Source organism: Macaca fascicularis, chromosome 3 (genome assembly GCF_037993035.2).
Source record: "Macaca fascicularis isolate 582-1 chromosome 3, T2T-MFA8v1.1".
In the NCBI taxonomy this organism is placed as follows: Eukaryota; Metazoa; Chordata; class Mammalia; order Primates; family Cercopithecidae; genus Macaca; species Macaca fascicularis.
This window is the reverse complement of record NC_088377.1, coordinates 126903135-127040387: the sequence shown is the minus strand read 5'-3', so window position 1 is coordinate 127040387 and position 137253 is coordinate 126903135. Positions and strand designations below refer to the sequence as shown.

General features: G+C 38.3%; 1 protein-coding gene and 1 long non-coding RNA gene across 2 annotated transcripts; one reads left to right on the top strand and one right to left on the bottom strand.

Moving 5' to 3' along the window:
* Positions 1-62033: 62033 nt before the first annotated feature.
* Positions 62034-87959, bottom strand: LOC123572329 (uncharacterized). Its single transcript, XR_006696819.2, has 6 exons — positions 87885-87959; positions 87169-87297; positions 86383-86501; positions 81248-81336; positions 74750-74824; positions 62034-62101 (listed from the first exon to the last, which is right to left on the bottom strand). It is a non-coding gene; the product is annotated as an uncharacterized lncRNA (long non-coding RNA).
* Positions 87960-90667: 2708 nt separating this feature from the next.
* COL1A2 (collagen type I alpha 2 chain) lies at positions 90668-127389 on the top strand. Its single transcript, XM_074035520.1, has 52 exons — positions 90668-90874; positions 93524-93534; positions 94157-94171; positions 94814-94849; positions 95969-96061; positions 97357-97410; positions 100360-100404; positions 100497-100550; positions 100643-100696; positions 101004-101057; positions 101476-101529; positions 102044-102097; positions 103630-103674; positions 103967-104020; positions 104121-104165; positions 104556-104609; positions 105419-105517; positions 105661-105705; positions 105820-105918; positions 106341-106394; positions 106522-106629; positions 106983-107036; positions 107163-107261; positions 108179-108232; positions 108696-108794; positions 109200-109253; positions 109819-109872; positions 110025-110078; positions 110354-110407; positions 111368-111412; positions 112553-112651; positions 113875-113982; positions 114656-114709; positions 115657-115710; positions 116401-116454; positions 116559-116612; positions 116709-116816; positions 117177-117230; positions 118077-118130; positions 119140-119301; positions 120497-120604; positions 121277-121384; positions 121774-121827; positions 121914-122021; positions 122162-122215; positions 122587-122694; positions 123170-123223; positions 123350-123457; positions 123785-124043; positions 124451-124635; positions 125339-125581; positions 126406-127389. Exons 1-52 carry the CDS (start codon positions 90805-90807, stop codon positions 126550-126552), a joined length of 4101 nt encoding a protein of 1366 aa, XP_073891621.1. The 5' UTR covers positions 90668-90804; the 3' UTR covers positions 126553-127389.
* Positions 127390-137253: the final 9864 nt, after the last annotated feature.

The window sequence follows — 137253 nt, the reverse complement described above, 5'->3', positions numbered from 1 at the left end:
TGGTCATCTCAGCAAGAAAGGACAAGGAAGGATTTATGAGTATACATACACACTCCCTGGAAATGCATCTAGAGTAGGATTCTCTAACACATTGGACTTCCTGCAGCCAAGCAAGCAGAGTCTTGGACTTCAAGATGTGGGTGTTCAAGTTAATGACAACACCTGTTCTCACCAGCTGGTGAAACCTGAGGACCACCCCCCCATCAAGGTTACAAGTGTCTTACATATTTTGAAGAGAGATTGATGCTACCTGTTGTTAATTTATGAGGTGAGTGGGTTGAAAATTAAGGAGGCGGAAAAAATCGTGACACGCAAATGATTTTCCTCCCCCTATGGATCAGAACTTTAATCACACAATAAATATTCTTGTTCTCCATGTGGATGAGGCAGGTGACCTCAATTTCACAAAGGCTTGTAAAATCCAGTATGTGTTTCTCTGTTTTGTACAGGGAAATTTGAGTAAACGATTGACTTTTCACTGAAATTTAGGTTTCCTAATGACCCCCACATAAATAATGCAGCTAGAAATTACTAAGGACTAGCCCAGTCGCTTGGTGGCTAGCACCTTCCCCTCCCTTCAGCTGTATCCCAGCGCTGTGCCTTTAAGGCAGCTGGGGCTCACTAGCTCCTCCAGCTGAACTCTGCCCTCCCTGGGTAGTGACTCACACTCCGCAGGCTCAGACAAATGGAATCTCCGCCTGTGAGAGCCCCGCAGCCTTCCACTGTGAAAAGTCATCAAGAGTGCCTGAGGGGAATATTTCCCCCACTTCCGACCTCAAGCTCTGAGGCCACCAGTATTTTTTTACTGAGAGGGCCAGAATGTTCTAAAAGCCTGTGGAAATTAAAAGCGTAATTCATGACACAAGTAAAACTTTTTCTTCCCCCCATCATCTAAGACCACCTGAGGAAAAGAGAGAGATGGGCTAAATGCCAGATTGAGGCCTGGAGGAGAAGCCCCGGTCAACTCTCTTTTCAGTCCTTCCACAACACAGACCAAACACACACACACACATACACGCATGCGTGTACACACATCCATACTATATATCATCAGATCGTTGTCTCAGGTTTGGGGAAAACGAAATGTTTCAAGATGGATGAGAAGGGAAATTGTGTGAGGAATTGCAGCTCTCCTCCAAAAATGTGTGTGTGTGTGTGTGTGTGTGTGTGTGTGTGTGTGTGTGTGTGTATGTGTGAGAGAGAGAGAGGGAGAGAGGGAGAGGGAGAGAGAGAGAGAGAGAGAGAAAAGAAGAAGAAGGTGGAGGAGGAGGAAGCAGAGGAAGAGAGGGAGGAATGGGGAAGAGGGACAGAGATATGGGGCGTGGAGGGAGAGCCAGACAATGAAGTAAAAGAACAATCAAAACAAAGTTCCTTCTCCCTCCCCCACTTCCAGATTTTTGGGCAGCTTCCAACCTTGCTAACATTCCCAAGGATAAGTTTTAAAGAAATGTTCAAAAAGCCAACAAAACTAAATGTAGATACATTTGAAACTTCTTAGATAACAGTTACAGACAGCAGTAGCAACCCAACTCTAAAACTGGGCCATCGAAAAGGAGGAGGAGAAGGAGGAGTCTGTGTCCCTGACTGCCACACTTGAAAAGAACTGTAGCTCCGAGGAGATGATCCTTCTTCCCAATCCCTCATCCACCCAAGCCCAAATACTCAGACTTTTCAATGGAATCCACCATCCTATGCTTACACTGGTGTGGAAAAACCATCACATACTTTTGTTTCTAAATGTTTCTGTCCTGTCTGTTTAAATATGCATAATGTATCAGAAAGAAACAAACAAACAAAAAGGAATAGTCTGTTTAAATACAAAGAAACGGTGTAAATGAAAACTAAGTGAAGCATAACCTTAATTTATGCCCCAAATCTAGTATGAGATGAATTGACAGATTGGTTACATAAGTAAAAAGTTTTCCTGAAAGCAGAAATTAAAGTTTAGTTGTTTTGCTTCATAACAGTTTAGTGCAATACAAACTTGTAAACTGACTTTGATATTTACTTGGTTCATGTTCTGTTACCTATTTTAAGGTTGAAACACTAAGACAACAAAGATCTGCTAATAATTTATTCTTAATTAAAAGATGCAATCTAAGAAGCAACTTTTAACAACTTTCTAGTTTTTCTTTATAACAGTGTATAAACTTCTTCAGTTAATCTTGTGAACCTTGCAACAAATTTATCCACAGATGAAAGTATTAGATAATATGAAAAGATTCAGAAGCCATTGCAATGTACTATTGATTTCCTTTCCCTTCTGAAGATATTTCCAAGAGTTTGCTTTCTTCAACCAACTCTTTAACCTGGAAGTCAGCCTTTAGTGATCTGGTTACAACCTTTCTTGTTTGTGTTTGCTTTTTTCTCATACTTAAATGTTCTTATGAACTCCGAGCCAGCTAAATCCATCTATTTACCTCCCATAACTTCTCTCATGCTATGTTCCTCTTTCTGAAATGACTCCCTACTCCCCCACCTTTGCCCATTTTCTATCCTACTCATCCTTTAAAAGCTAGCAAATAATGACATCTGCATAAGTTTCTTCATCTGAATTTTCTCATGCAGATGGCCTTGCCAATGTCTGACCTCCATTGTGACTGCTTGTATTTCTTATGTCCCTCAGTGGGGACCGTTTCCTGTCCTTTTCATTACCATATCTCCCAACTATATCTAGTATGGCCCCATGTTTTAAAATGCACCAACCCCCTGTTCAAAATAAGCAAGAGAGAACGCACCAGAGCAAATCTTTTAAATGTTTATCCTCAATCATCTGCTAACATCGTTTAGCAGATGAAGTTTCCCTTAACGTATACAAATATACAGTGTAAACAAACCAGTGTCAGGCCTGAATTACACAGATCTGTCAAGTAAAAGGTGCAACTTGAATAATTATATCAAGCCAGATTCCCAGAAATCCTCTTCACCCTGGGTCTGTACATTACCACCACTTGCAAGTCATCTTGCAACTCCGGCGACATGTCTTGGAAAATTGAATTGACCAAGTATGCCCATTTGTCTGATTTGGTTTGCTTAGTCAATATAAAACAGGTTTACTACAAAGACCAAAAATGTTTCTGTCCATTCCTCTAAAAAATCCTAGACCTTAATCTGTTTTCATCAGCTCAGCTACTGGGGGTCTTTATTTTCCAGAGTCTTCCATTTGGCTTAGGAAACACTCCACTAAGTTGCCTAAAGGTGGAAATTAATTACTCACAGGAACTGAACCGTTTTTCCCTTAATTAAACATTGCATTCTTCAACTCCTTTATATGCTTTTCAGAAGAAAGAAGACAAAACAAAACAAAAACCCTGCATTTGATGAAAGGGTTGAGGACTTTTATGAAACATTTCAACTGATTTGTCAGAAAGCAATATGCAGTACAGCTGCTCTCTACCCCGAAGCTGGCCTCTCAGATTTCTTCTAGCGTCTTTCTTCCAGCCTCTCTCCCCGCCTTTAGGCATACTTTCCGTCTTGGTTATTGCTCTTTCTTGCTTCCTCTCTGCCTGCACCCTTTCCCTCCCAGCTCCTCACTCCTGTGTCCAAGAGGAGGAGGCAGGCATACAATGGGGAGCACAGTCACTCTGGCACATATTCATATCCTTAATGGACATGAGAAGAATTCACTAATACTCAAAAGCAACCAAAGTGTTAAAAGAGAGAGAGAGAAAGAGAGAGAAACATATTTTCCAAACAATTCAAAATGGCAATGCAAATTATCTTACCCTTTATGAGATTAAAAAAAAAAAAAAAAGGACACTGCTTGCGGAAAATAACACATTCCTCAGAAACTCCTACCAGATATAAATCAATGTATTCGGAAGTATAGATTTCTCTGCATAATATTCAGAATTTGGAGTTCAATGCCGTATTCCTAATCAAAACAACCATCAAGTCCAAGAGAAATGTACTAAAAATCCAAACATTTCATGAATTAAGAGATTCTTCCTCATCAATATTAACATGTTTGTGTTCTTTCTCAGGAGAAAACTAAGAAAACAAAGACAATCCTCAACCTTTAAAAGTGAAAAATTAAAATGCTTAATCTAGAAATATAAGTGAGTCCCTTTGATCCAAAGTACAAAGGCCTAGGGTCAGAATGAAGTGAGGATGGCCTCCCCTGAGAGTTTGTAGGTCTCAGTAGTTCCCACAAGTATCAAGGGTATCACAGAGCTGGTATCCAAAGCTGAAGAACAGAGCCAGGAAACTAGTCTGGTGTCTTCTTCATAAAATGCAATCCATCCATTTATCTATCTATCTTCCATGCTTTTATGTACTCATTCAACTCAATATTTGCCTTTTAGGCACTTTCTCAAGACATGGCAAAGAACAAAACGAAGGCCCTATCCTCTTCAACCTTACCTTCTAGTGGGGAAAGAAAAACAAGGGAAAAATAAACAAGTAGATAGATGGTCTGGCAGATGTTCATCAGTATTAAGAGGTTGGGAGCAGTTGCTCCTCTGTGTAGGTTAGTCAAAGAGACCTCTCGGAGATGACATTTGAGCAGAGATCTGAAAGGAGTGAGTGAGTCACATGGGTAACTGGGAGGACTATCTCAGAAGGAAACAGTAAATGCAAAGACCCTGAGGTGTATCTAGTATGTTTCAGAAACAGCAAGGCACCAATGAGATTAGAGCAGAATGAGTGAGGGGAGGAGTAGCATGAGGTCAGAAAAGTCAAAGGGAAGACTCCACATCCTGCAGAGGCCTATGAGTGATTGAATTGACTTTAGACTTCAATCTACATGACATAGGAAAGTTTTGGATGGCTTTGAGCAAAGAAGTGATATGACTGAAAAACTTTTTCAAAGGATCATCTGGCTGCTCCATATAAGACAGACTAAAACAGTGGTGGCAACAGCGGTAAGCAGATCGGGGGCATTGACTCACGGCTGTAACTTTGGGAGGCTGAGGTGGGAGGATCACTTGAGCTCAGGAGTTCAAGGCCCACCTGTGCAACATGGCGAAACCCTATCTCTACAAAAAATACAAAAATTAGCTGGGCATGGTGGTGCAAGTCTGTAGTCCCAGCTATGGGGAAGGCTAAAGTGGGAGGATGGCTTGAGCCCGGGAGGTCAAGGCTACAGCTAGCCATGATCATGCCACTGCACTCCAGCCTGGACAACAAAGCAAGACCCTGTCTCAAAAAAACCCAAAAAAACTGGTAAGAAGTAGTGAAATTCTCGAATATGTACCTTCAAGACAGAGCTGCCAGGATTCAATCAGTAGAATGATACAGAGAATGGAAAGGGTAGGGGCAGTAGTGACAGAAAGAAATAAAAATTATTCCAAAGTGTGTGGTCTAAACAACAGGAAAGATAGAGTTACTATTTGTTATCATGGAGTCAGGAGACAATACAATGGAGTCAGGAAAGGGCCTTCTTTCCTTCTTTCTATCTCTTTTAAATGAGAGAAAATTAAACCATGACTGAATGCTGATGGGAATGATACAATTGAGAAAGAAAAAAATATACGATGCTAAAGAATGAGGAAACAATGCTAGTTGATGTCCTTGAGTAGGGGAGAGGGCATGGGATTGGTCTTAGTTGACAAGCATGGTGAGCTCATCTATAGTAACAGGAGGGAAGGTAGACCTACAGGTGCATTACTAGTAGAGGTGTTGGTGGTAGCTTGGGGGAATTTATTTTCATTTCTTTATATTTTCTCAGGTCTTTAACTGAGAGTTAGATAGGAGATACTTCGCATTTTTCTTCACAGATTGCCCCTGGCCCAGTGGATACCTCTACATAACAGTCCAAATCCTCCCCTGTGCCCTCTGGAATAGCTTATCCATAATCAGCAAGCCCTCCCCTGCCAGTAACTCAGCATTTTCTTTCAGCCCACATCTAGATTTCTCCCCTTGGATCTACACTGGTGTGACTGGAAAATTGCAAACATCTTTTCTCAGACCCCTTTCAACTGGCTTCCTTCTGCCAATAGAAGACAATGGTAGGAGATCAGAAGATGAGAGAGAGGGGTCAGTTTCCTGCTTCTGGTTGTAGGCTATTGCAGTGACAGCAAGAGTCAGGGAATTCTGGACTCCAGCAGCCCAATCAGGGCAGCACATTGTTAGTGGTTCTAGCCCTGGCAGAGATGGTTCCAGGACTGGCTATGACAGTTTCCTCAGCAGCATAGTATAATAGCAAGGGCTGGTTTATGGGCATGAGCACCTTCCAATCAGTGAGAATCCACTCCTCCCTTTATAATTCTTCAGCCGTTTCAGTTCTCACCTTTTGATCTTCCAGTCCTGCCAAAATCTTTAGAACCAATGCCTTGAATTAAATTCCCATGGTATGAAAGACTTGGAATCATTCCCATCTTCTTGACCACAAGTCCCTGATTGATAAGTACACTCAACCCCTTTTTCAAGGGTTTCCTCCTCCTTCCTGCATTAATTAAAATGTATTACCTGGTCAATGCAACACACTCCTGAGTCATTGACTATCTCAGGTTTCAACTATTCTAGGACTGGGAGCTAATGCTAATGCTCTTGATACTCCCTGTTACTGCAATATTCTTCCAACCTGTCTTCTCAAATACTGCTCATCAGACCCTTTCCATATGGCTTTACTACTCTTTAACCATCCCACTTGCACCCAAGCCACCACTTTGTTATTCCCTCTCTTTAGCCAAAGGCTTTGGCATCCAGCTCCCAACTCGGTTGCTACCAAAGTCCTGTCAAAAGCCTAAATGAAACCAATATCTTCACAGATAACCCTCTGACTCACCCAAAATCCAGGGCCTTCAGTTTTTTTTTTACCTCTTCCAGGTTCTTCTTCATTCCAATGTAGTCCCTCATTCACGTCATCTCCTCTATTTCATCTGTTCCCATGAACAAAATCACTAACTTTTGCATCACCCTCTTATAATAACTTCTATTTTTAGTGTAGTTGATTGGGTACCGTTTGCCTTTATTCAACCTTATCTGCACTTCCAATGCATTGATCCCTCTATTTTCTCTTAATCAACGATTTCTTTCTTTTCCTCATTTCCCTCGTGAGATAACCTAATTGCATGACTCATTGTTTCAGTACGCCTCTTGTCAATTATCTTAACTCTATTGCTATACTATCTTTAATTATATAAGTCCAGCAAAGCCCCAATCCTGGGTTATCCAGCTCTTTCTCCATGCCTGCACCTGAGTAGCTAAACATAGTCGTGTGTGGGTGGGGGCAGGTGGGGGCAGGTGGGATCACATAAAATGGCAGTTTGGTAAATTCCCTTGTAATTTCAAAAGCCCAATATCAAGCAGACTCTGAGCCTAACCAGCTCTTAATATCTCTGGTCTATACTTTCTCACTTTCTCCAATAACTTTTTCAGAAAAAAAAATTTTAAATTGTCCTTAAATCTTTAACTCATCCTGCAGCCCCTTTTCTCTCAGCACATGGTGATCTCACAGGTTAATTCACAGAGAAAATACATGCTGTAATATGGGCTCTCCTCAACTTCTCAATACCAAATGCACAAACTCATCTATATCTGTCCATCTTTCTTTTTTCCTTCCTTCCTGTTACAATAAAGGAGCTATCCCACACTTATTTTGGGCAAATCTCTCCACTTTTACTTCAATTCTATTTCTTCGGAAGTTATCAGAAACTTATCACTTTTATTAACACTGCTCTCTGATTTCACCCAGAATCTCCCCAGCAGCTTTTTTTAAAATGCAGTAAAATTTATAGAACATAAATTTAACCAATTTAAAATGTAAAATTCAGTGGCATTTATTACATTTATAATGCTGGGCAACCATCACCTCCATCTAGTTCCATGAAAAACATTTTTAATCACCCAAAAGGAAACCCCAGATTCATTAAGCAATCATTCCCCTCTAACTTCCCCACAGCTTCTAGCAGCCACTAATCTGTTTTCTGTCCCCATGAATTTACCTATTCTGGATATGTCATATAACTGGAATCCTGCAATATGTAACCTTTTGTGTCTGGCTTCTTTCACTTAGCATATTCTCAAGGTCCACTCATGTTGTAGCATGTATCAATACTTCACTCTTTGTTTTTTTTGTTTTTTTGGGGGAGTTTTTTTTGAGACAGAGTCTCACTCTGTTGCCCAGGCTGGAGTACAATGGTGCAATCTCAGCTCACTGCAACCTCCACCTCCCGGGTTCAAATGATTCTCCTGCCTCAGTCTCCCAAGTAGCTGGAACTATGGGTGCACACCACCACGCCCGGCTAATTTTTGTGTTTTTAGTAGAGATAGGTTTCACCATGTTGACCAGGCTGGTCTCAAACTCCTGACCTCAGACGATCCACCCACCTTGTCCTCCCAAAATGCTGGGATTACAGGCATGAGCCACTGCGCCCAGCCCACTTCATTCATTTTTTATGACTGAATACTATTCATTGTATGGATATACCACATTTTATTTGCTCATCAGCTGAAGGACATTTGGGTTGTTTCTGTCTTTTGGCTACTGGGAATAGTCCTACTTTTGTTCAAATTCTTGTTTTCAATTCTTTTGGGTGGATACCTAGAAGTAAAATTCCTGGGTCTTCTGGTAATTCTATGTTAAATTTTTTGAGGAACCACCAAACAATTTTCCATAGCAGCTGCCCGTCAACTTTTAAACATGTTCATGTCTCTCCAATAAAAAAAAAAAAAAAAACAAAATAAAACAAAAAAAAAAACCTGACCCCACGCCCTCCTCCAGCTACTAATCTTTGTCTTATCTCCTTCTCAGGGCTGCTTCTTGGAAAACGTTAGCAGGCTCTTTCTTCTTTCCCCAGCCATTAAATGCAGGCACTCCTCCAGGTCCAGTCCCCTGCCTTTTTTCTTTTCTTTTCTCTATATTCTTTCCCCCATTGATTCTGGCACTCCTCCAACTTGTTTTCCAAATTGCAGCCATTTTGGCCTTTTCAAAATGTAAATCTGATCATGCCACCCTTGTTTTAAACATTCAAAGGATTTCCATTGCTTTGGGATAAGACAAGGGAGTCTTTAACCTTCCTAAACCTGTCCAGTCTTGCCCACCTTCCTCTCTGGCCATCCCTCTCACCAGGTGCTCTGTCATTCTAGGAACCCTGCCACATACCCACCCTGTCCACCATGCACCTTGGTTCTCACCACTTTCTCTTCCTGAACTATACCTTACTCTACCCCATGTCTTAATTGTTCATTTCTATCCTTCACATCTGTGTTTATTCAACACTTCTGTGAAGCAATCCTTGACCTCCATAAGTTGGTAAAATTCTACAAGTTCCTATAGCGCTATTATAAGCTGAATTGCATTCCTCCAAATTCATACACTGAGGTCTTAATCCTCAGTACCACAGAATGTGATTGTATTTGGAGACAGACCTTTAAAGAGATAATTAAGGTTAAATGAGATCGTATGGGTGGGCTCTAATCCAATATGACTGGTGTCCTTAAAAGAACAGAAAATGAAGACACAATGCACAGACTAAGAGGTGATCCGTGAAGACACAGCGAGAAGGTGGCCATCTACAAGCCAAAGACAGAGGCCTCACAAGAAACAAATCCTGCCAGCACCTTAATCTTGGACTTCAACCCTCCAGAATTGTAAGAAAATAAACTTCTGTTGTTTGAGTCACCCAGTCTGTAGCGCTTTGTTATGGCAGCCCTAGATGACTACTATGATTAATTACTCTGTACCTGTCTCTCTCCAATTCACTTGCCAGATAGTTCATTTTGTCTTTTATTTGCTTTATTTTAAAAAAATTAATGTCTCACTCTGTTCCTCTGTCTTCCCCCTGCCCCCGCACCTCTTGTATAAGTTCCATGAAGGCAAGGATTATTTCTGTTCTTATTCACCATTTTATTCCGGGTACTCAACAGAGTAATTGGCATAAAGCAGGAATTCAATGTACAGATATATTTCTTGGAAAAAAATGGGTGAAGAAATGAATGAAAAGATAAATGAATACAGATTTATTTAATTGAACTAATTTTCTCTTTCATTTATTAAATATATTTTTTTAATTCAGCACCCATGAAATACTAAGCCATGTGGTGGATGGTCCTTGTCTTCAAAGAGTTCCCAATCAAGTTGAGAAGTCAAAAAGCAAACAAAAAAACTGAAGCAGAAAGGGCTAGTCCCCCAGGTAGTGACACATACATACTTAATCTGGAGTCCAAATTCAGGAACAAACAGCACTGAGGAGTCAGAGGTTTCATTTGAGCAGATAAGCCAGGGTCTAGGTCTTGAAAGAAGAGTGAGAAGAAAGAACCAAGAAGAGTAAAAGGAAATGCAGGCAGTTGGGAATGGAGAAGCAAAGCTTTGAAGTTTGGAAAATAACAAGAAGCTTTTTAATCACTAGAATTGCACTTCCCATTAAGTTCTGCAGGTTATTATGTACGAGTTCTTGAAGCTAAAGGGGGTTAAGCTCAAATGTAGTTAATGACAGGCTAAAATTAAATAGGTATCTTTACTACAGGACTTTTCTGAGCATTTAATATGCTAATGTGCATGTGACTTTTCAAAAGAAGAATGCGATATTTGTTTAATGCCCTTTTTCTTTCCATAGTGTACCTTTATAAGACTACTAGTCTGTTTTATACTCTTCAGGAAACATGAGGTCAAAGCACAGTGTATTAGAAGGGGGGTGGTAAGAGATCATCCAGAAAAATAGGTTGCTATTTGATAATAGGTCCAAGAATCCATAAGAAATAGTCAGACCATGATAACATGTCATTTCTATATTTTAAAGAAATATGATCCCACTAGACAGGAAGAACTGTTAATGGAATCTGTCAGTAAATATATTATTTGAATCATATCAGGCAGCGAAGCAATTTGGACAGGACACTGAAGATTTAAATCACATTTCAGTGTTAAGTAACATGGTACTTGATATAGTTTGGCTGTGTCCCCACCCAAATCTCATCTTGAACTGTAGTGCTCATAATCCCCATGTGTCATGGGAGGGACCCAATAGGAGGTAATTGAATCACAGGGGCAGTTTCTTCATGCTGTTCTCGTGATAGTGAGTGAGTTCTCATGAGATCTGATGTTATTATAAGTGGCTTTCCCCATTCATTCTGCACTTCTCCTTGCTGATTATTTGCTTCCTCTTCCGTCATGATTATAAGTTTCCTGAGGCTCCCACAACCATGCTGAACTGTGAGTCAATTAAATCTCTTTTCTTTATAAATTATCCAGTCTTGGGTACGTCTTCATAGCAGCATGAAAACAGACTAATACAGTACATTTAATTTGGTGTTTCTTTGTAGATTAGGGAGCCCATGTTAAAATGATTATAAATAGGATTCAGTGTGCCCCCTCAGTGTCAGGAGCAAGAGTCAAGTCATACATTCAAGATCAAGCATTTAATAGAAATTCCATATAAAATTTATCAATAATATAAGTAATTAATATAGTTGATGTATAAGTAACATCAGCACACTGAAATAGAAAAGACACATTGGTTGGAATGATAGAACTATTCCCTTGGTAGATCGACCAGGCTCAGATTGGATTTGGTTATATGTAGCAAATAAACAGAAATGACACTTTTTTTTTTTAAAGAGAACTCCAAATAGTTTAGAGATATCATAGAAGGTCTGTGGTTATCAAGAACTCAGGTTCCTTCTATTTTCTACTTCACCATCCAGGATTATGGCTTGGATCCTCAAAGTCACTTTGTGATTCAAGATGGCAACTAGAAGAAAGAGGAGAGGCCAAAAAGATAAGGAAAAAAAAAAAAAAAAACAGTCTGATAACCAAATAAGTCACTGCTCTTTAAACAGCTCTCCTAGAAATCACACACAACACTTCCACTTCACTGGCCAGATATTGGTCTCATATGCACCCCAAAATGCAAAACAATTTGGGAAATGTAATTTATCTGGCCTACTGTTACTCTAAATAAAACCAAGATATTGTTACTAAGAAAGAATAAGAGATTAGAAACTACATGGAAGCCAGCAGTCTCTGCTACAATGGATGTCATATAACCCTGGGGAATTTAGAAATAAATAAGTAGATAATAAAGTAAACTAAAACCACATTATTAACTTGGGAGTTATAAATAGGAGCATATGTATATATTTGGTATTTTAATATTTTTAATGCATAAGACAATTTGGCATATTGGAGCATCAAACAAATGAGTTCTGCGATTCCCATTTAAATTGTATAATTAGATAATTTATCAAACTTTGCACTTTAATTTCAAAGGCATAAGAGAATTTTCCAAAGTTTAGAAATAGTATCAAGGCATTTAAACAAAAAAAACTTATGTCATCATACTTGAAAATTTAACTTATTGTATTTCTTAAAATTCACTTAAGTAATTAAAAGATTTTATTTGTTATTTAGTTTAGGGTCTTAAAAAATGAAGTATTTTAAATTTATAAATTCGGTGTAAAATATTTAAGCAATTTTAATTAATTAGGTTTTGAAGACCTGCTTGAAAGTGATTGCTGAGATATATTTTTCTAAGTTGAATGTAAATGATAGAGGAAAAAATATATCTGTAATAAGTCAAGTATTAATTTGAAAATCCAAAAGAATCACAAGTGGTCTTTTCTGCACATAAAACCTGCCCTCAAAGACACCAGAAAAACATTATGTTGTCAAGCATGCATTTATGAAAGAGTGTTAAAATAATGAGTTCCAAGTATTTGGGGCTTTTTTGTGTAAGTAAAGTGAGTTTATTGGAAGCTTTGGAACAATAGAATGTCATTATCACATTTGTAGCTCACAAGATAATTCTGATGGCAATGAAATGCCCTTTCCCCACTTTTCTGCCAGGTGACACCCTACTCAATTCCTCAAGTGCTAACCTCAACCACACCTCCTCCAAGAAATCCAAACTCACACACAATCAATCCCAGGCAGAATTAAGAGCTTATTCTCTCTACACTGTGGCACTTTAACACATCCTGTATGATGATGATTTCATTTCAATGAGGTCTTTTGGGTTCTGTCTCCCAGTAAGCCATGAAGCAAGACCATCATACTCATTTTTAGATTTTTTGTTTGTGCTTAACATGGAATCATATTTCAAATGGATGGAATCTAATTGAAATGCAAAGCCTAGGACTCTATTCTGAGTTCAGTACAATTCCACTGAAGTGCAGATATCATATGACACCCTACCTAAGAAAGGGCAATCTCTTTTTTCTTCTTGAATTTTGATTACAATTATAAGTAAATAGCAAGTCATAATTATTAATTATTTTTATCCAAGACACATGTAGCACCACAGGAAAAAGAACTGGCTCTTCTAGCATTTCCTATCAACAGGTTTTCAGCTGTGTACTCACTTGCAAATGATTACACATTCGCAGGGAAGAAATGTATTTAGGTTGGAAAAAGTCCCAGAAGGTCCATAGGGTGGGCATTTGATTCCTTGATAAAAAGCCAAGCCCCACTGTCTGGAAAGGAGGAAATTAGAAAAGGGGAAAAGAATCATTTGCTTCAGGGCCTAAAATAACACCAATTTCAGCAAGAACTATGAGCAGCAAGACAGCAGAATTAAACAGTAGAGAAAAAAATGCTGTCTAAGACTTCCTCGGCTACAAAATAACTTAGAAAATAATTTCAAAATAATTTCCCAATGCACAACATTATTTTGACCAAGAATATATCGAAAGGCAATTTGGTAAGATGTTTTGGAGGACTTTAACACAAGAAAGGATGAATTTTTACATTAAGAAGAGATGAATAAACAACAAAAAACATTGATGTGCCTTTTCATTCTGAGATTGTATTTGTGTGTGTGAGTTATTTCCTTTTGTGCGTGTGTGTCTCTTCTCACCCCATCTCTCTCACTCTCTTAATTATACTGTAAAAATGAAGCCAGCAGGAACTGATTCTTAACAGTTAATCATTATCCACCCTGGCTGTTGTAATTTTTTTTCTTTTCTTATGGAGAAATTTTTCTTTCCATTGCCTATACTTCTCTCCAGCACATTAATTATCTTTCCTGTGACAAGCTCCTAATCCATTTTTGTTCTGTGAAATCTGTAGCACTTAATGAAGATTATTCTCACTTTGTAAAGGCTTTAGAAGGGACTTTTCAGATCCTGTCTAAATGAGGGCCTCTTAAGTCATATGATGAGCTTAGATTGGAGCCCTGGTCTCTCAGATTTGATTAGCAGGTCCCGATGGCTTGCTACTACTTTGCTCAGCTCTGTGATTTTAGCAAGGAAAAAAAGGAAAAATGAAAAACAAGAGTAGCTATCTGGAAAATAGCAGGAGCAAGTTGGAGAGAAGAACATTCACCTGCCTTATGCAATATAACTGAATACAGTCATTAGCCACAGATGCCTGGTAATTTGAAATGGGGACCTTTGTGCCTCTTATCTTAGGTAGTCTCAGACTTGAGACCAGTATGTGTAAATAAGAGCCTCTTCGTCTTCCAGTGGGGCTTGGAATTAGTAATTCTAGCTTGTGGTTCTCCCTTCCTGTATCTTCGTGACCTTTCTGCATTTTAAATGATCAGCACTTCATGATTATGCTTATTTTTAGGTCTGCTTTCACTATCCTCCCCCAGGAAGAGAAAAATATATGATGCATTAAATCCCAGTTCCAGGAAAACAGCGTCCAGGTCTAAAAAGCAGATGTCATTGTGACTATCAGTAACAGAACTTCAATGACATGTTTTCCATCTTCTCTCACATTTGAGGGGTATGCCATTCCCAGCCTTATGCTGTTGGAAACATACACACCTTACCAGATGTTAATTAGATTTGGGCTTCCAATATTCTGACATTCCCCAAAATTAGTGATAAACACACACTCAGGGATTTTAAATCAGAACTACACATCTGGCAACTTATGGACCACCTGCGGCTGAAATAGTAAAGTTAATGTCTGGGAAGAAGATGGCATGATTTTGAAATAAATCTAAAGAATAGAAGGTAAGAAATGATAGTTTTCTTCAGTAACTGTGATTAAACTCACTTCTTCTGCTTCTTCAAATCAGATGAGAAAGAAATTACAACAACAAGAATAACAATAACAATACCTACTGAGAATGTACAAAGGGATTTATTTAATTGTACCAAGGGATCTCTTTCATTAATGTGTTATAACAAATCTATAGAAAAAATATTTTTTGTTAATGTTTCCATGTTAAATTTATATAAGCTTAGGAAATAGAAGAATTGAGACTCCAAGTCGAGATTGTGTTAGGTCAGAGCCTGTGCTCTCAATCACTAACTTTTTCACCGCAGGGCCACCAGACCCCAGGTAGAACTCTGCCCACATTCCTCCTTCCAAGCTACACCCAAGCCCAGGCCCAGGCCTCCGATGGAATTTCACCAAGCAACAAGCATGGAAAGGAGTGTAACTAGCTTGCAAACCTTTATGATGTGGATGAAGCATGATTCAGAAAACAAACACAGGAAGACTACCACTCATGGAAAAGGCCATCCTTAGTCTGATGTCCAAGACAATAGAGATTCTGGAACATTGCCTGAAACTTGTATCTTCTGGCCTTCATGCATGCTGTTCCTCTCCCTAGAAAATTGTCTTTTTCCCCTCCTTTCCTTGCCCCACCCAAACCCTGACTTCACTTGAAAACCCTTAGTTTTGCTTCAGACTCGACTTGAAACTCACTTCCTCCATCAAACCTTCCCCAATCCCCTAAACCAAGTGAGAGAAGCCCCCATTATGGGCCCCTGTGGCTCCCTATACTTCGCTTAGTATAACATATGTCATCATTTATCATACTTTCTTGTTTTATTGCCCTTCTTCCTTACAAGATTATGAATTCCATGAAAGCTAAAAAATTATATCTGCCTTATTGCCCAATTCACACCATTCCCTGTATAGTTAACTGCTGAATAATAGAGGAAGTGAATGAAGAATCAACACATCCCCTGCCAGTACAGAGTACTAAATTCTGAATTTCTTTTTCTGAAAACCCTAAAAAGCAGGGTCAATGGTTATATATCTAAGACGAACTAATTGTCTTTTCCAGGTCTCTTCTAGTCCCACAATTCCTTTATTTTTAAATCAAAATTGCCAACACAATTTTTAAATTAATAATAGCATTGTCGTCATTATTTTACCACTTCAGTAGATGAGTGCCTGAGATGCAGGTGACTAGAAGGACTGGCCTCATCTAATCAAGCCTTGAACAGCACTTGTCTTGAGGTGTGAGGGCAACCATTCCACTCTCCACATTAATGCCATTAGATAAATGAGGCAATAAGGAGATTTTTGTGAAGTAGAATTCTGTAGTATATGCAGTTTTACCCTTGCACTGATTAATTTACCAACCTCACAATCTTTACTCCAGGGTAAACAGATTTAAAACAAAAAAGTTGAAGTCTCATCGTAGCCAGGTGAATTTCTGTGCAAATATTTTACTATGTTCATCTGACAATAGTAATTAATTCAGGATATGTCATTCTTAACAATCACCTCTGTCAATACTCCTGATTAATCTGCAATTTCTTTCACAGTCGGAATAACTGCATTGATCAATTCAGTGGACACCTTTGAGCATAACATAAAGGATTTGATATACCCTTCAAGATGAACTAGGGGCCTTTGTGTATGGCAGTTTCTATTACTTTCCTGAATGGCCAAACGATGAGACTTGACAGCTTACTCTTGAGTTTGTAAACCGGAATATTCAACAAAAACTAAAATTGCAGAAAAGCATCAGTCATTCGTATAAAGTACTACTTCTTAATTTCCATATTCCCTGAAGGAGCCACCTCTACCCATTTTAACCTATGTTAGATGTGAAAACTGAGGCACTGAGGAGTCAAAGTCATAATATATTTGAGTAATCTGACAATCATTTTCATTTTTCCTCTTGACTCTCTTGATGAAGTAATGTTCATTTGGAAGAGAAAATATGAAGGAACTAAGAAAATAAACTGAATTATTAAATATTTTAAATATTTAAATCCAAGAAAAGTCATTGGACTATAATCTTCAGAGACAAACTATTGTCTTCTGTCTCGAATTTCCGGCCCAATGTCTGGAGTATAGCTAGTGCTTAATATAAAGCAAATAAGTGATATAGCCATAACATTCTTAACCAGTTTAGGAGGCCTCACAGGATCTTCCCTTCGATTCCTCTCTAGAGTCATCTCTCAATATTCCTCCTTTGCTGACTACCCCCAGAGATAATCAGGACTTCTTGTATTTTCTCAAACTTGTTTTGCATTCTTTTGCCTTGGAAATTTCAAGCATTCTGTTCCCTCTACCTGCAGCACTCCCCTCACTCTTCACCCAGCCCCTGGAGATGCTTCAGTCTCACCTCAAATGACACTTCCAGTGAGAAGTCTTCCCTCACATGGTCAGCTTCTCTTTCTGTGCATTCCTACCACCTGCATTTATCTGTCCCAGATCTTACCCCACCTCCTTGACATTGCCTACCTAACTTTGGACCTTCCCAGCAGATTCTCTGTCCCTTGAGGACAAAAATTGTGTCTGTTTAATATTAACAAGGTCTCCTTTTGTTGCAAGTGACAGAAAGCCTACTGAAATTCAGCTACAATAAAAAGTGGATGTATTGGCTATATATTCAGGCATTCCAGATACTTATTTGAAATTGTCAGTCTTCTCTTTCTCTTTGTCCATCTCCATTTCTCCCCTGTGCTTCTCTGTCTATGCTCCTTTTCTTCTATTTCTAGCTCCCTTCATCATCTGTGGTCTCTATATCCCTATCATCTCCTCATCTCTAGCTCACCAACTTTCACCTGTACTTCTCTTGATATGTTAGTGATCTTTCTCACTATCAATAACTTCCTGCAAATGTTAGGAGAGAATCTAGAATGGGGGCTGGTTTGGCTATAAACAGCTTTAGATTACATCATCACAATTCAATAATCCAAAAAAAAAAAACAAAACCCTCTATCTCCTAACATCCAAGTACAAAATCTGAACTGGGTTTAGACTAACGCTCTGAGATTGGTCCAGTGCTTGGACCAATAGCTATAGTCAGACGTAGGAACCAGGTAGGAGGTAATCCTGTTTTCTTTCATATTTGGATCTAAGTGGTAGCATCACTTTTTAGCTTCCTGCAAATTCCTTTGATCATTGGACTTCAGATAGGTTCATGTTTGTTGGATTCCCTTCATTGTCTGTTCCATTCCTAGCTGGATCAAAATGGAAGATTCAGAAACCTGGACCAACTCACTTCTCTGTACCTAGTTAAGTTGGATCCTTTCCCCTGAAGTGATTTTTTTTTTCCATGTTCACTGCTCACAGATGAATAACTCATGGACACAAACCTTGTTTCAACCCATAGGTCTGTCTGGTCCTTTCCATTATGGTCTATTTTTCTGTGTACTCACTCCAATTGGGATAAATGATAACTTTCCAGAAAATTTGTCAGATACATTAACGACTTCTATCATGCAATCTAGCACTAGAAATTCACCACATAGAAAGAATAAAATATTCAGCACATTTCATCATGCCTATTGGTTTCCCCATCGTGCCATTTTATCCTAAAGCACCCTTAAAAAAATTTATAGTCATGTGAAATACTTCCTTGTCCCAGCAAACAAAAAGCCTAAATGACTTACTACATAGTGTTTTATCAAACTTACTACATAGTGTTTTATCAAGCTAATTTCTTTAGTCTCCTGAAGATACAGCACTAGTTTTTAATTATAGCCTTAATATAATTCCCACAATATGCTCATTTCAAGATATATTAAATGTCTGGCTGACTGTTCGTGGTTATACCATTAAAGATACTATCCTTAGTTGTATCTTCCTAAAATCAAAGAAGCTAAATACTTCCAAAAAGTGAATGTTGACCAAGTTCTCTATTATCTGGGCATACACATGTGTTAGAGAAAGCAAAAAGTAGCCACTAAACTAATCACTGGGAATAGAAGACTGCTTATCTCTTGTGTGTCAAAATAACTATCATTTCAGTCACATGTCAATTTGAATTTCCAAGACAAGTAATAAGACACCTCACTTTTCTTACTGTTTTTCAAGATAAACATCTGAGAACTAGCAGGAAAACTGTCTCATACATTCATTTGATTTTATGTTTTCTATCATGCCAATTGGCATTCATCCATGAAGCAAACACCAGATGCCTAATACATATAAGGACAATGCTAAACACCAGTTTTCATATTCAAATAGCAGATCTTGAACCCTGAAAACCAATATTCTATTTCACCAGTAAAACAGAAATGCCAAGAGAAATTTTCTTCCCTCAGAGTTTGGTGATAGAGCTACACTTACCTTCCCTATAGCTACTCTGAGGAACATAACACATATCAGTGTCATCGTGACTCAGATTCACACAGCAAATCTCACACATGAAAATTGTAAGACACAGATTCAAACAATAATCCTTTAAAAATTAAGCACGAGTGAGCCAAATAAAAGTTCAGATCAATTTGTCTGCATTCTCATTTGTTATTCCTAATTCCTTAATGAGGCGTTTTTGATTTGATTACGGAAACCTTAATTAATTGTATAGAAAATGCTCAGAGATGATTGAGGAATATAATAGAGGAATAAACTTTGTTTTGCCTCCTTGGAACTATTAAAATAAAAAGCAGCCATTTAGGATATTATCCTCTGATATAGCCAAGAAGAGGTCCCCAAGAGGTAGGTTTAGGGCATTCTCAGGGATTTCTTTCTGTGATTTACCGGGCGGGGTCGGGGTATCACACAGAATCTGACTTCTTTAGTTTTCTCTCTTTGGTCCAATTGCTACACATCTGTTAAATTTGGGGTTCTGTTCAGGTAAAAGTTTTACTAGGGAAAGGCTGAAGGAAAGGACTAAAATAAGGACTGAGATGACGAATATAAGTTTTTCTTTTGCAATGACCACAAATAATAAAGAGGATATTTTAAAGGTTAATAATTAAAGGCAACTCCACCCCCTTCCCCTTTGGCAGACGAAGAAAATAGGCAGTGAGATGGTGTAGCCTGCAATACTGTGGTTCTGAAGGAATGAGTGCTAACGTGGCCTCCTCCCTCTTGGAACCAAACCTATATCATTTGGAAAACCTTTATTCATTATGCAGAAGCTAAGAGACACACAATATTCCAGCTGGTTTCAGAAACTAATGTTAACAGCCACGTCACCTTTTCTCACTCCCTTCGTCTTTCTCTTTTTCTCTTTATTTTTCTCTCTCTTCTCTTGCTTATTCCTTTCTTTCCCCTTCCTTCCTTCCAAGTAAGTGAATTTCCAATTTCCTCTGTTATTCTTAGTTCCCATAGCTTGTTCTTGGAAAACTTTTTTTTTTTTTAAATGAGAGCAACCAAACCTTATTGAAGACATTCAAGAATTGGGCTTTTTCCTCCCAATCAACTTGCTTTGGTGCAGTTAAGATGAAAGAAAATAATTCCTCTTCGTTGGGCTGTTACTACTATTCTAGAAGGTCTGACCTTTGCAGTAATAACCAGGAGACATGGAGTAGAGAGGCAGTATCCCGCTCCTGGGAAACACGAACTGCCAAGAATAAGGAAACTTTCTATAGCCAACTGAGATCAAATTCCTCAAGCTTCTGTGTGGAACCCTATGCCCAATTGGAGGAAGAGGTCAAGAATGTGACCTGGAATGATTGGCCAGAAATAAGAAGGAACTCTATCATTTCAAGATTATGTGTTTGTGTGTATTGAAGATAAATAACTTTCATAAGGATAAAGAAATTTAAAAAAGAGATAAAGTTAAATTCTAGCTAAAGGAAAAAGCATACAAAATCCTGGGATTTATAACTGAAAGTGTTTATCAGACTCTACAACTATTTATGAGCTTTTAGTCTTCTTAAAAACCTCCCTAGTAATAAAGAGAAAAACATTATGAGTGTCGAGTTTCTCTAGCACAGCTGATGCTGGTCTGCCTGTCTGGAAGCACCAACAGTGGTGACATACGATTTCAATTTCAATTAGGTTCACAGTTCCACAAAAATATGCTCTCTACAAAATGGAAAAAGAACTAGAATAAGTACCAATGTCACTAAAGATCCTTTGGTTTATCCTTAGGCATTTTAGTGCATTGTTCCTGATAGACTCCCAATAACAAGACAGTCACATCCCCAAAGTCTCAACAAGGCCTAACTTGGAACAATACTGACTGATGAATGAATGAATGAATAACATTAGTCACATGATCCAATAGGAAATCAGATGTTGAATGGTCGTATTCTGGAGAATCTGTGCTTTCATTTTCTAGGTTCCCAGGCTTTGCCCTGTGGAGAATGGTCATCTCAATCTTATTTGCTTTGTATTCTCAAAGGAATTTGGTGTAAATTTGTTAGATAACGCCTCAAAAACATTTGAAAACAACAGAAACATACATTTCAAAGCACCATGACTCTGAATAACAAAATTAAATCAGAATACTTTTATGCCTCTCAGCTGCCACTTTCATGAAGAATAAAACCAGAAAACGTCATTTTTATACAATCATTCTGGTTAATTACATAATCACACCCTAGATTCCATAAGTAGTTACATACCTAGAAGTTACTGCTTACAAAATATTATTTGCTTCAATACTATACAGAAATAGTCTTTAAGTACTGATTAAAATTTTAGTTTAATAATTATGTACAAGTAGAGCTCAAAAAGAAAAAATGACTTGTTAACTTGATAATTTAAGCTGGCTGTTATTCACCAGTATTCTTTGTGAAGGAAAACAGAAAACTCATCTTTCTCAGAACTGAAAGCACTAAGCACATTAGACTGGAAAAGAGTCTTCCCTGCAAAAACCTTTTGAATATTTACATTAAAATATTCAGATATCTATGATTTTCTGATCATTATAGTCATACATAATAAAACTCTCAATTCTAACAGGAATCTTTCAAACACATGGGAATGAAGTAACTGCTGAGTGTATGCATTCTACTTTGTCTTTTTGCATAACCATCTAACACTGAAAATAAATGCACAGGTATGTTTCTTAGAGTCACACTTATTCTGAACTCTGAGGTCTCTGTGGTATGAAAGCGTATGAACAGAACTATAATAAGAAATATCTACAATCATACTCACTGGGAATGGTGCCATGCTACCCAAAGCCAAGGGAGTTTGTCTCTAGTCATCAACTCGCATATGAATATTTTATTAGACCAGTTGAAGAGTCAATCACAACTATGAGGGAAAAAATGTCTGATTTTCCTCCTCTAAAGGAAGAATTCCTAATCTCTAAAGGAACTTGGAGATCATCTAGTACAGTATCCTTATTTTATGGATGAGGAAACCAAGACCCAGAGAATTCTATTTCCTTTTTTAAGGCTTCCCTACTCTTCAGTTAGTCAAAGTGACCTGGGGCAAGCAAAAACAAACATACTTTTAAATTAGACTTATTTCAGAAATGCAACATTTGCCTTAGTAAACATTTCATGCTATATTTAATACTTCGTACAGGAGCTGAGTTTGGGGAAAATGTGACCTGTATCTCTTTCACTGATAATAGACTTTCAATATCAAGTCTAACTACTCAGTTTGGTAGGTTCAAATTGGTCTCATAGAATTTTTAAAATATTAGAGCCCAAAGGTCTTTATGGAAAATTTTGTTGATATCCCTAAATGTATAATAAGGAAGTTGAAACCTAGAGAAGATAAACAAACTATCCAAAACACAAATAGAACTCGTGAATGTGAACATAAGATATGCTGTTTCCACTCTAGAGGCACAGACGGTAATTTTTCAAAAGGGCATCAGGGAAGCCCTCATTAAGATGACAACATTTGAAGAAAGACTGGAAGGAGGAAAGAGACTGAACCATGTGTGTATCGAGTTTTTCAGGCAGAGTCATTTTCCAGGAACAGAAAGGAGGCCAGTATGGCTAGAGCTGCATGAACCAGGTAGAGATTTGTTGGAGACAAAGTCAGAGAGGTAATGGAAGGCCAGATCATGTAGAGCCTTGGTAGCCATTGTAAGGATCGTGGCATTTACTCTGACTGAAATGGAGAGCTACTTGAGGTTTTGGATCAGAGGAGTGGTATAATATACCTTTATTTTTAAAGGAACGGTCTTGTCGCTATGCTCAGAATAGACTGCAGGAGGGCAAATTTTGAAGCAGAGATTACTCAGAGGCTCTTGTAGTAAATCCAGGCAAGGAATAATGGAGGGTCGGACCCGACCAGTAGAATGAAGTGGTAAAAAGTAGTCAGATTCTGTGTACATTCTGAAACTCCATGGATTGAGACTAGGGAAAGGGAAGAGTCAAGAGTAACTTCCAGGGTTTTGACCTGGGCAACTGGAAGGGGGATGTTTTCATTAACTGGGATAATGAAGGCTATGAGGGGAATAAGAATGGATCTAGAACTAGAAATGCCATTTGACCCAGCAATCCCATTACTAGGTATATACCCAAAGGATTATAAATCATGCTACTATAAAAACACATGCACATGTATGTTTATCGTGGCACTATTCACAATAGCAAAGACTTGGAACCAACCCAAATGTCCATCAATGACAGATTGGATTAAGAAAATGTGGCACATATGCACCATGGAATACTTTGCAGCCATAAAAAAGGATGAGCTCATGTCCTTTGTAGCGACATGGATGAAGCTGGAAGTCATCATTTTCAGCAAATTATTGCAAGGAGAGAAAACCAAACACTGCATGTTCTTACTCATAGATGGGAACTGAACAATGAGATCACTTGGACACAGAGTGGGGAACATCACACACCAGGGCCTGTTGTGGGGTGGGGGGATGGAGGAGGGATAGCATTAGGAGAAATACCTAATGTAAATGATGAGTTAATGGGTGCAGCAAACCAACATGGCACACGTATACATATGTAACAAACCTGCACATGTGCACATGTACCCTAGAACTTAAAGTATAATTTTAAAATAAATAAATAAAAAGAAAATGTGGCACATGTATATCATGGAATGCTATGCAGCCATAAAAAAGGATGAGTTCATGTCCTTTGCAGGGACATGGATGAAGCTGGAAACCATCATTCTCAGCAAATTAACACAGGAATGGAAAACCAAACACTGCATGTTCTCACTCATAAGTGAGAGTTGAACAATAAGAACACAGGAATAAGGAAGGGGAACATCACCCACTAGGGTCTATTAGGGGGTGGGAGCTAGGGGAGGGATAGCATTAGGAGAAATACTCAATGTAGATGATGGGTTGATGGGTGCAGCAAACCGCCATGGCATGTGTATACCTATGTAATAAACCTGCATGTTCTGCACATGTATCCCAGAACTTAAAGTATAATAATAATAATAATAATAAAGAACAAGATCGGCCGGGCGCGGTGGCTCAAGCCTGTAATCCCAGCACTTTGGGAGGCCGAGACGGGCGGATCAAGAGGTCAGGAGATCGAGACCATCCTGGTTAACACGGTGAAACCCCGTCTCTACTAAAAAATACAAAAAACTAGCCGGCCGAGGTGGCGGGCGCCTGTAGTCCCAGCTACTCGAGAGGCTGAGGCAGGAGAATGGCGTGAACCCGGGAGGCGGAGCTTGCAGTGAGCTGAGATCCGGCCACTGCACTCCAGCCTGGGTGACAGCACGAGACTCCGTCTCAAAAAAAAAAAAAAAAAAAAAAAAAAAAAAAAAAAAAAGAACAAGATCATGTCCTTTCCAGGGACATAGATGGGAAAAAAAAAAAAAAAAAAGAAGAAGAATAGAGGTGAGGAAGGCCAGGAACTCAGTTTTGGATGTCTGAAGTTTGAGCTGTCTATTGCTGTATTATGCAGTTTTTACATTGCTATAAAGAAATACCTGAGGCTGGGTAAGTTATGAAGAAAAGAGGTTTGATTTGATCACAGTTCTGCAGACTGTACAGGAAGCATGGCACCAGGCACCTGCCCAGCTTCCGATGAGGCCTTCGGAAGTTTACAATCATGGCGGAAGGCAAAGGGAGAGCTGGCACATCAGACGGCAAAATCAGGAGCAAGGTGCAGGGAGGTGCCACATATTTTTAAACAACCACATCTCTCGGGAACTCACTCACTATCACAAGAACGGCACCAAGTGGATGGTGCTAAACCATTCACGAGAAATCCACCCCCATAATCCAACTACCTCCCAAGAGGCCCCTCCTACAATACTAAAGATTACAATTCAACATGAGATCTGGGCAGGGACAAATACACAAACTTTATCAATTACTATACATAAAGTAGATAGGTCAAGTGTACAAGTCTGGAGTACAGGAGAAAGTCCAAGTTAGATATGCAAATTTGGGAATTGTCCATTATATTTGGCACAAGTGGTATTTGAATCGCTTTTCTTAAGCTAAAGAAATACAAAAGCAACATGCAATACATGAATTATGTTTAACTGTACTTCAGTGTCCACTTAAGAAAAGAGTTAACAAAAATATCATGAAATAATAAATCAACCTTTATTAAATTTTAGATTCACTTTGTGCTGGGTTTCTTTGGGATTCTAAATATTAGCAAATATTTTTTTTTTCTGGATGAAAATAACAATCAGTCTACAAGGTATCATTGGGTTGTCTCCTTATTCTTTAAACAATTTCTTTGTGCATATGCATTAGATTGGCTTTTACTATTATAGTCATTATATCAAAGATGACCCCATTCTGAATACTTACATGAAATGATGTTTTAATTTGACAACTAATTATAGTTTTCTTCACATCTCACGATCTGAGAAAATCAAGAGACCCAGTCTGGGATATGCAGAGAGACATGAGACCCTGACTGCCTCGCCAACCGTTAACAAGGTTTGATTTACTATACGTAACATCTTGCCTTTTTCCCAAGACAGCTATTCAGAAAATACACAAAAGATGTATTTTGTAAGTATATAATACCCAGTAACAAACAATTTAAAGATCAATCAATTAATCATCAAATTTTCCCTATTAGGTATTTTGGGCTATATCTCTATGGTAAAGTCACTAATGAAAGTCACATACACTGCTGTTTAATTTCCCTTGAGAGAATACATATCAAATTTAATTAGCCCCCTTTAAGTATATTTAAATCTCTTACATCTAGAATATTTTAAATAAAAGTTCCCACTTAGGCTTACAAATTCCCCACTTAAAAAAAAAAAAAGAAAAGAAAAAGAAGTGGGTCCAAGGAATACATATTCCTGGAAGGAACATCCCTGTGATGATTTTATTTTAAACTGAGTAAATAAAGAATAAGTAGGATGGTGTTGAAGAAGACACTTAGCATCCAAAGAATCTTTGGGAAAGAACTGAAGTAAGTTAGTTCCACCGCTAGACATCTAAGAGTAAATTATTGTGCTAAGACAGGATTGACTTACTCGGTTTTCTCTGCAAATTCCTTCCTCCCCAGCAAAACATACCTAGGATATAGTTAAAGAGATGGGAGGTTGTAAAACAATACTAGAGGCAACACAAGTGGAGGCAGCTGTTGGCTTTATTTTATTTTAGCAGCATAGAAAGGTAACTAAAAACAGAAAGACATATGGAAGTGGGAAAAAAACAAAATTTACAAAGGCATAAGCCATTCAAATGAACAAAAACACACACTAACAATCCAAACACTGTATGCAGAGACCATGATCAGTGAATAAACAATCTGTACATGACATGTGTTCCCCTTTTCTATTTTTACTGTAAAAGACTCAACTGTCATGTCATTCAGTCAACAAATATTTCTAAGCTCCTCCTCCAACCCTGCACGATGCTAGGCATTGAGAACACAATGGGGAACAAGCTCATGAAGTTTTCAGTTGAATAGGAAAGATGCATAATAAACCAGGCAAGTGAGGCAGGATGAATGCTTGTAAAGGGGAACCTCAGACATCTCTGCTTTCTGTCACTCTCTTACTATCACCACCTATCACAAATGGTTCTTTTGCTAGTGTCTGCCATTCTCCCTCAACTCTGCAGTTGCCACTTGATCATCTAAATGAGTTCAGAATTCTACTGTGCGGGAAGGAAAAGGTAAATTTTTCATTTAGTGGTTTATCATTGCCATGAGTTCTCATACAAATCCTTAAATTCATTAAATTCATTCCATGTGTACCTATCTCTTCCTAGTTACAAGCCAAGGAAAGCCCAGAAATAACAAGCCATGTTCTTTGCTCTTATGAAGCTGACCCTCCTAAGAAAAGACAGATATGAACATGAGTCATTCTCACACATATCCATATGATAAAACATCCAAAGTCATGTATAAAGAGCATTGTTTTGAGAGGCCAAGGCTAAGGAGGGAAACAGTCAACACAAATCAAAAGACTACCAAATGAATTAATTATATCTGAGATGGAACATAAACAATGCTTAGAATTTCAACAGGCAGAAAAAAAAAATAAAGGACAATCCAGTCTGTAGAGAAAAAGATAGCCAAACTCACAAATATGGAAAAGTAGGGTGAGATGAAGAGACAACAAATGGTCGAGAATAACTGGAGCATGGAAGGAACACTTTACTTTGTCCGTGTTGTGTTTGCGTTCACTTGTGTGTCAGCGAGTGCTTTTTGTGCATTTCTTGCATACGGACACCCCATTCCTTACCCAAAAGTATTTCAGTTGTGAAGTGCCAGCCTTGGACTTAGAAAACCTAAGATCCAATCCCAGTGACTGTGTGATCATGAGTAAGTCATGTTATCTTTCTGATTTCCTCTTCTTTCTGTAAAGAAGACAATCATATCTTACAGAAGAGTCCGAGTGTGCAATAAGATAATGCCTTTGGAAATATACCACACAGTAAAGGCTGTGGAAATGCTTACAATCTTTCCTGGGACTTAATAGGTGCTCACGAAAGGTTTTGTTGTTTCCTAAGTCAGTACAACTACAGCCACAAATCTTTATTTAATTTCAAGTTACCAGTTTCACTTGACAGTATCATCAGAGATCACTCTGTCACAGCAAAATAGAACCCACCATTATTCTTCTAAACAGATTTAGTCTTCACAAAGGAATGGCAGAGATATCAACATCATCTATAATGCTTAACCATATTTTAATTTTTGGCTTGAGATTTCTGTTAAGGAAAGATGCTGTATCACTTTTATTAAAAAAATCACAGCATCTAACATAGCTGTTATCGCTTTCTACAGGAATATTACAGTTTATGAAAGTTCAGGCTAGCACTATAAATTCTTAAAATTAAGAAGGCTAAAAAGAAAGTGCAGAGAGGATAAAGGAATAGTTAAGAGGTGATGCAATTTCATTTCCTCTCCGTGTCTGGAGGACAACTCCCGGAAAATACACAAGAATTTCAAGAATTGAAATAAGAGATTTACTGTTTTAAATTCATATATAAACATAAACTTAAAATATAGATTTAATAAAGACTCTATTACTTAAATCTCCAATTAAAATGTTTGGGGTTTTATTTTTGCCGAGAGTGCCATTTTAGTATATAAAACATCAGAAATACACAACCACTCTAAGTGTTACATAATAGAATGTTTCTGTGAACTTCTATTATTGCTAAGTGTAAACCAATCTTTTTTGAAACTCAAATTCAAATTGCATTTCAATTTCATGTAATTCTAGTGCTCCCTTCCTTCCACAGTGGCAAGCATACATTATTAAAATGTATTTAATTGTTTAAATTGAGTATTCCATTGAAAAGAAAGGCCTAAATCTTGAAATAGACAGTATTTCGTGTGTATAGTGCTATCGAAAAAACTGAACTAATACTACTTGGTATGAGCAAATAAAAGAATCACCTTCAAAACTGACTTGGCTCCTCAAGTATGATGTAAAGACAACCCTTGTCACTGGACTTGTGGTGAAATCTGATATGATGTCTGATAAATCCAGGTGGAGTCTATGGTGTTTGCACATTAGGTAGAAGGCAGTAAGATGTCATAGAAAAAGCAGTGGTTTGGAAGATGGAGAATCCCTGCCCTCTTCTCAGTTCATATGAAATCGAGTCAGTCATAGAACTTTTCAGGACCTTGTTTTCCTCATTGACAAAATGAAAGGCTGGCTCTGGACAGGGTTCTAAAACACACATGCACAAAGAAAAAAAAAATATTCTAAACATCATTTACTTTCCAGTTACAAATAGGAGGAGCCCCACAGCAAATTCCCACAGAAAGTTCCAGAAACAAAATTAGAAAAAAATCACATCATTAGAACTACAAATCCTCTTTCCCTCATCTTTTCTCTCCTCTGCACCCAGGAATTTGTATGGGGATGGCAGGGAGGGAGGATAGAATGGAGGTGAATTGTTGGAGTGAGGCTCTGAGAGGATCCTGAAATATTTTAGAAAGGAGTAAAGCTATTTGGTTTGCTTCCTGTTTGGTTCCAAGTATGTCTCCAATAGTCAGCCTTTGATGTCTCACTCTGTAGCAGCTGTGTCAGATGGGAGCATGTCTCTCTCTTAGATTGAATACAGTTCTTAAATTGTCTCCACGGTGAGTTTTTCCCGCCTTCATAATTCTCTGAACACTTAGTATATACTGACATCATTATAGGATATTTTTAACGTATAAATGTTTCTTCTCAGATGGATTGTAATTCACATTTTGAGAAATACAACACATTATATACTCTTTGGTTTTGCATTTGGGACCCATCTAAAACCTTAGTTCATAGAGCAAAGCTTTTCTTGCATGTCTTTAATAAGTATTTGCTTATTAATTAATAAATTAGTATTGTAGGAGGTTCTATAATAGTTCCCAGTGGGAGTGACTTCCCACCTACTGATACCCATGCCCTTGTGTTATCCCCTCTCCTCAACTGTGGACTGGATTTAGTGACTGGAGTCTAATGAACAGTATACAGGAAAAGTGATGGGATATCACTCCCAGATTAGGTTACAAAAAATGTGACTTCCATCTTCTTTGACAACAATCACTCTTTCTCAGAGCCCTTAATCTAGGGGAAGCAAATGATTATGTTGTGAGTACCCCTGTGGAGAAGCCCACATGCAAGAAACTGATGTCACCAGCCAACAGCCATCAGGAGTGTGCCAACAACCACATGAGTAACTCTGGAAATGGATCCTCCGCAGGTAAAGCCTTGAAGTGACTAGAGCGCTAGGCAACACTTCGATTGCTATACTGTGAGAGACTCTGAGCCAGAGGAACCAGAGGAGCCACATTCAGATTTATGACTCACAGAAACTGCGATTAGAAATGTTTATTGTTTTAAATCTCCAAATTTTGGGACGAGTTGTTACACAGCAATAGATAACTGCAAAGCAGATGAGAATCTCCAAAAACATTTAGAAATGTAGCATCCAAGGATGTATAAGCTTCTTGTACTGATTTGCCTTGAAGGAATATTGAGGAAAAATCCCTCTCCCTAATCTTCCTTACTGTCTACACACATATAAACCTTCAATTAAAATGGGCCACAAAACTGTTCCTGCACTTGTCAGAATTTTTTGTTGGTTCATAACCATATTCATGCTGTTAAAAGATCAATCTTTGAATCAGTTTAAAAATCTTTTGCAAAGCAAACAAAACAAAAGGGTAAAGACACAAGCCACCTCATGGGAGAAAATATTTGCAAATTATATATTTGAAAATGGGTTAATATCCAGAACATATAAGGAACTTAAATAACAGCAGAAAAAAAATAAAATGGACAAAAGACTTTATTAGACGTTTCTCTAAAGAAGACATACAAATTACCAACAGGTACCTAAAGAAAGTATCAACCTTATTAACCATCAGGAAAATGCAAATGCAAACCAAAATGAGTTACTATCTCACTCAAATTAGAATGGCTATTATCAAAAAGAAGAAAGAAAACAAGTGTTGATGAAGATATGGGGAAAAGGGAAGCCTTACACACTGCTAGTGGGAATGTAAATTAGAACAGCTAATATGGAAAACAGTCTGAAGTTTCCTCAAATAACCAGAACTATAGCTAGCTTATGATCCAGCAATCCCACTACTGGGTATATATCTAAAGGCAATGAAATCAGTACATCAAAGAGATACTCGCATTCTGATGTTTACTGCAGCACCATCCACAATAGCCAAGACTTGGAATCAACCTAAATGCCCGACAACAGATAAATAAAGAAAATGTGGTATATCTACACAATGGGATACTATACATCCATAAAAAAAGAATAAAATAATGTTATTTGAAACAAAATGGACAAACCTGAAGGAGATATATTAAGTAAACTAGGCCAGGAAGAGCAAAATGAATACCACATGATCTTACTCATATGTGGAATCTAAAAAAGGGTTGATCTCATAGAAGTAGAGAGTACAATAGTGATTACAAGAGTCTAGGGAGTGGGTGGAGAGGGGAGGATTGGGAGAGATTGGTCAATGGATACAAAGTTGTGATTAGATAGGAAGAATAAGTTCTGTTGTTCCGTTGCACAGTAGGGTGATAACAGTTAACAGTAGGGTGTTGTGTATTACAAAGTTGCTGGAGCAGGGGAGGTGCTGGGTGTTCTTATTATGCAGAGATGGTAGATGCATGAGGTGATGGATATGCTAACTACCTGATTTGAACCCTACAATGTATAGATGTATCAAAACATCAAATTGTATCCCATAGATATGAATAATTATAATGTGCCAATTACATTTCTTTAAAAGAAAGATCAATCCTTGAAGTAAGAAGCAAACAAGAATGGAGAGGTTCACATATAATCTTCACTAATGAAATAATTAAAGATATAGTTCATCCACAGGCACAGTCCATTATGACCCGGATGAAGAGGCTAAATGGCTGTGGCTTCAACTATCCTCACAACCAGTCAGGAACTGAGTGCTTGTGTCCAGAATTCTCTTCTCAGCACTGGTTAGAGGAGACAGATGCGATAATGCGAAATGTATCTCACCTCAATTCAATGATTCAGTCTGGACATGTAGAGACATGAAGCTTTACACTAATTCCTCCACTTTGAGTTAAGCCTCTAAGTCCAGAGAGAGGAAAACATCAGGCTTGCTAGCAGTTAGCCCGTGGAAAAAGAAGAGCATATTTGGGAGGAACCATGAAAACTCAAAACCTTTAAATACTTTTTGGGAAAAGAAAAAGAAAAAATAAAAAGAGCATCTGGGATTTTCATTAAGGCCAACATTTTCAGAAGGCTGGCCATTCTCTGCAGAGATTCTGCTACTATATGCCAAAGGATTCTTTGTTGTCATTGCAGGGGAGGGTGTGTTTATTTTAAAGCTTTCTCAACTCACTGCTTGTACCTCACCCATCTGGGGCACTTTCTCATGCCTATGTGCAATATTGTGGAAGTAGTATGTCCAAGTTTCACCACCTTGAAACAAAAAAGCCCTACCCCAAAGTATGGCAACCACGACTTCCTGCTTTCCTAAATGAGCAGGAAGTCCCTGTTTCTCCAAAGTTCCACAACCCAGGTGTGTATAAAAGCCCCAGAAGTAAGAGTCAGGTGCCCTTGGTGCTGGCTGGCTCCTAGAAATCCACACAAGCTGTGTGTGCTAAAAGCTAGTGCAGCTGAAGATTAGCACAACAGGACCAGGCCTTTATGTAGAGATCCACAGCTCAGGGTTTAATGGGCAGAGACTCAAAGAGCATCTTTCTTAGAGGCACAGTTAAAAATGAGCAGTAATAACAGAGGTACTACGCAAAGGTCACAGCCCTAGAGAGATATCTCTTTTGCTCTCACCCTTCTCTCTTGATTCTTCTTCTCCTTTCCTCCCAACCTATATCTAATCTAATTCAGAGTTTATCCTCAATGCAGCCACTTCTCACCATCCCCACTGTGACCACCTATACCCACATGAATGGCTCCTTTTTCTTTTCTTGCTTAAACTAACGCAAGTTCTCCACCCCTGCCACCATCAGTTACAGTGTCAATGATTGTTCAGAAATATAAATCTCACCTGCTGATAGTTTCCAGACTTGCATGGCTCTTTAGGATCCATTATTTACTCACCTCTCCAGCGCTGTCTCCTGCTACATTCTCCTTGTTCTCTCTGCTCTCTGCTCTCATGATGCCAATCTCCTTCCCTCCTCAGGCTTTGCACTGCTTCCTCCGTGGGGCCCACTTTTACCCACATGCCCATGTCCCTCTTGCTCTGACTTCATTTCGTTTTCTGCTCAATATACTTCCCTCAGAAAGGCTTCCCTGGCCACTCTCTCTCAGATGAACCCCCCATACTCACAGACTCACTCGCACCCTACCTCCTTACCCTACTTTGTTGGTTTTTTTTTTCTTCATGGCAATTATCTCTACTCGAAATGATATTTTATATGTATTCATTTCTAGAAAATAAGCTCCATGTGGGCAAACATTTTGCCTGACTTTTTACTTTTATATCCCAAGTAATGAGAGAAGTGTCTGGCATATAGTCGATCCTTGATAAAGAGCCTTGACTAAATGAAGTACTGAACAACACTCCAGGGGAGCTGCGCAACCTGATGGTCTCACTGACATATATTTCCAACAGAAACATTTGCCGCTGCTGATCCCTGTGTCTCAGTTGTTACCATTTCTAACTTGGAGACTTACTGATTTAAAAAAAAAAAAAAAATGCCGCAGGTGGGCCATCTACTCTGTGCTCAAACCCCCTAACCTATAACCACCCACAACAGAGAGGCAGGGCTCTGCCAATTCGTCACAGGCATGGTATTCCCCTCAGTGTGGAGGTGGTGGAATCTTCCTTTGATATTAGGCTCACTCAAGAATGCTTCATGCCGAACCTGGCCTTGATAGTTTTAATATAGCTCTTCAAATTCACTCACATGGCCACTTTTCTCGGAGCTAAGGCTGCTACCAAGAGAGGGGCCAGGATGGACTCTGGTATCAATTGCCATGAGGAACCAGTAGCAACTCTTCAACTTTTCGCTTCAACCCTTGACTCTCAGTACTGAACACACCTGATATACACCCTTCTTCCCAAACTTTGTTCATTCAATTCTCACAAGAAACTCAATCTTTAAAGTGAACAGTTTGGAGCCTGATCATGTTTCTCCTGGGAGCCATGCCTGCTTTTTATTTAAACCTGTGGCATCAAATAACTCCACTGAGTGGTTTCCTAGCCCCATATATCACTGGATATGAATATTTTAAAATTAAGTGACATGCACCTACACAACCCCAGCAAAAGACTTAAGTTAAAAAAAGTTTTATTACCCATGGAAAAAACAGGACACTTTAAAAAAGCGTGACATTACCAAATGTTCCAGATTGAAGGCCCACTTCATAATCGTTTCTTTGCTAAAACAAGGGGGATATAAAGACAAACAAATTATCTAGTTTGCCCTCCATGAGCTGACCCTATAGTCAGAGAGACCGATATTGTGATATAAGTGCAAACCCAAGTATGAGTTAGATAAAAATTGCACCCCTGAGCAAGGGGAGGGAGAACCGTACAGAGGGGATAGTTAAGCTGAGTCTAAGAGTGGTAGGAGGCTGCATGGTGGACAGGAGTGGAAAGGGCATTTCCAACAGAAGGAACAGCCTGAGTAATGGCCTCAAGGGTCTGACTCCAGCTTCACCTTCCAACACAGCTCGCTCAACCACTTCTGCTCTAACTGCGATGAACTGCACACTGTTCTCTGAATATGAATTGCATGCTCTTTCTCACCTTTGAAAATGGTGTTCTCTCTGCCTGAAGCAGTTTTTCCTTGCCCTCAACTCCTAAGCATCGGTGGAAGCTGAACAGCACTTCTCAACCTTCAGGTCTTAACTTGGATATAACATGTCTTCTTTGACCTCTTCAAGTCCAAGTTAGGTATTACTTCTACATCCCCTGAGACCATGCCATAACTTCCCTACTGTAGCGCTTAATACACTCTAGTCTAACCTCTGTGGATTTACTCCATAGTTTCCTGCAGATTACACATTCCAGGGGGACAAGACTATATCTATCTTGATTATCACTGTATCCCCAAGGTCTGGCAGAGGGCCTGCCAAATAGTTGGCAATGCATGCAGAATGGATCAATTGTTCAAAATTTCCAGGCACAGGATGGGGCTGGAGAAAGGACTGGGATAAGATTAAGATTGAATTTATAGATTAAAACTAAGCCTGAAAGACGACGTGTGCCCTGCTGTGTACATTTGTTATCCTCTCTTCCAGAAGTCATGGAAGTGTTAAACACAAGAGGAGAGTAGCAAGTCAGCAATAAGAAAGCCTGAGATAACAGCAAGGGACTAGGGACTAGAGACAAGACTGATGGCAAGAGATACAGTATTTAAGAAGTTGTAGCTCCAAGACCTGATGATTTATTACAGGGTTAGGTAACAGAGTAGGAAAGAAAGAATGACTCACAAAATTGGTAAAATGGAAGATCTGTGGAGAGTATCTTTATTTTCCTCTTACATGAGAGAAATGAGTAATATAAACAATAGGATGGCCCTGGGTATTCAAGACTAAAATGTATCTGTTTTTCATTACTGTGTGTCTTGATATTGGCAATTCTATAAGCTATGGGGACATGTGCACCCACACAAAATTTGAAGGAACTGCTTCATAATTAAATTAGCAGAGAAATGGATAGAATGCTTTTTTACAAAAATAACACAAAATAAATCATCTTTAAATCTTTAAAAACTGGATAGTAAGTGGAGGTTAAATCACTAAATCTTGACTTAGGAAAATGACAAATTATCTGCCTATTTTTCTCATTACTTCTCACCTCAGATCACAAAGAACTTTCCCAACGTTGCAAACAAAACAACAAAAAGCCAATGTCTTTAAGGAGATGTTTATCTAAGTGGAAACACTGAGGAAACAACACTGTAATAGAGATGGGGAAAGATACACTTGATAAGTGAGAAAAAAAACCTCTGAGGCTGAGAGAGGCAACAGTTTTCAGAAAACACTTTGAAGAGATGAGAAAGGACACAAGACAATAACAAAACACTTGCATGGGGGTGGGAGACAGGATTTTGGAAGAAATCAGAAAATGGAGAGTGCTGAGAGAATAATTCTTAAGAAAGACTGCACAAATAGAAGGGGGAAATGGAATCAAACATGTGGTTAGAGAAAAAAATAACAAAGCAGCCCCCCCAAATCTCACCCTGAGCTGGAAAAGACAGAGAGGTTAAAAACAGGATTAGAATACTGTCAGTTCTTTAACTCAGTGATCTAAGTAAGCCTTAGTTTCTTCATCTATAAAGGATTGCATTAGTCAGCTCAGGCTGCCATAACAAAATAGCATAGACTGGGTGACTCTAGAAAAAAATTAATTTCTCACAGTTCTGGAGGCTGAAATTTCAAGATCAAGGTCTGGCAGGATCAATTTCTTGTAAGGGCTCTCTTCCTAGCTTGCAGATGTCCACTTTCTCACTGTGTCCTCATATGATGGAGAGAGGGGGCCCTCTGTGTCTCTTCCTATAGGACCACTAATCGTATTGGATCAGGGCCCTACCCTTAGGACCTCCTTTAACCTTAATGACTTCCATAAAAGCCTTGTTTCCAAATACAACTACATTGGGAAGTAGGGTTTCAACATACAAATGTAGGGGAACATGATTCAGTCCATAGCAAGGTTGTTATAAGAAATATGAGAAATGATGCAAAGTGCATTATGCCTGGCACATAGCAGGTGCTCAATAAATGCTAGCTAATGTTAGCTATAAAATCATCACTGTAATAGGCATCATATCTGAAGTAACTTATACTTTATGTATTTTTAAAGGAATGCTGCAGATGGAAAAGCCACGTGTCGCCTACTGCCCCCCTGAAAACTGCCCAGTTGCTCAGTTAATATGGTTTGGCTGTGTCCCCACCAAATCTCATCTTGAATTGTAGTTATAAAAATCTTTTTGGGTTACTATTATTATTATTATTATTTTACTATTTCACAAGTAGGTAAATCAAAGAGCTTGCCCAAGTTTATGTAACTAATAAATGAAGGTTCGAATTCAACCCATGTGTGACTGCAAACACATCTCTCCTTTATGCCAGAATCATCATCATCCTTAGGTTACAGGGACATGTGAGTATGACTAGGAAAAAATGGGTCAGTAAAACACACTCACACACACACACACACACGTTGGCATTGATTCTTAAATCAAAGTATTTATTTTCTAATGTCATTATAAGTATTTACTCAAATTCTTTAAATCACCTGAAAAATGTCTCTCAATACTGAAAAATTGCTCTACCATTCTAGTCATATGATAACATAATGGGCTTTTTAGTTCAGATTCTAGAGCAGAAGATCTGGGTTGCAAATCAGCATTGCTACTTCTAAACTGTGTGATTTTGGGTAAATTGCTTATCCCCCCCTTAGCATCCATTCTCAAGGGAGCATTGTTGCTCATGTCACAGGGAAATTTTTAAAATTACATAAAACGCAGCCTGCAAAAGCATAGTAAGCTGCCACATTACCACTCAGTGTCTATATTTTAAAAGTGAATGAAAATTTTGCCAACTTCTCTATTTCTGAAGAAGGGTAAGCAAGAGAGACTAAAGATTTTTACAAAGAATTCTAAAGCCTGAGAATTAGGACTCATTGCCATGTAAACTCCAGACATAATCAGAGTTGTTTTCGAGCTTCATTGTTCCAATCTAGTTTATCTCTTTTCTTCCCCAGTTATTTTGATGGGTGTTGCACAAACTATGCAGACTTCAATAACTCACTCTCTAATAATATACTCTGGATAATTGTTAGCTTCATGAAATGCAATTGCCTATACTTTAAGTTATAATTAGAGGAATTACTTAAAGCCTCAAATGGCCTTTGGAAATCTGAAAATGGAAGCTGAATTTATAAACGCTAGGAAAGAATAGGAAATCCCAGAATCCTAAATCACCAGACTCAAATTCATGTGAACTCACTGAGAGATATCCTCTTGCTTTGGTTATAACCACCAGACTTACACTGACATTAACACCAATGCTACAGTTACTAAATGAGAAAACTGAACTCACAGAGATCAGTTTTTTAATGTTCAATATATTTACCAAAGAAAAGTCTTTGTGACTCAGCTGAACAAAGGAAGTGTAGTTTTTAAAACAGACTTGTTGAGTAAGGGACAACTCTAGTCATAAGATGGAAAATTAGCCTCTGTGGCATCTGATTCAATGACAATGGTGAATTTTGCAAATTACATATCTAAGACTTGGTCAGTCTGGGACCATTTGCCTCCATTTCCATCATATTACTGGCTGTTGTTAGAAAGTGACCTGAATGGCCATATATAGAAAGACCCATAAGTTGTCGCTATTATAGACAGTTTGAGCATTGTATCGTTTTCTTCAGAGAACTCAGTAATTTGTCTACCTTTCAATAACTTTGTCAGATGAATTCCATTGCACCAACTATTCTAAAATGAAATTAAGATCATTTCACCCTAAAGTCCTGGTCCAAGCTCTACCTTCTTTTCCATCACTAGTTAAGCTTAATTCTCTACCCAATATATGTATATTAAGATAAACTACTTTTACCCTAACTTTTACGCTTTCTACCTACACATATCATTAAAATGTAAAATATAAGTCTCTAAATACAGAACTAAGCCCCTCCTCCAATGAACAATAGTGTTGGTTCTTCTTTCAAGTAGGTTCAAATTAATACACTAAAAAAATTTTTATGGCCCAAGCAGTGTATTTAGGGTCAGAAAGACTAAGGTGAATTAGCCAGGAACCCTATCCTCAAAGATGTCTACTGAAGACTTACATAATACCTCTACTTTGTGAAATGTAAATGTAAATGGTTCATACTCTTCCCATTTTCCAATCAAGAACTGTATTTACAGCTTTCCCTTATGTTATCTCTGACTACATTACTGCACAGAACATCATTGTTTTGTCTACTTGTTTTGGTACTTTAAAAAAATAAAATTAGAATCAGATTAATAAAGCAGAAGGTGACCTGAGATCATTGATTTCAGACCGTGCTGCGGTCTGAGACTCTCATTTTATAGATGAAGAGAATGAAGTTTTTCAATTCTGATAACATGGAGAATTGAGGAAACATGAATCTGTTCATGTTCAGCCATATAGAAATATATGATAAAACAGGATGAAAAAAAAAGTGTTCAATACATAGTCTGCCTCCAAAGAAAGAAAGAAGAATTCCTGGAGCCAACAGGAGAGAGGAATTTATTGTGGCAGGAATGGTAAGCTCCAAGTAACTCTGCCACAGTTCCTAGGGGTTTGGGACCTCACAACTGGCCAGATCTCTGGCTGCCTCTACTGTCTCAGCCACTGTGGCTTAGGCAATCACCAGCTGCACTGGCCATACAGGTGTGTTGCTACGATTTCCTTCAAGAAAACTGTGCTGGCAACTTAGCTGATTATTAGCTCCAGCTGTCACCTTTGGGATTCATGCTTTCCCTAGCTATCCCTAGCCCATGCCTGAGCATAGCACAGGGTAGTAGAGCTAGCCCATTCCTACCTCACACTGGACTCCTCCAACCAACAACCTTTGGTGGAGGAGTTCTCATCAGCCTAGGGTATATCATCTCAGAACTGTCCTGGGGTCTGAGTTTTCCGATCCAACCCTCCCTTTCCTCTCTTCTTTCACAGGTGTCAAAATTGCATTGACATCTCAAGACTCTCGCTACCACATCCTTCCTTCTTTCTCCTTCAGAAGCGCTTTCCAGAATAAATTTCTTATACATCTAATCTCATCTTTCTATCTGCTCTTCCAAGGACCTAAAGTGACACCCAGTCTGAGCACACCATTGGAGAACTTAGGAAGCTCTACACCAAAGAACTTTCAGACATGTGCACAAGAAGACCTATAAGAAACAATGTCCATTACAGCATGGTTTGAAATAGTAGAAAAGCAGCAACAACCTAAATTTTCAAGCATAGAGAAAGGGAAAATTTGGGGATGTATTTACTTAATGGTACAGTAGATAGATATAAAGAGTAAATAAAACCGTAAGTATCAACCTGGATGCATCTTACCAATATAATATTAAGTGAACAAAAAAGTTGCAAAAATACACAAACAATATGTTTCACAATTTGTTTACATTTCAAAACACAAAAATAGTACTCTAGATAGTTTTTTAATTACAAGAATTTGGGTAGCAAGAACACACACCAACTTCAAGAGAATGGTTATCTCTGGGATAGGAAGGAGAGAAAATAGGATAGGGTGGATTTTAACTTTTTCTGTAACATTTCATCCCTTTTTAAAAAGGATAACAACTGTTGTTAGATTTCATTGGTGGATAGATGAGTGTTTGTTATAGTATTTGTTGTTCTTTTCTATGTGTTTGAAATATTTCCAGATATTTCAAATGAAATAACATAAATATATCTTGAAAGAAAAGAAACTGAGGCCCAAAGAAATGAAATTACATGACCAATTTCACATACTTAGTTCATGGCAGAGCAGCTGGTAGGCTCCTGGACTGGCCCTCTGGCCATCACATTTTGTTGTTATATACTTTTCTAATCCAGAAAACTATGGTCAACGTGTCTTTGGTATCCTTCACAGTGACTGGCACCATTGTGGGTGCAAGAAAGCACTTAAAATGTACTAGAGCAAACTGAACAATTAGCGTTCAACCTTTAATGCAAAATTATTTTATCACTGGAAGTATACCCCAAGAGAAAAAACTTCTTGCTGCAGTTTAACTGCTAAATGTTCAGAAATGTGTGGGCCGTGCACCCAGCAGGACCTAAGTCCTGTGGTCCTAATTCCTGGTCCAGATCTTGTCCAGAAACACCAAAAACTGTGTGTAAGACATGAAGATCAGCCATCTGAAAACTGTGAAAGTGTGCCTGTAGCACATAGATGATTTTGGAGAGCTTACGTTCTTCCTCTGAAGATTCACATCTATAAGAGTCCCACCAGCAGCTGTACTCAGGAACCACTTTGTTTAGAATCTGGAAAATTAAACTGGCTCCACTCTCTACACTCCAATGGTGAGGTAGGCCCCTTCTTCTCCTGAACAGAAAATGAGGGGCGTACTACCCCTCTAGTGGTCCTACAGAGTCCAAATGAAGATACACAGTGCCTGCTCTCAAGAGCTACCTAATATACAATAGAATGCAAGGCCAACAGCAGCCAAAACAAAGCACCCTTATATATTTTAAACCTGAATCATGGGCTAAAACCACAAGCAGAAAAGAATAATCAGTATGTACATTTATTAGGGTCATCTTTATGTATTTCTATTGTGAAGGGCAATTATTTTTCTAACTTTAGTAAAATGTGACACCTTTTTACTAATTTTGATTACATAAGAATTTGAGGTGAATATATCCTTGAGGATAAGCTTTGACTTTTTTATTAGTATATTTTTAAAAGCTGGCAAAGGGCTTGGCACATTATTAATGTTTGTCGATTGAATGAAACGATGAATAAATGAATATAAGCGAAATTAAGACATATTTCTTACTGACAGACACTAATGACTAAAAAAGGCTTCCAACAAATGAGCAGAGTTGACAATTAAAGTGTAAATAGGAATCTAATGAATGTTCTAATTGATCTTCCCTGCTTTAAAATGTAGCCAGAATTTTTTAACCTTGAGTTACAATGCTCAGCAAATTAGGAGACTGTCCTTGTGTGAAAATCTCTCTAATCAATCTAATAGTTTGTCTACTCAACTACAGACTTTAAGACCTCTGCCGAATTAGTGTTTTGTTTTGTTAGTCTTAGCAAGAGTTACGTCTCCATAATAGGTTCACATATGAGGTTTAGCTTGGCACTTTGGACTTCTGTGAAAATAAAAAACATATGTTAAATTAAAAAAAAAAAAAAGTCTTCAAAGGTAATAAAGCTGAGAGGAAAAAGGAAACTCATTCTTTCTTGGTGATTCTACCTACAAGAAAACAATAACAAGATTTTTTAAAAATTGATTATTTCTCTTTAGTTGTGCAGTGGCTTCAAGAAAATGAGTGTTAAGCATTCCTTCAACCCATCAAGAAGTTTGATACCATCTATACAAGGCTTGCTAAGAGGTGGCAAAGCAAAAAAAAAAAAAAATTTATCCTGACCAGACCACTCCCCTCCAGCCTATAAAGGAGAATAGAGGCTGAAAGGGAAATTGACATTTACAAAGTGGATTTTGAAAGGGAGCTGTTAATGAGTGTTGAGTCCCACACAACTCCCATGGGGAGAAGGATTAGGGGTGTCTTCCTTCATTTCAAGCCCAGGGAATGTGGCTTCAATGGAATGGGACCATGTAGAGAGCTCAAGGTGTGCCCCAGGTACTGACAGAGGACAAAAGAATATGGGAAAACTCTAACTGACTAGTAATTCTGATCTGATGGAAGACAAAGAAAAGCTGACATGAAGAAAGGTAGAAACAGAATTTCCTGATGTAAAGAATATGCATAGTTATATGAATTTAACAGAAAAGAATCAACCTTGAGGTCCTCTAAATATTGCCCAAAATAACTTCCTAGAGGCACACAGTAGCCCCAACACAGGAGTGTACCACTAGGAGACTACCATGTAAGTGAGCAACTATAGTGAGGAACTTCCCTGAACATCAAAAGAACTGCAGACTAGGTACCCTAGTGATTCAGGATTGGTGGGTAGAAAGTTTTCAGATAATGCCCCGAAGTTTGCCAGGAGAAAGCGTCAGCTTTAAACAGCTGCCAAGCCCAGAGAGCACATCATCATTAGCTGAGAGACATCAACTAATTTCAATCGTGATCAACTAATGCCTTTGCTTTACTCTTACCTCCCCTCTCTCTCAGCCCCTTCCAATCCCAAAGGGGTCAGAAACTGCAATTAGCAAGCTGGAGGAGGAGGAGGAGGAGGAGGAGGAGGAGGAGGAGGAGGAGGAGGAGGAGGAGGCACAGAAGCAGGAGGTGGAGAGCCTGAGACAGAGCTCATCATGTTTGCTCTCCCTACTTCAGGCCACCACCTCTTGCAGACCTACGTTAAACGAGATGAGAAGCCTCAACTTTGACTTCTACTAAGGTATTACATAGAAGCAGACATTCTGGGGGCCAAAATAAAACTTTCTGGGTGACTAGAAGAGCACAAAGGATCTCTCATTTTCTGAGAGTGGAGTGATCGAAAAAAGCCACTGTGCCATTCCTGGAATTCATTTAAGAACAGAAAAAAATTTGTCCCACTGAGTGGGTTAAAGAAATAGGGGAAAGATTAAAGCTGTCATGTGATTTCATTCCAGGAGACCTGCTTGTTCACTATAATGAGGTTATTTTCCCACATCAAAATAAAACTTCCAGTAAGTTCTATTTTCTAGTCTTGCAGTAGGTATTCCAAGAACAATGAGGGAATGATTACACTTAATTGTTTGATGTCCATGTAGTCCAGTGGAAGAAAATTTTGTCCAGGTTCTCCAGTCCCTACCTGCTGAAGCCGAGTCCCCAACTAACTCATTCAGGCAGGCAAAAAATACTGTTAATTCATTTTGCTGCCCTGAGTTCAGTACCAGCTGATGTTGGGATGGGTTTGCTCTTCACCCCCTGCCCATCATGATTTTTTCCTCATGCCCACTATTAACTGACCAGTTTGTTTTCTGATGGTGTAATGGTAACCTGCTTTCCCACAGAGACCTGGATTCTTTGGCCCACATGCCCTACCATGAGCCAGGGTCACCTTCCCTACAGATTCATCTCTTAGACTCTCAAATGCACATCACCTGACATGAAGTTCTGTCCAGCTCTGTGCTTCCTTTTCTCTGCCCCAATGACCAGATTCAACCTCTTTGTAGCAACACCCACCCACATCAAAACTGGTCATGCCACACCCGTAGGGAGGAATCCCAGGCCTTCCCAGTTCTGCCTTCAACCTCTACCTGTCCCATCACCCTTTGCTGCTGAGATCCCAGTATGCCTTGCAATTGAACCCATAGAAAGTTGGAATGAAAAAAAGAACTAGGAGGGACTCATTTGCAACTATTTCTTGTGATGAAAAATGGTGCAACCATTAAAGGAGAAAGGAGGAAGGAAAAAATTGGAGTCTTAAAAAGTACCCTTCAGTTATCATTTAAGACTAGAAAAGCAGCCACAAAGTGTTCTTAATGTTACTCAATGGTTATCATTTCAAATCAGACTCAGACCAGGAAGATGCAAGGATAATCATGAAATATAAGGCACACCGCTGCTGAGCACCAGTTAGTTCCAAATGTGTTCATTTATTCATTTGCAGTAACAGCCTCGGAAATCAGTGGAGTGGTCTCTAGGAAGTAAAGGAATAAAATAATTTTCCAACTCTCATAGTCAGAGGGCTAATTCAAATTTCAAAAGGAACACTAACTTGCTTAAAGTACCATAAAAATAGAGAGGGGGCGGGGAGAGTGGAAATTCCATCCTGTTTTAATCACTGTCCCCTGCAAGTTTCCTTAATGATTTCCAGCTGCCTCCATTTAGGCTGTTGCTTTGACAGAACTTTCATACAAACTTGGAACATTTAATGTATCCAAAAAAAATTTTTTTTACTTTGCCCTCAACTGCATTCTAACCAAAAGCAGATTTCTCTTGGATTATATAATATGATGAGCTGGAAAGGGGCGGAGTGAGGCAAGGAGTCTGCCTCTGCTTTTTGCAGTCTCCACAAACCATTTCACAAGAGGCACAAAGGAAAACGTGAAAATCCAAGGAGAAGCCCACACCCTTGCAGAAAGCCAAAATATGCTTTCACTTCAACATACTACTGCATTCCGAAGAGAAACTGACTATTCAGAATTAGGCTGCCGCAAAATAAAAACCTCCACATTTTAATATAGTTAAAATTTTAAGAGGGGGAAAGAGAAAGAGAGAGAGTGTGTGTGTAGTAAGTTAGTATGGAAATATTTATAGCCAAACTTGTGCTGACCAACTGGCCTGTGACCCTAAGTCATCCATTTTTCTGCATGGGGAAAGGAGCAGAGAACAATGGAAACATGGATATACAATATCGTAAAAGATTAGATATTAACACTTGAATAAGGAAGTTTATTAAAAATCATGAGCTTGAGGCTTCAAGACCCTTGAAGGTCATAATTTCCTTTCCAACAGGGTTGTATGCTCTTTAAAAGAAAAGAGTAACCATCTCTTAATAATTTTTGTCTTCTCCCACAACCGCTAGCAATAGGATCTTATATACAGAAGGTCTTCAATGAAGGCATGTTAAAGCGAATTAAGAAAAGCTTTCAGAGACTGATGTTAATAAAACAGGGGGATATGTTTAAAAAGAAAATGAAGACTGTTTGCAAGATTAATTGGTAGGCTACATACGGGTGTCAAGCACTGGTTTAACTTACATTGCGTTTCTATCTAGGGAGCTTGGGAAGTTAAATTCTCCCAAGCCATTTGGTGCTGTTACATTAAGGACCTATTTTTAACATATTTTTGAGCTTTAATTCTGAATCTTTCCAAGTTCTCTATATTGTTCTCAAATTCTAGTGCCACAGATTGTACAGAGAAATTCTAATGTGGGCAAACACAGTTAAAAATAAACCAATTCATCAGTTTTTAGCGGCTGAATTTTGCCTATTTGTAGACTCCAATAATTGTACTTGTTTTTTGAACAAATTCATTATTCTTTTGATTCCTTATGACTAATTTCAGCAGAGTGTCACCACAAGCAATCAATTTATTTTCAAAAAAGTGTTATGCAAATGAAAGGAATCAATAATACAGAATGGGAGTATATCTGTATTGAGCTTTCCTTTCTTTTGCCCACTTGTTTTATAAATTGCTACTCCTCATGTTTATTCCAGTATGCCATCTATTAACTATTTAATATATAAAATGTTATTAATAAATATTCCTGTACTGTACTATTCTTTTCTTTCATGGTCCATAGGTCTTATACCTTCTTTATTAGATTACAAATTTCTTAAAGACAGTGCCTAGTCCATTTTTGCATCCTGCTGGCCAGCATCTGGCCCTCTGAAAACATCAAAAATGGTTTGTTGAGTGAATGAGAGAATGCACTGAACCTTGAACTCTGGAAGAAAAGTATAAAATAAATCTTCAAAACTTTTATAAATGAATTCAAAAGCTGTTTCAGATAAACTATTAGTGAGTCCTCAAGTCTAACACTTCTAGAAGGCCCACTAGGGAGGGTCAACATAACCTGGTAAGGGTGTAAACACAGCTGTTGTTCTCTCCTGGATATGCTTACTTTTGATTTATTGCACATGTCCACCTGCAAGGCTTCTCCAAGCACACAGAGTCATAATATCCAAAGTCACCTAGTGACTAGTGAGTCCCTCAGCTCCATTGCTCACTTGGATCAGAAGCTCTCATTTATCTCTCAGGCAGCTCAGAACTGCTCCCAGCCTCAAGGCCCACGAACTCAGACTTTGTCAAATCAAATGGGCAATAATTTACAATATAAGTATCTCTTAAAGAATAGTGAGTTATTTCTCTTCTTTGTCATCTTTTTTCCTCAAAAAATAAAACCCTGGAATTATAATTCCACATGTAGATTTATAGGTTTTCTTCTTAAGAAGGTGTGTCCATTACTATTTCATTGATCACAAGGAAGACGAGGTAGGTAGTTTAAAGGATTTAAATAAATATATCAACACTTGCCCTCAAAAGACTCAGAGTACATGGAATAGTTGCATATGGTGATGAGTTGAAGATTCCAGGAGAAAGGAGGGAAATCAGATAAAACCCAATCTTGAAATTGAAGTAGAAATGTAAAATTGGAAATTTAAAAAATAATCCACAGGGAAAGCCATGCTCCCTGAAGAGTTAAAATGCTAAATCCTGAGATGCTAAATTCTACTCAGGCTTTAAATCAAATCAAGCTACCTTGTACACCCATAATTTATCTCTTTGGTGATGTTTGTTCTTATTTTCAAGTAAAATAATGCATAGGTAAGACTGGACTATGTACAGAGAATGCCATAAATGAAAGGCAGACTGAACCATGCGAGTCTCCAGTGGAAAAGGGTGAGTTATGGTCGTGGTTATTCCACATGAAGAACACTACTAACAACATAGGGTTCCTGGATAAGGCATGCCTTGCAATTAATATTCTCATCAACACAGAATGCCTGTTCCCTTTCATCCTTTCTTAGCAGTATCTGCAAAGGAAGTATTTCAAAACTGTATATACCTGCTGATATAGAGTATGCACTGCCACCCACACAAGGCAGAAAGCAGAAGCAGCTACTGATTTTGAGGTTTCACACGATGATTTTTCTCCGTTACACAATAATAATACCTAACTAATTCTATGTATTTGGGAGCAAACTTTATTTGGTGAAACACTCAATTAGGAATGAAAATTTGTGTTCAAGTCTTGGCTCAATCTCTTACTATATATACATGATTTTGAGTAAAATACTTAAGAGCTCTTGCATTTTTTTCAACAATAAAATAAGTGTTAGTGATACTTGCCTTAATCACCGCCCCATATAGTTGAAAGAATCAAATGAGACGATATAGTTAATGTGCTTTGTAAATTCTAAAGTGTTATGCAAATATAAGATACTAATTAAACACATTCAGTAACATAAATTCCTTTCATAGGAATTTCCCTCTCATCCTATGAGATGAAGAATTGCTTTAAATCTTTCCTATAATAAGAGAGCATAAACAAATGACTATAATGATACAGAAAGAGTTTTCTTGTGACTACAAACCATCTGTACCTACCAAAAACAGCTACTAAAACTACAGAAATAAGCAAATTCTTCCTGGTAGTTCCCTTCTCTTGTTTCATTGAGCTTTGGGGAAATATTTTTTAAGTTATAGTCTATTCCTTTTAACTTGTTTCTGATGCACATATGAAGGATAACTCTCTAGATGCTTACTCTTTCCAGAAAGTATTTACTTAGAGAAAATTAGAATTTAATTTATACTGGATGATCAATATAGACCTTTATGCATGCAATACATCTAATACACTGCAACCAGATTAATTTCCCTAGTCAGTGATTAATTGCCTACTCTGTCCCTGGCACTGGAGAAGGTGCCTGGAATACAACAAAGAGCATAATGGGCAGGGTCTCTGCCCTTCTAAATATCACGTCCATAGTCGTGTTTCAGAGCTCATCTTTCTCAACCTCTGTGATATTTGATTTTGTTGCCAATTTGCCTTCTCGAAACTTTTTTCTCTCTTGATTTTTGAAGATATTATTCTTGCCTAATATAGCAGACACCACTGGCAAAGTGCTCCAACCTGCATTTCCAACCCCTTCTCCTTCGTCACCTTCTAGCTTTCGGTGTGACATGATTTTGACCAATTAGACATAAAGTGAAATCTACCCTACCGTTTCTGCAAATATACAGGCATCACTGCTTCCACTTCCTCATTCTTTCTGCTAAAACGTAGACATAATTACTAGAGTTGTAGCTGACAACCTGCATCCATGGAGAGAGGTCAAGAAAATGGCAAAACTTGGGGCTGATGTTGGTAATCTAAGCACTCCTAGTAACTATCCATGTTCAGACTTCTTGCTTTGTGAAAGAACTAATCAAACAAGAAACTCCTTTTGTTTAAGCCACTATGTTCAGGTTTTCTATTACTTGCAGCCAAACACGTTTCTAATTGACATACTCTGTTTCTCATTTACTTATCTGTACAATATTTATTTCCTCCAGAAACGTCACATTTTTTTCTGTCTATTCTTTGGAGGTCAATTTTCAGCACACTTCTATGTATTCTTCCTGGGAAATCTCAATTCACTCATTCTACTTGTTCTTTCTTTAGTTATTCAACAAATAGAGATTAAAAGACTGCCACATGCCTGGCACTGCTCTGAGCACTAGGGATAGAACAGTGAACAGTAAAGCTTCCACCTTCATGGAAATTACAGTCTAGGAGTAAAATACAACCACCTAATTCTAATTCATTCTCAGTCACAGATTAAGTCTCTGCAGAGACTTCCCCAAACTTCCCAATCTAAATTAGCACATCCTACTAGATATTTTCATAGCATCCTGTCATTTTCCTTTCTATAGCATATATTTTTAGTTATATACTTCACTGTGTATATATTTTACATCTTTTCCTCCAGTAGAAAGTAAAGTGGTAATTAAGTCTTTTTATAACTATCCTATATTCAGTGTTTCACAGATTATCTAGCACATATTACGTGCTCAGTAAATACATGTTGACATTTGATGACTTCTCTAGACTTATATTTCAAATTACCTTCTGGGCATCTCCACATTAATAATTTGCACTTTTTTTTTTTAAGATGGAATCTTGCTCTGTTGCCCAGTCTGGAGTGCAGTGGCACAATCTCAGCTCACTGCAACCTCCACCTCCAGGGTTCCAGCAATTTTCTGCCTCAGTCTTCCAAGTAGCTGGGATTACAGGTTCCCGCCCCCACACCCGGCTAATTTTTTTATTTTTAGCAGAGGCAGGGTTTTGTCATCTTGGCCAGCCTGGTCTTGAACTCCTGACCTCATGATCCACCTGACTCAGCCTGTCAAAGTGCTGGGATTACAGGCATGAGCCACCGTACCTGGCCTGCACTGAATTTTTATCCCTAGTTAATGGCATCACCAAAAACCAAAGTCAGAAACTCCAAAATCACCCCTACCATTGACTCCTCCACTCCCTCTCATCTCCAACTGGTATCTAGGAGCTCTATTTCTAGCAATCTGATATTTTGTCACTCTCCCCTTCATTCCCATTAGTACTGTCCATCCTTTACAGCAGATTCTCATTTTACCTGCATTACTACCGTATTACTATTACAGTAGGCTGCTCATTCGTCTTCCTGTGTACTTGAATCCCCTCCTTACTAATGCTCCTCAACTAACCAGGTATTATACCCATTTCGCAGATTGGAAAAACTAAGCCTTTAAGAATTTAAGTAACTTTTTCCAGGTCACCCAATTAGTAAGTAGCAAAGCTGGAGTTTATACTGGCCTATACCCCTAATCAAGAGACCCGGGAGATACTTTCCAGACCTCAGCATGACAAAAACCCCCAATCCAGATGCCCTAAATTGTAAAGGTATGTTATACATGCATCACCCTCAGAAATCTACATATTTATTGGGAAGAGGTAAAAGGTCTTCTGCACTTCATCTCCCCCCACCTCCCACCTTTTACCCATTCTGCTCCATTATAAGCTATCAAAGGATTTTTGAGAGAAGAACGGGAGAAGGGGGAAATAAAGATTTTTAAAAAAGATGTACCCAAGGTAAAGAAATAAAGGAGGATCAAAGGTAATAAGACCTGAGGGAGAAAGAGATAGGAGGATAAAACATAACTCACTTTGTTTAGACTCTGGTTCAGAAGTTATGCCTTTGAAAAAACTGTTAGCTGGAATTTTGGCTGATGTTTTACTTAGTTCAGCACAAGGAAAATTTCAACTTGGCCTTCTCCCTGAGGAACATTTATGAAGAAATAAGAGTTATATGAAGATGTGAATGAGGAGTCAACTCACATATACCCTTACTCAAAGTGAAAGTTAGCAACTAAGTGCCACCAAGTAAATCACTTGTCTTCTAAAAGCTTTGCCCTCTCCCCTTCAAAACAATTAGAGTCCAAAAACCCACATCAATTTCTCACTTTTTTTTTTTACTATTTTATGCGCTAAGAGTAATTTGGGACTGTATTTGGGACTGTAGTATCTCCTCTATAGCAACTAAAAGGCTTTCAATCTGATAATTAACCTACCATGCCATTTCACCCAAATAATCTTCTGGAAATTTACCAATGTACTCCCAAATATTTCGTAGGCTGGCTTTGCCTCAGCACCACTAAATCACTCAGGATCATGTTTCTCATAGGCGGCGGCTGAAATAAAATATGCATACTATGTAATTGGAAAAAGATTCTGTCTCATTTGCTCCGGCTGTTCTTCCTTGTTGGCAATACAGAGGGACAGAAGGCAGTAAGAATATCTTCCTGCTGACAACTTAGAAGACAAGCCATCATCACAGAGCCACATCATCGGGGCAGGCCTGAGTCCTCTGAAAGCATCTGATGGGGCCGTTTGCCCTGGAGACCCTCATCACACAATCCCTTGATACTGAACGGGAGTTTCAATATGGTGTACGATTCCAAAACACATCCTGAGTGCCCTTACTCATTGGCCCTTTTGCCTTGCTCTTGTACAGCTTCTCCAAAAACAAAATGTTTACCTCCAGCCAAAGTGCCACATGTGCTGGGAAGGAACACAATCTGTGTTTATTTTTTTATGGGTTTCCATAATCCTTGTAATAAAACATATTAAAATGAGAACCTTCTTCATTAGTCTGGGGTTTATACAGGAGATGATTTAAAATTTTATAAGTTTACAATCACTTTTATTTTCATTTCTCTATTATTCAGAATTTAATTGTTCAATTCATGAAATAATAATAGCTAGGACTTACTGTGCTCTCCATGTTCCAGGCACTGTTCTAAGTGTCTCATGTACATTAATTTTGTCCTCAAAGCAATCCTATGAGGCGGGTGCTATTATTGTCACTCCTATCTTTACAGACAAGGTAGTTGAAGCACAAAGGGGTTAACTGCTGAGGTCATCAGATAGTAAATAGTGCCAGTACCATGTACTTCTTTCTTCTTCCTTCTATGTTCCCTTTAGGACCATTTTATCCATGTATTCTTTAGAGAATTCTTACCTTTAGAGAATGTTATTAATATATAGTAGACATGCCAGGAAGCATACCCTAAAATTATGGAACTAAGGGAAATAAAGTAGGTTTAGAGAATCCTTCAGAGCATGTGCTAGAAGCAGTCAGTGCTCCCTGAATACCTGCTGTTCCCTTAATTTCCTAGCTTTCCTTTAAATTGGATGAACCCATGTCACTAGTTCTGAGCAATGGTCTTCGAGCAGAAGTAAAGCCGTGTGAAAAAGTATATTTGGAAGACAGAGTGTTTGACTGTATCAGATGCCACGGATAGGTCAAATAAAGTGAGAATTGATTATGGGGTTTGGTAATATGGAGGTCATCACCAACTTTGAAAAGAATCGTTTTTCTATAGAAATTCATTAGGAGCATCACTGAATCAGAGTACAAGGAACTACTTCACTAGTGAGTATAGAACTTAGGTCTATACAAATTAGTCAATTACTGACATGGAGTTAGAGAGCCTAGATCCTTCCCAACTCAAACCTATGCTGTTCTCTCACCTAACACACCAAAAGCCTGGTTTGCTTTCCTTGTTCCATTACACATCCATATACATAGAGGTCACATTATCATAAATTTTAATAATTGGCCCCAATTCTTTACTCTCCTCTAGTAGTGCTACACATCTGTAACCTTGCCATGGTCTTATGAATGTGTAGTGTACTGCTGAGCCCCGTAACTTTGTAGTTGGTCATATTATTTACATTGATCAATTGGACATTAGCAAAAACAACCTATGTGGAAAAACTGAAATTTGCTGGAGCAACTGGACTTTCCCTCTGCAAGTCTACATAACCCTGAGTCAGTGTACATACCCAAGATAGTTCACTGGTCTCATAGAGACACCCAAAGCTAACCACAGCCTGGAACCAAGTCTAGTCTACATGAGCCAAACTTCAGTTAACCTGCAGAAGCACAAGTGAGAAAGAGATGACTTTTTTATTAGAAGCCACTGAATTTTGCAGTGGCTGGTATATAGTATTGTTGTGAATATAGCTGATTAAGACACAAGTTGCAGTAGAAATATTTCAAACGTCCTTTAAAAATAAGTAACACAGTTCTTCCTGAACTCTTCTTTAATTACGAGCTTCAGATTGATCCCAAAATGCCAAGTTGCAGTAGAAATATTTCAAATGTCCTTTAAAAATAAGTAACACAGTTCTTCCTGAACCCTTCTTTAATTACAAGCTTCAGATTGATCCCAAAATGCCATGAAGCCACTCCACCCAATACCCATACCACAGTAAAATTGGCCACTCTCCTGTTAAGAATTCAGTCTTTAAGGACTAGAAGGGACCTAAGTAGTCATGCCCAATCACCTCTTTTTATCTCTGAGAACACCCAGGAGGTGAAATGACATATCAAATATCACATTACTAATCACTGAGAACAGTGATTGGAAACTAGATTCCTGACTGTGATTTCAGGCCTATTTCTACTGTGTCACACTGCTTGTCTTAATTCCAAATTGAAGACTCTCAGATTGAAGCTACAGTCAGAAACAAGAAATCTAGAACTAACATTATAAACACTCATTCTCTTGTCACCTACTGTAACATCTTTCTCTTTGTCTAAGCCCCTTTCTCTCCAGGGTCTGAACTACCACCACTAACACACATACACACACATACACACACACAGTTTTGGATTTGGTCTTTAGTCTTTGTTTTGATTATGATTATGCATCCTTAAAAAAATCTCTGTTCCATCAATAATTAGCATACATGTTTAAAATATTTTGCTAGAATCATAGATGACACAAACTACTGGAAAAGTATTCCATGCTCATGGATTGGAAGAATCAATATCACTAAAATGGCTATACTGCCCAACACAATCTACAGATTCAATGCTAAACCTATCAAACTACCCATGTCATTTTTCTCAGAATTAGAAAAAGCTATTCTAAAATTCACATGGAACCAAAAAAGAGCCCAAATAGCCAAAACAATCCTAAACAAAAAGAACAAAGCTGAAGGCATCATATGACCTGACTACAAACTATAATACAGGGCTGCAGAAACAAAACAGCATGGTACTGGTACAAAACAGACACATGGACCAATGAAACAGAATAGAGAGCCTGGAAATAAAGCTACACATCTACCACCATCTGATCTTTGACAATGTCAACAAATATAAGCAATGGAGGGCAGGGCATGGTTGCTCACACCTGTAAATCCAGCACTTTGGAGGCCAAGGCAAGAGGATCACTTGAGCCCAGAGTTTGAGACCAGCCTGAGCAACATGGCAAGACCCTGTCTCTACTAAAAAATAATATGCAATGGGGAAAGGACTCCCTATTCAATAAATGATGCTGGGATAACTTGCTATCCATATGCAGAAGAATGAAATTGAACCCCTACTTTTCACCATATACAAAAATTAACTCAAGACAGATTCAAGATGTAAATGTAAGGCTTCAAACTATAAGGATCCTAGAAGAAAACCTGAGAAATACCATTCTAGACTCAATTTTGGGAAAGAATTTATGACTAACTCCTCAAACGCAATTACAACAAAAAAATTGACGTGTGAGACCTAGTATTAAACTAAAGAGTTTCTGCACAGCAAAAGAAGCTATCAACAGAGTAAACTGATAACCTAGAGAATGGAAGAAAATATTCTGAAATGATGCATCTGACAAAGGTCTAATTTCCAGCATCCATAAAAACTTAAACAATTAAACAAGCAAAAATGAATAACCCCATTAAAAAGTGGGCAAAAGACATGTACAAGCACTTCTCAAAAGAAGACATACAAGCAGCCAACAAACATTTGAAAAACTACTCAACATCAGTAATCATCAGAGGAATGCGAATCAAAATCACAATAAAATACCACCTCACACCAGTCAACATGGCGATTATTAAAAAGTCAACAGCAACAACAACAACAACAACAAAAAACAGATGCTGGTGACGGTGCAGGGAAAAGGGAACTCTTATACTGTTGGTGGGAATGTAAATTAGTTCAACTGCCTTGGAAAGTAGTTTGGAGATTTCTCAAAGAACTTAAAACAGAACTACCAATTTACCCAACAAGCAATCGCATTACGGGGTATACATATCCAAAATAAAATACATCCTTCTACCAAAAAGAAACATACACTCTTAAGTTTGCCACAATGCTATCTACAATGGCAAAGATAAAATCAATCTAGGTGCCTATCAACAGTGGATTAGATAAAGAAAACATACCACATATACACCATGGAATATTATATAATCATAAAAATGAATGAAATTATGTCCTATGCAGCAACATGAGATGCAGCTGGAGGCCATTATCGTAAGTAAATTAACACAGAAACAGATAACCAAATACCTCATGTTCTCACTTATACACAGGAGCTAAACATCAAAAACACATGGACATAAAGATGGCAACAATAGACACTGAGGACCACTAGAAGGGGAAGTAGGGTTGAGGGCTGAAAATTTTACTGTTGGATACTATGCTCACTACCTGGATGGCAGGATCATTTGTATTCCAAATCTCAGCATCACACAATATACCCATGCAACTAACCTGCACATGTACCCCCAGAATCTAAAATAAAAGAATTACCAAATAAAATAAAATAATTTTTTGGAAGATGTTATAAAAAGTGGTATGCCCAATAGAAGCATAATTATTGAGCTAAAAACTTCATTTTACAGACAAGACAATTGAGCCGTAAAAAAGTAACGTGATTTGCCCAAGGTCATACAACTAGATAGCAAAAAGAAGGAACTGGATCCCAGGATTCCTTACTCTTCTGTGCCTCCCAAACCTTCCCTTTTATAACTAGCCATATATGTATATTTGTGCCATGGTGATTATTAACCTCATTACCTCATTCCTTCAGAAGAAACTAATTTTATATTATTTTTCTATATATTTCTTCTATCTCTCTTTCTAGAATGAAGACAGTTTTTATATTAGAATCTAATCCAAATATTCTTGAAGGATTTCAAAAGTCAATATGACATTAACACTTTCAAAAAGACAGTCTCTCAAGAGGATAGTGAGGATAGCAGTCTTTAAACTGCTGTGCTTTCAAACAAAAAGCTATTTTGCATACTTAAAAAACATCTTTCATTTTCTCATCTGTAGAGCTCAATACTTTAAAAAACAACTCATTAATTCTTTCTTACCTCTTGTATCGTTAGAAAAGAAGCAAAACTTAAACACTCAAAAATTAAGTCATTTGCCAAAGGCTATATAGGAATTCACCAACTAAGTACATTGACTATGAAAGGTTTTGGTATGAAATTCCACATATTGTACCACTAATGATAACTCCTGTTCCAGGCACAGTGGCTCATATCTGTAATCCCAGCATTTGGGGAGGCCAAGGAGGGAGTATCACTTGAGGCCAGGAGTTTGAGACAAGCCTGGACAATATAGTGAGACCCTATCTCTACCAGAAACTTCTTTAAAAATTAGCCAAATGTGGTAGCACATTGCTGTTGTCCCAGCTACTCAGGAGGCTGACATGGAAGGATTGCTTGAGCCCAGGAGGTGAGCCATGATTGAGCCACTGCACTACAGCCTGGGTGACACAGCAAGAATCTATTTCTCAAAATAATTCCCACAAAACTAGCATTCATTGAAGTTATGCCATGCTCTATGCACCATGATATGGCTTTTGTATGCATTAACTTATTCCATGATAATCAAAATGTTAGTAGGTATTATTATTGTCCTCATTTTAGAGATGAGGAAGATGAATTTTAGAGATATCAAGTAACTTTTCCAAGGTGACACACCAGAATGAATATACCCAATTTCTGGCAAAGATATCATGTCTGTCTTACAAAGTATTACCAAATCAGAGTAAGGAAAAGATCTTGCTTGACTCCAGCACTGAAATAGTGAACAAAATGGGTTCTGAGGTTTTCATGGTGGATTGCTGTAGGTACATTTATTTATTTTTCTGGGGCATAGTGAATCTATTTTTTTTTTTTTATGTATTTGAGCTACTTCGTGAAAGTAAATTAGAAATTAGCCTTTAATGTTAGCAGTCAGGATGGTGGTTTCCAGTAGAAAGGAAGGAGTGGTGATGACTTGAAGGGGAGCTCAAGGGTGACATTTAGTGCTGATTGCTTACATCTTGTTGTAAGGGATCAAAATACAGTTGTGTTTACTTTGTGAACATTTGTTATGCTGGACACTTATGATTCATACAGTTTTCTTTATGTCACATATCATTAAAGTTCATATTAAAATTACTCTTTGAAAATATCTAAAAACATATTTGAAATAAGTATACTAAATACCTCGAAAAAAAACTGATTACATTTACCAGCTGTGAAACAGGTGAGGCAGTGTAACAGAGCCTATGCTTATAGATTTTGAAGATGATAGGTCTTGTTCATTTCCATCCCAATTCAAGATTTCTAAGCCTCAACATACTTGCCTATAAAAATAAAGGTACTGGCCAGGTGCGGTGGCTCACCTGTAATCCCAGCACTTTGGGAGGCTGAGGCAGGTGGATCACTTGGGATCACGAGTTTGAGACCAGCCTGGCCAACATGGTGAAATCCCGTCTCTACTAAAAATAAAAAAATTAGATGGTCATGGTGGCGTGCATCCGTAATACCAGCTACGCGGGTGGCTGAGGCAGGAGAATTGCTTGAAACCAGGAGGTAGAGGTTGCAGTGAGCCGAGATTGTTCCACTGCACTCCAGACTGGACAATACAGTGAGACTGTCTCAAAAATAAATAAATAAATTTTTTTTAATGAAGGTACTGAGATCAATGAGATCTATTATAGTATTAGCTTTGTCTTGGTTACTTCATCCTCCAGTGAAGGTTTCTGTGTGCCTTGTATGTTAGTGTAAAAAACAGATAATAAGATGGAATTAAATGTGCAATCAGTTTATTGGGGGAAACATCAGAGGAGGCTTGGAGAGATGCCCCACTGCAATGCAAGTGTGAATTTTGTGAAGGTGAGAGAGCAGAGTTCATGGAAACAGATTATGCTTTAAAAGAACCAGGTTTGGGGAGAATGAGATTTTTAAAAAGAATTCCATTTTGATATAATGAGCCTGAGGTATTTTTTAGACATCAGTTTTGCACTGTCATAGAGAAATATGGGTCTGAGGTGTGCTAAAGTTGGACATTTGTGAGTCATCTGCATATAGGCAGTAATGGAAGTCAGAGACATGAAGAGAAAGCATAAGATCATGATACTGAAGAAAAAACGGCCTCAAGCACTGAGGAATTCTGGCATTTAATGTCAAAAGAAAGAAGGAGAATCTCACAAAGATAAGTCAGTAAAGAGGTAGGAACAAAGCAGAAAAAGATTGTGTTCAGGAAGTCAAGAAGAGTAAGAAATGATCCACAATGACAAATGCCACAGGAAGGTCAAGTAAGAGGAGGTCTAGAAATGCCCATTGCATTCAGAGACACAGCGGCTATGGTTGATCTAGCAAGAATAATTACAGTTCAGTGATGCGTACCAGCCAATTCCCCTATATAATGGTGGGGATAGGGGTGGGGCAGGAAGGGAGACAGAGGTGGAGATGGCATACAAATCTAAAATGCAACTGAATGTGTTAGTGTTACGGAGGATGCAAACAGCTCCTCTATTAAACAAGAGGAAAGGAGAATAAATTAGATACAGATGTAGGCAGTTATGTATATTTGGAAAAAGGAAGATGAGATATCCCAATCTTATATAATAGTTGCAATTTTCTCTTGAAAATATCATCTCTGAGAGCAATGAAAAAGGTAGAAAAGTTGGAGGACTATGAAGAACAGAGAGTTTGAAAAAGTCTTTTCAGAAAATGGGAGTGAGAGTTGAACAAAACATACAGCAATGTAAAAGGTTCATTTGCTGTTGTTGACTGTACATTTAGAGTAGATTCAATGTCACCTTGCACTGTTGGATGCAATCACAGGAAGTGCAGATCACTGGGTTAATCTGGTACTGACCTTATTTCTATAATGAAACATAAGGAGACATGTGACATGTTTCATTGAAGACAATGAAAAGCCAAAGGCAAATGCATTAATGATACTGGACATGATGTTCCTGAAATAATAGTGTGTGGACTCATGGTTGAGTAGTGAAGTTAAGAAAAGAAAGGAATAATGGGTTGAGAGAACGCAGGGAATCCTGGAGAGAACCCCAGTACCTGAGCTTTTTGACCTCCAACATTAAACAATTCTTACAAAACCAATCAATTCAGTTCTCAAGAAAAAGCTTGTTATACTTCTTACAGTCCAAAAATTAGCTACATTTCTGTTGGCAAATACAACCAAAAAACCTCCCTTGCCTTCATGAAGTTTGTGTTCTAGGGAAGTCATATTAACAATACTTATTAGAAAGAAATACTATCTAATAGAAATATAATATGAGCCATATATATAAGTTTTAATTTTCTAGTAGTTACACTAAAAGAAGTAAAAATAAACATATAGGTTTGTGAGTTTTAAGAAAAAACAGGATTATACTTATACTAAAAAGTAATCCTGTTTATCTGAAAATTTATCCTATTATCATCATTTCTAATGAGCATGCCTGTTTTCTCTAAATTCTCTCAGGGTGTTTTTAGTTTTCCAGAGTGAAACCACCTGGAAATTATTTACTTCATGGTAGAGACCCAGAAGAAGAGTAATGGCAGGCAGAAAGCTCACACACACAAAAAAAGAAGGTTGAAGCTGTCCTTTACCTCGGGGAGAGAATAATCTGTCTGAGTGCAATGTAGTCATTTTTTCTTGCCATTCTTCTTATCTGCTGAAACTGTGCTTTCCTAGAGCATTCATCAAGCAGTACTTTTTGGTTAGCAGAGAGAGCCCTGTATGCATTCTAACTTTGCAATATAATCCATCTTGGAGAGAGGAAAATATAATGAAAAAGGAGAAGGAGATAATTCTCATATTGATATTTACATTTCCCAGAACATACAAAACCGTCATTTAAAATTAACTGCTCACTAGACCAACATCTCACTGAGAAAATGCTGTTTCATTCAGAGAGGAGATTGACCTGGAGCCCCTTTGAAATGGAGACACTATTTTAATTACTATTCTTTCTTTCCTCCCCAAATGAACCCCCTTTAATGGTTCCATTTGTAAAAAGTTCTCTTCCTTTGTATTTTTAGTCTGCTGAAGTTTAGAACTCATTATATCATTTTTAATTAGTAAAGAGGTTACAAGTTCTGACCTGCCAAAACAATAATTTCTTTCCAGTCTATACATGGATGTTTTTCCGATAACAATTACGGAACCAATTTCTAAAGTTTGAATCTACCTGTAGTAGTAAGGTTAGTGCCCCAGTTTGCAGGGGAGGATAGTATAAAAATTGTAATGATCTTACAGTGGTTGGGTAATGTTTGAACATTGGAAAGATGACAGCCGAAATATACTACTGTTAAATCAAGGTTAGCCTAAAGCTGCCTCCTTATACATTTTAGGTTTGGCCTAAAGGTTTCTCTGTACCTAGTGAACTATAACAAGTGGAGGTGTAAACAGACCATAGCCTGCTCTTGTGCCTGTCACTGAGTTTGGGCCAATCAAATGTAGCCAACTGCTCAAACTATGTTCAAATAAGACAAACGCCAAGCTGTAACCAATCCAGCTGTTTCTGTACCTCACTTCTGTTTTCTGCACCTCACTTTCCTTTTTCTGTCCATAAATCTTCTTCCACCACATGGCTGCACTGGAGTCTCTGAGCCTACTCTGACTCGGGAGGCTGCCTGATTTGTGAATCGTTCCTTGCACAATTAAATTCTTTTAAATTGAATTCAGCTGAAATTTTTCTTTTAACACTATCCACTGGTACTTTATTGAGGCATGGAGTCAGGAGCAATAAAAAGAAAAGAGAGGTCACCATTTAGAATCATTTATTTCCACTACTTATCATTACCAAGAACTAACAAGTTCTGAGTTCTTGAATATACTCAGCACATAAGCACAAATTTTCTCATCCCTTTCTTTTCCTCCTTACTTTCCCAAACTAGTATAAACAATCCTACAGAAACATAACATGACCTAGGATAGAATTAGGATTATGGCTGGAAAATATTCAATTGTCCTTTACCCTAAAAATGATCATTATTAGTTCTCTTAGAGGTACAAAATTGTTAGGATGCAATTCTTTGTGGGTCTCACATTTCTGCACATTTTTCAAGAGAAACACCAATTACTTTTTTATTTTAGGCTATATTCGAAAAGCCTTAGAAGAAAGAAATGGTATATCCCTCTGGAACAAAGGGCAGGCATGCTTCTCATCCAGTAAAAGAGAGATGATGCCTCCCTGCAAGCAAATAAAGGAGAACTTACCACCCAGTGTAAAATATTTGAGTTCCCTAAATTCAGTTTTCCTCTCCTGGAATCCAACCCACTGCATGTGCAAATGTCATTTGATCCGTTTTTACATCACTCTATAGGGCTCAGAGAAGTATCAAAAAAATGTTTACTCTGACCGATACTCTTACTGTAAATAATAAACAATCCTTTGTCTCTGACCCAGGAGTCTTGTGTTTTCTACTAGTATTCATGAAACTGTGGAAAGTTTCATGTGGCAGGCTTACTTGTTAGTTTGCAAGCAGGATAAAATCTCCAACCCTTCATAGTTCTTCACAAGAATCAGCAACAGAAAAATGCATAAAATTACAGACTTTTAACACTCATATGCCTACGTCTGAAATAGACCTTCAAGCTGAGGCTGGAAGTGGTCAGAAAGTGAAGGCTTTCTGGGGAAGTTTCTCAACTGGTCGCAGCACACTGGTGTACTGTTAACTCTTCATCATTGTAGAGTATCAACTCAATGTGCAAAATGTATTTTTGATGCACTGAGGAGATGTACCACCATCATCATATACATCAGATAAGATGCTGAGTTGACCCGATCATGCTGTATGATATAGAATATACCTTTTTGAGGGTAAGAGATGAGAGGTTAAACTCAATTCAGGTTAAACTCAAACTGAAAGGAAAGCTGAGCATTTACTGGTACATGTGAGGATCTCGCTTCATTCATATAAAAGTGTTGACAGAACATTCAAAAACTTGATTCAAACAGGGTCTAAAGCTGAGCGGTGACGAGCTGAAAAGTGTGGTAACTTCAGGAAGTTTTTTTAGTTTTCCAAACTTTTCCCTTTCTTTAAACCTGCTATTCACCTTTTCATCTTTTCAAGTGTGCTTTCTCCCAATCTAGAATTCAAAAAATGTGCCAAGAAACACACCAATAATGCAAACCACAGATATGCAATGTCCACAGCTATGGATTGAGTTGAGGCTGACCATCACGGTAACTGCAAGAAAATCCTCTATGAGATTGATTCTCACAGGAATTTATAGGTCCCTACAGGGTCTAAACTCAGAGCTGAGCAGATTAGATAGTACCTATTTGGTGTCAAAATTTTACAGTGAGAAAAACCTTCTCTGTCCTTTAAGTTCCTCTTTAATCCTCAAAACTAACACAACCTAGGTACTATATGAAAAGATTCAAAGATGTATTCTTCTTGAGTTTACCCTAGACCTCAAATATAAAACATTACTAGTCATACCTAAGGGGTAAGAGATACATGGAGAGAGAGACTCAGTTCATGAGTCCCTGCCAGACAGAAGCCTCCAGGAAAAGGTCTTGACCTCTGGAGAGAAATGCCAAGATAGAAGAGGAATTCCACAGACTACAAACAAGAAGTGGCATTATGCAGGAAGAACCAAGGACAAGTCAGCTTGACAGAGCCTATCTCCGGCCTGCGCTATGAAGGATGAGGTGAACACTAAAGTGAGTGAGCTCCTTTAATGCAAGTAAGAACACATTGCCACCATCAGACATTTAGGTTTCCTCCCTAATAGCAAGATTTGATTTAAAAAACAAACACACCAGCCTCCATGTCCACGAAGTGCTGAAATCCTGGAGGTTGGGCTATAGAGAGGGTCCTCCTCTGACATTATCTGGAGAATAAAGAAAAAATGATTTATCTTAGGAATAACCTCATTCTTCACCTCTGCTGAAAAGTAGAAAAAAACACAAATAAATATTTTAGGTGGATATGCTACTTGACTGCCTATTATGTTTATAATTTTACTTTGTAAAGGAAAATCCTGCTGTCTTTCTACTTAAAAAAAAATGCCTTAAATAATAAAGCTCTTCTCAGGAAAGTCCAATTTGAGGATGGCTATATGTTTTAATGAAGGCTTTTGACTCCTGGGAAATATAAGAAAGAACATCCAGAAATAGTGATAATAGATTTTCTGTCTTTTATTCCTGATGGGAAAGGCTATTTTAAAGAATTTCAATTCTTAATGAAGATACACAACAGATGACAGCACTGATTAACTGGTTAAGCATTCAATTCTTCCCCAGCTATCTAGTCAGGTTTGGATTCTCTATTAAAATTCAATACTTAGGTACACCAGTCAGGGAAGGAAGGAAAAGAATGTCTCTTGCTTCAAACTTATAATGGCCTCCAGCTCTGCTGTGCCCAACTTTAAGTAGATTGCTTAGTTTGGCCACTTCTACTGTTTTTTCTGGAAACCACTCACACTTCTTCTGGGTTGCACTCCTAAACCACTGGAAGTAGTCTGGCTGAGAAGGAATTAGAGTCCAAGTATCTTTTTTTCTTTTACCTGTGCCTTTTGAGCACCCTACACTTTAAAAAACATAGAAAACAAATTTATTGACAACTTCTTACAATTATGTCCTACAGGAAGATTTTGTCGTTACCCACTCCTTCTTTCCAAGTTTTACTGCGAAAGAATAAGCACTGTTAAATCCAGCTGGTGACTCCTATGGAAAAGTTTACCACAGAAACATTTGCAATCAGTTAAGACTTTGGTCCCATAATGCTTAGCAAAAGAAGCTGAAGATCATTCAGAACGGAAATGGAATTCTGTGTGCCAAGCCTTAGAGCTAAGCTTTAAAAAGTCACACATGAACGATGTGCACTTTTCTCTTTGTTTGGTGCCTGGCGAATGGAGACAACAATGGCTTTAAGGAGATTTTTATCCACTGTATTTGTGTCTGCATTTGTATAGAACATACTGTTTCCTTGGCAGGTCACCGAGACTTGCTCACATCTGTTTCTGCTTTCATTTCTATTACCCTATTCATTTCTGGCCAGGAGTCAAAAGAGCTCTAAGTTTACAAGTGCCACGAAGGCATTTGGTTGAGGAGAATATATTTTCTTTCATTAAACCTGTATTTCTGTTTTGATTTTTTCCTATTTTTCACTTAATCAGGATTAATCACAATGGAATAGAGGTTTTTACGAATATTCTGGAAAATGACATTTTAAAGGTGCAATTTACAGTGATCTAAATGCTTAGAAATTTTATGTTTCCTATTGATTTACAGACCGTATAGAGGGGCAGCTTTCTCATCTGTATATAGGCGATGAAAAAGAAAATTCAACATCTTTAAGTTGTGAAGATTAACTATAAACGCATGCTAAATGCTTGGGAAAGGGGGAGAATTATCAATGAAGAGTAGCTCTTATTAATACTTTGTGGCAGTAAAATGCAAGGTTCTAATCACACTCAGCAATTTTTTTGAAAGCTTGCTGGTTATCCTCTCTATGAAATCTAATTATTATGTAGTGGTTTTTCATTAGGACCAATAGCACGTCATCACTAATAATAATGGATGCAAAGGCTTACTGAGGCATAGAAGTTTTATTTGCTTAGCATAGGCAAATGGTCTCGAGGACAACACATTTATGTTTGAGGAAACAGAAACAAATTCCTATAAAAGCCAATACCATAGTGAACATTTGAGAGAAAAATGCAACACTGGTAGATGTGAAAATAAGTCCTGGTACCAGGAATAAGGGAAAACAGTGGTTATCCACTGAAAACCAGATAGTAGACCTAAATAAAATAGACAGTAAGATTAACCAAAGGAAACTATTCTCCATCTCTCACCTCTATTATATTGATTATAATCAGCATTGGCTCTTAATCGAAGGAAAAAGCCAGACCCCACCTAGGTAAGACCAATGCCAATCTCAGTTAACCACTTGACATGACAAATGGATTTGCCTCAGAATGTCGATTTTGTTTTGACCCTGCAATCAGTAAAATTAAGCAAAGAGACTTATGTACACACATCTAGCCCAATCATAACCGTAAAAGATGCTGAAGTTTAAAATAAAGAATTTGAACAATATTTAAAAGACAACATTTTAGGCGTTCATTTCACTTCTGGAGTCAAGTAATATTGAAGAAGAAATATTGTACTATTTCGATAGGATTTACTCAACCAGCTGGATTTAAAGGTTGCTTCTTCCACATGGGTGATACTGTTTGCTGTATCAGGGGAGATGTTTATGATTCTTATCTTTAAAGCTGTGATTATTTTCCATACTTCCTAACAATTTTTCAGGTACCCCAAAGACAGCCACACTCATCTATCTTTATTCTCTAAAAATGTATTTTGTTTTTTTCTCGCTTAGGTGAGGTTGACTTTCATAAAGGAAGACAGGGATTCTTGTAAACATTGGAGTCTTTTCTTTAATCAGTTTTCTTGTCTCCTATTTGGTATCGCTTACTTCCCTCTGGGTCATTTCAATGAAATTAGACCTCACCATGCCATACCAAATAAAAGAAAAGAAAACTATGAATTAATGAAGTTTGGATAATGTAATTCTTTTAATGAAATTCAGGCTTATTGCTTTAAAGAACCTACGGTAATTAAAACAAGACTGAGAACTGCTTCGTTGAGATTCAAATTTAATAAATAACGAAGCGAGATTTGCAATTAGAATAACAGATCAGGCACCAGCCCAAGTATTGCCAATATTTGCTTATATTGTAAATCTGCTTTTTATTCATCTATTCATTCTTCCTTTCAACACAAACTTATTGAGCATGTATTATTTTTCAGGCAGTATGCTAGATGCTAGCGATAGAGTGGTTAACAAGAGAGAATTACTTCTTTACCTGCTTTATTCTGGTATACTTGGAAAAAATTTTCCTCTAATTAACCTTTCCCTTTATTATCTTATTTATATTATTCAATGTTTTCACATAATCAAAAACTCACAATTAAGATTAAATTAATGAGGTTTTGTTCTACTTTTTATAAGGGCAGAAACTGATCAGCAATTCTTCCTTTTTCTGCAGCTGTGTGTCTTAACAGATTAAAAGCTATTTGAATCTGTTTCTTTTTTCCTGACAACTTGCAGGAAATGGATACTTTTTGGCTAGAAATGACCAGAAATGGCAAATCTTGTCTTTATTTCTGCTATAACATTATTATAAGAGTTCGAACCAACAAGAAGTTAAGAGATACAAAGTCAAGGAAATACTGCACAGTAAAAATACAGTGAAAGTAGATTTTGATAAGAAAAAAATGCTACAACCTCCACTAGTGCATAATAATATAGTTGTCTCAGGAGGCAAAATGACCTAGGAAAGTTAAGCACAAGAACGTAAAGCCTTATGGTGCTCAGAAGTATACCTGGCACCGCTGCAGGATACTTTAACCAGAAAGAGCACAGACTTCTGGATAAAGAACTGAATCTAGTGGTCCCAAGTTCTGCTGGAACCTTGGGTCTGTCCCTTTACCTCTTAGGGATACAGTTTACTGGATAAGCAATGGAGTTGCAATCAAAGCCTGATCAAATCCGATTGGGAGTTGTAACTGTGGCCAAGCTCCTTCCCTGAGGGGGCTCTTTCATCAAAATGATGAGGTCAGACTAGAAGTTTTCTAAAGGAAGCTTTGGTGTTGACATTCTTCATTTGTAAAATTAGAGTTAACCAAGAGCTGTTTCCCTAGGTGAAAAATTTATTTTTATTTTTTTTTTCTGAATGGCACCTGTTCCACTCACTACCTTCCTATAAATACTCCTTGTAGGACCACCCGAGCATACAGGAAAAGTTGGTAATGCCGTGTTATGGGCTGGATTGTGTCCCCCCCCAAATTCCTGTGTTGAGTCTTAGTGCCTAGTACCTCAGAATGTGACTTTATTTGGAGATATAGTTTCTAAAGAGGTCATCAATTTAAAATGAGGTCATTAGGGTGGGCTGTAATCCAATATGATTGCTGTCTTTATAAAAAGGGGACATTTGGACACAGAGGCAGGCACAGAGGAAAGACAAAGTGAAGACAGAGAGAGAAAATGGGCATCTATAAGCCAAGGAGGGATGCCTAGAAGAATGCTCTTCTTCACAGTCCTCAGAAGGAACCAATCCTCCCAAAAACTTGATCTCTTGAGCTCTACAACTGTGAGACAAGACATTTCTGTTGTTTATGCCAGTGGTTCCCAGCTCCTAGGCCAAGGTCCTTGGCCTTTAACAGAGCCAAACAGCAGGAGGTAAGTCGAGGATGAGAACATTACCACGGCATTAGATTCTCATAGGAGCGCGAACCCTTCTGTGAACTGTGCATGTGAGGGATCTGGGTTGCGCGCTCCTTATGAGAATCTAACTAGTGGCTGATGATCTCAGGTGGAACAGTTTTATCCCGAAACCATCCCCCTCCCACCCCCGTCCCTGGTGCCAAAAGGGTTGGGGCCTGCTGGTTTACATGACCCACTTTGTGATACTTTGTTACAGCAGCCCTAGCAAACTAATACACCCCACTGAGCTAGTTCCAAGAAAGAAAGAAAAAAAAAAGAGGTCTGACTATGACAAATATCAATAAACAGTGGCTTGGATCCTAGTCTCCCTGCCCCTTCTAAAGACACACCCCAGTTTGCATGTTTTCCTTTCATGGTATCTCCCTTTTTTCCTGTATCTCCCACTCCCCAAATCTGCCTACAGACATATTTTAACTAGACATAAGTAGGCCAATTCGATGCAGAGGATTTATAACCTAATTTGTCACACTCATCCACCCTACTTGCCTGCCTCAGAATATTTTTCTTTATGGCCTGACTTCCTCATGAGGGCCCCTTTTAGCTACAATATCTGTTGAAATGGATGTGGTAGGTCATCAGTGGCCTCCTAGAGATTCTGAGTAGAGGAATCACATGATGAAAAAGGTACTTTAGGAGATGATTAGTGACCAGAAAAGGAGGATGAGGGGAAGGAAGTAGATGCTGAGAGACAAAAATTATTGTCGTTTTTCAAGCAGGTGATATGACCAAGTAGTCAACAGGAGTAGACTAGACCTGTGGTTCTCAAACTTGAGTGAACGTGGGAATGAGCTGGAGGGTTTGCTGAAACACAGACTGCTGGGCCAACCCTTGAAGATTCTGTTTCAATAGATCTGCGGTAGGGACCCAGAATTCCTATATGCGTAACAGTGCCAACTCAATGATAATTGATCATGCAAATTCTATCTTATTTTGTCACCATATTAGCCAGGAATTAGAAGCTGCCATGCCTAAAATTAAGGGAAAATATGAACTGATGCCCTCAAATCTGGCTATAGTCTTAAGTTATAAACGGAGGTGACTAACATTTCTATTCCTCCACTTTCCCCACTCCAGTTGGTAATCACTGATTTATAATTTGCAAAACCCTTACATGTGATTTTCTTTTTAAACATTTTTATTATTTTATTTATATATATATTTTTTTATTTTTCCACAAGTTATTGGGGTACAAGTGGTATTTGGTTACATGAGTAAGTTCTTTAGTGGTGATTTGTGAGACTTTAGTGCACCCATAACCCCAGCATTATATATTACACCCTATTTGTACTCTTTTATCCCTTGTCCCCCTCCCACCCTTCTCTTCAAGTCCCCAAAGTCCATTGTATCATTCTTACGCCTTTGTGTCCTCATAGCTTAGCTCCCACATATCAGTGAGAAGAGGCATCACACTACCTGATTTCAAACTATACTATAAGGCCATAGTCACCAAAACAGCATGGTACTGATATAAAAATAGGCACATAGAACAATGGAACAGAATAGAGAACCCAGAAATAAACCCAAATATTTACAGCCAACTGATCCTCGACAAAGCAAACAAAAATATAAAGTAAAGAACGGATGCCTTTTTCAACAAATGGTGCTGGGATAATTGGTTGGCCACATGTAGGAGAATGAAACTGGATCCTCATCTCTCACCTTCCATTTGACTTTCAAGAGCAATTGATGAATTCACAAATAATGGTTCTGTTCATCATTCTATTAAATAGGCTTTGAAAATATTACCCCCAATTTACAGATGAAAGAAATGATGAGAGAGGGCATTTCACCCCTCTCTCACTTCTGCTCCTGCCAAGTTTTTAACAATTTGCCCAAAAAATTAATGTCCCAACTCTAGAAGTTGCCCTTAACTATACGATGGGAACAATATTAGATTGATCATTACATTCACACAACTAATTTAAAGCAAAGCACCACCCAATCAGAGTCCATTAAAAACAGCAAGTCAACCTTAACAGACTTCTCATTGATAAATTATGGATTGTGCTTGAATGTTCATCCTATAAAACTGATCAAGTTTCTGGGTTTTTTTTCTCTGTCCTTAGACTTCATGTTATATAAAGAAGTGTCAGGCTATACATTCAATAAGTTAGCTCCTTGTGAAGTGAGGAAAAAACAAGCTTCTCATTTCTGATTTCCTTCAAGTTTATGAAGAGAAAAATCCCAAGAACTGTACTTTCTATTAAATGAGAAGAAAGATATGTAATGAGGAAAGAATTTTGTTCAACAATAGCAGCAGTGCCACATAGCTGACCAGCTGGAGTTTAACCTGATGGTGGCTCTGCCGCCCTCCCTTCCAGGGAGAAGCCAGCGTGGCTCAACCTCTCTCCATGAGGGTGAGAGGCGCCTTCACAGAGGGAGTTTGCCCTCAGCCCTCATCAGAGAAACCAGCCATCCTTTCTGTAGTAGAATGTATGCACTTATAAAACTTTTGTAATCTCTCTCTCTCTCTCTCTCCCCAACTTCTACCTTTTAAGTCAGTTTGGTGGCTTTCACATGAGCATTTAAGTGTATTGGGTCCACCCGGGCAAACCTTGGATTTAAATGAGTTGCTTTTATTTCCTTGGGGACTTAATTTTATTCAAAAGATGAGGGTTACACACTGATGCTTTATGTGAGAGAGAGAAACAGAGAGAGAGAGAGGAGAGAGAGAGGCCATTCTGAGATCAACATTTCAACCTCTCCTTCCTGATTGCTATTTAAAGCACTTATTCCAACTTGGGGAGAATGTAATATATAGTTTCTTAATGTGTTTAGTTAAGGACTTCATGAATCATGTGGATTTCTCCTCAACTTAAGTGGTTATTATGCTGACCCAAGGGTGTGCCGTTTTGTGGACACTTCATTTTTGTGTCCCTGTTTATTTGTAGCAAGCAAGCTCAGTTCTGTAAGACACTGATTACAGGGACAATGGAAGTTGTTATCTACTGTAAATCGCATACAGCAAAAAGCTGCCAAGTGGTGTTCACATAATTGAAGAGGTAGAGCTTTCAGACTTGATTGTGATTTTGGGTTTGGGGCTTCCAATTCTAACTCAGGCTCTCAATAAGGCTAAGACCACTCCTTATCTTGAATTGTTCCTTTTTAGGAACAACATTCTAACTACAGATCTTGGAGATCGCATACAAGTTGTTGCATTTAAAACCTCTTTCTTAACTAAGACAATCTCTTCCTCAGTCTTCCTAAAGCTAACGAGTCCAAGCTGCTTCTTTTGCTTGCTGCTGGATATCAACTTTGCAAGGGATTTTACTAAGTGGAGAGAGACTATGGGGGATGGTAGTGGCAGTGAGTTACTTAGTACAACCCCAGGGCTGGGAGGGAGGGAGATGCTGTGCTTTCTTACCAGCTGTTATACTTCAAGAAGAAACAGGATTTTGTAACCCTTTCCTGGCATACCAGTTTCAAAACAAAGGCCAGACTCAGTTTTGACAAAGATTTTCTTGTGAAAATACACACAGCATAACAGTATGAATGCATTCCTATCTAAATATGATTAATAACATGTGACACTGTTTCTGTGTTTTGGATTATCACAAGAAAGTGTGAAAACAGAGGCATTAAACAGTGTTGGTCTCGTTGACATCCAAATGGCGCAGCTATTTGCATCTCCCTCAAGGAAAGCCAATCTTTTCCACTGAGGAGTAGGGAAAGAAAACACCAATCTGAAAAAGAAAAACTGGAGGGTTGGACCTCCTCTTGGTCAAAGCCCAGAAGCGTATTCAAATGTGCTTCACTTAAGAGTTAAGCACAGGCACCTCCCAGGAAATGACAAATGGTCCTACAGCCATAGCTCTGCTAATTTCCCTGCCCCCAATATCCAGACTTCCAGACATCAAATGGTTAGAAAAAGTGTTTAGTTTGAAAAAATTCTTGAGGTTTAGCTTGCCTCACAAACCACATTCTTGTTACTCTTCTCCCCCAGCCCAGTTTAAAAAAAAGGCGGGGGGAAAGGAAAGGGGCATGCGTTGGAATTCTGACGATAGATTTTCATAAAATTGTCCACGTTGCTTGCTGAGGCAAAAAAAAACAAAGAAAGAAAAAAAAAATCTATATAAAGTTATGACTTTTTTAGCTGTTGGTCTTCAATTAGAGATATTTGTCTTCTATTTTTACTTCTTTATCTTCTATATTTACTTCTTTACATCTTGAATTTTTTATTTTTATTTTATTTTATTTTTTGATAGAGGACCTAGTTCTATTTCTCAGGCTGGAATGCAGTGGCATGATCATGGCTCACTGCAGCCTTGACCTCCTTGGGCTCAGGTGATCCTCCCACTTCAGCTCCCTGAGAAGCTGGGTCTATAGGCATGTGCTACCACACCCATCTAATCTTTTTACTTTTTGTAGAGACAGGGGTCTCACTGTGTTGCCCAGACTGGTCTTGAACTCTGGGGCTCAAGTAATCCTCTAGCCTCAGCCTCCCAAAGTGTTGGGATTACACATTTGTGCCACTGCACCTAGCCACATCTTGAATTCTTGTTGTAGTTTTCATTTTGCAATTTTTTATTCCGACAACCTAACTGCATATTTTCTGAAGCTCAAGTTCTCTGAATATACCAAAACCCTTGAGTCAGTCTGTGAGCAGTTTTTAACCTACAAATGCATGGGGCCCAGCCTCAGAATTTCTCATTCAGGCCCAGCACAGTGGCTCACGTCTAATCTCAGCACTTTGGGAGGCCGAGGCAGGTGGATCGCTTGAGACCAGCAGTTCGGGACTAGCCTGGCCAACATGGCAAAACCCCATCTCTACTAAAGATTAAAAAAATTAATTGGGCATGGTGACACATGCCTGCAATTCCAGCTACTCTGGTGACTGAGGCAAGAGCATCACTTGAACCCAGGAGGTGGAAGTTGCAGTGAGCAAAGATTGCACCACTGCACTCCAGCCTAGACAACAGAGTGAGACCCTGTCTCCAAATAAATGAATAAATAAAGTCTCACTCATTAAGTCTTATTTGGGCCTTAGAAAGTGTGATTGGCTCCTCCAGCGGTTTAAATACAGATCTGGGCTTGGAAGACACTGCTGCATAGTATACACCTACACACACACACACACACGCAAACACACATTACTTTCCTTAATGACTACTATCCAATAAGATCAGTCATCATTAAAAGTTCTGTTTGTAATTCTATTGTAGAAGATATCCTATTTTGCCTGTACTGCTAAACTTCTTGAAAAAGTGGCCAGTCTGGCCTCACTTTTCCTACTTCCTAACCCCAGGGCCCACTTTCATTAGATACAATCAGGTTTCCTCCCAACAATTTCTAGATCCATAGTCAGTGATCTCATAATCATGATCTTCTTTAGTCCTCTGCTTCTTAAACATATTTTCAGCATTTAACACTTGATCATCCTCACCTTCTAAAAGCTCCCTTCTTTTTAGGATTATTAAGATCTGCTCTCCCTGGCATTCCCCTAGGTCTCTTCCTCTGGATCATCGTATTCTTTCTGCTCCAGGTCTATCTTTGGCTATTTTGTGTTCCATCTCCACAAATTCTCCTCTGGAAGGCTTATTCAACCCCGCAGACTCAACTAGCATCTCTTTGCCTATAGGCTCTCAGATCTAGTTCTCTAATCCTCACTTCTTTCCCAAACTCCATTTCTCTTTCTTTATTGCTTGTACAACTCCTTTACCTGGCTCTTCCACTATGCCTCCAAAGTAACATATTTCAAAAAGGAAGTTACATTTTCTGCCATACCCCTGTCCATCTGGTGTTTCATGATTCTGTGAATGGTAGCTCAATCCTCTCAGCTATCAAGGCTCAAAGCTACAATATCATCTCTGACCAGCTCCTATTGCTAGCCTACAACATCCAGATGGGCATTTTGCCCCGTTAATTCTTTCACCAAAATATCTCCAACTCAGTCTTCTCTTTTCTGTTCCTACATCAGACTATAAATGCTATTGTATTTCAAAAATGGGGAAGATTTTTTTGAGAACTAGAGTATTCAAAGAAAGATTGTAAATGCTCACCCTGAAACTGAACAAGCCTGGAAGGACAGGTAGGCTCTAGGAAAGTCAAAGGAGGAGAGGGAAGGAACGTCTTGGGAAGATCAGCAGGATTAAAGGTCCAGATGCAGGAATAAGCATGGCATGAGCAAGTACAGTGAGAATTTGTTTGACTAAAGCCAAGTGTGTATAAAGCAATCTTCAAAAGTTGCTCCCTAATGAACTATGCTTCCAGGTAATGATGTCCTTGTGCAATACTATCCTCTTCAATTTCAGTTGGCATTGTGACTTTCTTTTTTCTACAGAATGTAGTGGAAGTGACACTGCATAACTTCCAAGGCTAAGACAGAAAAGTCTTGCAGCTTCCTCGTTGCTGTCTTAGAACACTCTCTGGGAGCCACATAAGAAATCTTCCTGCTATGCTAGAGGTGCCAGATATAGGCATTTCAGTAAACAGTTCCAGCTGAGCTCAGCCTTCTAGTCATCCCTGTTAAGACAATAGACATGTGAACAAAGCCATCTTGCATCCTTCAGACCAGACCAGCTGCCATCAGGATCCTAAGAGAACTCAGTCAGTACAAATTAGAATAGAATAATTTCCCAGCTAAGCCCTACTTGAATTCCTGATCTATAAAGCAGGAGATATAATAAAATTCTTGTTGTTTAAAGCCACTTATTTTTAAGGTAGTTTGTCAGGCACCAACAGATAACCAAAACACAAAGTCACAGTTTATTGAACAGTAAAAAATAGTATTAAATGTGTATGGTGGTTCCACATTCTGGATAGTCTTGAAAACACCAAACAAAGAGGCTCTTCTTACTGATATAGGATAATTGGAAGCCAGTGAACGTTTTTGAGCAGTAGGTAACTATCGCATTGCTAGTTTGGCAGAAATATACAAAATGCACAGACATTTTGGCAGAAATACTCAAAATGCATAGATAAATGACAAGTATTTGGCAATTTAATTTAGTAGACCTAGAGTTCAAACTTAGCTATGTAATATTGAGAAAGTTACTAGCTTCAGCATACTACCTCAAGGAAGTGTTGTAATGGTTAAATGGGTGACATACATGACAGTACTTTGAAAATTCATTCTAAATACACTTTAAAATAAATTCTTGTTAAACCGATGAAGGAGAAACTAGAAGCATCAGAAGCAGCTAACAAGTTGGGACAGCAATCTGGGTGTGGTAGGATGCATTTCTTGATTAGGATGATTTATTTGGTCCCTTTACAGCCTTATTTTTTGTAACTTTCTGATTCACAATATGTGCTCTGGCCATACTAACTATGAAGAGTGGATTCCAAATGCCATACCTTGTACATTTTTCCTTGATTTTCGTAGTTTGAATTAATCACCCTCTCATTGGTGCCTCCACTGTACATTGTACTCTATGAGGATTCTATGTCATATTAATCAGTAGTTGTTGGTTTATGCATTTGTCCCTTCACTAGCACTACACTCTGAGCACCTTTGATTACCTGGCACATGGTAGGGCTTTAACGAATGTTTTTCTATTTATCTGTTAGCTAGAACATTAGGGGTAACAACAAAAGAAGGACTGAAATAAGAGACATCTTAAAGGAAAAAAAAATAGAACTTCATGATTTCCTGAATTTGAAGAATGAAAACTATGGAATGATCAGAGGTGATCTTGAGGTTTCAGATGTGTGCAAATACAAGAACATTAGTGCACTAGGAGACTTGGTGGAAATAAGGATTCTAGACATAATGGAAGAATTCTGGAAAGCTGAGATATGAATATGTTGAACTGAGAAAATGGCAAAGCATCCAAATAAAAATATGGCCAAGGCAGGCGGATCACCTGAGGTCAGAAGTTCGAGACCAGCCTGGCCAACATGGTGAAACTCTGTCTCTAGTAAATATGCAAAAATAAAAAAAAAAATAGTTGAGCATGGTGGCGGATGCCTGTAGTCCCAGCTACTCAGGAGGCTGAGGCAAGAGTATGGCATGAACCCGGGAGGCAGAGCTTGAAGTGAGCCAAGATCGCACCACTGCACTCCAGCCTGGGTGACAAAAAAAAAAAAAAAAAAATAGCTGTGTGTGCTGGTGGGCACCTGTAATCCCACCTACTCGGGAGGCTGATGTTAAAGTGAGCCGAGATCACGCCACTGCACTCCAGCCTGGGTAACAGAGTGAGATTCAGTCTCAAAAAGAAAAAAAAATCCAGCTAGTTGTGTATATAATGCTATCACTGAGTTCATAAAGCAGAAGTCAAACTTTTTTGGTTGCAGCACTTACATCAGTGATGATATTTGGTATCTTCTTGATAAAAGGTTTTCCCAAGGGGTAGTGTAGGGAGAGAAGAAGTCCATCCTTAGAAACCAAGAGAAAAAAAGAAGTTATAGAGAGAAACCGGAATGAGTCAGCATTAATAAAACTATCCATGACAGTGTCACAGAAGCCAGCAGCTGTTGCCTGCTAGTCAGGATTGTGTTCTGCAAAGCATCCCATGTCCAAATCTAAGTTCAAACTCAGAAGTCTGCCTTTCCCCTCCTTGCTTTGTGAATGACACCATCATCCATTCAATGCTTTAAAGGAAATTTAGATACCATTCTCAATTCTTCCTTTAACCCTGATATTCTATCAACAAATGTTATGAAGCTATCTCTTAAATGTAATTCTTACCGTCTTTCTACTGCTCAACCTTCTACCTCCATGTTTCATGATGCAACTGCTCCTTAGCTGACTGTCTCCAATATTAGCTCCCCATGATCCAGCCCTCCCACTGCCAGAATAAGTGTTCTAAACCACAAATCACACCAAGAAGTGCCCTACGGAGAATTCCTCAATGATTCCTCATTTCTAACACTATATACCACTGCCTCTATGATATGAGCACTGGCGCTTACTTCTTTTCTGATTCTTTCCCACGGCAGCCCACGTTGCAGCCATAGGGAATTACGTGCAGGTATTTCAAATACAATTAAAGCCCTCAAGTTCCGCCAGGATTCTCTGTCTCAGAAATGTTACCACAAGGCAGAAACCTGGTAGTCATATTTAATTCCTTTCTTTTCCTGATTCTCACATCCCAAATTCACCTAATTCTCTTCATCCTCAATTTTATCACCCCCACATCCTACCACAATTCATCTAGCATCATGAAGAGTCTCTTAAGTTCCTCTTACCTGTTCCGATCCATTCTCTAGACCATGGAGTTATGTTTCTAAACACATATCTGATCAGAATTAGAATTACAACGAGGTTAGAGTTAATATTTGGGTCAGGATTTAACACTTTCAGAGAGTTCTAATTGTTGTTAGAATAAATTTCTAACATGCCTTTCAAGGCCCTCCCTAATTTTCCTCTGACTAACTTGGAACGTACTTGCATTAATTCAACCCCTATCTCACTCATCTTCCTTCCCTCCACTAACTTGTACCCATTTGTCATGGACTCAATATCTGTGTCCCTCCAAAATTCATTTGTTGAAGCTCCCAATATGATGCTATTTGTAAGTGGGGCCTTTGAAAGGTAATTCCGTTTACATGGCGTCATGAAGATAGGGACCCCACGATGGGATTAGTGTCCCTGTAAGAAGAGACACCAGAATGCCTTCTCTCTCTCTCTCTCTCTTTCTCTCTCTCTCTCTCTGTCTTTCTCTTTCTCTTTCTCTGCTATGTAAAGACATAATGTGTCTGCAAGCCAGGAAGCCAGTCCTCACTGGCAACTAAATTTGCTGGCACCCTGATCTTGAACTTCCTAGCCTTCATTACTGTGAGAAATAAATGTCCGTTGTTTAAGCCAACCGGTCTATTTAGTTAACAGTAGTCGGAGCTACGACACTGTTGTAGTTCTGAGTTTGACATTTCCTCGGAGTCCTTCTCTATGTCCCATAACTAGATCAGGACCCCTGCTATATACTCCCATAGCACCCTACATATTTCCCATAAGATGTTTCATCACAGTTTATTCTGTAGACTTGTTTAATGCCTATCTTTTCTGCAGGAATCCTCTTGCCTTAGGTTCCCAAATCCCATCACAGTGACTGAGACATAGTAGACACAAAATACACACTTAATAGATGAATGAGTGAACCACCTGATTGAACCATGAGGCTACCATTTTGCATATTCCTCTTTACTTCTTGGAGTGCCAACCCAACAAATCCTCACCCATCAAGATTGATCTTCTGTTCTTGGTGATCCATCTTAATATTCTCAGGCAAAGCTAGAAGCCTTATTTCTGTTTTCCCACAGAAAGACTTCTATCACTAATCTTTTTCACATTATTTATCTCTCACGCATGTCCACCAAATTATAAGCAACTTGAAGACAATTGTCATCTAAAGCATCCTTCTATCCTTACTGCCTATGATTCAATACATAGTTGCTGAATGAATAAGAAATGATTCACATGAGAAAGAGGTAGGTTAAGTAACGTTGAAAAACAGGGATATCCTAACTATTCAATGATACTAGTTCTTCATTATCTTACTTGAAAGAAATCATAAACATACAAGAAATAATATTTTCTTTTTAAAAAGAAATGTAGAAAATAAGAGTGTAAATGTAGCCATCTACATTAGGAAAATACCTTCATTGAATAGTGAAACTGCTCAGCAAATTCCTTATTATTCCCTAGCATACATTTTTAGCCCATTCTTTATTTGTAAAAACAAGTAGTAAAGATTCCTTAATGTCCTTTGAGAAATTCATCTAAAACATTAAACACCCTACAATTTTAAGTTGTATCATGAGTTTCCACTCTGCTTTCTTAAACAATTCTTTTTCTATTACATTTATAATTCTTCTAATTACCACTGCCATTTTCTGGCTTTACTGTCTGCAAATATTTTGGAGACAAAATCTGTAGAAGGAAAACATTAAAGTTCCCAGATTTGGTGAAGTGTTCTATTTCAGACCTCTGCCATTGACAGGTCACAAGACATTGATGAAGTCACTTTATGTCTCTGGAATAACTCCACTATGCCCCACATGAAGTGTGGCCATCAGGACTGTAAAAACAGAGCAAATGGTCTCCTAAATCTTTTCTCACTCCCTGCCCCTGCCAGGGGCTTTCATTGCTGCCGAGGCTTTATCCAGACAGTTTCTCCAGTTTGAAGAACATTTTCTATTATTTGAGACCATTATAGATGGCTCACATTGATTTCCCATATTTTTACTCATCTTTCCTTCTCATGAGACTCTGTGCTTCTTTTAAAAAAAGTTTTCACATGAAATGTGCATAACATAAACCATCTTAAAAGTGTAATCAACCATCTTAATGTGTAAAATTCAGTGGCATTTGGTATATTCACAGTGCTGTGCAACTGTAACCACTATCTAGTTCCAGAACATTTTCAACATCCTCGAAGGAGACCTTGCACCAATTATGCAGTCATTCCCAATTATCCCCTCCCACCAACGCCTGGCCACCACTAACATGTTTTCTGTTTCCATATGTTTAGCTATTCTGGATACTTCATGTAAATTGAATTATACAGTATCTTACCTTTTGTGTCTGGCTTCCTTCACTTAACATTATATTTTCAAGGTTCATCCATGCTGTAGCATAGGTATGCACCATATTCCTTTCTATGACTGAATAAAGTTCCATTGTGTGGATATGCCACATTTTGTTTATTCATTCATCTGTTGATGGAATTTGGGTTGTATTCACCTTTTTGGCTACTGTAGGTAGTACTGCTATGAACATGTCAGCTTCTTAAAAACTGGAGTTATATATCTTGACGACTTCTATACCTGGGTAATGGTTACATAAAAAGTCTTGTTGATAATGATACAAACTAAGGTTTTAATAAATATTCAAAGGCAAGCACCACATACATGCACATATACAAATCCTGCTTCTCCTCCTGTCTTCCTCATCCCAAGTAACGATACCAACACCCACTTAGTAGCCCAAGCCAGAATTCTCACCTCTACTCTCCATATTTAATTGACCAGCAAGTCCTATGAATTCTAGGTCCTAAATATCTCTCTGCTTCTCTCTGTCTTCACGGCTTCAGCTTTAGGTTAGGCCCTCACCATCCATTGGCCTGCATTGTTAATTATACCCCAAGTACTAACATACATATTGTTCTTTCTCAAACATGACTTCTCTTTCATGCCTCTCTTCACTTAGCAAAAGTTAAATGAGTACCAACACTGACTGTAACCGTGCTAGGTTTTATGACACAGTACTGAATAAGACAGGCAAGATCCCAGCCCTTGTGGGACTTACCTTATACAGCAGTGGCAATATTGACATTTGAGGTGAGTAAGTCTTTGTTATGGCTCTGTCCCATGTACAATAGGATGTTTAGCAGCACCCCTGGCCTCTATCCACTAAATGCTAGTAGCATACACCCCTGCCCCCAGTTAATGACAGTCAAAAATGTCTCCAGACACTGCCAAACATCCTCTGGGGGACAAAATCACCTTGGATTGAGAATCACTGTTCTAGAGGGAGATTATAACATTAATTATATAAGTACAAATTATGATGTCACCTCCCACTACAAATATTGTATCATCTTTCCTAGAAAGGGTTTTCCTTTCCTTTCTGTTTCGGTGAATTTCTCCAGGATTCACTTCCAATGTTACCTTCTTCTTGAAGCCTCCTCAACTTCCCCAAGCAGAACTAGTTACTTTTTAACTCCCTTAGATCTTGTTAATACATTGTTCACTGCATTAAGGAAAAATACCTTTGTTTTAAAGAGCTAATGCATTATTTTCTCAGGTAAGTTATGGTAACCTCTGCCCATGCATGAATTGCCCCTACATCAAATTTTAACAAACAAGGTATTCAGTATATGCAGTTTAGTTTTGTATACTTTTTCTCAACCACAAGAATTTTAGTTCCAGTATATAAGAATTATGAGTTACTCCTTTCGGGGATAATTAGAAAAAGAGGAAATTGGGTGATGGGAATAAAAAAATAAAGGAAGGCAGATGGCATGACAGTAACAGAGGTTTTTGCCTTGAGGCTTTAGGAAATTAGGGAATCTGAGGAGACGTCAACCAGGACCTTAAAATGGAACTCCCACAGATGCAAGGAAGGAGGGAAGTAGTATTTGTGTAAGAGGGGCCTAATGGCATGTACTTTGGGGAGTTACCTCTGGGATTGAGGATGCAGAAGTCAACAATTCCAAATCATGAAATCAGAAAGGCACTACACATTTGGATGGAGAACCAAATTCGGGGGAAAGATCTTTCATATGTATATCATTTTGGCAAAGCAAAGCAAATTTATGGGCATTTTATTGAAATGCCAGAGGAGAAAGACCCTGAGAAATTTCAACGAGCAAGAGATGATAAATGGAAAGCAATTGTACCGTAACCATTACTAGTAATTTAAGATGTGAAAAATGCTACCGATATTCTTTATTTGCATGCTGTCCTGATGGTTCTGTTTTAGAGATAATACAAAGAAGATTTATGCGAGTTTGCTTCTAATCCATCTATAACTGTATTGTCCCCCTAAAATCTTAAGTACCACAAACTGCAATATCTTGTTATCCTCACAACTGGGGAGAATCTACTCTATTTGTAACAGTCTCCTGAGACTGGAATTTCTATCTTATTCCTTTTTCTATTCCCACATCTACATTGGGCACATAATAAGAACTTAATCATTATTTGTTGAACATATAACTCAAAACAAGATGTGGCAGGAGGAATTAACAAAACCTATCCTACTCTCTCAGATGGAGATTCTGAGAGCAAAGTGGAGATTGGGAGCAGGCAGAGCAGAAATGCACTCAGCTGCAGACGATAGACAGAAGTCAGAAGCAGAGAAAGCATGGAGGCAATAAGCCAGAACGGCCATCAGAGAGGTCCTGCTCAAAGGAGTGTAGGTGCTGCAACAAGTGTAGGACTGTAGAGTCCTAGGGGAGCAGTATTGGAGATCCAGGCAGTTAGGTCTGCAACAGTAACTGACATGAATATACAGACATGACACTGAAGTTTAGGAGCAGAACTCCAGCCTCCAGGGTGTAAGGAAGTGGTAACAAATGACTGATTGCCAAGATCATAGCTCAGGCCCAATTTTTTTCTTTCTTTCTTTTTTTCTCTCTCCCTTTTTTCTTTTCTTGAGGCAAGATCTTGCTCTGTCACCCAGACTGGAGTGCAGTGGCACAATCTCAGCTCCCTGCAGCCTGATCCTCCCACCTCAGCCACCTGAGTAGCTGAGACCACAGGCACACACCACTAGGCCTGACTAATTTTTATGTTTTTATTTTTTGTAGAGACAAGGGCTTTCTAGGTTGTCCAGGCTGACCTCAAACTCAGGCTCAAGCAATCCCTCCCATCAGGCCGAATTTCTAACATTGTGTCTTACACAGACAGTAGTAGTTTTGTTGAATGAATGAAGGAAGGAAGGAGTGAATAGAGTGATTGATTTTTACCAATAATAGAGGAACAGGGCACATTATCAAAAGAGAAACTCAAGTGCAAGAAAACAAGAGGGATGATATAAGAATGGACATACAATTTAGTCTGGTTTCAGAAACATGAAGCCCAGACGAAAGAACAGAGCCCCAGAGTGAAATACGATAAACAATGCTTAGAAAAGGCTAGAACTGAGCTTCTTCAATTTATCCTGTACAACAGGTCCTGTTCCAAGTCTGGGCAGGAGTATGTCTGCCAGTGTGCATAAATGGCCACAGTTGTAAAATGAGGTCCCTGTCAGAAAACCCAGTAGGGACTCACAGACATGAACAGTGACTTATGTGACTGTTTTAGTCTAGCATCTTGCACATTCTGAAGTTCTGAATAGGAAGATCTATTCTCTTACCTAATCTCCTGGGTACTTCAGAAGGAAAGTCCATTTTTCAAGGCTCCAGAGTGTCATTTTTATTCAAGTGTCAAAACGTGACACGGAAACTACAGGGAATAGAAGCATATGTCTCCGATGTCAATGTGTAAATAAAATGTTTCAAAACATCACCTTGGGCCTCTGAAGGCATTTTCTAGAAGGAGTAATGAGTTTACAGTAAACTATGCATCTTTTTTGCCTCACCAGATCTGCTTAATTACCAAGGGAATGGCACCCCAAGTCCACAGAGTGGTGAATTCCAAAATACTACAACAGGGAGAAGTTAATTGGTCCACGGAGGAGCTGAGGCTACAGCCCAGACTTCATTAGCACCAGGTTTTAACCATTACTCAAATCACATTCAGCTTTCTTGAAGAGTTCATGTATACCCTTCAGTACAAATTTTTTCGCTGTAAATATGTTAACTAAATAAGTTTAAATAGAGTTGGGATCAGCAAAAAAAGGTTTAAAATTCTTCCTTTCATGCTACAAATACTGTAATAAAGAATAATTAATAGCTTTTCAGAATATCCAGCTACCTATCCCCTTGTACTAAGGAGAATCAGGAAAAGAAGGGGCTTAGACAGGCAAGGGGAGACGCTGGCAATGGGTATGAAGTTCCTGTTAGAGAGAAGGAATGAGTTCGTGATCTACTGCACAGCATGGTGACTATAGTTAATGATAACGTACCATATACTTCAAAGGAGCTAAAAAGAGAGGATTTTTTAATGTTCTCACCAGAAAGAAATAATAAATATTTGAGGTGATAAATATGTTAATTAGCCTGATTTGATTATTCCAAATGTATACATGTATCGAAACATCACATTTTACCCCACAAATATATACAATTATTATTAGTCAACTAGAAATAAAATAGAATAAAAATAGTATGTAAACAGACATATTAAGGAGAGAGCAAAAAAATGTGAAGGAGGCTTTTTGGAGTGAAGGAGAAGAGAGAAAAGAAGTTATCTTCATAACTGGACTTCCAGATTTCCATTTTGCCCTACTCTATTCTGCTTGAGGTTATCAAAGTAATTTATCTAAATCCAAGTTTAATCATAGCAGTCATATTCCTCAACACTAGTAGTTCCCTAACTGCAGCATGATCAGAATCACCTAGAGGGCTTGCTTGCTAAACCACAGATTGCTGAGAAGCCACACCCAGAGTTTCTGATTCAGTGGGTCTGAGATAAGGCATGAGAATTTGTGTTTCTAACAAGTTCTAAGGTGATACTAATGTTACTGTCCAGGGACCACACTTTGAGAACCAGTGATCTGGAGAAGGTCTTTAACTTTGAGCTTCAATTTTCCCCTTGTAAAATAATTTTTTCCTTGTAAAACTCTTCAGATTGTTGTGAGTGTTAAATATTAAAAAATATTCCAGACAAATGCTAGATGTTATTTTAATTTAAAGGAAGGAGTAAGAGGCTTGCAGTCAAGAGGCCAGTCCCCTACTTACAGGTCTACCATAAGTTGACTAGTCAAATAACCTCTCTAGGCATGTTTTCTCATTTATAAAAGGAATTAATTCATGCAACTAGCACTTATCGAATACCTGTTGTATACCAGACACTTGTCAGACAATAGAAATGCCATAGAAAAACAAATCTTGCTTCCACACATTTATAATTATGATTATGATTTGGACGATATTTAAATTGTCTTCCCACTCTCAGTTATTTCATGACTTTATAATTAATAAAATCAGCTTTTTCCTATTCTTATGGTATTTTATTCCTCATAAATTTGACTTAAATATTTATGAGCTATTAGGTAACAATTAGGTATGACTATTGGGTGAACTGCCTAAAATACGTTCGTGTGTTAAGTAAATTTCATGTGTTGATTGCCACTATATCAATAAAAGAAAGTTTCTAATGTGTGGGTTAAGTAGTAAATCATCAGTGAAGTAAATAACCAGTATTTATATTTAAGTTCCTTATTTTCCAGCTATGTCATGCCAAATCAGTTGTTTATTGGGTAAGTATTTGTTGAGCATCTACAGGTCAGCAGACACTAGGCCAGGATCTAGTGATAGAAGGGTAAATGAAATTGGCATTGTGTCTGCTATAAAAGACCTCACATTCAAGTGAAGCTAGTCAATGAACAATTAGCACTTTTAATTAATTAACTAATGTGGTAGATATTAGGTGTTAGAAGTATAAGCCATTTTGAAAATGTACAATAAAAGGACTTGACCCGTTCTAGGATATCTAGGAAGCCTCAGACAATTCACTTCAGCTTTCTGAGCCTCAGTTGTCTTATAAAACTGAAAAAAGTCATAAAACACACCCCCTAAGACGTAGATAATGATTGTTGGCACTTAGAGATAATTTATTTAAAATTCCCACCACAGTACTTAGCACACTATATAACAGGTAGTTATGACATCACATTATTCACATGCAGAATTCCAATGGTCAAAATCAAATTATAAAGAGTTTATCAGGGCCAGGCACAGTGGCTCACACCTGTAATCCCAGTACTTTGGGAGGCCGAGGCAAGGCGGATCACTTGAGGTCAGGAGTTTGAAACCAGCCTGGTCAACATGGCACAACCCTGTCTCTACTAAAAATACAAAAAAAATTAGCTGGGTGTGGTGGTGGCTGCCTGCAATCCCAGCTACTCAGTAGGCTGAGACACAAGAATTGCTTGGATCCTGGGGACAGAAGTTACAGTGAGCCAAGTTCGTGCCACTGCACTCCAGCCTGGGCAACAGAGTGGGACTCCATCTCAGAAAAAAAAAAAAAGTTATACTAATAACTTAATTTGCCAGTTTTAAAAAATAAAATATAAACTGTATTAATTGCACATATAGTATCACATAGAGTTAAGTCTTTATAGTTCTTTTTCTACATGTAATATATGAACCAAAGAGAGATCTTGGATGAATTAATCAATTATCAACACCCAGACTCTTTCTTGCAACTGGAAGTAAATGTTTCCGTATTTCTTTCAGCTACTTGAATTGAAAAATATGAGTCTGGAAGCCAAGCCAATAAAAGTTCTAACAAACCAGAGTGGACTTTTGGAATGCATCAACAGTCTGGTGTTTTTCAACTTAGGGATGGATTTGGAACTGGCTGCAGAAATGTTATCAGCATCTTCTCAAAGAAAAAGGCGAACTTAACTAAAAGTTGAAATTTGTGTGCCCAGATACATCCCTCTGAATTATGGGGCTTGGAATAGACAATAACAAGATACCACAAAACAACTATCTCCATACAATCTGTATAAAAGAATACTCAGAATCATGTGTAAGTAAAGAAGTGGTTATGTATTTCATATTTCTAAACTTGAAAAATGGGGCACTGGAGATTAAACTAGGATTCTCGAAATATGAGATAAATCGACTCTGTCTACACATTTTAAAGGGACCTCATGAGAAAAACTGATGATTCACTAACAAGTTAGGAAAAAAAATCCATACACACTTAAACGTTCCTTGCTTCAATACTAAAAAGCAAAGGAAGAGAGGCATAACATAGAAAACCTAAAGAATATTTTAGTGGAAGGCTTTAAAATGGGGGTGAGTGTTAAAATTCAACAGCTGCTTCAAATGGTCTTATTCTAAACATGCATAATCCTCTTGCATAGTAATCCTAACATCATCCTTAAACTCTATTCAGCTCCCTATGGACTCCTGCAATAGCTAAAATTCCACACCACATGTGTTTATTACCTCACCTTTCCCTCTTCCACTTTTGCTCACCTGGATTTTGTTCCACTGAAACCAGTTATCAAGGTCATCAGTGACCTTCAAGGTGCTAATTTTTGTAATCTTTTTAGCCTTTTCTGGACCTCTCAGAAAAACATAAAACTTTTCAACATCCTAAAAAACTATTCTTTCCTCCCTGCAAAACCTGTTTTCTTTCGTTCTGTGATGGGGACATTATGGTTTTTCCCCATCCGCAGTGGCTGCTCTTTCTCAGTTGCCTTGAAGATTTTTCCTCTTCTGTTCATTCTTTAATGCTGGACCTCTTCAGAGTTTTGTCCCATGTTTGATTATTTTCTACTTTCACACGCACATATAATCTGGGGGATTTCATCACTCCCATGACATTAGTGATCTGATGACTCCTTTATCCCTAAGTCAAGGCCAAATAGAGATTGTGGACTTGAGGCCTAAGTATCTAATTATCTATGAGACTTCTCCTCTTAGATGACCCAAAATCACCCAAAATTGAACAGGAATTGGCCTCTTTATCCTCCCCTCCCCACCCCAAGCTGTCTCCTCTTCAAATGTTCCCCAAGTCACTGGATGGCACCTCCAGCCAGTCAGTTGCCAAAGCCAGAAACTGGCAGTGCTCCTTGAGTCATCCCCTTGAGTCCTTCCTCTTTCTCCCCATTACCAAACATCAGAGTGCTTTTCTTCTACTTCTGAAACATTTCTAAAGCTCATCAACTTCTCTTGAGTTCCCCCACTTCTATCCTAGTTCAGGCTACCATTATTTCCCCTCAGAATTCCTGCTGCAGCCTCCTAACTGTTCTCCCTGTCTCCACTGTGCTCCCCTTCCAATCGTTACTCCACACTGCAGCCCCAGTCATCTTATTCAAAACACTCTCTGGTTTCCTACCTTCTCTGTTTAAAATAATCTAAACACTCCCATAGCACACTTGAGAAAACACAAACACCAGAATACAGCCTAAAAGGTCCTTTTGGATCTAATCTCTGCCAAACCCACCAATCGTATCTCTAGCTCCTTCCTCTATCCTCCCTCTTTTCCACCACAATCCCATCATACTGAAATGCTCCATTCCTCAGATTGCCAAATTTTTCAGTGCTTCTGTGCCCACACCACTCTCACACCTCTTTTTAAAATTCTGTTTGTATTTAAAGGTTTAACAAGGATGCTGCATCCTCCAAGAAGCCCTCCTTGACTCCACTTACCTGATCTAGATGAGATGTCCATCCTAAATCCTCCCCTAAACATGTAAGCATTCTATTCCTCTATTGCAGTATTCATCACACTCTTCTCTATCCTCCAACAGACTATAAGCCCTCTGAGGGCAATGACCTTGGCATTCTGTTTCATAATTATATACCCACCAACCCAGTAAGTGCCTGGCATAACACTAAATATTACTTGAGTAAACATACATCTTACCAGCCTGACGTGGTGGTTTATGCCTGTAATTCTAGCACTTCGGGAGACCGAGGTGGGTGGATTACCTGAGGTCGAAAATTCAAGACCAGTCTGGCAAACATGGTGAAGCCTTGTCTCTACTGAAAAATAGAAAAATTAGCCAGGTGTGGTGGTAGACGCCTGTAATCCCATCTACTTGGGAGGCTCAGGCAGGAGAATCGCTTGAACCCGGGAGACGGAGGTTGCAGTGAGCCGAGATCGTGTCATTGCACTCCAGCCTGAGCAACAGAGGAAAAACTCTGTCTCAAAAGAAAAAAAAAACAAAAACGAAAACAAAACATACATCTTGACTCATTGAAATAATCAATGGGAACTGAATATCCTAATTGATATCACACGGAGCAGGAATCTCTATAACTTTCAAACAAATATCACAGAAAGAAATCAGCCCTTGCTGGGCACAGTGGCTCACATCTGTAATCCTCGCAGTTTAAGAGGCAGAGGCAGGTGGATCGCTTGAGCTCAGGAGTTTGAGACCAGCCTGGGTAACATGACAAAACCCCATCTCTACAAAGTATACAAAAAAATTTGCCTGGCATGGTGGCATGCACCTATAGTCCCAGCCACTAGCGAGGCTGGGGCAAGAGGATCACGTGAACCCAGGAAGTCGAGGTTGCAGTGAACCCAGATGGCGCCACTGCACTCCAGCCTGGGTGATAAAGTGAGACCTTCTCAATGAATAAATAAATACAGAATAAAAAACCAGCACTTAACTCTTCAGCTACCACATTAATTATCAGCAAATACCTTCTAAGCAGTTGTTTGACAACCAAGTTAACTAGAACTGGAACTAGAATGAGATAATGTGGTATTGCTGCTTCTCACAGACTGGATCCTCAATGGATGTTTGAAAGGAGATATCAGTCCGATGTTTAACTTTGATCAAAGAAAGAAATATAAAATTAAGACATCAGGGCCTTGTCAGGCTGTTCTGCATTTCTGTATTAACCAGACTCTCAACCATTTTCTTGCCATATGTAAACATGTGGCGCAGTTTGTAATCAGTGGGTTATAAGGAAGCTAAAGAAATTATCTTTTCTTTCATTGAAAATAATTTGGGAATAGGGACCCAGGCATTAACAGTCTAGCACCAAAGTTGTAGGAATCTTTAGTCTCCTCTGCCTCCCTTCTTCCATCCCTCTATTCTCAGTCTTGACCCCACCCCACTCACTTACTTGTTTTTCCTTCTACTCATTTTCTCCTCCCTCCCTCTCCCTTCTTCCCCACACTAGAACCATCAGGGCCCTCACCAGGGCACTCAGTTCAGGTTCTGGTTCAGCTCTCGCAGCTCTACCAGTCCCACCCCCATCCTAGGAAAAGCTGCTCCTTATTTGGAGTCACAAAAATATTTAACAGAGATCTAACTGACCATTAAAAAATTCCTCCTTTAAAACAAACACCTAATCAACTATTTCCCCCCAAGTTATATGTAAAAACAGCTGCAATTAGAACCTGATTCTCACTTTAAGAAAGAAAGATGCCTGTTTAGTTTTCTCCACTTTCATTGCTTCTTTCTAGGTCCAGGGCCTCCCACCAAATGCTGACGGCTGCCTGCTTCAAACCCTGCCACATCAGCAGGGAGGGAGCCCAGCGGCATTTGGTATTTGCATCAGTTTCCAGGAATGCTTTTCAAGTTATCAGTTCACTCTGCTGCCTTTAGCAGAGACGTTTTTCCTCTAAGTTTATACATGTGTGCTTGAACTTATAGTCCTCTAATTCTCAAAAACTTGCCTAGGATTTTTCTTTTTTGGCTAAAAGAGAAATAATAATCACACTTCTAAAAACATTCTACACTTTAAACTATTTTGACAACCACAACAAAACCTACCATGAAGTGTTTCAAATTGGGGGTATCTATTGCAAATCCAATGATTGAACCAACTTGACCCCCGAAGCGTTATCAGATAACCTCACTGAAGGGTATTTGGAGGGTTTCTTTCATAAATCTGTTGCATTACGACCCTGAGTCATTTTGCTCAGAATTAGTTTCTGACTCTCAGCAACACAGGACAAATGCACACATATGCCCTGCAAAGGCAATTCAGCAGAGTGGTAACAATGATACTTAGAAATCATTGCTCATTTTTCTGATATGCAGAAAAAAAAATTGTTATGATGTAGTATTAAAGTTTTTCTCTCCTGATAAAAATGATTTCCACTTTAAAAGATTTTTTGTTAGTTCTGTAACTGCGATATTTCAGGGAAAGGGTAAAAATGTTCTTGGAATATACAATTCAACCTCAGGTCTTTTGTTGCTGTGTTGTTCCTAGAACCTAGAAAACTTCAAACATTGTTACCTAGTTAGAAAAAAATTTGAATGTGGATTGCTCCTTGTAAACCCCCTTCTAGGAATGACCAGACACCCTTTCAAATTCTTTCACTCCCAGTTACTTTAAAAAATCATCCAAAGTTGTCTTCCAAGTCAGTGCCTTTAATTAGAATAAAACAAGGGTTTATTGTTTTTGGTTATCCACTTTTACTTGCATTAACCTTTTTTTTTCTTTTACATTTTGAAAGAGTAACCTGCTTTAGAATAGTCCCTTTTATTTACAGAAGCTGCTGATGGAGTTAACTTCTGCAGAAGTTCTTCCTTAAGGCAAAGCAAAAAAAGGGGGGAGGGGGTGGGAGGAAGGAAGGGAAAAAGATTCTCAAGGAACTACAGCCCACTCGTTTCTGTTTCTTAGAGACAGAACTGACCTAAAGATGCCCCCTTTGCGATGACTTCTGGGATAGAGCAGCACTCTGACTAGGCCCCCGCTGCCTCATAGGGGCCTTAGGCAAGTAGAGGAGAGGCCTGACACACACACACACACACCCACACACACACACACACAGCCTTTCAAACCTAGGACCTGGAATGCCATCCCAAGAAGCTTTAGAAAAGGGCACAGGACCTTTGGCCTCCCACCTCAGGGTCAAGGTACCAGCTCCTCCTCTCCCTAGTAGGGAGTGGAGGGTTGGATGGAGGCGGCCAGAGAAGAGGGATGGTGGGTGTTGGGGAGAGAGTTAACATCTACGTTGGTGGGCGCACTGCTTGGGGTGTTACCAGCGAAGACTACGAAGACCCCAAGCTCGAATCAGAAGGCCCTCTGGATGTGCTAGGGGAGGTGCTTGGGTGTAGCTGTAAGAGATGGGACAGAGAGTAGGCAGCAAGGTCAAGAGAGACCGGGGGCTCACGGGAGGGTTGAAGGGTCCAGGCTCAGGATAGAGCTGGTAAATCCGGACAAGGAGCCCATGGAGGAGGAGAGGAGAGACTGGAAACCATGAAAGATCTCCCACCACAGCCTTAGAAAGGAGAGACTGAGAAATACATTCTCGGTCTCTAGGTCGGTTGCAGTCGTTTTGGAGTGCCAGATCATCCCCCAAAAGACCCTGTTTGGAATGAGCCTCAGCAAAGGCAAGGTAGGAGGTCGAAGGACTTCCCAGGTGACTTGGTCTAGTCTACGGTTCGCAAAGCCTATCCTCCCTGTAGCCGGGTGCCAAGCAGCCTCGAGCCTGCTCCCCAGCCCACCTGCCAACAAAAGGCGTCCTCCGACTGCAACCCAGCCTTCTACAGACAGGACCCCCCTTTCCCGAAGTCATAAGAGAAAGAGAGTGCATCACTGCAGAAACAGTGGGCGCACACGAGCCCCAGAGCTAGAGAAAAGCTGGACGGGGCTGGGGGTGGGGTGCGGGGGTGGAGGGGCGGGGAGGCGGCTCCGGCTGCGCCACGCTGTCGAGTCTTCCCTCCCTCCTTCCCTGCCCCCTCCGCTCCGGCCGGAGCCCTCCACCCTACAGGTGGCCTACAGGGCACAGGTGAGGCAGGACTGGACAGCTCCTGCTTTGATCGCTGGGCTCCCGATCCCTCTCTGGCTGCTCGGCCGCCCGGAGGTCTGCACATTCTGCCCATGTCGGGGCTGCAGAGCACTCCGACGTGTCCCATAATGTTTCCAAACTTGGAAAGGGCGGGGGAGGGCGGGAGGATGGGGAGGGCGGAGGTATGCAGACAGCGAGTCAGAGTTTCCCTTGAAAGCCTCAAAAGTGTCCACGTCCTCAAAAAGAATGGAACCAATTTAAGAAGCCAGCCCCGTGGCCACGTCCCTTCCCCCATTCGCTCCCTCCTCTGCGCCCCCGCAGGCTCCTCCCAGCTGTGGCTGCCCGGGCCCCCAACCCCAGCCCTCCCATTGGTGGAGGCCCTTTTGGAGGCACCCTCGGGCCAGGGAAACTTTTGCCGTATAAATAGGGCAGATCCGGGCTTTATTATTTTAGCACCACGGCAGCAGGAGGTTTCGGCTAAGTTGGAGGTACTGGCCACGACTGCATGCCCGCGCCCGCCAGGTGATACCTCCGCCGGTGACCCAGGGGCTCTGCGACACAAGGAGTCTGCATGTCTAAGTGCTAGACATGCTCAGCTTTGTGGATACGCGAACTTTGTTGCTGCTTGCAGTAACCTCATGCCTAGCAACATGCCAATGTAAGTGCCTTCAGCTTGTTTGGGGGAGACTGGGGAGAGAGGTTAGATGGGAGGGCACCCTGCCCTAAAAAGGAAAACCTGTAACCTGAATTCCAGGCACACTTGGAGGGCAAACTCTTAGGCATGTGGGAAAACGCCGGATTTGATAAGAAACATGGAAATTACTTTAAAAAATGAAAACATAAAAGTCTCGCCAAAAGTTAGGGAACTTTTCTTCTAAGTTCAGAGTGAGACAGTTAACTCGATCTGGATCCTCAGCTTGGTGACCCCCAAAGGGAGCGGAAGGTCTTTCCCTAAGGATGAGATATTAACCACCAATGTGGTGGAGGAAGTCAAAGTCCTCCACCCCACAGGCCCCATAACTGCACTGATGTCCACCTTGTAAAACTTGAGGCCTGCGTTAGAAAGTCCTTCAATTGAGTAACATAAAACTCACCTCCCAAGAGCTTTTATCTTCTGGGCTTTGTAAGGCTTCTCTGGAGGAGGAGGATGACGATGATGATGATGGTTATAAGGCGCCCTCTGGAGGAAGGAAAATGAAAGTACAGAGGACAGGGCCTTAAGCAAATGGAATCCCAATTAAAGCTTCTATGGGTTTATACAGATTAATGATTAGCATTTCTGGTTGGAGCCTTTCCCAGTGGCTAGTCAGTGAACCCTGGAAAGAAGAATGGATGCTACTTGGAATGGGTACTTTCTGAAAAGTAATATAAGTGTCTCAATTCACTTTCTAGTCATGGAAATGGTAACATTTTTAAACTCAAATCTGTCCTAAATTTTGTTGAGCCGAGAATTACCCCTTTGACATGTTCCCAGTGATAATCAAAGGTTATGAATGCAGCAAGTTGAGAAATATCAACACTGACAAGAGACTCAAGAGACCGGGGTTTTTCCCATGACTCTGACACCAATTTGCTGCGTGACCTTGGGCAAGTCAAACGGCCTTTTCTAAACTGTGAGACAGAGATTATGGGGACCCCAAGGCCACTTTCCAGCTCTAGGTTTTATGACCAGACTTTCATATCAAGATAGAATGAAGAAGATCAGTCCGTTTTCATCTTGAAAATGGCTGCCAAAGTACTAGACAAAGATATTGACTAGACGGGGGATGGTATTGTCTGACCACACCCAGTACTCCAAAAAGTTGTTTCAACTACATAGCACGGTGTCTACTACCGCATAATTACTAATGAGTGTGTGTGTGTGTGTGTGTGTGTGTGCGCGCGCGCGCGCGTCTGTGTGTGTGTGTCTGTCTGTTCCCCCTTCATTCACTTTTAGTGTACTTACTGTGGATACTAAGGAGTAATTGCAGTGAACAAATTCACATTACCGAGTTCATATTTTTAATGAGATCTGAGAGTGGGAAGAAAGAGTTGGCTCCTAGAGAATAAAATGAAGGCAGACTTAGGGAAATTTGAAGGTACAAAGGCAACTTACCTTCTGATCAACAACCAACCACACTCTGGAATAAATGTTATCAAACACACATTCTTCAAAATGGTCCATGTCTGAGTAATTAAAAGGCAAATTTCCAAAATCATAAGGGCTTCCGTTAATAAAGTCAGGCATAATTATTCTTCCTATTGATGGACACAATGAAGTAAACATATCATTCTTGTAATTTAACAGTAATTCTCATAAATTGCCCTTAAATGTCAGTGCTGGATGTGGTCCACCCTCCTGAATTGTGACTGTTGCAACAGATGTTCTCACTTCAAATAACGCACTTCTTGGCCACCTCATTAAAGCAATTTTAGGGGTGATTCATCCTATTGCAAGCTTGGCCACACTTGTATCCTGTATTAACCGATAATTTTTATACTGTAGGAGAGGAATTCACTCTTTAAGGACTTATAACAATTATGGCAAAAGGGTGGATAGCACTTTTGTTTATTTTTTCTATTATTTTTCAAGATCTTTAATCCACAGTTTTTCCATTTATACAAAGCTCTTTCTCAGAGACAAAAATGATACATATTGGTAAAATGACCTTACCTAATTTAAGTGAACTAATTTAAAGCAAAATTCAGATGTCTGAATTAATCCATCTTCACAGTTAATAATGTGCAAATTAGACCTTTTGAAAAACGGTATTAAGAACAGTACAAACTCAATGAAGTACTAGGTAATTTCAATGTTTTATAAAAAAGTAAGTCTACTTCAATGTTTTATAAAAAACAAATTTCAATATAGAATTTTAAGGTAGCATACTTTCCTAAATTTTACCTTTTCTAGATATTTGGGTATTAAATATGGATTAAGCTATAAATTACTTCCTCATCAATCTACTAATCTTGTCTTACATTCAGCGATTCATCTGTGCACTTTACCAGCTTAATTGCTAAGTATTCGAAATATCCTTCAGACACATTAATATTTCACAGCATTTATACAATAGTAAATAATTAACAATTTAATTCAAAATATATTTACATATTAATATTGCAAACAAATCACCCTGCTGATCCCTGCCATGCTTTTGGCCTGCATAATTTCCAAGTCATTAAAATATTCTTAATAAAATATATAATTGGTCCTTTAATTAGGTAGCTCAATTTTATAAACTTGTCTCTCTATTTGTTAATTATTGCTATTGATCCATGAGGTGATACTAATAATTATTTCCTATCTTTTCTTTTTTATCTACAGCTTTACAAGAGGTGAGTAAAATTATTTTTAGAATTTTTTAAAAATACTTTGATTCCCTTGGCTACAGTGATGTCTTCTCTTGGAAGGGAAGAAGTTACATTAATAGTGACCATCCTAGATTCCCAAGAAAATTGTGAAGAATTTTGATAGTCAAAACCTTTCTGGCAGCCTTAGAAAGTACCCACCCAATTTTCCAAAATAGGCGGGGCTACTGAATAAGACTAAGTTTATAAAATACTCATAAGAAATATAGAGTAAATAATCCAATAGAAGTTTGAGTTTTAGGATCTGCTACTATGAAGCAGAAGATTTCACTGAGCTAGAGAATCTTTTCACTCCTTTAGAATCATTTGCAAAAGCATTTATTGTTAACACATTCTTAGCTCGTGAATTGAATTTGAGGCATAATTACAGGTAAGTATTGATATGTATTTTTTGTTCTGTAGGTACATATTTTTATTTGATGTATTGGCAAAATTTTAAATTGTAGTTTGAAATATTAAACTAAGATAATAGTAAATGCATAATGTAATGAATTGTGAAGGTATATTTGTTTACTACATCAAAATGGAAGCTGTTTTAAAATATATATACAATTTTCTTCATAATAATCTTTGATTTCTTCTTTTCTAGGAAACTGTAAGAAAGGTAAGAGTATAATACTTCTCCATAAACATCTAAAATTATCAGGGATAACTTATAATTTAACTAAATTTATAGTAGACTATGGAAGGAAAATATCAAAATTTTGCTCATATGAATATGCATTAGCTAAAGCATAAAATAAAGTAGCTTTGATGTTTACGATAACAAAGTTTAATTATCTTCCAGAATCATCCGTAATTACATTTATGTGATACAAACTGGTGATTTACATACAAAATGAAAAAAATGACTTGTTTTTATTCTGGAGATGGAAAGCATATTATGTTAATTATAGGTAGTAAAAAAGTTATTTTAAAGAGCTTTGACTATATAAATGTGCTGTTAAAAATGTAACAAAATGGTCATTTCACCTACAGTTATCATCTTATTCAAATGCTATGCATAGTATTAACCCAATAGCTGAAGACTGTGGCAGCTTCCAATCCCCCAGCTGAAAAAAATTACGTATAATTACAATTTAAAAATGTACTTTTATCTATTGCATTGTGTCGATTTTTTATGTAGTGTCTAATAACATTGTAGTTAGATCAGTCTTACCAACTAATTATTATCAAGAATGATTTGTTTTCACTGGAAATTACTTCTTAGGCATTTATTATCGTGCTGTTTGTATCTTTCCTGTAGGGCCCAGCCGGAGATAGAGGACCACGTGGAGAAAGGGTGTGTAATTTTTGAACTATAAAGGGCTTTACCCCATATTTGAATAGCTACATATTAGAAACTATAGGAACTGGCAACTGGCAATTTATAAGAATATTATGTATCCAGATAATTGTATACCCCTTTAAACAGGTAATGCACTGCAGAAGAAGTGAATGAGCATTATTACATATAATCAATATTTGTTTTAGGTCAAAATTACCGTTAAAAAAGAAAAACTGTTACAGTCATATTATTTGCATGGCCTACTTTCTTTATAATTTACCCATCCAACACATGCATAATGAAAATGTATCTACCTACTACCACAGTCCTCTCTTTAACATATTTGGTTTGCTTTTGAAGTAAGATCCCTTAGGTAGCTTGGAAATAATAGTGAATTAGTAGTCAGTAACATGTTTCTCTGCTCAAATTCATACATGTACAAGTCAGGCTTACATTTTATTTGTGGCATTATTAAATCTCCCTGCAATGCTTATTTGACATTTATAACTGCGTGGTTTTGCATTATATAACACTTTTGCCAATATGTGAATACCTATATCTTATATCTGTTAGGAAGTGGAGACTTACATGAATTCCACTCAAACAATTTATTAGAAATAGAATTATACCAGTTAATTATTTTAATAACACAAGTAGTTAATGATAGTAAATCTGCAGGATTTTCTATCGTATGATAAAGCAACCTTATTAACTGTCATATCAATTAATTTATTCACATGTAACATACCAAAACTATTGAATAAGTTTGTCACAGTCAGAGATCGGCAAATAACAATACAATGTAAGTCCTTGTGCACTGTTAAACATGTGAAGCACACAGAACCATACTGTTTGGCTATAATTTTTATATTTGAATACTGGAGCTTCAGTACAAATTAATATTCAATGGCTGAGATACTTCTTTAGGAAAGCTACCCTGTGATATCTTGAGAGTTATTAACCCTCTTTCTAAAATAGACTCATAAGTGAATGTCAACCAATGACAAATATAGTATATTAAATTTCCACCCTACTTGCACATAGAAAGGTCTAAACAACTGATCTTACCACATATAATTCTTAGGTTTCTACAGGGCCTGTCTAACCTGACCTTATTCATTTTTTACATAACAGGGTCCACCAGGCCCCCCAGGCAGAGATGGTGAAGATGGTCCCACAGGCCCTCCTGGTCCACCTGGTCCTCCTGGCCCCCCTGGTCTTGGTGGGGTAAGGTGTCCTAAGTATTGCTAACTTTAAGCTAACTTCAGTTTCTCTCTGTTGAAAGAAGGCTTATTGTGGAATTTATTTTTAGCAGTTAAGGGATAATTGTTCTATTTGAAAATTAGTATATTTTATTTCATTTATTTGGTTTCTTCACTCAAGATTCTGCTTTACCCGTTCTCTTTGTGAGCCCTTGTCAATTACAGGACTGGTCTTTGTGTGCGCTGAAGTTAGCTGTGGCCATCATTACCATTATTTAATTTGGAGATTTAATATCTTTTATCAGTAAGGCACAAATAAGAGGTGTTACATAATTAAAGAGTTTGATTAGATTGAACTACATACGCGAAATCCCTGATCTTAAGCAATTTCACAAACATCCTACGCTTTTTATTCTCCTTGACTTGAAGTCTGCTGAACCAACATTCAAAGCGGTTTTAGGTTTAATTTGCTTGAAACTAATTTGAGAAAAGTACATTTCCCTTTTTCATTAATATCTTCTTTTAGCTTTATGTCTTTAACAATGGTATGAGTGCCAAATGGCCTCACTGCAGGAAGGAAAACATTTTGCTTAATTGGTTAGCACTATGAATCAGAAGCCTGATTCTAACACCCAACTGTATGCCAGTAAAATAAGACCTTTCTCCCCCGAAGATCTTATTATGATTGCTTATCTATGAAGGGCATTAAAAAGCAGCTTCTTTAATAGAGCTACCACTATAAGAGAGATCTTTAACAGTAAAGTTATTACTGTGAACTAGTTTTTAAAAGTTTTATCTTCCAAGGGGCATTTTAATTTAATTTTCCTCTAAACTTGAAAACTCTTTATATCCTTCCTGAAACTCAGGCAAGAAAAAGATCCCTTAGTCATTTTGTGTAGCTCCGGTGGGGAAGGGCAACAGGTGAAAATGCGAAGATGTCCTCTTGAGCTCTGTCTAATTTGTCAGGAGCCCTTAGTAACATTAAAAGTTTAGAAAGCTTCCCTTCCTCAGTGTAGAAGTAAAAGGTGGGAGTGGAGACACTGAGTTAAGACAGAAGAAGGGCTCAAAAAATAAAGTAGGGAAGTTCTCCATTTCAAAGAGATGTGGGCCAAGTTTTAAATGCACAGCTCTCCTGACTTTTTAGGAATTCAGTTCAATATAGAATTTTAAACTAATAATTATATCAAAAACATTCCCCTCTTTTAAATAACAACAGAAAAATATTGACAAGTAAAATGAGAAAATGAACAACATGGCTAGTAACTAAAAATATTTTATATATATATATAATATACATATATATTTTTTTTACTCCTCTAGAACTTTGCTGCTCAGTATGATGGAAAAGGAGTTGGACTTGGCCCTGGACCAATGGTATGCTTATCTGTTTATCTTAGCCAAAAAATTTACTAAATAAAGAATTCATTGTCTGTCACATTTTACAACGCCATTTATTTAGCTACCTAAGTTAATACTCAATACTTAGATCATATAAAAACAACTCTTTTTGTCTTCAAATTTATGAAAACATAAGTTAAAGAGTTCAGTTTTCTTTACAAAAGTGCCTCATTAAGATAGGTCGTATGCTTATGTTCAAGAAATAATCTTTGGATATAGTAATCATAATTTGAGCAAATAAATTTAATTTAAAACAGTAATCACTCTGATTAATTTTTTAAATATTCTTTAGCATTGCTTAGAATTTTAAGCAACACTTAGAGACATAGAACTATTTATTAAGTTCTCTGAACTTGTTGGAAAGGATCAACAAGTTCTAGTCCAGCTAATTCATTTTAAAATGGGAGAGTTTAAGTCCTTTTCTCAAGGTCGTCCAGGTAACTAATGACATAATTAGAACTAGCTGCCAGACAAGATGTCTAATATTTGATGACATCATGGTTTATGTACCTAGTCCTTGAATAAACCACTCATTTAGTCAATGGATATTAATCAGGTACCTTCAATGGGCCCTAAACGGTATTAGGAACTGGGGAAATTACAAGGAATATGACAGATTCTGATCCCTCCTCAAGGAGTTAACAATATAGGAAATGTTTCTTTTTCTATATTTTGACCAAAAAAAATTCTTTTTTAGTCTATTGATTGTAAATCAATACAGAATAGAGTATGAGTAAAAATCTAGCATTTATGTCACTCAGTACAAATATTCAGCACCATACCCTATCAGTGGAGTACCGCTTAGAAACATTCCCAATATGATGATGATGATGATGACTATTAACAAATGAAGCTTCTAACAAGCATTAGAGATGCTTGAAGGGAAAAATGCTAATATGAGCATGCGAAATGTGTACTAGCATATATGAAATAGAGGGAAAAATTGCCAGAAGTCAAAGTGTTAGGTTGATTAAGCACTACAAAATTGAATGTATACACACACACATGCAATTTAGTGATTTTAATTAACTGTTTCAAAACTAAGGTATTTATCTGCCCAAAGTCAACATGGTCTTTAAAATGTAAATTTTACCTGGGCAGTGCACTTAGTGCTCTAGCTTCAAAAGAAGATGTTCTGCTGGAGCTAATGGCCCACAGTAAGCTAATATACTCTAAGGGTGAGATAATATTTTCTGTAGATTAGAACTCTCACTTGAGAAATAATCTACCTTTAATCGATGACTTCTAATTCCCTATTTTTTTCTGGTAATTTAAAATGTTCATATCTGAAATGAAAAAGTAGAGCATTTATTTTGGCTTTGTTTATATTGGATATTTGAAATTAGCTGTTTCACCTAATGCTGGACATTAGTCAGTTTTAAAGCAGTACCTATATCTCAAGAAGAAGCAAAGGGTGGAAAGTAAAGAGCCACTAAATGTCATTTTTAAAAAGCCCACTAAGCTGGGAAAATTAATATGGATTTCAGATTCCCCTGTTTTTGGAACATCTGTCTTAGGGGCATAAAGCAGAGTATTTTACTTTGAAATATCGGTGAAATATAATTTAAGCTTGCACATCCACACACACGCACAGACATATGTAATCAACAGATATGTGTTTCACAAATAGGGAAGATAGGCAGCAATAAAGTATTAGTATTAAATATAAAGTATTAAAATAATTCTCCATGCTGGAAAATCAATAACTATAAAATCCCACAGGGTTCTTCTCTGAATTAATGAGTAATCATACTGTCTCACAGCCTCCACGAAATACACTACATTTTATGTAAATGAAATTGTTGCAAATACATGAAAAAATAAACAAATATAATTAGAAATTCCTGGTGTCAAAGAAAATTATTTTTTAACATATGCCTAAAAAGCTATTGTGATTGAAAAGTGACAGTTTCTTTTAATGTTGGAGCAATTTCTAAAACCAAATGAATAATTCTTATAATTAAAATGACATACATTCTAAATAAAATCCATGTTATTTCACTCTAGGCATTAATATAGTAGGGTAGGTTTGACTGCAGAGTCCCCACGGCTGATGTCACGAACAAATTACTTGAGACTGGTACATGAAATATTTTCAGCATTATGAGGAACAGACCCTACAGATGAGCTTACACAGACATTGATTACTGCAAAGAGGAGTCAAGAAAGGGTTTTTGGTGTATGAGCTAGTAACAGTCTGTTTTACCCTACTTTTGTGCTACAGAAAGAACAAAGGGAAAAACAATCTTCCATCATCTGGGCCATATTTTCAACAATAATATAATATAATAGACTTTTCCAGAAGGCTGTTTCAATAATATTTTATTTTTCCTTCACCCCTCATTACATCCACTTTTGTTTGACATTTTCATCAGTCACCAATAACCCTTAGAGGAGCGATAAGGTTATAACAAACTTCCCTTTAATCATTAAGAAGGACTTGTGATTCTTTTCAATTTATGTCCTTTGTGGCAATGAAAATACCAATTTCTTAGCTAAATATGACATAGGAAGATGACATATGATCAAAAAAATCCAAATGGAAATGCTTCATCTGCTGCATATAGGACAATTGTATATTCTGCACTTGTGCAAAGACTGATGCCCTTCATTGCATCAGAACAATCTCAATATGCCCAATCGTGCACAAGTTTAAGGAACTTATGACTGTCTCATCTAATTCTCACTGATTTCTATTGATTTGGATTGGGAGAAAAGGAAAAGCAAAGGGGCAGAACTAGTGCAAGAAGCTTGAGTCCTTAAATTCTTCCTCAGGAGAAATAAAAACTATGGAATAAAACCACAACAATTCTGTTTGTCCATCACAAAATGTCTATGGCACTGCTAAGTTGGTCATATCTGATGCCAGCCAACACCATGACCACTTATCAGTGCTAACTATTGATATATCTGTTTTCTTTACAGGGTTTAATGGGACCTAGAGGCCCTCCTGGTGCAGCTGGAGCCCCAGTAAGTACTGAAAGTTTATTATGCCCCTTATGTAAAAAGACAGAGAATTAAGAAATAAAGGCTTGGAGTATGACATTCTTTTCTTCTTTTAGGGCCCTCAAGGTTTCCAAGGACCTGCTGGTGAGCCTGGTGAACCTGGTCAAACTGTGAGTACCTTTTTCCACTTCTGTGATCAGTTTTTTTCCTGGGAGTTTATGAATATAACCTTAACGAAATGATGGGTCTCCCATTTTCTTAGGGTCCTGCAGGCTCTCGTGGTCCAGCTGGCCCTCCTGGCAAGGCTGGTGAAGATGTAAGTATTTACTCTTAAGCACTTTCAAAATGCTATTTAAATACTCTTGCCTCAACAAGATTTTCTAGATTCAAATTAAGTATTCTGCCAAAAGCTGAATATGCCTGAAAGAACTCTTAATACATGGGAAATGATATTTTAATGAAACATTAACTAACCTGCTTATGTTAAGGGAAATATTAAATATGTATCTGGATCCACATTTTTATGTGATAACTTTCTCCCCTTTTGTAAAAACCAAGATTTCCCCCATTTTGTCTGATAGTTTACCAAGAAGAAGTTGACTGTACGATGTTTTCATGTTTAGGGTCACCCTGGAAAACCCGGACGACCTGGTGAGAGAGGAGTTGTTGGACCACAGGTGAGACTTTTTACATTGGTAGATAGCACAAACATTATAGGCCTATAAGATAGTTGCTAAAACTAGCATCAATCTAAATGACAACATAGGTGTCACCCAAACTTATGACACGAATCGGAGGCATCTAACAAGGAAAAGAGCCTAGTAAAAAAAATAAATGCATATACATTTTATTCATGCAAATAATGGAATACTAATGACAGCAAGCATACTATAAGCAAATAAATTGTGTTTTCTACAAACACCACATCCTTAGTTACATTAGAGTAGGTTAATTTGTCGTTCCATGCTTAAAGGTATACTAGACTTTGATTCAAAGCTTGAACTTTGATGAGAATAAATACTTTGGAGGGAAGAAGTAACTGTCTTTTTATTTATGGTAAAACATTATTCACCATCTTCTCCATTTCTTTCTAAGGGTGCTCGTGGTTTCCCTGGAACTCCTGGACTTCCTGGCTTCAAAGGCATTAGGGTAAGCACATTCTTTACTCAGATGAGAGAAAATGCCTATTAATTTTTGGAAAAAACTCAAATATGTTTAAAATCTTGGATGACATATATTCACTTTCAAATTCCTGGAGTTTGCCAAAGGGAAGAAAGAGTTAAAGAGTCAGATTTCTTGAAAGTAAAGTGGGGTGCAATTTTTTCAGTCTGTTCATAGCAACCAAAAAACAGGCTCACTACAGAGAAAATTATATGGAACACATATTATTTATTATTTGCGACCATCTGAAAATCATAAAATTATTAAGGATGGAAAAGATGTGAGAGAGCACCTAGTCCTCCATCCTTCTCTCTCAATGGCAGGAAAGTTAAGTGACCTATCTAGGGCAATAGACTAAGTTTGCTGGGACCCAGAACACTGGACTTCTTTCTACTGCAGCAGACGAGATTCACCCAGGAGAGATTAACGGCAAAGATATACAATTTTTATTTGGCCAAACACTATCATGGAACAGTATTTTATAATAAGGCTTGCCTTTCAGGGACACAATGGTCTGGATGGATTGAAGGGACAGCCCGGTGCTCCTGGTGTGAAGGTAAATATTAAATTAGAAGCACTGTTTTTAAGCACTTGATTGAAATTCCCCGTGACCTCCAAAAAAGTATATTATACTGAAGATTACCCATATTCTAAAAAGTTTTTTTTCTTTTCTGTACTTCAAATCCCTCAATGATTGGGACTATGAGAGTCTGTGACAAAAGGTCAATTATTAATATTTATTTAATTCAATGTCTATTAAACAATTGAGACAAAAATAATATTAATGGTTTCTTCTTCCATTTTCTTTCTCCCCTCTGTAATTTCAGTGTCTCTCTGCAGCCAAAATAAAAGTAAATAAACATATTATCAGAGATTAGAACACTCTATTATTTTAAACTGTAAATTCTCCTTTGCCACACACTAATTAGATAGGTACATTCATGTCACTATACACTTTTCAACCTCCTTCCTGTGATTTATCTGTGCACACTCAAAAAATTTTTAATTAGGTAATTAAAGTCTCAGAAGTGTGTTATCTCTTGGCTAGGCTCTTCTTTGACAGCGTTTTCAACTATAAAATGTTCTCTTTCCTATTAAGGAGATAATGTGATATTAAAGTGAATACCAACGTAATTACAAATTAATGAGTAACGAATACTAGCGGGACCAGAAATGAACATGAATATGGAGAAACTGTTCTAACTTTCCAGCTGCCACACAAATGGATAAGGTCAAACTCATTCTCCCAAGAGCCCGATATAACAGCTCAGACTACTAATCACTGTATCATAAAATGTTAGAGCTGCAAGGAGCTTTGGAGACCCCCTCATTTTGCAGAGGTGGGAAACTGAGGCTTAGTGAGAGCCATTGACCTGCCCAAAGTCACACATCTAGAGGTTAGAAAGTCATAGGCTAGAAATGATCCTCCCCCTGCCATTTCAATGCTTATTCCCAAATAATAGACTTCACATAGAATCCTGGAAATGAAGGGTCCTTATGAGGTCTCTTAAACCATATTTCCCCTATATCAAAATCAGATTATTTTTAAGAAAAGTTCTTTTACATGTGCCATAGTATTAAATCCCACTACTACTACTAGTACCCTGGTTTTAACTCAGGATAAGAGTATAGATTGGAAATAAACATGATAGCTCTAAAAAATATTATGAAGCTTCAATTTTTCATGCACATTTTATGAAAGTGGTAACACTGAGTGTTCAAAACAACTTTAAAGAGGATAAATATGGTTACATTGAAAGTAAATCTATCCTTCGCCATCTCTTTTTATGATATTGTTTCTAATATATAATTGATATCCAGAATATAAGGGAGAAATTGGGGAGGAGGTACACCCAACTAACCACATTTCCTTAGAACCTGGACATGTGGTACTATCTGAATAAAAACTCATGTTAGCACATTTTAAAATCTGTGTGTCTGGCATAATTGAAAAACAATCTATATGTGTAAGAAATGTTACGAAATATATGAATGGTTCAAAGTGAAAAAATAGGGTAAAATTGCACTATCAGGAAAAATAATTGTTATATTTAATGAACAAAAACTCAATCCTTCTTCTCCATGTAGGGTGAACCTGGTGCCCCTGGTGAAAATGGAACTCCAGGTCAAACAGTAAGTATTGATTACTTCATTGTAAATTTAAATGTGTACACTCTTTGTGAGATGGAACTTCTTTAATGTTCTTGCTAATCACTGTATTCTTCAGCATTGTATTCTTTGATATTTTTCTAATAGCCTTCTGATACTTAAAAGAAATCCACTACTGTTTAGTTGGAATTAGAAGGCAACTTATTTATTTTTAGTGTTATTCTTGTACAGGTTGGAAATTGAACAAAGCAAATGATGCCTGTGACATTTTTTAAATTAGCATTCTGGATTTTATTGAAAATATTTCTGCTTCTAGGGAGCCCGTGGGCTTCCTGGTGAGAGAGGACGTGTTGGTGCCCCTGGCCCTGCTGTAAGTGCTTCCATTTCTGTTCAGTTTCATCCTTTTAAAAGATCTTCTAATGACTGTCATTTAAGTTTCCACCTGATCTTCCTCTTTATTTTCTTCCAAGGGTGCCCGTGGCAGTGATGGAAGTGTGGGTCCCGTGGGTCCTGCTGTAAGTTTTGACACTGGGGAATTTGAAAGGAGTTCAGAATGTGGGGTGGGAGCTGTCTTCTTCACTAATCTCTTATGAAATAGCATCATTTCAGACACTTTACCAAATGTTCTGTGAGGTCTTTTGAAGGCTCCATTTGTACGTAGTGTAAGCCGTTTATAAGTACCTGAACTTTTGATTGATGTGTAAAGCAAAATCTCCCCACCCTGGATACCATGAATGTCTTGACTTTGATGAGATCCTAATGACAACAGACTGGCTGTCAATTTTTTTTCTTTACTAATATAAATAGTGTCATGCCACTGTAAGCAACTTCGATCTTCTGTCATTGTTATTGTTTCCTTAATTTACTTGGAAGAAATTTCTTATCACCTTCTGCTTTGATTTCAGGGTCCCATTGGGTCTGCTGGCCCTCCAGGCTTCCCAGGTGCCCCTGGTCCCAAGGTAAAAACACTGGTGACCATTGTCACTACTTTGATAAACTTTTTACTGTGATGTGAAAGATTGGAACTGTGTTTGCAGATAGAGAGATAATTACAAAACAATTACCTTAATTATTGCTTCCCTTCAAAATGGACATAGAATGACCTGTTTTCTCACTCTACGTTTGAAGTAGATCGTCTCTCTGCACTGTACACTGTGCACTGTGCCCATCGATATAGATGGCAACATGGAAATTGATTCTCCCAAGTCAGTTAGGACTGACTGAGAACCAGAGTCAATCACAGAGACAAAAGGAGAGGGAAGGTAGTAACAGTAGCCAAGATGGCAGAACCAGGCAAGGAAAATAGGAAACCAAACTCAAAATCTTGCTGTAATAAAACAGATAAGAAAAGTAATTGCAATTTTCATAAAACTTGACACCTTAAAAACAGATATGGGCCGGGCACGGTGGCTCACGCCTGTAATCCCAGCACTTTGGGAGGCCGAGACGGGCGGATCACGAGGTCAGGAGATCGAGACCACAGTGAAACCCCGTCTCTACTAAAAATACAAAAAATTAGCCGGGCGTGGTGGCGGGTGCCTATAGTCCCAGCTACTCGGGAGGCTGAGGCAGGAGAATGGCGTGAACCCGGGAGGCGGAGCTTGCAGTGAGCCGAGATCGCGCCACTATACTCCAGCCTGGGCGACAGAGCGAGACTCTGTCTCAAAAATAAATAAATAAATAAATAAATAAATAAATAAAACAGATATGCTGTTTATGCTGTTTCATTATTTGCTGGTTAAATCCTTGGTTTAATTTCCTCTTTTAGGGTGAAATTGGAGCTGTTGGTAACGCTGGTCCTGCTGGTCCCGCTGGTCCCCGCGGTGAAGTGGGTCTTCCAGGCCTCTCCGGCCCCGTTGGACCTCCTGTAAGTAACCGTTGTCTTTAACCTTTATTGAGTAGAAGAAAATGAAGGTAGAGTAGGGAGAAGAAGAAGAATGAAGGTGGGGTCAAAGAAGAACAGAAATATTCCAATTAACTGATATCCTTCTCTTTTCCTTTTCCTCATAGGGTAATCCTGGAGCAAACGGCCTCACTGGTGCCAAGGGTGCTGCAGTGAGTATATCTGTGTAGCTAAAATGTGCCGCTATGATTTTAAAGGCATTTAATGTGTACTGCCTCTACAGCCCATCACCTCCCTAATGGACCACACTGCATTTTCCTTCATAGGGCCTTCCCGGTGTTGCTGGGGCTCCTGGCCTCCCTGGACCCCGCGGTATTCCTGGCCCTGTTGGTGCTGCTGGTGCTACTGGTGCCAGAGGACTTGTTGTAAGTGGTCATGACTGTGGGTTCTCATCATCCTGAAATACCAGCTCTGCCATTATTTCATCACTATCTAGACTTCCACTTGTAGTTTTATTATTCCTATTTTTCTCTTCCTTAGCGTTTTTAGTTTATATTTCTTATGTAAGTGTATGTATATACACTCCCGTCTGCTATTTGCACACAGACACTCCCCTCCTGTTATCTTCGATCATTACCTCAAGGTAAATGAGGCAAAGTTCTACAGTATCAGTTTTGTCCCTTTGACCAATACCATTCCCCTGTAGGCAATTTAAATATGAACTGGGTACATTTCTTAGAGAACTTGAGCTTCTCTTTACCTTGACCCACAAATATTCTAAGAGATTTGTCTGCAAGAGAGTTTCAACATGTTTGTCATTTGACCACTGTTCTGTATTGAACCCTAGGGTGAGCCTGGTCCAGCTGGCTCCAAAGGAGAGAGCGGTAACAAGGGTGAGCCCGTAAGTAGCTCTATCATCACAATTTTATAAAGTTAATTGTTTTTTTTTTAATTCCAGTTTCTCCAGCTGGACATAGTATAAAAATTATTTTTTTACTCCCTCTTCTTTTGTTGTTTTCATTAAACAGGGCTCTGCTGGGCCCCAAGGTCCTCCTGGTCCCAGTGGTGAAGAAGGAAAGAGAGGCCCTAATGGGGAAGCTGGATCCGCTGGCCCTCCAGGACCTCCTGGGCTGAGAGTAGGTTTCAAATGCTCCCAACATCCAAACACATCAGAGGCAGATAATGACACCCCTTCATTGGGAATTGGTCAAAATTACTGACTCTATTTTCTTAGGCAAAAAAAGCATCTGCTTTCCATCTGCCTTATTAAATCAGTGACTCTCAATTTAATATGTTATAAAATGGCCTGGAAACAATGTTGACCTACTTTTGCAGGATGCTCATCTAAGAATTCCTCTAGGGGTTGGGTGAAGTGTTTTGCATTGGTCTGTGTCTGTATCTCCCCTGTAAGGAGATCATGCTATTTTAACAAACTCTACCTTATCAAAGTCCAGAGATTTCTTTAATTCTCTCATGTACTTTCTTGCAGGGTGGTCCTGGTTCTCGTGGTCTTCCTGGAGCTGATGGCAGAGCTGGCGTCATGGTAAGCTGTCCATCACTTACTTCCTAGAAAGGAACTTGATGCTTCTCGTGGTGGTTGTGTCATTAGCTTTAGCATCCTCCTCCTCTATCTCTTTTTTTTTCTTTTCTTTTTTTTTTTTTTGAATAGGGCCCTCCTGGTAGTCGTGGTGCAAGTGGCCCTGCTGGAGTTCGAGGCCCCAATGGAGATGCTGGTCGCCCTGGGGAGCCCGGTCTCATGGGACCCAGAGTAAGTTTCAGACTGATTCTGAGCAAACCACACCTGGCATTACTTCCTTCTTTAAAGGGTTGGTTAATATTGAAGATAACAATAAAGACATCAAAAGTAAATTTGTTAGTAGTCTTGCTGACAGTCGCATTTTTAACTTAACTTTATCAAAGCTCAGTAGATATTTTCATGTATTTAATTAGTTCATACATTTTCTATTTATTACTTGATACAATGGCTATGAGGTTTTTGGAAGAACAGATCTATTTTAATATATCCAAATGAGGTTGATTCTCCTATCAGCATGAATCTTTTATCTTAATTTGTGAGTTTTATATAAGGTGTTCATGAAATGTATTAGGACTATACATTATTCGTTTATTAGATTCATAAGTGAAGTCATTTTCCCAGCAATCACAAAGTGCTATAATGTATTCAGCATCACACTAGCTATGGAGAAATAACCTCTAGGTCCATAGACACACTAATCCATAGCAATAGAGTAATTTTTTGCCTCCATAATCTCTTATGGGTGAATATCAACTGTAATTGTATCATAAACAAGCAATAGGGACACCAAATATAGCAATAAGAAATCCACTTCGGAAATTGCTTGCTAAAAGTATTAGTTTTTCTATTATAAGGTAAATAACGTGATACATTTTGCCCATATAGCATGTTGCTTAACAGTTTCTTGAGATATCTATAAATGGGTGAGTTGCACTAAATTTCTGTAAAAGGAAAGCCACAAAAAAAATAGAAGAAAAATTTCAGAAGTCTTCACACTTCCCAGCTAGTGGCTAATATTCCTAATGATTTACTTTAGGCAACAAACAAAAAGTGGAGGGAAAAAGTGCCTTTGTTAGACTTCAGTTAATCTGAGGCTTGAGTATGTAAGTTAAAGTGCCAATATAAAAGCATCTTCATTTATTTTATAGGGTCTTCCTGGTTCCCCTGGAAATATCGGCCCCGCTGGAAAAGAAGGTCCTGTCGTAAGTATTGCTAATTTTCCATTATATTTTCAAGGACACTTATTGCACCCTTATCAAGTCTATTTTGTGGCTTATTTATACATGAACACATTGAAAATAAATATCAGACACATATATCATCTGGGAATGCAGAGTAATAGATTGTAATTATGGAGTCCAAATGAATGCAGGACTGAAAGCAGAGCAGGGGAGAGAAAAACATGGCAGGGAAAATTGAAGCAGGTGACAAGGGGATGACAAGAGAAGGGAATGAGGGAAATTGCATACATATGAGATTGAATTGGCTATGTGTGTACCGACATCCTAGTTAGAAAAGGAAAATGGATTCATAATTTATTGACTCTTTATACAAGAAGCTCTACGCATTCAGAAAACTATTCTGTTTCATCCGTGGCAGCATCATAAGCTTGAGGTTGTGAGAAAATGTTGACACTGAGTAAACTTGAAATAACTCTGCTTCCAGGGCCTCCCTGGCATCGACGGCAGGCCTGGCCCAATTGGCCCAGCTGGAGCAAGAGGAGAGCCTGGCAACATTGGATTCCCTGGACCCAAAGGCCCCACTGTAAGAATCATCACAACTTTCTTACCCTCAGCACTTTTTGTGGCCACATTTTACCAAACTCTAGTATTTCTCTCCTGCAAATCAGTCCAGTCTCAGGGAGTTTCCTTTCAACACAGGAAAACTGCAGGCCACTATCACATTAAGAGTTTACCTCCAGTGTATTCTTATATCCCTGCTGAAAATCCATCTCCTGAGCCCCATGCTTCCACAGACACAAGGACATCTTACTGTACATGGAGCTGCATGGTGACGGATCATCCTTAGATAACAGAATCCACAGACTAAGGAGCTCAAAAGAACACAAAAACAAGCAGGAAATCAACATTCCAAAATCATCATGGTGAATTTGACAATAAATGTATAAGGCTGTTTTTTGTTTTGTTTTGTTTTTCATTTTTTCTATAGGGTGATCCTGGCAAAAACGGTGATAAAGGTCATGCTGGTCTTGCTGGTGCTCGGGTAGGTGCTAACTTGTGTACAGATCTATTCACAGCATTCATCTAAGAACCACACTTTTTTTTTTTTTTTTTTTTTTACATCATCTCATATCATTTTGTCACTTTCTTTTCAAGATGGCATCCCCAGGGGTCCTTTTACCATCATAAAATGCCTTTTTTTAAAACCAAATTTATAAAACAGTCAGCAAAAACAAATCAGAATATCCATTAGGTCAAAAATACAGAAGCCCTTGGCTTTTATTTTATTCATTTTGTAATTAAAAGGGTATGAATATGTAGTAGCATTCTCTGGCCTTTATAAATTGCCTTGTATCTACATACTTTGCTTGATTCCTATCAAAAGTTAGTAGGCAAACCCATAAACATATATACCTACTATGTACCCACACAAATTAAAAATTTAAAAAGTTAGTAGGCAGTATTTGGGCTGTGGTGGGAACCCACAATGAGTTTAATTCATGCTAAAATGACAAACTTGTTTTAAGGAAGTAACACATGAGGCTTTGAGACATCTTAAACTACCTGGCTTACAGGTAACCATCAGCCTTTCTGTTAAACATTTTTAGGGTGCTCCAGGTCCCGATGGAAACAATGGTGCTCAGGGACCTCCTGGACCACAGGTGAGTATTCCTCCCACTCTTGTGCTCTTCTGCACTAGAATGTGTATAGTCTCTCAAACTGACCATCTCCATTTTTCAATCCAAAAGTTATATAGCTAGATAACAGTGGTGACAGACGTTGCTATTTATGCCCTCTTTCCTGTCACTTTCAGGGTGTCCAAGGTGGAAAAGGTGAACAGGGTCCCGCTGGTCCTCCAGGTTTCCAGGTAAGTCAACTCAAACATACACAATACTGCCTTTGGTCAGCCTATTCAGCTATAAGTCACCATACCGTACCTCTCTCCTCCACCACAATAAACATGATTTCAGGACCAAAGGAAAGAAAGGTGCATTTTTTTCAAACAAACTTCTGTGTCATGCTTTAATAACACACAATCATGCTCATATTGGTATTTGGTAGCCACCACCCTGAAACTCAATTATTAGCAAATCTCCTGAACATAGCCATAGGATTGAGATTTGTATTTCTTTTCATTTTTAGGGTCTGCCTGGCCCCTCAGGGCCAGCTGGTGAAGTTGGCAAACCAGGAGAAAGGGTGAGTAAAACAAGTAATAGTAAGTGGTAACTACTAAACTTGAGAATTTCCCCCTGTTTAATACCCCACTGCTATGCAATTATAATATGTAAAAGAAAAATTTCATATTTCATATGTTAATGATAGTGTTTTACATATGTTGGTGCTGATGGAGAGAATGAGCCAAATTACTTTAGTTCTGATTACTTTGTTTTACAGATTTAATGAAACATCACCTTATGAAAGTAAAATCTATCAATGAATATTTTATTTAATAGCCTTACTTTTTGTATTGTTCTTGATAACATTAAGATACAAATTATTTCCTTCCCCATAGTGAAAAAGTAAATGCACAATTTTCAATCAAACTAGATCCTGAAAAATTGCTTTTATATTTTTCTTGGCATTCAGACGTGACACTGCTATCCACAATCAGGGCATGAGTTCTGAGTCATTTTCTCTCTAATTGTGATGAATGTGCCTCAATTTAGTTACATTCTGTGGCCTGGTCTCCTTTATCAACAGTGGGGCACATTAAGGAGACAGCTGGTCAGTGATAAAAGAGATACACTTGGGTATACAATTAACTAGGTAATGTACAGAATATGATAATTTCTCTTAAGAGGACGGTCTGTCATATAGCTAAAAATAGGCAACGTCTAATATTATTCATTATTATTTATCTTTTTATTGAAGGAAACAGTCTGTTTTGTCACTTTTTTAAAAAGCAATAAACTAAATAATGGGAAACAAATTTTTTGATACCAAGTTCTGGGATGGATACATTTTTGTCACCAATAAAATTCTCTCTTTCTGTATCTTTCCATACTAAAAGTTGTTCTTATTAGCCTGTGTACTTATGCACTCATGTAGATAGTGCCAGCTTTATTTCACTCTTTCAAAATTTTTCAAATATCTTAATCATAAGTGAATTTAGAGATCACACAGAAATTTCATGTTTTACTCTCATGCTTTGTCTAGGGTCTCCCTGGTGAGTTTGGTCTCCCTGGTCCTGCTGGTGCAAGAGTAAGTGTTACTTCATTACTTTCATAAACTCTAGCAATGTGTTTTACAAAGTAGTAGTGCTTTCTCCTTAAAGCCACTGATGACCCTGCAACAAGTCTCTGATGCCCTTCTACAGTCAGACGTAATCTGTAGAGAGAATTAGATTTCTAAGTTGATAGTAGAATTTTTTGTTTCATTGCTCATATTTCCTATCCAATAATTACATAGTTATAAGAAACATAAATAAATCAATATATATATGTTATCATCAGTGATTTATATAGACAACTATGCTACATTTGTGACAGTGGCTCAACTTCAGCTAAGGAAAAATAATATCTTACTAAGATCTAAGGTTAATTTTGGCAATGTGTATTGATGTTCAAAGCCTAAAGCCCAAATTATGAGTAGTCATATAAAGGAAAAAATACTTAGTTTCTCTGTGGGTATTAGCATCACTGAAACAATTAATCTGCCCTGAAAGTATCCCATCATGTCACTAGTTAACACACATGTAGAAAGCTCAAAAAACCAACTTATAACAAGGTCCTTTGAAACAGTTACAATGTGGACCTATGTGATAAATATTTTGGGCTACAGAATGCTATGTTCTAGTGATATTTAGATGTAAATTGGGAGATATTTAGATAGGCATAGATTACATATACAAATACATGTATCAAATATAATACATATGAATATTATAACTATTACATCATTATTACACAAGGTTATAAAAAGGGGGCACAGATAGGAGAATATCTGATCTTATCTACATCTGCCATTGCTATTCAACTAAAATGACACAATCTTTTCCTTTAAATAATACACATAACTGGCATCTGTTTTTACCTATGGATTTATCACAGAAAAGACTCCCCCAAAAAGGGGAATGAATTGCAAAAGTTGGATATTATACTCTAGAAGCAACAAATTCTGGAGTTGTAGTCATGGGACATTAGAGCTAAATGACACTTTAGAGAATATCTCATCAATCTCTTCATTTTACTAGTGGAGAAATTAGGAACAAAAGAAACTTTAATTTGCTAATAAATGCAGAACGAAGATTCAGAAGCTACACAAGTGTAAACTCTCATATGTAAAATAGTATCACTGAAAGTGATGAATGGTGCAACACTTCTTCTAATCACTTTTTTCCAGGGGGAACGCGGTCCCCCAGGTGAGAGTGGTGCTGCCGGTCCTACTGGTCCTATTGGAAGCCGAGGTCCTTCTGGACCCCCAGGGCCTGATGGAAACAAGGTAAAATCTTATGTTTTACATATTACTGGTTTGGCCCAGTCTGCCTAGAATAAGTAGACCCTTTAAATAGAAAGATAATTGCTTTTCAGATTTTTATTTATTTCCAGTTCTGTGATGACTTCCCTCTCAGTAAAGAGCAATCTGATTCCAGTGGACCTGAATTATTCTAAGCAAGCAAACAATAGGGAGAACTGTGGGGGAAATTCTGTGTTCCCCAAACATAAATGAATTAGTATGGGTTGTCACTCTTTTCTCATCACACTGTTTATACTTTCGTTTTAATCTAGAAACATTGTATACATTGGACATTATTTTCAGAGAAAAAAACTTTTTATCTTCTTAACATCTCATCCCATAAAGTAAAATTTCAAAAAGTAGTCTGAATTTTAATAATAAGAGTTTATGATGATGAAAATTCATTGTGCAATACATTCACACCAAAAATTTGTCTGGAAACTTGTGTTCCAAAATAGAATCTGTGGTTTCGATTTTAAAATAGATTTAATATACATTCCTGAAAAAGTGATTACCTTAACCACAATAAAAAGAAGACAACTCATATTATTTTAATTCTTAACTCTAGGGAAAAAGTGTAAACATCAGTTGCAAAAAGCTATTTTAGTGTATGGAAGGATGTTCTTGGGAAAAAAATAAAAAACGTAAGAGGGAGAGAGGAAATAAAGAAACTTTGGTATTGTGAGGTAGTACTTTCAAAGGGATCTATTTATCTCAGAAGCTAGTCAACAGGTTTTAAGTACGTGGAATTGTAGGGTTTTATGTGAAAATGGAAGATACGGTCTCTACTCTTAAGGAGATTAAAACATAAATATCTCCTCAATTGACAGGGTCTCTTTCCATGTTTTCTATCTGGGCTAAGAGACTTATCCTTGAAAAATGTCTGTGGGTAAACATTTTTTACTCTCTGCTTCCCATTGTCCTATCCTCTTCTTCTCCGTGCCTGCCATCCTTAAGAGTATTGAAGCAGGTTATAGAGGAATCACAGCTGTGCACTCCCACTACCCTCATCTCTTCAGTCACCGTATCATTAACAGCATCTCTCTCTGCTATATTCTCCCTCCTTTCAATAGTCCAGACCTTCTTTGTGTTTCAAAGCAGGCAAGAAGCCTGTCTAGATAACTGTTTAAATTGGAATTCTTCAAGAGTTTGATTCTTCATTTTCTTCTTTCTCCACTAAAATTGATTTCACATGTGTTTGACTCAAGGGTGAACCTGGTGTGGTTGGTGCTGCAGGCACTGCTGGTCCATCTGGTCCTAGTGGACTCCCAGGAGAGAGGGGTGCTGCTGGCATACCTGGAGGCAAGGGAGAAAAGGTACCCTCCTAGTGTTTAACTCTATTACGTATTGTTGATGAACTCTAGCGAAGAAGGCTGCACAAGGATGCCCAAGTTTTCACAATTCTTGGCAGGTGGTCTGGTAGCATTTTGATATCTATCTATATACATTTCCCTCTGCCACCTAGCACCTACACATTTCTAAACTCACTAATCTGGCAAAATTCCTTTCTACCATGGAATTTCACACAAACAGATGGTGTTGAGTAATACATGAGGCTCATTTTAATGCCACTAACAATAATGCCTCATCCTGCCCTAATTAATGGGAAGAAGCTATATTGAACAGCTGTCAACCGTGCTGCTGCATTAGTTATGCCATAAGAGTGATCAGGCGCTGCAGCCCATTGTGATGTTGCCTTACAATTCTGTCCACATGAATCTGTACCTTGCTTGATTATGCTTCAGGAGAGTGTACGGAAATTAGAAAAGATTGTTTAACAATAATCTGGAAATGGCCTTGAATTATTTTTCCTCATTATTTTTCTCGATTAACATTCTACAGAATGGTAAGGAATCGAGACATTGCTAAAAATCTTAAATGACTGAAGGTATCATAGCCTCTTCTGCAAAAAAGAAAAAAATTTTATATTAATTTTGATTCAAAATTTTGGTCAGAAAACAAAAAGTTGCTCTTGCTTTATGCTTTCAGGGTGAACCTGGTCTCAGAGGTGAAATTGGTAACCCTGGCAGAGATGGTGCTCGTGTGAGTAGAATTTTGTTTGTATGTTTGTTTGTACTTAGATTTTTTTTTAACGTTTGACTTGAGAAGTTTTCCAGATTAGAACTACACACACTTTCTTTATCAAGTTTAATAAAATAATATTCCTTTCTCTCCTGCGTCTATGACTAATAATATCATTTTACATGTTTCAAAGGAAAAATTCAATGGGATTTAACCTCTTTAAAAATAATATCCTGAATTTTCTAACTTCCCTAGCGTCAACGATACCAAGTACAAATGATAGACCAAAAGCTTTAGGTTTAATAGAACATTAAATGATTGTTTCAAGTGATACCAGAGATTTAAATAAATAAATAAAAATAACTCTCTTATGCTTTAGGAAGCCAGAACCTCTAACAAGGTTCTATAGTGATTCAAACCTACTTCCTAGAAATTTATCACCCAAAGAGCAGCCCCAAAGGTTAGCTGTTAATGCCATGAAGATGCCGAAGATAGTCCCGTGACAGTCTAATTACCTTATCTAGGGGGTCAGCCTCATGGGTCTTCCAGGCCACAGTTGGCCTGGATTCCTTTATTCACCTCTCCTTCGGAGCTGAAAACTGACTATAGCACATCTGTAATAGTCTTTCTTTTGAATCACATAGTTCTAACAGTTTCAAACAAGGCTGCTCATTTGCTGCTCTCCAGGGAATTTTATAATAGCAGAAAGTTCAGATCTCCCAAATTTCTGACCTGCTATTGACTTACACATTTCCATGACCTTTATTACTCGAGTACCCTCCTTCTGAGAGTGGCTTCTAATAGTCTTGATAATTAGAACCAAAATGCATCAGAGGCCTTCTTGATGTCCAACCAGAGTGCAGTAAAAGTGTTCAGTCACTGTATAAGCACAGTCAAAAAGAATGACAAGGTTTACTCTTGATGATACAGGGTGTTATTAATAAGACATGTTTCCTTTTTGGTACTAGGGTGCTCCTGGTGCTGTAGGTGCCCCTGGTCCTGCTGGAGCCACAGGTGACCGGGTAAGCATGAATTTTCACTGAGCCAACAGCAATATCTAAAATTTCCTGCCTTCCCTAGTCCCAAAGAGCCCCAGCAATTCATTTTTATGGCTTGGTATAAAGCCTACTTATTTAAAAACCTAGCTATTGTGATAGGGCAGCAGGAAACAAATGCTGTGTGTTTAAAATTACTTTTCCCTTCCCTTCCTATAGCTATCTGATCTATTCTCTAATCCCTAGCATTTGTTTTAAAGTCTTTCCATGTTGTGCATTAACAATATCCTAATGTACTGAGGCTTCTCAAAGCCTTCAATTATTTAAAAAAAAAAAATCAATATAATACATAGTGTGCCCATTTCACATTGAACAGTCCACTTAAAATAGATCTTATTTATTGTATTGCAAAGATTGCCACAAATAGATCAGCCCCATGTCCATCTAAAAATTAAAATGTCCTCCTCCTGGTATTGCGGGCACTGATTTATAGTGTTTTCTCAAGTGTACAAGCCATACCACGTAACCCCCAAAATGAATATAGCATTAAGTAAAAATCCACTTCATTTTACTCTGTGAAATGTACATGAGTTTTCTCCTCCACGGCAACTACAGACTCTGACAATAGCCCCCTGTCCACCACTGTTGTCTCTGCCTCCCAGTTTTTGAGCATCTATGTCAGGCACATTAACAGACTCATCTTTGGTCCCATTATAGGGTGAAGCTGGTGCTGCTGGTCCTGCTGGTCCTGCTGGTCCTCGGGGAAGCCCTGTAAGTAAGAACCTGGGTCATTTTGGATACTCACACCTCACGATGTTTAGACATTGATGAACCTAGGATTGATAAGACATTTTTAAATACTTTCTCCCACCTAGGGTGAACGTGGTGAGGTCGGTCCTGCTGGCCCCAATGGATTTGCTGGTCCTGCTGTGAGTATCACATAATGAAGATTAATCTGAAAATATCCTAATTTGGGGAGTAGAGTGGGTCGGAGTACCAGAGCTCTAACTGTTTCTTTCCAACAGGGTGCTGCTGGTCAACCTGGTGCTAAAGGAGAAAGAGGAGCCAAAGGGCCTAAGGGTGAAAACGGTGTCGTTGGTCCCACAGGCCCCGTTGGAGCTGCTGGCCCATCTGTAAGTTGAATTCACTGGTGGTCCACACAGCAGCCACCCATTAGATCTTACAATTAAACATATATTCGTCAAGTGCCTACTATGCAACAGGGAATACACCAGATAGAAGATGGAAAATAACGGAAGGGTTAACATTTGCACGCTGTTTTACAATGTATAAAAGTTTCATAAATATTGTTTTATTTTAATTCTCTGATAACTTCATAAGGGTGGTAATATTGAAGAACATTCTGACACAGATAGTCATTTTTTATTTCCACATTTTTTTCTAAGAGATGTGGGAATGATCCTCTTGAAGAAAAGAGTAACATTTATAAGAGTTTGTTTGTGATTTGACCCCACTTTTTTCTTTGCATTTAGGGTCCAAATGGTCCCCCTGGTCCTGCTGGAAGTCGTGGTGATGGAGGCCCCCCTGTGAGTATTTACAATGGACTCTCACCACTTTTCTTTCTTCAGAATCTATTAAGGACACTTGAAGGTTTTGACATTTTTGGTAAATTTGGACTACCATGAGGAAACTTTTGAGATTCAAGTTCATTCTATTCAGAGCAATTCCGATATCGATGTTAACTTGAACTCAGCTGGAACTCAGTGTATGTTGCTATCACCTCACTTGAGGTAATAACGAAGGTGGGCCCTAGGCAGTTTAATTGTAAAGTAGGAAAAAATATTTCTTTGGTGTCTTTCATCTGTTTATTAATATGCCCCTTCTTCTGCCTGACCATGTCCTTCCCCTTTGCAGGCAATGCTATGACAACAATTCTTTAGAGACCCAAAAATGAACTTTACTGACTTCTTCTCTCACTGGACAGTGCTGAATGTTCTAGGTCATTTGTTATTCTTCTGTTCATGAATACCATTATTTATTAAGTGCCCATTTCCTTACCACTCAGCCAGGTGGTAAAGATAGTTATTAATGTATACACATTAATGTGTAATAATGACATAGTATCTTAGCATCATACCTTTACAACCATAAGATAATATGTCAGCATTTCAGAAAGGACCATCCAAACCTTAATACAAAATATGGGCATTGCAACTGGTGGCATGCTGGTAAGGAAGATGTGTGGAGAAGGCAGGCCTTCAGGGTCCTGGCTAAAGAATACCCTATATAAATCTGCCTACCTCCTACTCCTTGGTCTATCCCTGGTCACATGTACTGATTTTCAAAAAAAACAAAAAAGAAAGAAATTCCCATCTTACCCAAATTCTTGGAGTTGATGTTGACTGTGGAATTCTAATGTGCTTGGTTCTTAGGGTATGACTGGTTTCCCTGGTGCTGCTGGACGGACTGGTCCCCCAGGACCCTCTGTAAGTAAATCACTCCAAACATGTGTCTTCATTTACTCTAGCCAAAAGACCTGGCTTCTGGTTGAAAACTGGTAAGAAACTCTTCATGAAAACACATCACTAATATTTACTATTACTCTCCTGGTCTGAAATCAGTTTTTCTGAACCATTAAGATGGTACCATCACACATTATATTTTATAATATCAGTTTTAGAGGCTTTTACTCATGTGAACCCCAGTCCCCTTTCAGGGGCATGGTCTCTTTGGGAGAAAAAAAAAAAAAAAACAGTTTTAGCCACATATCAGATATTTCTATATTTAATTACCCTTTATGGCTAACATTCTGCCACCATTGTTAAGGTATAATTGTTCCTGAATTTAAAGGTGGTTTGGCCTCTAATTTAATTCTGAGTCAGACTCTCCTGTCAGGACTCAAGAAAATTTAATTAATTACCAAGGATTAAGTCTTCTGGTTAAGGTTTCAGGGGGAAAAAATAGCAAAGATGTTGATTTCTTGGAATCCTTTTACAGGTTCATAACAGAAAAATATTCATTCCCTGTAGACATTTAATTAAACCTAGTTGAGAGCGTGTGTGATTCCTCAATTATGAACAAAATGCCTCTATTGGTTTTCTTTAAAAAAAAAAAAAAAAAGAAAGAAAAGAAAAAAGAAAAGGCAGAGTCCTTCAAAACTCAGAATCCCATTCATTTATCATTAACTCCTATCATTCTACATAGTTCTGATTCCAATATGCCAGGGTACCAGTGGCATGGCATTGTTTTTCCTCACAGAAATTTGCCATAGTCTCTCCTCCATTATTTGGTTTGTTACAGCCTCATGAAGGAAGACAGGAGTTGCTTCTTTCTGCAAGAAAGAATGTTAAAAACTATAAATATTTCCCCAAAATGGCCAGGGTATTATTTTATTGCATCACATTGTTTGCATCTTAAGATCTAGAATCTTTGCCTCTCTCTTCCAGGCCCTTGCTGATTAACAGAAAGAAAATGACCTTGTACATTTGCTCATAGGGTATTTCTGGCCCTCCTGGTCCCCCTGGTCCTTCTGGGAAAGAAGGGCTTCGTGGTCCTCGTGGTGACCAAGGTCCAGTTGGCCGAACTGGAGAAGTAGGTGCTGTTGGTCCCCCTGGCTTTGCTGGTGAGAAGGGTCCCTCTGGAGAGGCCGGTACTGCTGTAAGTGATTTCCAACTCCTCTTTCTTAATACTTTATGTTGAATTAAAATAAAGCCCCTACACAAATCTTCAAGTGGCATCAATTTGTTGATGAGTATTGTAGGCTCTCAAGTAGAGCTCAACTGAGCCAGGAAATCTGTCCAGCACACACTGAGGGGCTGTGGCTTCCTCAGATGCTCACAAAGCACAAAATTGGGAAGACAATAAATGAGGGAACTCAGTTTTATCACAGCGGCCCTTTAAGCTATTGAGGGCACCTTACTGGTACCAGGATTAGAACAGAGTCCCATTGCTGTGGCCATTCTACTACAAATTAATCAATCTCAGTAAGTTACCAATTTCTTAAACATACACTGTCCAGTACTAGTGCTACTCTGAAAGGTGCCCCTAGTAGACCTTAGATGCCAAAGTCAAAATTTGCTTCCTTTTGAGATACTGATTTTACTGATTCCCTTTTTGTTTGTTTGTTTGTTTGTTTTGGGATGGAGCTCCCCTGTGTTGCCCAGGCTGGAGTGCAGTGGCACGATCTCAGCTCACTGCAACTTCCACCTCCCCAATTCAAGCAATTCTCGCCTCCCAAGTAGTTGGGACTACCGGCACACGCCATCATGCCTAGCTAATTTTGTATTTTTAGTAAAGACGGGGTTTCACCATAGTCAGGCTGGTCTCGATCTCCTGACCTCAGGTGATCCACCCACCTTGACCTCCCAAAGTGCTGGGATTACACAGGTGAGCCACCCCACGCAGCCTGATTTCCTTCCTTTTGTGTATATACCCAGCAGTGGGATTGCTGGATCTTATGTAGTTCTATTTTTAGTTTTTTGAGGAACTCCTCTTACTATGTACAACTATAATGTATCCATAATAATTTAAAATAAAATTATTTTATTTGTTTCCCTGCCTCGAGGCCATAAAAACTCTGTTTCACCACCCCAAGTGTCTTTATAAATCTCAACCACATATTTTTAAATGTTGTGCCATTGGTCTCAAGGATGAATCAAATACAGAAGTATACATGCCAAGATGTAAACTCACTGTCATCACTAGAGAAAAGATATCCAAGGATATTGCCTAGTAATATGAGGTCATTAGCCTTTTTCTAAGCTGAAGACAGTTTATTCTCACAATCTTCAAGCCAACCTGTGTTATCACCCAGGCTCTTACCCATAATACTCAGTATTTTTTCTCCATTTAGGGACCTCCTGGCACTCCAGGTCCTCAGGGTCTTCTTGGTGCTCCTGGTATTCTGGGTCTCCCTGGCTCAAGAGGTGAACGTGGTCTACCAGGTGTTGCTGGTGTTGTGGTGAGTGCTTGACAATATTCTGACTCCATTAACATAAGAAAAGATTTTAAAAGCTGCCACTTCAAATGTGACAGATTGATCACTGAATAACTTCACTTAAGATTTTTATTCATGGCATTTTCTTTATACAGATCACATGTCACTTGTCTAAGAAGCTTTAATACCACCTTACTTAGACACACACTATAAAGACACAGCTTAAAATTATGCAGAATGATTTTTGTTCTTTCGACGCGCTTAAGAACGATACAATCTCTAATTGCATTTACTCCTCTGCAATATGAAATGCTGGCATCATTTATCCTGTAGGAAGAATGAAACTCTGGAAGTTCTGAATCATTCCATTAAACCTTATACGTGACAACAACTAGAAACCATCTCATCTCCATAAACTCTATCAACTTTATGAATTCATTTCATTTGGGATACTAAATGACACGAGGCTCACTTTTTACAGAGCAACATCCCGTGATTACATAAAGCTGGCCATCTACATGTGGAGAAGGAGGGCAGGGATGATACTGATGATACTTCTTACCACTGTGTGACCCATTCACATTCAATTTACCTTCTTTCTTCAACTAGAATCTCCTGAATAGGGTTGTTTTGGAGGGGAAGGTTAGCATTCTGTCCAATGAGGGGAATGTCATTTTATCTTCTCTGCCTATTTAGGGTGAACCTGGTCCTCTTGGCATTGCCGGCCCTCCTGGGGCCCGTGGTCCTCCTGGTGCTGTGGGTAGTCCTGGAGTCAATGGTGCTCCTGGTGAAGCTGGTCGTGATGTGAGTCCAACACTTGGTTTGTAAAATAAAACCGAGCAGGATTTCATTGTGTGAAACTTTATGTCCTCAGCAGAGGTTCTCTTGTTCCAAATTTCTGAACAAGATGGTCAGCTTCTCCATAATATCTACACCTAGTATTGAAAATATGAAAAACTGCTTAGGCCAAAAAATGGGCTTTTCAGTAGCACACTGCAAAATTGGGCCCAAGTATTTAAAACATCTCTAAAACATATCTAGGTTGGCAGGTTTTTATCCCTAGTTTTAACAGTCTGAAAGACGGTTCATTACTACTGAGCACTGGAAGTGATGAAGACAGTAAAGCCACAACATAGGGGCTGGTAGGCAGCAGAGCCTCGCCAACAACCTTAATTTGTGTGGTGTCTTCACAGGGCAACCCTGGGAACGATGGTCCCCCAGGTCGCGATGGTCAACCCGGACACAAGGTCAGTACACTTTTCATCTTTCTCTAATTCAGTAGTGATTAAAATACAACCCAGATTGATGCTAAGCTTCATTTTGCCTTTGATAGGGAGAGCGTGGTTACCCTGGCAACAATGGTCCCGTTGGTGCTGCAGGTGCACCTGGTCCTCATGGCCCCGTGGGTCCTGCTGGCAAACATGGAAACCGTGGTGAAACTGTAAGTTTGTGAATATCATTCCCTCAGTGCAGCATTCTCGTGGGCTTCGCTTCTGACTTCCTCACACTTGGGGATGGTGGGAGAGTGGGGAGAGGAATATTGGGCCTGGCTAAGTTGTGTTTTTCTTTTCCATTTCACAGGGTCCTTCTGGTCCTGTTGGTCCTGCTGGTGCTGTTGGTCCAAGAGGTCCTAGTGTATGTACATGCTGAAGATTTCTTTACAAAATTAAAATTTAGAGAGAATCAGTCCAAAACATCCATTAAGAAAATAAACAACATTTCAGCTAGACTTAATATTTTTAAAACATTTCAGTCCATGCTGAGAATTGATACAAATAACTTGAGCTATTTTAAATCTCTTCTGCTTGTTTGTATTAAAAGATTACAAGGATCTAGCCACTTTACAGATAGCGCAACTAAAGCAGATTACTAGCAGAGGTGAGAGCTTAGCTAGACCTTTACATGTCCTGAGTTACCTTTGTAAATGAATTAAGTAGTATTTGTGGTGAAGTGAGTATCATTTTTTTAAAACGGTAAGTCTTATCCATCCTTCTCTTTTTTTATAGGGCCCACAAGGCATTCGTGGTGATAAGGGAGAGCCCGGTGATAAGGGGCCCAGAGGTCTTCCTGGCTTAAAGGGACACAATGGATTGCAAGGTCTGCCCGGTCTCGCTGTAAGTAAACTGTAGCCATCTCGCACATAAACTGACCCTGAAGGCCTTCAGCTCAGAAGGATTTTCATATTTTCACTGCTATTGTTCCAATATAGCCTCTGTAATATCCATTTCCCATTCTCTGGCTAACTCCATCTCACTCTTGGAGATAATGCTATTTCATCCCAACATGAAAGGTGAGGATTGAGGGAGATAGAAATATACATACATTAAAATCTCCTGGCAACAATGTCCTTCAACCCCACTTAAAATAAACATAATTAGAGGAATGACTAATATTGCACTGCTGAAATAGGTTGTGAAAAAAATAATTGAATATAATAGACATAATGGGAGACAAGAGCCCCACTTTACATTTTCAATTTTCTCAATCCAGAGTCCATTTAAACTAAAGTTTCCCATTCAATTTGGAAAAAAAAAATCTGTCTCTTGAAATGTGCTCTGAAAGTGTGATTTTCCTATTCTCTCTTTAAAGGGTCACCATGGTGATCAAGGTGCTCCTGGCTCCGTGGGTCCTGCTGGTCCTAGGGTAGGTAGACTCAAGAGAAGACAGTTCATCTCTGAAATAGAAGCTAAAGCGAGCAGTGAGCCCCAGGCTGCTGCTCCCTTGGTGGGATTCACCAGCTCACATGCACTTGGTGTCTGTTTTCCTTAGGGCCCTGCCGGTCCTTCTGGCCCTGCTGGAAAAGATGGTCGCACTGGACATCCTGGTACAGTTGGACCTGCTGGCATTCGAGGCCCTCAGGGTCACCAAGGTCCTGCTGTAAGTGTGATTTGGGGAAATAATAAAGAAGATCACTGACCTGAGGAATATTTTCTTCAGACTAAACCAAGACAACTATGACAACCCATTAAAGTTAGCCCAATTTCAATATATCCTCTAAAATATCTGGAAATTGTCTATATGCAATGGGCTCGTTAAGCCCATCCCTGCAAGTATGCCTGGGAGCACGTTATTTATTTATTTGAATTTGATTATTTTTTACTTATTAGAACATGCTTCCGTGTGAAGCTCAACGAAAATCTGCCATGGATGTCTCTCACTGTAACAAAGTACAAAGCCTCTCCTCTCTCACTTTCACCTTTGCAGGGCCCCCCTGGTCCCCCTGGCCCACCTGGACCTCCAGGTGTAAGTGGTGGTGGTTATGACTTTGGTTACGATGGAGACTTCTACAGGGCTGACCAGCCTCGCTCAGCACCTTCTCTCAGACCCAAGGATTATGAAGTTGATGCTACTCTGAAGTCTCTCAACAACCAGATTGAGACCCTTCTTACTCCTGAAGGCTCTAGAAAGAACCCAGCTCGCACATGCCGTGACTTGAGACTCAGCCACCCAGAGTGGAGCAGCGGTAGGTCAAGATGTCCAGACCAGACTGACCCTTCTCACAAGTTGAGCTTTTCAAAATTAGTTTCCATTGACATTTAGAGTGAAAATGCATTTGGGTAAAGATTACATTATGTGAAATCACACACAATTAATGAAGCATCATCTTCTCCCAACCAGCACCCAACCTCATTTCTCTTAAAATGTATTTTTGCACTTTTCATAGTAATAAGTACCCTGATTTGATTTTTCATGGAGGAGGGGAGGGAAGGAACTGTCTAATCTTAAAAACAGCCACTCTCTTCTTCTTAAATGTGGGGTAGACAATCAAAAATGTTACTTACTAGAGTCAGTATCTTTCATTAGTTATTATTAGAATCTATGTTCTGCTCAATGAGAAGTTTCATGATCTGAATGTTATTTTCTTAAAAGGTTACTACTGGATTGACCCTAACCAAGGATGCACTATGGATGCTATCAAAGTATACTGTGATTTCTCTACTGGCGAAACCTGTATCCGGGCCCAACCTGAAAACATCCCAGCCAAGAACTGGTATAGGAGCTCTAAGGACAAGAAACACGTCTGGCTAGGAGAAACTATCAATGCTGGCAGCCAGGTGAGGAATCCCCACAAACACCTCTCCTTCTGCTAAATAATATTTTGGTAGAACTGTTTGTTAATTATCTGCATTTTAATCTCTGACAAAAATGGGCTTATTAAAAAAAAAAAAAAACCTGTTCATTTCCTGGGTTCCAATTTTGTCCTAAATTGCACATTAGAAGATGGATTGATTGGACACATCCATGTAATTCAAAGTTATTATTCAAATTTGACTTAATTGGTAGTCATTGAAAAAACTGACTAATGTCATTTAGTGTGAAGGAGCACTGGCCAGCATATACCCCACACTCATGCATATGCATTTTCAGAATGTGAGCAGCTTTTCTGAATTTTTAATCAAACCTTTTCACCAACTTTACTGAATGCCTACTGGAATTCCATAAATTACAAAATTACAGAAAAAGAAAAATGTCAGAATTTCTACCTCCTCATTCTCTTATTCTAAAGAAGAAAGCATATGCAAAAAGGATTAATTGGAACAGATAATGTTTTTAGATGACCTTGCCTCAGTCTACTAGGTCTTTTGTTCATCTGGGTAACTGATATTTCAAAGACAAGTGAATTAAGTTTTCTTTGAAAGTACCCTTTTCCTAAGCTTGGCTCTGAGTCCACTCTTCCTGAGATTTTTTTTTTTTTTTTTCACTCTTAGTGTCTGAGTCCTTCTCCAATTAACTGGAATTTCATCTTATTTTCTGTAGTTTGAATACAATGTAGAAGGAGTGACTTCCAAGGAAATGGCTACCCAACTTGCCTTCATGCGCTTGCTGGCCAACTATGCCTCTCAGAACATCACCTACCACTGCAAGAACAGCATTGCATACATGGATGAGGAGACTGGCAACCTGAAAAAGGCTGTCATTCTACAGGGCTCTAATGATGTTGAACTTGTTGCTGAGGGCAACAGCAGGTTCACTTACACTGTTCTCGTAGATGGCTGCTCTGTAAGTAATAGTGAAATATGGGAATAGCTTTGGGAAGTGGGATGGGGGGTTCTAACTTAGATCCCCCACAAGGAGGGGTCTAAAGGGAGGGTTAAATTAACAGAAGAATGAGAGAACTATCTTATTTCATCTTTATTTCATAAGTAAATTCAGTTTTTGTATGTATTTTATATTTATTTATTTATGCATATTAATTTCATATTTAAACTCAGATGATAAATTCAGAGTATTCTTATCAGATAGTGCCTTCTGAAATACTGAAATGTATGCTATGTCCATGCATTGTTTTTCCTTTAGCATAAGTTTTTTAAATGATAATGTATGCCCAGAATGTAAAATTTCTTGAGACTCCAGTGGCTTAAACTATAATTTATAGTTATGTGTATTTTATTTTACTTATTAGTATGGCCTACATTTAACTTTTAATGCTTTCTCTACAATATGCTATAAATATAAGAAAAATTAAAATTCACTAACAGCAATACTACATACCCACCCAGGTCCTGCTCTCAAAGACACACATAGACGACATACACACAACAATCCTAAAAATGACTTTGTAGACATAAGTCATTTGGAACGTGCGTTGAAATGTTGTGGGGTTTTTTTGGTTGGTTGGTTGGTTTTTTGTTAGACTGATAGAGAGCCCCTCCCACTAAAGACACCCTTGGTACTGTTATTTCAAAAATGAACTCGTTGATCTGGGACAGACATCTTCAGAAGGACACATGCCAAACAGTGGTTCTTATGAAATCAAAGGTTCAGATGTTATCAGATTCAGAAATAGTGATGATTTGTGTATCTATTTTCTTCTCTTTAAACAGAAAAAGACAAATGAATGGGGAAAGACAATCATTGAATACAAAACAAATAAGCCATCTCGCCTGCCCTTCCTTGATATTGCACCTTTGGACATCGGTGGTGCCAACCAGGAATTCTTTGTGGACATTGGCCCAGTCTGTTTCAAATAAATGAACTCAACCTAAATTAAAAAAGAAAGAAATTTGAAAAAAACTTTCTCTTTGCCATTTCTTCTTCTTCTTTTTTTAACTGAAAGCTGAATCCTTCCATTTCTTCTGCACATCTACTTGCTTAAATTGTGGGCAAAAGAGAAAAAGAAGGATTGATCAGAGCATTGTGCAATACAATTTCATTAACTCCCTCCCCCGCTCCCCCCAAAATTTGAAATTTTTTTTCAACACTCTTACACCTGTTATGGAAAATGTCAACCTTTGTAAGAAAACCAAAATAAAAATTGAAAAATAAAAACCATGAACATTTGCACCACTTGTGGCTTTTGAATATCTTCCACAGAGGGAAGTTTAAAACCCAAACTTCCAAAGGTTTAAACTACCTCAAAACACTTTCCCGTGAGTGTGATCCACATTGTTAGGTGCTGACCTAGGCAGAGATGAACTGAGGTCCTTGTTTTGTTTTGTTCATGATACAAAGGTGCTAATTAATAGTATTTCAGATACTTGAAGAATGTTGATGGTGCTAGAAGAATTTCAGAAGAAATACTCCTGTATTGAGTTGTATTGTGTGGTGTATTTTTTAAAAAATTTGATTTAGCATTCATATTTTCCATCTTACTCCCAATTAAAAGTATGCAGATTATTTGCCCAAAGTTGTCCTCTTCTTCAAATTCAGCGTTTGTTCTTTGCCAGTCTCATTTTCATCTTCCATGGTTCCATGGAAGCTTTGTTTCTTGGGCAAGCAGAAAAATTAAATTGTACCTATTTTGTATATGTGAGATGTTTAAATAAATTGTGAAAAAAATGAAATAAAGCATGTTTGGTTTTCCAAAAGAACATATTGAGTAAAATTCCTTGCTTCAATGCTCTTTGCAATATAAATATGCATCTCTACCAGCCATTAGACCAAGTGCCTCTGATTAGATAGAAATTATGCAAAAAGGGCAGTTTGGTGTGGTAGAAAGAGCAGAGAACGAGGACCCAGGAGAGCTGAACTCCAATTCTGGCTCTGTTCCTTGTGGCTGAGTGACCTGAAACTCTGAGCCTCTGCATTTCCGTTTCCATAGCTATAATATGAAAATATTCCTTTTCAGCACTATTAAGCATTTGCCCTACTCAAAATATGTAATACTTAAGCAAGATGGCATTTTCGATCTAATTTTACTATAACCAAATGTCCATAGAAACTTTTGGTTTATTATGTATTAAACACTTTGTAACAGTGGCTGAAAGTTGGTCTATGAGCAATTAATACTATTAACTAAAACAGTTTCAAATATTCAGTAAAAATGCCATACACTTAAATCTGAGGCAACTGAATACAATGCCTGTTAAGAGGTAATGTGTGTGCTGTCAATCAGGATAGACAGTTGTGGATAATAGTACCATGAACACCTACCTGCCAAATCAAGTTCATTTTCCTCCCCTGCACCTTTCAATGACATCTTTAATACACTTAAACATAGTAATGTGTCAAGTAAAATGTTAAGATTCATTTAGCGCTTATTTCCTGTTGCAGAACATAATTGTGATTGTAATATTTGCCTCGTGTTATAAGTCATCTCAAGATTCAGTTAGTTTTAAAGGCAAAAGACTGAACATGGTAAAAATGTAATATTAACCCTAAAAAGTTAGCATGGTCTCCTAACCAAAATGCAGATTCCTGGTCCTCATCTGCCAAATTCAGATTTAGTAACAAATTGGTATTCTTATGCATCCTGTGAAATTCTGATGTGCACCAATTGAAGAACCATCCAATGAGATTACTGCCATAGTCCTTTGTAGTTCTAATATTCTGTGTCTGACAAGAAGGAATATATATACCTGACCAAACCATATAAAGAAAACTCCTGGGATCAGAATGCTGGTACTCCCTGTAAATTAGTAATTAAAATGACCATGCAAACTTACGTGATAAAACAGTTAGAAATCTCTGGATCAAATATGAACTATGCCATCTGGCATATAGCAAAAGAAATAAAATAGCATTTATTGAGTACCAGCTAGAGGCAAAAACCATGCTAAATAATAATAATGACCTTTGTCAAACTGAATCTGAATTAGCAGATTTCCTAAGCCAATGCTCACTTAATAATCACTTAATCATCATCGGTGTGAGACAACTGAAAATAGGCAAAAAAATAATCATACACCTAATAGATTACAATGAGGAAACAAAACATGGTATATCCAGTAAACAACAATGAGGAAATAACTTACAGTATATCTAATAGATAATGATAGGATGAATAGTGAAATAAATTTTGGTATCCCAATAACATTTATGATGATGACTGAACAAAAGAAAAACTTCCTAGAATAAAATTTTCAATCCTGAAAATCTAATATTCAAGAACGCTGTCATTATAATTAGATATGTTAAACATATATGTAAAAAAATGCTGAGAGTAGGCGCATTTGTGTAGAAGTTTAAGGATAATTTTTAGGCCTAAAATTTTCAAATTTGCAATAATGTAGCTATATTACTTTATTATTTACAACAAATTTACTCTTAAAATATTATGAAAGAAGATAAACAGTCAAAAGTGAAAATATTCTGGTTCAGGAGTAGCCATCTCCAGGGAAGGAGTGGTCAACCTCCCATCCACCTGTTTCCTGAAGAGAAGGACAAGCCTGGCCTAAGGGTCATCATCCACCATGGACCAGCCACCCTGAGAGAAGCTTGGGAGGGTGTACAAAGCTCTACCAGGCCACAGCATCCTCAGGTAGCTCAGGGAGCTTATAGTTCAGTTCCAGAGGCAGAATAAAATAATGTGTGAACAGAATTTTAAATGACATATCCTCTGAGGATAACAGAAGACACTATTAATTAATTAGAGGAAGTGTTGGGAAATTAACCTTTGTCTCACACAGTAACTGATATTTGGATTGAACTAGCCTCTCTTGATAGAGATCTCATTTCACCTGCAAGCTCTCTGTCTGGCTCAATGCTTCTTCTCTGGAAGTCACATATTAGAACAGGCTGGTACTTACCAAGCCAGGAGGTCCACTGTGAGTGTTCCCAGGGCCTGGGCTCAAATGTGGACATAGAGCAATGGACTGAAGACTTGGCCCTTCCACGACCAGCCCACTCTTTACAGGCTGATCACCAGGCCCAAAGCATACTCCTCACAACATTTCTTGACCCTTGGTCGAGTGAAGGTCAGCCACCTTTAACTTGTAGGAGTGCGAAAGGGAAGAAAATTGCACGTGAAAGAGAGAAGAAGCAGGTAGCCAAGATCTGGGGAGGGGACATTAATCAAGTCTAGTAAAAAGGGTCATTTAAAATTCTAAAATCAATACAGCTAATGCACTGGCAAAGAGCAAAGATACCTGAGCAATGCTGAACACATTTATTATCTTTAATGCCAAAAGACTTTTTTATGCTATTCCACTTAATATCACTGAAAAGGAAGTTCAGAAATTGGATTATATATAAGAAAAGTTGGAAATGTCATTCTGGGTCAGAACAACAATCCATCTAGATGAGTACTTTGTCTTTGACAGTGGCACCAGGGGAAATTTGGGAGAAAGAGCAGTTGGCACTTCTCATGAAGCCAGCCTCAGAACTCCCATTTAATAACCCATTGTAAATCTTTTTTGTACATAGATGTATCTAAACTCTTCCAGAGTCCTCTATCTGTTTTGAAATATGTTGGTATTACAGTACCAACAGGAGAGAGCTAATGCTGAATTGTTAGCTCAGCTTCCTAACTCTCTGATCAAGTAGCTAAAATATGTTTTCTATCCTTGTGCCTGGATCAGCCGTGGATTGGACAACTCCGTATCCTCAGGGAGCACTAGTAACTGCAGCAATGGGGCCATAGACAACCCATAATGATTGACTTATCCCTGTTGTTCAGTGAAATGAGCACATAATTTGTGGTCAGCAGCCAAGGCTAGGAGTACTAGCTCTACCATTGACTAGCCCAGGGCCCTTGGGAAAGTCTCTTAAGTTTTTTGAGAATTTAGTTAACGTGCCTGCTCTTAGAGATTTCTATTACCATACCTATCATCTCACAGAACTGCTCGGGGGACCAAACCAGGCATGTGTGAAAGTGCTGAGTAAAGTATGGGCAAATAGACTTGTCATCACTAGGTCCAAAATTTCCGGGCCACCGGTGGAAACCTCTTGATTTATTTTCTGATCACTGGCCCTCTAATTTAAGAGGAAGAGAGTGTAGAATTTACACTTAATTAGCACCACTCTCTAAAGTGGTAGTCTATCAATTTTGAATTATGCCTCCTTATTAGTAAAAATTTGAGTTCTTACAACAAATTTACTTACGTATATATAAATGTTATGCATATATTATGATGCTAGTATATGCAATATAAAACCTCTACAGAAAAAAAATTTGTAAAGACAGAAAATAAATACGCATAGAAGGGTCCATAGTCCAGTGGATCATTCTGCATGCCCCTGGGATGCATGCACCACCCCACTTCCATTTTAGAGAGTATTGCACTAAGCAAGGATGGTCTTCAGGGGAGGAGGAGCATCAATGAACTCCTGAAATCACATGTTACATACATTCGGTGGGTATGTACATTTTTCTTGAAAGAAAAGTACACAAATTTCATCTGATACTCCTAAGGGTTCATGTCCCAATAAGATGCTATAAGCCACTGCACAAAAGAAGCTTTATCCACATCATTAAACCCTGGACTTTTCTGAACTATGACTTTCTTTTTTTTTTTTTTTGAGACGAAGTTACACTCTTGTTGCACAGGCTAGAGTGCAGTGGTGCGATCTTGGTTCACTACAGCCTCCGCCTCCTAGATTCAAGCTATTCTACTACCTCATCATCCCTAGTAGCTGGGATTACAGGAATGCACCACGCCTAGCTAATTTGATATTTTTAGTAGAGACAGGTTTTGCCATGTTGGTCAGGCTGGTCTCGAACTCCTGACCTCCGGTGATCCACCCATCTCGGCCTCCCAAAGTGCTGGGATTACAGGTGTGAACCACCGCACCCGGCCTGAACTATGACTTTCATATCTCATCTTAGGTGTCTTATTCAGAACATGCTACTTCTCCTATCCTAAGACCTGAGAGAACCAGTCCAAATTTAAATAACGGTTTGTCTTTTATTCTTCCACTTTTCTGATATGAGTCCTCTGTCCTATGCTTTAACAAGGCTTGACATATATCTTATGACCTGTTCTTGTACTCTGCAACATAAAAATGCACCAATCTTCAGAACCTTTTTAAAGAAGAGCAAACAAACTCAGTAATGGGGGACAATTAATTGAACTATGCCTTTTAGGTAAAATGTGAATGTATTCGTTTTTTAATTTTTAAAAGTGACAGAGTTTAACCTAAAAATTATTGCAATTCCTGGCACTGTAAAATGTCTTGAGGACAATACTGTAATTGTTTTCCAGGGATCCTCAAATCACCTCATAGAACCAAATTTTTTCATCTGATTGCTCCAAAGCAAACCTAATATTCTGAGCTCCAGACATAGGAGTAATTTTGGCCAAAATTAACAATCCTACTGGAATCTAGAAAGGTATCCTTAAAATTGAGATTCACGATAAATTTAAAGAAATTTATAAGCAAAGCACACAATGCATTTTACCATCAAAGCGAACGTATTTTTGTAGTGCGGCATTGCTCTTGGTGTCCCATGGCTTAATTAACCACAATAATGATGAAAGAAAAGATAAACAATATCTTAAAAGTGGAATCTATTAACGCTAGGCAGAGTAAGAACACCTACTGCCAAGTGGATGGACCTTTCTATCTCTACGGAATGTCAATTCGAGTTCAATGCTCCCCCTGCTGGCTGGATAACAGAACACCTCAGTCCTTTAACAGTACCACGGGCATACCATTGGAGAATGAAAATTCCAATTTAGGAGGAGAAAATAGAACAGCTTCCTGTGCTTATATCCTGTTAACTCCAGACACACAGACTTCTCCTCAACTTCCATAGGGGTCTACCTTCATGTTCTCAGTACTCCCTATTTTACTTTCCCTCTCTGATCTATCTTTAATATCACTCCCATGGAGCCAATAAATGGAAGCCACAAAGGGACAAACATAAGCTCAAACAAAGAATGAACTTTTGGATGAGTAGAGCTGTCCAATGCTACAAACATTGCCCCAATATAAAGTGAGCACCTTTGAGGATTTAAGCAAAGGGTGGGTCTATTATATGGAGCAGAGACAAGAGGGTGTGGTAACAAAGAATCAGTGTTTAGGAATCCAGAGCTATCTGGATTTGTATGCTGTCCACCATTTCCTAATCTGTTAAATGGGGATAATAAAAACACTATCCACGGGACTGTCAGGATCAGAGATGTGAATGCATAGCAGCTTGCAAGGTTGGCCGGAGGTAAGCACTCAGGAGCATTAGAACCATCACTATCATTATCCCCTCAAGCCTGAATCCTCCCTAAAAGCCTTTAATTCCAACGCCAAGAAAAGTAACCACTTTTTCAGAAGTACTATCTTCTCTAACAACAGTAGCCTAAGATGCTAGCGCATCTACAATTCAATTATCCTGCAATTTCCCTTACCACAGATAGCTTCCAGCAAAGTCTCAAATACTCACAATTTTGGTGAGTCCTTCTCCACAACCCAATAGAAAAGCATCCAGTTTTTATTAAAAGTATAAAAATCTCTCTAATGTTTTGCAAAAGTAAACCCACAATTCCACCTTCACAGTCATAAAATAAAATTGCTGACAAAAAGAACAAATTTGCATTTAATATTTGACTGGTCTGTCCCCTATGCCTTAGGTGTCCAATTTTGGAGGAAAAAAAAAAGATTTCTAAGCTTAGAAATGGCTCCTTTGCTTACTTGGAAGTCAGTTCTTCTACACAAATCGACTATAACTCATACATGTTAAATTTGCAAACCTCTGACACTTAATTTTTACAATTTGATTTTATAAAACTTTGTGGCTGGCTGTAAAAATTCTAACTCAAGAGTTTACCAGCGTAAGAAATAATCATAATTATTAATGTCCTCAGAGAAATTTCTTGCCCTACATGAATTTACTAAAGGGCTTTAAACATTTTAAATCACCTATTATTGCCAGTGCTTTGAATGTTTATGTGAGTCATATTATAAGTGGATCCACTTAAAAGAAACATGGAAGAAGCTTTGATTATAGATATTTTCAAAATGGTTTTTCTAACACTGATTATAGATCTACTTTCCCTTATAATACAGAAGTTTGAAATCATTTCTAAAACTTTATCAATATAACTAGAGTTTCTAACTGCTACTTTGTTCACCATGATAAGGTTTGTTCCTAATCAAAATAATTTAAAAAAAAAAAAACCTTCCTCAGATAACATCTGGAAAATTGCCCATTTAGCCATTTCTCTGAGTTATTCTCAACAAATAGGTACTTTTATTTATAACTGGGCATGCTTTTAAAAATATAGTGAATTTATGATAAGTTTTAACCTCCACATGTTTTCTTAGACTTTCTTCCACTAAAATATCACAATAAATGGTCACCTTGACACCGTAAATTATAAAAAGAGCTTTGCTTTCCTTCTCTCAAACTTGGGAGGGCTATGTATCAAAAACAGAACAAAGTCCACTGAATCCTTTGAACCTTTGAAGAGAGAAAGACAAATCAATGACAAAAATGATGTACCTTCTCACCAATACACAAATTAAACTGTGTGTTTTGTAAGATGTATAGGGTTATTGGTCTTTTTGTTATCACTTTTGTGAGGTATCTGCCAAGTAAGTCTAATTCAGTAAAATAGATTGATACATTGAGGAAAAATCTCTAGTCTGCCTCCTGGGTTGGGAAGAAAATCATGCAGACTGTTTAGACATCCTGTACCACTCATGTTTTTATCTAATTGGTCTGAAATATTATTTAAAACTCCCTTGTTGATTGTAATATGCAGGAAGTCTTGAGAAAAACTGTATGAAACTAAAGCCACAAGGTTCTGAAACCCTCCCTTAAAGTCCTGGCAAAGTGGGAAGTCTGTGCCTATGTGCCTTTTTCTAGGAAGACAGAGTATATTGTACTTCTCTAAGTTTTTCCAGACCCCACACAATATTTACCAAACCAGGATTGCTAGGGGTGGACCCAAGATATTTCTATATTTAATTAGTACACCAAGGTGGTTCTCATATACTCTCAGAGTTTGAGAACCACTGGTATATTAACATCATCATATTTTTAAGTGATTCTATATCCCTCTCTGCAAAATGTTTAGGACTACAGCTCTCAAATAGTGGGCTCTTTAAGCTGTTTTAAAAAGAACATGTAATGGCTCATTGAACATGTGAGCAATTAATTTGGGAACAGTTGCAATATTACAAATGTGATTACTTATTGCTAACCCAATTAATCCAGTCAGGAAGAATGTTAATTACAAAGAAGTGTGGAAATTAGCATGAGTGCATGACTAAATGCCTAAAATCTGACCTATTATATTGTCTGTCAGGTAATTTACTTTAAAAATACTTCCACAGGAGGTTCTATGCATATATGTGCATGAGGGCTGTAAAGTAACATTAATCCACACTTCAGGACTGATTGAGTAATCTTGGACATATCCTAATTAGGAAAATCCATAGCTTTAGAAATGGCTACTCTGGCATTTCAAATACCATCATTAAAACCTACACCAGAGGGTATGTTAATTAGCATAAAAGATGTCAATAATAATTTTTCATAGTTGAAATATGGTCTTGAAGATATATGGAGAATTAATAAATATTTGACATAATGAAACTTAGGCTAAATCTTGCTCTATTTGTGACATACCACTTGGTAGCAAGATTAATGGGGAAAGACATATAATCCTATCTATCTTCAATCACCACAGACTACTTATATTTACCAAAAACTCTTGAATTACTAAATTAGTTCAGATCACTTCAAAAAACGGCTCAAAAAAATGGGAAAATGGTAAAAGATGGCCAAGAAAATGACACACAAAGCAAAACTGTACTGAATTGATTTAAAAAGCGAAATGAAATAATGCTCCAAACAATAACAGCATTTCTCTTATGAGCAATGGAATATCAATCAAAATGAATCCAGATATAATAGAAAGCAATCGGGAAGGATGCCAAAGTTCCAAAGAAATCATCTCTCTTTCTATAGGAACAGCCAAGATTTACTAGGTGCTTTTATGGCCCTTCCCCTCTGGGAATTAACTGAAAAGCTAAAGGAAGAGCCTTAGCCAAGCTGAGCCACTCAACTCCTCTCTTTTGAAAATTTAAAAGTTGCAGTGGAGAATGGCAGAGAATAATGGAGGCGTGATAATGACAGCACTCTACAGATGACTGTGAACTTTTGCAGATGAGGTCACAAAACAGTACTAGATTTCTGGTTGTTCTTTCAATTATGAAATAATCCAGTATCCTTCTACTAACTTTCCTTTTTGCTTAAGTTAGGGAAAGTTAATTTCTGTTATATATATATAAAAAAAACAGTTTTAACTAATATACCTAGTAAACAGGATATGGCAAAAATGGAGGAATACAGGACCAACTTAAAGGAGAAATAAGAGTCACAATTTTGAATGGTCTATAAAGTACCCAGAGAAAGAACATTGTTGGAACACAGTTCATGGATGTTTGGTATTTCTGCATGTTTTGCAAGCAGAGACACTGATGACCTTCGTTCTGAAATATCTGTTCAAGGATGTTTGTATAATGATAGTGTGCAACCTTGGAAGAGAGAATTAATGTCTCCTTCAGAAGAGAGGTTACTGTCCACTATAATCAAGATAATAGCTCCCTGCAGGGCAAATGTCAGGCAGGTTTGCTCCCAGCCCATTGTAGTTTTGGGTTCCATATGCTGGTGTTTCTCAATTGCAACACATCCATTTGGATTGCTCAGCATTTTCCCCAAGGGACTTGGGGAAAGGGGGCCTGAAGTAAATATAAAGCTTTTAGTTCTTTGCCTTGCTGGAACAAAGTCTTTTGTCTCTGTGACCCAGAAGCTGCATGCCTTCTGTCAGCATCTATCAAACTGCGGCCGGCTAACATCTTAGCTTTAAAGTAGAGAAAATTCCAGATCCTTCAGAGTTCTTGACAAACATTTCAAAGAAGAATTTATAACAGAATCAAGCTGCATCCGTTCTGTATTCTTGTCTTTCAAGTTGCCTAGCAACTAGTTGGTCACCATTGATCTGACAATCTGCAGTAATGAACGACCACGCTATATAGAAAAGTGTAATTGAACTACATGCTTCTAGATGGCAGATTGTCTGATTCATCTCTGTATCTCTATCACCTAGTCCAATAATACAGACTCTAGACTTAGTGATTTTATTGTTGCAGGATTTTTCTTTAGTTTAGCTAATGACAGGGTTCTTTGTTCCATGGCCACAAAAATTCAGGCTTGCAGACAGTTTGAATGGTTAGTAAGACAGGGTTTTGTTGGGTGAAAAAAGAAGAAAAGGGGAAACAGGGACTCTTCCCTAGGCCAGAGTCGCTGTTAGAGTGCTTCTCACCTGGCCATTTGAATTCCAGTTTCCACATAGGAAGAGGAGGGGCCAGGCTACTCCCCCATGCAAACAGCACGAACTTCTGTGTCTCCACCCCTATGCGCATTCCTCCTAGTGTGCAGGCTGGTTGGAGTTTTTCCAGGGACCCCCTCCCACCTGGCTATCTCATTATGTTGAACAATTGTTAAACAAAAAAGGAAACTATAAAAATGACTGCTGGAATATGTATAGAGTTGTAGTAACTAAGATAGT

What these genes read in the sequence shown, in the direction of transcription:
- COL1A2 (XM_074035520.1), top strand. Translation starts at nt 90,805, where the DNA reads ATGCTCAGCTTTGTGGATACGCGAACTTTGTTGCTGCTTGCAGTAACC. An exon ending in CTGGTCCTCCAGGTTTCCAG is followed by an intron (nt 110,079 to 110,353) that starts GTAAGTCAACTC and finishes TTTCATTTTTAG; the next exon opens with GGTCTGCCTGGCCCCTCAGG. An exon ending in CTGGTCCTGCTGGTGCAAGA is followed by an intron (nt 111,413 to 112,552) that starts GTAAGTGTTACT and finishes ACTTTTTTCCAG; the next exon opens with GGGGAACGCGGTCCCCCAGG.